Source organism: Anastrepha obliqua, chromosome 4 (genome assembly GCF_027943255.1).
Source record: "Anastrepha obliqua isolate idAnaObli1 chromosome 4, idAnaObli1_1.0, whole genome shotgun sequence".
Taxonomy (NCBI): Eukaryota; Metazoa; Arthropoda; class Insecta; order Diptera; family Tephritidae; genus Anastrepha; species Anastrepha obliqua.
The window spans coordinates 5,281,183-5,425,361 of NC_072895.1; the positions used below are offsets into that span (position 1 = coordinate 5,281,183).

Sequence of the window (144,179 nt, forward strand, 5' to 3'; positions counted from 1 at the left end):
GATCTACCAGAAAGATGGGAGAAAGTAGTAGCCAGCGATGGGCAATACTTTCAATGATTCACTTGTAACCATTGTTTCAGAATAAAGTTGTATTTTCATCAAAGAAACAGCGAGAACTTAGTTGCGCATCTAATAATAAATTTTGCTTAAGGTTTGAAAATTTGAGTCACATAGTTTTTGTTATGGTATGAAATATGTTTTTATAAAATTATTTTTAAATGGAAAAAGATTAAATAAAAATAGTAGAAACTTTGTAATTCGTTGTGCTCCTTTTATTTTGAAGCCAACTGCAAGTAAGTAATTATTTATTGCAAATTTATGCGCCTTTACAACCACCAATGCGGAAACTTTCGTTGGTTTTGTAAAATTTATTGTTTTCTTGTGGTCCACATTGCGTTTTTTATTTATTTTAATTTGCATTTCATGTTTTTAATTTTTTATTTTGTAACTTTTTATTTTTTTCTATTGATTTTAAATATCTTATAGTAAGTATTAATTTTTCATGTTCTTAAAATTATTTTTATTTTTATTTTTATTTAGGTATGTTTGTAGTATAATGCGATTGCTTGAGTGTATCTAATGTTTTCTTTGCTTCCGTCATATCATTTTGCTTTTTTTTATTTTGCTCAAGTTAAGTTTGTTCTTTGTTAAGTTTAAATGCGCTCCGGTACGAGCATATGTCCAATGCGTTGTCGATGTTATCGGATGGTGAAAACCACACTCCGCCTTGACATTTCTCTCCTTCTTTAGCCTGCGCTCTCATATTCTCATTGCTTCGAGTGGTGAACACATACGGATACTCCTGTCACACTACCGTTATAATCTGCTGTTGTAAAGTCTCCCGCGATCTCTTACCCTTCATTATACCGTTAATTGCCATTAGCCAGCCAGCCGACCCCCAAGAATCTCTCCTACTTATAGACGAAGTTTTATGGGCGATAGTTGAAGTTGATTTTCTTGATATCAGACATTGTTTTTACGGAAAACATCATTAGGATGTTGATTGCTGTAGTTCTGACGTGATGAGCATTGCTAAAAGAGAGAAAGAGAGAGAGAGAGATAGAAAAAATAGGAATAAAAAAGGGAATATGCATTCGAAACCGGTATTGTTAGTCATCGGTTAGTTGCCTGGTGTACCAACACTAAAGCGAACTATTTTTATTTTCTTTTAATTTTTTGGTAGTGCTTTTTTTACTAGTATTTAAGAAATATGATAAGAACTGATACGCATGAGTATAATATCGTATTAGGAGGGATTTTCTTCCATCGGTTAATTTTATATATGACTTGCAAAGCGCATTTCCTAGTTGAACATTGAAAACACAGATTTTTTCCTTTTGTTCTTTTCCTATTAACTCTCAATACACTAGGCAAGAAATCCGCTGTGTACTACAACAAACCATAAAAATTTTACTCTAGTCCATTTGCCACACCTGGCAACTCCAGCACACATCTATCAATATATATTTGCATAAAGGTGTTTGTAAGTGTGAAAATAGATAGACCTCGCTGAATTCCCTCACAATTCCGCTTACAAAAAAGTAATACTGAAATAATTGCATTTTAATAACAGTGGCAAAAATGGCAGCACAATTTCATTTACAAAAATAATCTCATATATCTAGAAATTAAATATTCAAGTAGATGTGACAGTTAAAATTAGTTAAAATTTCAGGCAATAAAACGATTGAACTTTGCAACCCGTAAATCTTCCTACATATCTTTACAACAGGAAGAACCACAATCCCATACAGTGGGCACACAATTTATTCGTACACTCACAGTTTATCAACAGATACACCTGATACTTAGCAGGATTTATACAAATGAACAAAATTTTGTATTTTCGTGAAGAATAACATATTTATTTAATGCTTAAGGAACAAAAACTTTCAATTTCATTTCGGGTATTAGAGAACTTAAGGCAATACTGAAATAAGGCACAATTTTATGCAAAAATATTATTCGTACATAGCCATGTAAGGAATATTTTACTAAAAAAAATAATGAAAAAACGAGTATTTAGTACTTTGTTGGGTCGGCTTTAACTTTAATAACTGCTTCCATATATCGGTGCATACTTTTTACCAATACCTTGGTTTCATTAGCTGCAATTTTCTCCCACTCAACACTTAAAGCTGTCTTCAATGACGCCCTTGATGACATTTTGTGCTTTCTGATTCTCCTTTCTAAGAGCTCCTAGACAAGCTCAATTGGGTTCAGAACCGGTGATTGAGGTGAATATTTAAGCTGCTTACAGTGGTAAATAAGCCATTCTTATACGATATAAGACGATATAAGATGAGTGTTTTGGGTCATTGTCTTGTTGGAACAAGAACCCTTAGCATTCAGTCCAAGTTTAACGGCACTATCATGCAAAGTATTCTTCAAAATGTTTCAATACAGATGTTTGCCCATTTTATCATCAATAAAAGCCATTCTTCTTACTCCAGATGCAACTATGCACCCCCAAACCATTGCATTTCCTCCTCCATGCTTAACGATAGGAATACGATTTTTTTTCCATTTTGTTTCGTATTTTCTTTCCGCTAAACTTTTGGAGGGCCATCTGCTTCGAAAATATTAAATTTCGACTCATTATTGAATATGACATATTCCCAAAAAGAATTTGGCTCATTTATATAGAAATTGGCGAACTCCAATCTCTTCTTTCTGTTAGTATCTGAAATGTAGGGATTGAGGCGTGCCACTCTGCTATTATAACCTGCGTTTTGCAGACAATTACGGACTGTTTATGGGACTACTTTTTTATGCAAAGACTCTAGAGTATTTCGGCATGGTATCGTAGAGGTTATTTTGGGATTTTGCATGGCTGATTCTACTTTGTTGTGCTCCGCACGTGAAGTCAATATCTTTCGCCTTCCGGCTTGGTAGTGATTAGCTTCCAATTTACCAGCAATAACACTTTGTACAGTATTATGCGATTTACCAATTTTCGCGCAGAGACTTGTTTCCCAAGTAAAATTTTATAACAATTTTTGCATTTCTAATGGTAAATCCGCAATTCGTCCCATTTTGCCACTTTCAATCGGAGATATTACGCGCAACTGAAACTGAATCAGGGAGTAAAACTAAAAAAAAGGATTTACACTTTTAAAAAATCGATTTTTTTTGTCTTATCTTATTGTTTAACATTTCAAGAATATATTCCCAAAATTTTAAGCCGATCTGAGCAAAACGTTTGGAATTATTGTCCAATTAGTCTCGCGTCTTAGCTCGGACAGGTGCGAGCGTTCGGGAAGGCAGCGCGGCTGACAAGTTTTTCTCAAAACTACTTTTTGAAAGCCGGTGATCACTGCCATTTAAAAACTACTTAACCGATTCATTCCAAACTTGGCACACATTTTCTTCATTAAAAATGCGTCCTCCCAACGTTTAGTTTATATTTTTTTTTGACATGAAGGGGGTTTCCCGCCCAAAAATGGCGGAAATTTTCGTTGAAAATAGAAGTTTTCACTTTAGACCGCCGAAAAAAATAAGCGGACAACGTTGGGGGGAAGATTTAATGATACTTTGACTAAATTGGAATAGGTTTTGGTTTAAGATAATTTCCGACTGAGATCACTGAGTGATCACTGCAAAATGTTTTTTTTTTTTCAAGTCATTCCCGGACATGGTCTGTCACCGGCTGATTTTTAAGCGTTTTCACATGAAAAAATTACAGAATATAGTTAAAACTATGCTTATTAATGTACAAAAGGTTTTAATAAATTTGCTTAATCCATATTTAAGAAAAAAATTCCCAAAAATAGTGTTTTTTTCCGCTGAAACCCTTACCCACCCCCTTATATTATTATATATAAACGAATTCCGAGCAAGTCAACATCGTATGACAAAAAAAATCCTCAAACATCTTAAAATTGATTATTCTAAAAAACCGCATATCCAGAAATTGTTTTAAGACTCGTATTAAAAAATAGAAAATTTTGATGACAATTTTTGAAATATGTCAAATTATTGTCGGTTTTTGGAAAAAAGAAAAACATTTAGCTTGAAAAATATTACGAAATTTGTAAAAAGTTGAAGTGACTTAATTATGAGAAGACAAGTGTGACACATGGGCTGAAAAGTCACGGGCCTAATACATAGATGGCACTAGTTTTCCTGCATTCACCTCTTTTTCAGTTAGTGCTAACCGTAAAAAGCCAAGCTGTTAAAATTTAATGATATTCTATCCATTAGTTCTAGAGTTATTGCGCTAAGAGTGACGCTACTTTTGCTATTTTCAAAATAATGGATCAAAAAGGGTTTCGTGTTTTAATTTTACACTGCTGCTTGATGGGAAAAAATATCGAAATACCGTCCAAGCGAGGCAATGGTTTTAAAAGTGTTATCGAGACTCTGCTCCATCAGAAACAACAATAAAACGATGGTTTGGAGACTTCAAACGCGGTCGGGGAGACACCGATGATGCATCGCGCAGTGGCCGTTAAATTAGGCGGAAACACCAGAAAACATCACAAAAACCCACAAAATCGTTTTGAATGATCAAAAAGTGATGTTGCGTGAGTTAACTGACATCGTAAAGTTATCAAAAGAACGAGTTGGCTTTATATTGCATGAGCGTTTGTCTATGAAAAAGTTCTGCACACTGTTTTGTTTCATCAAGACAATGCACCGTGTCAGAAGTCAAACACTTCCACCGTATACGCCCGATTTGGCTCCCAGCACCCAGGTTTGGCTGTTCGCAGATTAAAAAAAAAATGTTCGCCTGTAAGAAATTTCGCTCGAATGAAGAGGTTCTCTGAAACTGAGACTTATTTTGAGGAAAAAGCTAAATCGTTCTACAAAAGTGGTATTAAAATGTTAAAGCGACGTTGGAATGATTGCGTTGTTCTTCATGGAAATCACGTAGATGAATGAAGCTAATTTGGAACAAACAAAAACGTGTTTTCTGTGTTAGGCTCGGGACTTTTCAGGCCATGTGTTAGCTGATACGATGAGAATGATTGTCAAGTAAATGAAAACTCACCAACTAAGTAAAAGAAATAAAGCCTAGTACTCTTCAACCGCTATATATAAATATATACACATAAATGTAAATAAGTGAATAAGCACATTTGCCACAACAAATTAAACCAACACTCAAAACTCAATATAAGCCATTATGTCTACGTACATCCATCAAATATTTTACGTTTTAATACAAGTTTGATTTGACATATTGACCCACAAATTTTCCTCAATAAATAAACGCCAACAAATTAACCGTTGCACATAATGCGCCCTGTATGGTAGAACAGCTACTGAAATATTTATAAAACATTCGCGGTAAAACGGGCAAGTTTAAGTGGCAATTGTGGCCCTCACAGCCACACCTTAGCCAATTAACCAGTGTAGCCGACCGCAACAGCGGTGATTGGTGGGTGTCGTTCGCCATATGGTCAAGTGTTAGTGTTTTTCTCAGGAACACTATCACAGCTAGGGGGAGTGGTAGAAGGTGTAATTTTGAAATAATTGCATAGCTACACTCTTAAGTATTGCAAGGAGTTGTGGCAAGTAAGGACGAAATCCAAAAATAAGAGTTTCAAAAGTTTAAGAAATAAATTATGGAAAATTTTAAGTGAATAGGTCGCAGAGTGAGAATACTTTATTTGGATCTTTATACTTGATTCCTGCTTTCGCATACTGAGTATGGGTAATTTTAATGAGTATGCAAGGTGGCCGCCGTAGCCGAATAGGTTGGTGGCAATGCCAAACTTCCGAATATATTTCTGCCATGGAAAATATCTGCTGTTCGGAGTCGGCTTGAAACTGTAGGTCCCTCCATTTGTGGAACAACATCAAGACGCACGCCACAAATAGAGTGTGCCAAGGATATATTTATGTATGGTATATATAGGTATAAGAAAGGTTAATAATTATTTAGTAGGGCTGAAAGAGTTATTTAGTATCAGAGCTACAAACTTATTTGCTTCAGTTTACTCTTTTTTGTACAAAAATCTGTTTTGCTACTTGATTTTATTTTATTTCCAATTTAAATAGCTAATTTAGCTAAGCTTAATTCGCCTCCAATCGTTTATGAATAAATTTCAGTCCGATTTAAGATTTCTATCGGATCTGGCACATCAAATCGCCTGTTTGAATCGTCTTTCCCACGGGCAACTGTATGACCTGATCTTACTGAAGTAAACAAAAAACAAAAAAAAAGTGAGCATTAAACTATAGTTGTAGTAGACTTGTTAACTTGTTCTCGACAAGGATTTGGGTAAACGAGTTGAGTTTGCCCGTATATTTTCACGTGCATATGGAATTTTAGCTGGATAATAAAAAATTTTAATTTTATCGCAGGGTGTTGAATAAGAAATTCTCTGATTTCAATTTCACAGCAAAAAGTTTAAGTCCTTCTTTATGTCCCAATAACTTTTGTTAAACAAACATTTTTAGAAAAGCTATTTCGATGATGCCATTTCCTTACTAAGCTGGGATGCGTCGCTTACGTTCCCATCAAGGGAAGAGTGGTCGGTGGGGCACACTTGGGGGACAGGGCCTGGTGAACTTGTTCACGGATGGATCAAAGTTGGAAGGAAAGGTTGAATGAGGACTTTTTTGCGAGGAACTTCCCATCAGACTTAAATGCAGGTTACCGAACGACTGCAATTTGTTCCATGCAGAGGTACCCGCAATCAAGGAAGCAGGCAATTGGCTGCTCACATACGTACTAACAGTCCAAAAATAAATATTTACTCGGACAGCCAAGCGGAAATTATGGCCCTCGGGTCAGTGACGGTGCATTCGAAACTGGCCTCACTCTCGACTGCGTCCGAATTCTTTAACGTAACCTCATCTGGGTTCCTGGTCACAGCGACATTGCAGGAAATTGGGGAGAGAATTGGGATTTCCCTGACTGCTTGCGGCCTGCTCTTGGAAAGATGTGCTTCACGCCATCTCAGCTAGCGCTGGGCAAATACACTAGCGTGTAAAGTCGAAATCCTTCTGGCCACGTGTGGATCGGGGGCGCTCGGGCGAGCTTCTGAGCCTGTCAAAATCTCAGCTCTCGAACCTCGTGGGTTTTTTCACAGGACACTATTCGCGAGGAGTGCATGCTGTGAGTCTTGGAATTACCTCGAATCCTTTTAGAGTCGGATGTACGGAGGATGAGGTGGAATCATTTCAGCACCTTCTCCTTAGCTGCTCTGCTCTGGCGGGATTAGGCATCTTGGCTCTTACTTCTTTGCTACGCCTGAAAATATAGCTGGCATTGACATTAAAAATCTGATGAATTTCATCAGCAGCACAAAGCGGTTGACGTAAACGCAGCATAGTCATCGTTCATAATCCACACTCTCTAAATTCATTCTCCTAATCATCTCACCACCACCTCTCCCCGCCCTCTCCTTTCAACCCATTGGTTTTCTCATTCTCCTTACTTCCTTCACAAGGCAATACAAAGTACGAGTCCGTTTATCTTTTTCCAAGTCTGCCCACTCCTTGGGTAACCATTCCAACCTAACCTAACCTAATGATGCCATTTCCTTACTAAGCTCAGATGCGTTGCTTACTGCAGTCGAGGTATCAGACTGTTTTAATATTTTCAAACATAAAGTAAATTAATTTTGTGTAAATAATTTATCGCGAAAGCCAAAAAGTAGATATAAAATTCCATGGTATACTCAATAATTAAAGAAACTGAAGAACTCGAGGACAAATGTTTTAAAAAATTCAAAACGTCAAATTCCTCTCTCTCCTCATGGAAAAATGCCTACTTTTATTTATTTATTTATTTATTAGAAATATAATTATAAATAACTATATTACATTGCCTACTTTATTCGAGACGTTGCAAAGCGTTAAGTAAAGTTCTTAAGAGAAACTATGCTCGGAAATTTGAGTTGGATATAAAACCAAACCTCAAGGCCTTTTGGAGGTACGTCAAATCAAACTAATTGATGTCTTTATAATCAAATGCAACCTGCTAATTTATTTGCAGAGTTCTTCCGGTATAGCTTCGAAAAGAAGGGAATTTGTGGTCTCACAGTCAGAAAATATAGCTTACACAACAAAACATGCGGTAACGGATAAAAGCTGATTACCTTCACCGGCTCGAAACAAGGTAGTCTGAGGCCCGTGGCTGTCTCGAGATCGAAAAACGCAAAACCAGATCGATCATGTTGCGATAGATGGAAGATACGCTTTACCGCAGCCAAATTACGCACACGCCTCTGTGATGCAAAAAACGTACATCTAACTACAAAAAGAATGTTCGACATCGGAAAGCTGCAATCTCAACAGACAGCCAGAAGATTCCCCACTCGACTCTCACTCCTGCTCTCAGAGAGTACTGCTCAACAATCTGGCATGCACGAGGAGTGGAACAACATTTCTCGTTCTTTATGTACCGCCGCCGAAGCAGATATCGGATTTCGGCGAGTGCGGGAAAACAATGGGTACGACGAGGAGTGTCATGTTGCCGCGCTAAGGAAGGATTAGGAAGGATGATTGTCTATAGCGTCACGCTGCGATCGGGCGCAACGCGAACCATGTGGCATGTGGGTTCGCTACCGAGAGCTGAAAAAAGAGAATAGACGTATTATAAAAAGGAAGACACGTACCTAAACGTGTCATAGCGCGCCAGTAATAGTCCTTACGTTTGGTTAGGTTAGCCAAGTTGTTCGTCTAAGACAAAACACTCGATGGCCTTAAGGCCCGTTGTGATACCTGCGTTTGATTTTCATCCCCTAATTAAGTTGCTTGAACCCCTTAAATCTTTTTAAGAAGGTTACCAGTCTCTCCAATGAAACATTGTGCAAATTTTCCAGGTCTTCAAAGAAATAATCTCCCAGATATTTGGCGCAGCTTCTTTGAAATGCAGGATATTCACATAGGAGGTGTTGCATCGACTAAATTTCTTCTTCATCTCCACAACTCAATAGTGCAGTGGCCCGTTATAACATCTGTGAAGACGCTGGTAGTTGATCTGTTGAATCCACGTAGACAAAATATCCATGTAAGATTCAGTTTTCGCCAGACCACTTTGGAGACCATGCAGTTAATAATCAGAGACCACCTTCTATTGGGTTGCTCGATTACGCTCATTCCTACAGCAGTATATAGTTCGTTTAGAGGAACGCTAATGTCCTCTACGACTCGCTGAAGGTCAAGCTCAGAGCCTTACCTTGTACACTTATTCGCTCATTCATTTCCTTGCACTCCAAAGTGGTTGGCTACCCAACAAAATGTTGTGTTGTGTTGTTGGATGAGCGACCTCCTGCATTCTTTAATACATCTTAAATTAAGGTGAGCTAAGATCAGTGCCTTGATCACAGCTTGACTATTGACGAAAAATAATAGTTCTCAAAACTCCTTAAAAACTGATAGTCGTTAAATAAACAGAAGTAAAATCACTTGACTTAGAGCGTCACCTGGCGGTTTTCCGGGAACTTTTTGATCAATATGGTATACTGTTGCAAAATCTAATTCCATGCCCGCTTTGTTTCGGCTATTCAGCTCGGATTTCACTTGTGCGCTCTGGACTAGAATACGCAGTCTTTACTATATTTGGAGAACCTACATATGTAACATCAATAGACTTGAAAGAATCCGAAAAGTTTTTCCCAGGTATGCTCTACGTTCATTTGGGTTTAATGAGCTTGGTAGCTCTATGGTGCCAGATGCATTGTTCTCTAACCTGAAATCGTTACACGACAGAAGGACTTCAGTCTCGCTTAATTTTGTCTTCGACATAATACGCGGAGTTATTGTTTCTCCATTCTTACTTGAACGCATCTATTCTAATATCCCGCAGAGGAGCCTAAGGAATTGCGGCTGGAAGTGGTCAGAACTAATTGTGCTGCGTAATCTGCTCTCAAACTCGTCTACTACTGATTTCTCTTAAGGGGGGATTCTACTGTAAAAATCAAATTTTCATGGATTTTGTTTTCATACTTGTATTAATTTAATTAGTAAAAAAAAGTTTAGGGTTACATAAACACAGGTCTTGAGTGTACAAAAAAAATTTTTAAATTTATTTTCATTTCAAAATGGCAGCTGTACAGCCGCTCCCCCGAAACGCCTTTTGAAATCTGCCCACACTGTCGCGCATTTAAAAAAAATCTGAAATCAAAAAACCCAAATTTTTTTTATTATATATCATTATTTTTAGTTGTTAAGCCTATTACTTGCAAAAAAAAAAATTGTTTGTAAAATTTTTGAAGTTTTTTAAAAAATCGACATTTTTTTGTTGTCATTTTGTTATTAAAAAAGGGGTTATAAATAATAAATTTTTCCCCACCATAGCTTTAAAAACTAGTAAATATTGTTAAAAATATACTATCAAAGTTTGAGCTTGATATGTTAATTTTTCACGGAGCTGTGATGTGGGCAATTTTGAAAACGTGGTTTCGAGAAAAACACGCATATGACCGTAAACCTCTCGAGCGCTCAGTTTATACCTGCTTTGCTAAAACTTTTATAACTTGAAAACTATTCAAGATTTCTTTTTAAGATTTTCATGGAACATTCTGGAGTTGTTTCTGAGTATGTTTCAACAAAAAGTAAAAAATCGATTTTTTTTAAGTTTTACAGTAGAGTCCCCCCTTAAAGTAAATATAACTTCAATTTAGAGAAGAAAATTAATATCAAGTTTCAAAAATGTTTTTAGTCTTTAGGAACTGCAATATTTTCTAAATCATTAGTAAATAAATAAATACTCGTAAATAAATGTAGTCGCAGTTACACATTGCATCAGTGGCGCCAGAAAGAGGGACAATCGCGGTAATAACGCAGACACACCACATTTAGCGAAGTCCTCAACTATCTGTGCGATCCTTCTGAAAGAAAAATGTGAAACACAGATGGCGCTCCAAGCAGTAATGAGGCGTTGCGAACAAGGAAAAAATAAATAAATGTAGTCGGCGCAATTACGCTATTTTAACGGGGTGGGGCCGAAGGGATTAGGGTGTTGAAATTATATAGTTTGGTAATTAATTAATTTGAGTGGCCACTAAGAGTTGACGAACAGCAGCACGGACTGGTCATATGTCTGGTTTGTGAGTTTCTATTCTGAACAAGCGGAAGTCTAACCTGTTTTTTCCACGTGTACATAATTGCATAGTTCGTTTTTGTTCCGCCGTAATAATTGTTTCTTGTTAGAAATGTCTAAATATTTGTGTCGGCATATAATCAAAATGATTGCACTACACAACGTGAAAACTTACCGCCTGCTTCTTTTCCCACGATTTCATGGCAGTTTTGTATTTTTCGAATTCGTGACACCAATCAGAATAAATTTTCTGATAATCATTGCTTTTATTTGGAGGAGTGCATCTAAAAAAAAAAAGTAAGAATAATACGAAAATTATTGAAAGATAGCAAAAATAGTATATAATTTGCAGCATTTACGGATAATAAGTATTTTCGCACTCACCTGTGTGCATCGACGGTGATGTTGTAGCTGCACAGTAAGGAACCACCTAAATGGCAATCATAGCGACCACCATCAGCCTCATTCACCGATACTACAACCAAACCGCGTTCGGTGGTCTCTATGTACTTTGTGGGGCTGTATTTGATTTCGTAGCTGTGTAAAATACAAAAAACAACAAAAACAACAGGTAAGCGAGTGAAGAAAACGAAAGGTGATTTAAATCAGAAAATTGCTTTTTCAACGCAACGAAAATCAAAAAAAAAAACAAAAAAAAAAAAGAAACCAAAAACAACACAAGTATTTCAAAAAAGAATAATAAAAGTAAGGAAAATTGCTTTCATACCGTCCCTTATCCTTTGAATGATGATACCAAGTCACTTGCTCGTTCTTCAGCACCTCTGGTATTTTGACGAAGCAACCCAGATGCACGCTTTGCCCATAGGTGACGACGATTTTCTTCTTTAGCACGCTGGAATCGCAAATGTCGCTCGTTTCGTTGGCAACATCCTGCAAGAGGAAGGAAAGGGTGGTTGGTACGACAGTATATGCCGGTGTGTGTGTGAATGGGGAAATCATAAAAGGATATCGGCAAAATTTGAATGCACCGCAGGATTGCAGGTGTTGTGCTGTAAAATTGCTGTCGCACGAAATGCAGACACACACACACGCAAACAGAGAGAGACTGATTCGAAATGACGTCGCATGAAGCGTGTAACTATTGGCAGACCGACCGATTGACTGATTCTCTATCTGTTTGTCTGTCTGTCTAACTTGCTGCCCGTATAACTGCCTAGCATTCGCCATTTGTCTGTCTGCATGTCTAAATCTGCGTCTGTGCACATAGCTCAATGTCTCAATGCCTCAATATCTGTCAGTCTATTCCGGTGTTTGCTCTACAATCGACGGCATTGCATAGACATCGATGATTTACGCGTGCGCCCGGCACATTTATATTGACTTGTTGCCAGAAGCAGAAAACAAATTTACATACAAATGCACGCCCACACGCACACCTGCCACATGCAACATACCTGCAACAGATCCAATTCGTATGGGCGACATGTGTTCGCCTCCTTGTCCCAGCCGCAGTAGGGATCACGCACACAACGGAAGCAATTGTCATAACGTCGATTGCACATCGCCAAATCGATTTGTTTGATGCGATGATCTGTGGCAACATAGAGCGATTTACGTGCCTGACTGATACCCATCACTTGTATCGCTTCGTTAGCTGCAATCTCGAAGATGTCAAGCAATTTCGATAGTGATTCCCCATTACGGTAGTATTGCACGATTTTATAGATGCGCCCCAAATTTGTGCCCACATAGTAGACGGTGTACTCTTGATTGAGTATATCAATGCGGATTCTGCAATAGAAAAATAATAAATAAATATTGACTTGAGTTTATAGTAATGTGGCGCAATTGTGATGGTCGACAGTTCTTGCTTTCTTTGCTAAACATAAAAGTAAAGTTCTTAAGTTCTTTATTTTGAAAAATGTAATTAAATATATAATGGGTGCTCATAACTAGTAGAACGCACGACAAGAACATTGATATGGAGTCAGTCGCAATAATTTAAAGTAGGTATTTTTTTTTCATTCAAAGGATTCGAGGTTCAAAACTTTTTCTATAAAATGCAGAAATAAATAAAACTTCAGTACGCACAAAAAATTATTGGGTAAACTCAAAAGTGTTCTTATGGAAATCCATTTGTCCTATCTTTGCGACAGGAAGATAAATAGAAAAGCCGAAAGTTGTTTATTCTTAAGATTGTTCAGAACGAAGGTATGAACTCGACAAGGACTCAGAAGTAAAAACATAAGACGGCTCCATATTTAACATTAACGAATAACATTTTACCCAATGAGCGCTTAGACGCACAATCTTCTCAACAAGGATGCGCGGAAGCCTGTGACTTGGATATTAAACTTCCTTCCGGTAGACCTACAGGCAAGGTACATTGCGCGCAGTGCGGCAACAAGGCTGAGCACTTTAAGTAAGTGGTCAAACACAGACTATGGCCACGGTAAAATCCTGGATGACTATACAGTGCCGCCCATACTTGCTATTACAACGTTCACGACCCTCCTACCCTCGAGGGAAGAGTGGGAACGGGACGAGGTAAGACAGGGCGAGTCCATCCATGTATACGCAGATGGCTCAAAGCTCGAGGGCAGAGTGGGCGGAGGTGTATATTGGGAGCATCTGGGGATCTCCTTCAGTTTTCGATTTTCCGACTACTGTAGTGCACTTTACTGGCTGAACTGATGGTCATTATTGAAAGCCGTGACACTGGTACAATGTGATGTAATACCTGGAGATGATATTTGCATTTTCACTGATAGCCAGGCGGCGATAAAATCTCTCACAAAACAGTCGACAACCTCCAAGGAAGCCGTGAAATGCCGCGCATATCTTAACGAGATGGCTGAGTCTCATGTCATGATAACATGGGTTCCTAGCCATTGTGACATCTGCAGTTCCCAGAGCCGATTAACTAGCGAAAATCGGTACCAAATTGACTGATGAGTTCAAAGCCAATGTTATAGGTACACTCTTGCAAACATGGAAACTTCTTATCATCGAAGAAATTGTAAGAGTAGCGGATGCAAGATGGAGTAATGATTGCAAAATCGCCCGACAGTTGTGGCCGACTCTCAATGCTAAACGCACGAAACTTCTACTAAGAAGAGATAGGCACAGTCTTAACACACAGATTTCAGTTATTACAGGGCACGCCCAGAGAATGGGTGAGCAAACACATGACTTCTGCAGAAGTTGTCTAGACGCGGAAGAGGAAGAGACGAACCTGTACCTTCTGTGTCACTGTCCTGCCCTATCCAGACGTAGACTTACCCTTTTGGGTAGACAATCCTTTAATGAATTGGAAGATCTCGAAATAACGATCTTACAAAATTTTTGAAAAGTACACAAGGATAAGGGCAAGTTTCCCACACGGCATCACAATGGGCTACGAGCCTGAGTGTGTCCCACAGTGGACAACCGCTTCAACCTAACCTAGCCTAAAGTACAGATGTGCTCGGAGTATATGCAGATATGGCGCAAGCAGATCTGTTTCGATGTCAATTATATTTGGCGGCAACAAAATACATTTCTTAAAAAAGAAACGTAGAACGAGTCGTACCCATCGACGCTCCAAACTTGTGCTCCATAAAATATAATCGACTTTACGGGCATCATAAATTTTTAGCTGTGTTTTTGTTTTTGTTTGTTTTGTTTTGGCATCACCGCTTCATGTAGAACATGTCCCAGTGCTGGCTTCAATGTCGTTCTGCACTTACTTGCCATCGACTTTTTCGGTATTTGCATCGTTGCTCAAAGTGCAATCATGTCAAAGGAGGTTCTCCTCTGGAGCCAATCTCTCAAGGGACATGGTAGCATTTTTAAGCAATTAACACCGCATTTCTCTCTCTCTCTCTCTCTCTCTATACGAAAACTTGATTTGGAGGGTCGTAACAGGGTAATCTTTCCATGTAGGCAGGATTCGAATGGGCGGGAAATATGTACCGGTACAGGTACCTCTGTCTTCACTGACGGTTCCTAGATGGAAACGGGAGTCGAGCAGAATGCTTAGGTCCGTAAGTGCAGCTGCGATCAAGGCAAATCCTGTTAAGAACAGATCAAATCTCTTGCGTGTGCAGGTGGCATTTCTCTAATCTGAGTTCCAGGACATAGGAACGTAGAAGGAGATGAAATTACTGATGAGTTTGACAGGAAAGAATCGACAAAATGGGTCTTAGGTCTCCTACTCGGTCATTGGTATCCTCTAAACTGTTGTAAAAGGCGAAGTGCACAATTTATTTCTCAGAAAAACACAAAACAAGTGGAGCTCTATTTCTTCATCAGCCATTTCGAAAACCCTTTGACCCCAATACAATATACGCAGGACTTGGAAAGTCATTTGGACTCCTCGCCAAAACATATGGAGCTCTATTTCTTCGAATGTTGTTTCGAAAATTCTTCGGCCTCAGAACAATCGATGCCGGACGCAGAAAGTTCTGGAGACTCCTCGCCATTCAATTTCCAAACTTGTAGCTGTGCTTACCGGTCATTGGACGATAGCAGGGCAGAAGCTATTGAGACCTTTCAGGAAAGGAGACTGGTAATCACTTTCTTTGTAATTGTCCATGCTTGGCAGCTAGATGATAAGGTCACGGGATGCTTTTTTTTCGACAGCCTGGGAAAGTGCTCCAACCGCGCACACGTTGATCTGTTGAAATTTCAACCGATTCTTATGATTTGTTGCATTTTTATGGCTCGCATAAGAAGATAACAGAACAACAGCTGATTTGCTTTTTTTTCGTGCGGTTCGGTTGTTTGAATGTCAAAGACACACCTTTTTCATTTTTTTTTGTCAACAGACAGTAAAAAATTAAAAAAAAAAATACATGTTCTTAATTCAACGCCTCAGAAATCCAAATAAATTTAGTGTGAATCCAGTACTTCAATTCAAATGCAAATTACTTATGAATTCACAGCGTATAGGATTTTTTGAGTATCAGGCCAGAAGCTTCTAGTATAGGTATGAGTGGTGCAGATGCAGGATAATGCAAGTTGTTGTAATGAATTATGAAGCACTAATCACACATGAAGATTCCACGCTGGCTTACTAATACATAAATGACTCACTTGGAAGGTAAATGTATTAACCTTATTCGTGATAGAGCAAATATTTGGATCAATTATCGATGGTCACTGCAAGGTAATCTAACCAAAAATTAAATTGTCAAAACTGAGCCATGATCTGGGTTACGTTTACTTCGAGAGCATCAGTCAATTGTGGCTTATTGGTGTAGACGTTTGACTTCAGAAAGCCCAACAAGAAAACTGCAGTTGGGTCAAATCGCACGATCTTGCTGGCCAATTTCCGTCCTCTCCGTGAAACAAGCCACGCTATGACCAAAGGATTAACAGACGCTGCCAAAGCAACAATGGTCGCCACAGTATGTTAACATAGACCTGCCCCTATTAGAAAACCCTATATGTACGCAGGCTTAAAACAATAAATGACTATCGCAATACTACTCATATTTATGTAGGCTTACACAAGCAATCCGCATATGCATTAACCGAAAATACGAATCTCAAATAGGAATTAATTTAAATCCTTAATATGAGCACTCAGGCAATTGATAAAGAAGAGATTCCATATTTCCCACATTGTTCGTGCGGCTGCTGAAATCATTGAAATCCCTGTTATCTGATAAGGATTACTTTGATAAAGGCTTAAGTGTCTCAACAAAAAATTAAACAGTATGTTTGTGTGTATGTTAAATGTGCGTATGTGTATCTGTGTGGGTCCATGCATTTATCTGGTTGTGCATATAAATAAAGGCATTAATAAATCATTAAAAATGGATATAATATGATACTCGCAACACGTTCGCCTAGCCATTAAAATTCAACAAAAATCAGCAGCAGAAGGATTGACGGAGGAGCTGTTGAGCATTAAGACCCACCTGTGCGAGTGGCATCAACCATTGTTTCCTTTTTAAATTTCCATAATAAAATAAATAAAAAATACAATAAAAAAAGAAATTATCAGCGCATAAAATAATTAAGCCACACAACAACAATACCAACCGTCAACCAGCACTAGGGCTGCGGTTGAGAAAAACTTTACTATATGACGCAGGTGATGTCAGTTTGTATGCGATTGTACGAACCCTTTCAATACATGAAATATAAAATGTAAAATAATCAGCGACACAATAAATGAAAAGTAAAAACAAGGGCGCATAAGATAAAGCGGCGCATTTCGCTCACAATTTTATTAATACACGATTTAAGCATCACGCATGTCATCAATAATCAAGCAAGCCAACTGCAGCTCGTTGCATTTATTTCTGCTGCCTACTTACAGGCGCTCAAAGGCATAAGGCGCGCAAGGAGAGCATGGCTGACAGAAATTATTAAAACAGCAAAGGAGGAAAAGTCGGTCGGCGACGATAACAGCGAAGAAAGTATGGCCTCGAAATGAAAAATGAAAATCTTCAGCCAATGGCCGCTGGCATTGTAATATAATTGCGGCCACTGAAGCCACAATGAATTAAATATGTAGAAGAAAGAGCTGAGCGCTCAGCTGCATGCGTTGCAAGGAAGTGGCCAAATGATAGCATCAGCATCAACGATGCGACGTGTGATTGTGTAACGACTTATGGGTTGCCATTTGAGTCGGCTTTTGGCCGCTCAATGCACTTCAGCTCTTAATTATTTATTGTGAATTCAATATGGCGGCACGTTTTATTACACGTTTCACGGTTGTTATAAATGCGGCTGTGCGGTCAGATTTGCGAACGTATTGATGGGTAGCCTGCGGGTAGTAAACAGTGTTTCTGTTTCCGCGAAATTTATCGATTTACTTACGCAGAGTTCTATCTTTGAGTTTGGACCACGGTTTACTTGAAGGAAGCAAATGATGTGCAGTAATGGGAAGGCATGAACACGACTCTGCATAAGCGATAGAGCTTCGAGGCAGTCTAGGGTGGGGAAAAGGACCGATCAGTTCAAAATGCTCGTGGCCCTCATGGAATGACTTAAGCAGAATTTTCGAAAATTACTTTCAATTCTCTCTACTCGCATTAAGTTTCACTCTCCTGATATTTCCATACTATGATACTATCACAAACTATTAGCGTATTTTTTTAGTATAAATGCTCACTCAAATCTGAGATTCAGTGATATATCTGAGTGCCACAAGTCATAAGATCTGAAACAGCCTAAAAAAAGGTGTACCTTTTGTGATTATAAATTTGAAAATTTAATTTGTGTAATTTTCAATAAAAGAACAGGGTCCGGCACTCGAAGTGGAACCAATTTAAAAGGCAAAAATGACTGAAAATAATATAAAATTAAGAATCAATTTACTTCTGCTCGATATTACCACATTTTGCCTTGACGCCAACTGCCCGAATGGGGCTTGCAGGTGTTTTGGCCCACTCGCGGACAATGTCTTTTTTCAGCGTCTCTCTCCAAAATGGCCCAAAGAGAATAATCCATCGGATGCGCGTCTGGTGAGTTTGACAGCCATTGTGTGGACGTTATGAAGTTCGGAACGTTGTTTTTTAGCCATTCTAGGTTCACTCGAGCTTTGTGAGACGGTGCCGAACCCTGTTGAAACGCTCATAGTCTCACATCGAAATGTTTGTCTGCCCACGTCCTCAAAGCAACCTCTAGAGTACTTTCCCGATAATATTTCCCATTTACCTAGCCGCGCGGGGTCGATGAAAATGATTGGAGAGCCCCCTTCTGTGGATACAGGGGCCCAAATCATTACCTGTGGTGGGTGCCGCCTCCTGGTGGGCAATCGATGACTCAAATTCTCGTATGAACGATCGGTCAAATATCGTTTTGCGAGTTTACGAATTGCTCAATGTGAAAAATTTCCTTTTCAGAAATCACAATATTCGGAAATTGACCGATTTTCGCCAAGCGAAGCAACTCCTTCACTCTCTCAAGTCTGACTTGTTGCTGCTTTGGTGTGAGATCATGTGCCTTTTGGATCTTGTAAGGCTTGACTTTGAGATCACTTTTCAGTATGCGGCGAATGCTGCGATCAGATATTTTCAGTTCTTTCGCCATTTGATTGGCGTTTCGTAAGGGACTTCGCTTAAGTCGCTTGTTCACTTTTTGAACCATTTCACGTTACGTTGCAGCCGTTTGATGACGTCCTCCATGACGTTTTGTGATGCTACCAGTATCATTGTAACGAGTAATGGTGCGATAAACAAAAGCTTTATTTACTTTAAGATGCTCGAGCTCACGAACAATCGCTGGTTCTGATCCAATACTCATTTCTTGTTTTCGTGTTTACTCTTGGCAAAATGCTTCCGCGCGCTTGTAAACACTACTCTGGACTGGCATTTAGCTAACTAACAAACTAGCGGCCTGAATTTAGTTGCACCTCGAGTGCGCAGGGTTCGGTAGTTCATTCTTTAGCAAAAGTCATAGTCATCAAAGTTTCTAACTTTGTGCGAAACTCAGAAAAATTTAATAAAGTTTCATCAAATTAAATGGACTAATAGGACTGGTGAAACAAATCAGAAATGGCCTACAACCTTGTGTGTAAGTCATAACGTTATCTTAGTCTGGGTGCTAGGATATTGGAACTTTGAAGGAAACCAAAAAGCGGTGAATAATAATCTTGTAGAATCGGTATTCACAGCAATCAAGAATGCAATGTCCTCAAAATATCTACCAAACGCACAGAACGTCTTGGCCCACCAATAACTACAAACAAGCGTCAACATTGACAAATATGGAATGAAGTGATGTTTGCAGACTCACGGCAGAGATAACTGGCTTCTGGTCCATATTAGAGCAGGGAGCCAAAATGGGTATCCCTTAGAACACACATTGTCACACTTGTAAATAACCAGAGAAAAAGGAAACTATCCTCCACTTCCTCTGTGAATGCCGTGCCCTATGGAAGGCGAGGATGTAAACCCTTGGCAAACTGCTTTTTGAAAAACTCGAAGAACTGCCCAATATAGGAGTAAACAATCTTATAAGATTTCTTAATCGCACAGACTGAATAAAGTCGTGAGGGAATGATCGTATAATATCATATAAGTCTTCTTGTTAGATGTGGCAACGGATTGGTGAGGAAGCTTTAATTTGATTGCGGGCGAATACTCACTGGGCATTGAAATTTTGGTATGATCAAAAAGAAATGATAGGCGTGTTTTGTTAAACTCGTGCCAATTAAGAAGAAGAAAGAAAAGACCTGAATTACTTTAAAACCTTATTCTTGTTTTAAATAAAAATTTAGTTGAATGGAGGAAAAGTTCAACATCGTAAGCAAGCAAAAAAAAGAAAAAATACCAAAGTCTACGTAATTTTTGTGGCTCTTTAAACATTCACTTTATTATCCAAAAATATTTAGATACGAATATGTATCGTTCTGAGAATTCTTTGAAACGTTTGAAGTATTTTTGTCCCAAGAACTGTTCTTAATTTGAACAAAGCGTCTATAGGCAAAATAAGACTGAAATAAAAAAATAAGACTATTAGTCAATATAATCTACGAAAAGCTTATTTATGTATGCTTTTGTTTTTGTTGACAAACCAGCCTGCAAAAACCTCAGTAAGTGAATAGTATGCCAATATTTGGCAGGCTTTTCGCCAGCTTAATTCAAGATAGGATAACATTTCAATGATCCAAATATGTGTCTTAATAAAATACAGGAGTAGTTGAAAATGAGGCCGAGGACATAAAATGTTTACCCGACTGTTAAATCTACGGTACTGAAGGAACCCAAATTTATATCTCTCACGCATTTTACAAAAGTTTATGAAAGTTATTGCAACAAAACCGAAAGCAAAGACAGTTCAAGCATCTCATGGTTTCAGTAAATTTAGAAAGCCAAATGCCTTTATAACAACTTTAGAATCATTGTTTCTGCCTTCGGGTCAAATACATGTTTCTGAGCTTTTCAAACTGATAGAATAAAACTGTTTCTGAAGAGAATGTCTTAAAGTCTGTCATTCATACATTCTATCTGCCTGGGGATGAGCATTCACTTATAGAGGACCCTTTTAAAAGGTATTGATTTTATATATATATAAATTTAATTTGAGGTTTGCACTAAAACCTCATGGTCTTTGGTGCGCTCTACGCATCACAGTACCTCATCCAGACCCTGTGTCCTTATTAACCTTAAGATAGAGCTGGGTTGGTCTGAGCGCATGTGCCTTTCTTCTGGCTGCAATTGACCGAGATGTATCAACCTTCTCCGCGCTATAGTTTTGCACACAAGGAGAAGCTGATTTAAGTCTCAGGGCATTGGTCGCAGGCACTGGATTGGGCTACAAAAACCTCTAAACTGGTGGAACAAAGTAAGTGTAGCCTTACCATCTTGAGTGAAAGTCATAAAGCTACTTTAAACTGGGTCCCGGGACATCGCATTAAAGGTAACGAAAAAGCAGTTGAACTGGCAAGAGGGGACTCTGCCATGAACAACGACCTGGCAGAATCGGTATTCACACCACTGGCTGTAGTCAAGGATACAATTTCCCTAAAATACCGGCGAATCGCGGATTGTAGATGGAGTGACCAGATGACATGCAAAATTAGCAATTGTTAACATTGATGAACATGAAACGACGGGACGCCTGAAGACTAACGGCAGTCATAGCCGGCTTTTGGTCTGTCGCAGAACAAGCAGCCATACTCGCAACACATACTTTCACAGTTGTAAACAACCGGAGCCCTATAGAAGGACAGAATGTTAATCCTGGGCGAACAGTTGCTCGAGAGTCTCGAACAACTGTCTGGCTTAGATGTCAACAACCTCATGTTCTTAAACCTCACAGACTGAATATAGTCTTGCTGTTAATTACTGCTGAACAAGTTGGTAACGAGGATGTGGCAACAATAGGCTGCGAAAGGGGACGCTCGAGGGAACTCCTAAGGCTAACAAAGCCCCAGCTCTCGAATTTGGTGGGTATCCTTACCGGACATTGTCCGTTAGGTGTTCATGCGGTGAGACTTGGGATTGCCTTAAGTCCGTTCTGCAGAAGCTGTCTTGAGGACGAGGTGGAATGATCTCAACACCTTCTTCTCAGCTGCCTTGCTCTCGTCTGGCAAAGATTTAGACAGCTGGGCTCTCATCTACGCCTGCGGATATAGCGGGTCTAAATATCATAAATTTGGTGAAATTCATCCGTAGCTTGTTGCGGCTAACTACGAACGCAAATTAGCCACCGTCGGCGTCGTCGTAAAATGCGTGGTCATCATCGTTTCTAATCTCAAGGATCCTTCTTCCTTCCCTTCTCCTTTCTCCTCTCCCATGTATGGCAGCGGATGGATTTTCAATAATTGTCCAAGTGTGCCCTAAGCTAGGGCAGCCATTTAACCTAACCTAACCTAGGCTGCGGAAGTGCTATTTGGATTCTGGATGAATCACCGCTTTAATCAAGCAATCAATACTAGCAGCACAAAAACACTTTATTTTTAGTTCTTTTCAGAGGTCGGTTTTTCATACTCATCCGGACCCTTCTTTTTCTAAGGAACTGGTGGCTACGATAAGCATTTCAAAATGTGCTTTTTGCGTATATATTCAACCAAGATTGACTGCTGATATTCTTCACACTTAAATTTAAAAATTTGCATTTCATCGCTTACACTAATTTTTTTTTTTTTTCAAATACACCCTTAAAGTATTTAGTTGCACAGCTTAAAACCAATTTATTTATTTCGAGTCGTAAGATTTCTATTTATTACTAGAGAAAGTACCAGGTGCCAAGAAGCGGGCGCAATACCACCTATGACCACCTAGTTGCGGTTGGACTAACTGTTAACATTTGTATGTCCACCACTGTAACTGAGATTTAAGCCGCGAAGGACATAAAACTCGATATTACAGTCATAAGCCCACTGTAGCCACCGGTAAGGTATCGAAAGGTAATAAAAGTTTCAATTAAAAATCATTAATTCGTTCTTCAGGCTAACGAAAATGGCAACTTAAGAGTTTTATACAAATGTGTGAGTACATACAGACATATATACATACATAATATACTTGGATAAGCAGATATGCTAGTACACTCAAGTATGCACTGCTACCATAAATGCGAGTTTTAATGCCTCGTGTAATGGGAAATGGGCAGCGAACGCAAAGAAACAGTGAATACTCGAGTATGAATGTACGCATGTATGTGTGTGCGGCATGACGCATACTGCACAAAAACTTCTTCAACTTTTTTGAGTATTAATAAAAATGATAATACAATTTTAATTGAATTTCAGTTGATTGAGTAAATTACATGCTTTCGCTTCAGCTGTCAACTATGCGGAAAATTTAATTGTGTTTTACTTTTAGTTCTGCTTTTTCCTTTTTCAGATTTATTGATTTCGTTTGCCACAAATATTTGCATAAATTGTCAAAGTACTCGTTATGCACTCATACAAAAGTGAAATTGAGTAAAACTACAATTGCCTGGCATTGACACACAAGCACCCTCGTATGTATGTATGTATGTACATATATTGTATGTATGTGTGTGAGCACTTTCAACTACCCGCATGAACACATTCACATTCAATTATTGAAGAAGATTGGCAAGGTGCTAGGTGACCAGGCGCAAATCAAGGTCCTAACCCACGAGATGGTTGTTGAGATCCGTGACCTAGATGAAATCACAACCAAAGAGGACATAGGTGAGGCTATACGAACGCAAGTAAACGAGCTTAACCTATTTAGTGAAAACGCAATAAAAAGCGTTAGAGCAGCGTACGCAGGCACGCAAACAGCAGTGATAAGCCTACCAGCACTGGACGCAAGGCGACTGCTTGAAAAGCAAAAATTGAAAATCGGCTGGGCAGTATGCCGAATAAGAGAAAAGCCTGACTTGAGGAGATGCTACAGATGCCTGGAGTATGGACACCTAGCGAGGGCATGCAAAAACGAAGACGACAGAAGCCAGAACTGTCTCAAATGTGGAGAAAAGGGACACAAAGCGAAAGTATGCGAGAAAAAGCCCTCCTGCGGAGCTTGTAAAAGAAATGGACGAGAAGACACAAGCCATCAGATTGGAAGCAGAAAATGCCCCCTGTATCAAGCGGCGTATATTAAAACCAAAAAATGAGGATTGAGCAGATCAATCTAAACCATTGCGAGGCTGCACAAGAGCTCTTAAAACAAAGGGTATATGAAAATAAGGTGGATGTTGTGCTAGTCAGCGACCAGCATAAAAATCTAAACGCCGGAACGTGGGTCTCGGACAGGAAAAATAAAGCTGCTATTTGGGCCTGTGGAGGAAATACCCTGCAGGACAAACCGCACACCCACAGTGATTACTATACCCGAGCAAAAATACGTGGCATATATTTCTACAGTTGCTACGCGCCACCGAAACTGACGCAAGCAGAGTTCGAAAACTTACTGGATGAACTTGTGCAAAACGCTCGTGGTACCACACCAAACGTGATTGCGGGTGATTTCAATGCGTGGGCCCTGGAATGGGGTAGCAGATATACCAATAAAAGGGGAGATGCCTTGATTAAGGCATTCTCACTGCTTGATGCGGTTCTGCTAAACACTGGGGGAAAAAACACCTTCGAAGTAAATGGTCGTGCATCAATAATCGACATCACCTACGCCAGCAGGGCTCTAATACGATCAGCAAGCTGGAAAGTGAATGATTTTTACACAGGCAGTGACCACCTTGCCATTACGGTGGACTTTTCGCATGGAAAAGAAACCGTACAGAAAAAACAGAATAAGGGTTGGAGGGTGGAGACACTTGATGAAGAAATGTTCCAAATCATGCTAGAAAAGAACCCAACTAGCACCAACGATGTGGAACTACAGGCGGAACTGCTAGTAAAATATGTTAGCAGAGCTTGTGATGCCGCTATGAGCAGGAAAATACAGAGCGCTCCCAGAAAGCCTGCATACTGGTGGAACGAGGAGATCAGCACCCTAAGAAGCGAATGCAAAAAAGCAAGGCGCCTTTCCCAAAGGAGCTATGGGTTGGCAGAACACTACAGGCTCCGCGAGAACTATAAAAAGAAGCGGAAACAATTAAAGAAAGCCATTAAAAGCAGCAAGGCAGCTAGCTTTAAAGAACTGTGCCAGAATGTGGACGAAAACCCGTGGGGTGATGGCTACAAACTCGTTATGGCTAAGGTCAAAGGAGGTAGAGGACAGGCGCCAACTTGCCCCATTCTTTTGGAAAAGATTGTACAGACACTCTTTCCAAAGCAAGACATGCAACCAAGCCAGACCCAGTGCCACGCAGCAGAAAACAGTGTCACAATCAGTGAAGCAGAGGTGATTTTGGCAACGGAAAGTTTCGGCAATGCTAAGGCTCCAGGACCTGACGGAATTCCGAACAAGGCGCTGAAGATCGCTATCAGGCGCAACACAAAGCCATTTGCAGAACACTTCACCAAGTGTATAAATGAAGGCACGTTTCCGAAAGTATGGAAGAAACAACAACTGGTCCTACTTCAGAAACCAAATAAGCCACCGGGTGACCCAAGTTCTTATCGGCCACTCTGCATGATAGATACTATGGGTAAAATCTTGGAGAAATTAATCTGCACACGCCTGGAACAGCACCTGGAGAAAGCGCCGGCTGAACTATCCGAACATCAGTTTGGTTTCCGAAAACGTCGTTCAACCATCGATGCCGTCAGGAGGGTGACAAACATTGCAAGTAAGGCTATTGAGGGTGACAGGTGGATGCATGGTGATAAAGAATACTGTGCAGTTGTCACTCTGGATGTTAAGAACGCCTTCAACTCGGCATACTGGCCACATATTATAAAGGCTCTTGAAGGAAAAAAAAACCCCAGCATACTTAGTACGGGTTATAAACAGTTACCTGTCGGAAAGAGTACTTCTGTACAATACAGATGAAGGCCCGAAGAGATATGCAGTGACGGGCGGAGTACCGCAGGGATATGTACTGGGCCCGATCCTATGGAATGTACTATATGATGGGGTACTGCAACTCCCAATGCCGAGGGAAGTGCAAATAATAGGATACGCAGACGACATTGCGTTAACCATAGTTGCCAAAACAATCCCTCAGATTCAGAGTATCTGCAGCGAGGCCACAACGAAGGTCAAACAATGGCTAACGGCGGTTAAACTACAGTTAGCAGGGCAAAAAACAGAAGCAGTTCTCATTACGAGTAGAAAAAAGTTAGAAACGACCACACTAAACATTGATGGGTTTAACGTCACAACACAAGCGGCACTACGATATTTGGGTGTAATGATCGATGCTCGACTAAGCTTCAAGGAGCACATTAAAAAAGCATGCGGAAAGGCAGCCATGGTGACGGCGGCACTGTCAAGAATCATGGCCAACATCGGTGGTCCCACTCAGAGTAGAAGAGCGCTCCTGGCTAAAGTTACCCAGTCTACACTCATGTATGCAGCACCCATATGGGGTAAAGCCCTGATACAGAAAACATACGCGAAGAAGGCGGAAATAGTTTTTAGACTTATTTCCCTTAGAGTTGCCTGTGCTTTCAGGACAGTGTCGTTTGAAGCAGTATGTGTCATATCGGGTATCATGCCACCAGATATAATGGCCTCTGAACTGGGTAGAGTGTACGACAAAGCCAAAAGCCTAAAAAGGAGATTAACGGCGGAAGAGCGTAAAGAAGAAAGACTGGGGAGCATAACTGAGTGGCAAAATCGCTGGGACCTAGCGACAAAAGGAAGATGGACGCATAAGCTTATCAGAAGCGTACAGGCCTGGGTTGAGAGAGGACATGGTGACACAGATTACTACCTCACACAGTTCCTGACGGGGCATGGATGCTATAGAGAGTATCTCCAAAGACTCGGCCACGAGGACGCAGCTGACTGCTCGCTCTGCGGCAACGGTAGTGAGAACGTGGAACATGTGTTCTTCTCCTGTCCGAGATACGCATCTGAAAGAATGTGCATTGAAGAAATCATAAAAGAAAAAATAACCCCAGGCAACATTGTAGATCACATGCTGCGGTCGAAGTTGGTGTGGGCCAAGATGAGAGAATGGTCCGCAAATGCGTTACAGGAACTGCGAAAAAAGGAATGGGAACGCAGTAAAGAAAGAAGACAAAGAAATAATGAAGGGTAGACGGAGAGAGAGATATAAGTGAAGAGCCATAATGGCTAGCTTGGCCCTGCGATGCAATGCTTAAACGGCGGTACCGCAGGGCAAACTAAAGCTACAGAAGTCGGAGTTAGGGTTTAGTACGTAGGTGTACTGTTTCGCAAGTCCAGTTTAGTAGTAATACTGACTGTGCGTGGTCCCGAATGAGGTGCACCCTTAGCGATCAGTATGAATCGTGCATGCCATCTATATTGACGGTATCTATGTAAGATTCCCCCTTCGGATTAAAAAAAAAAAAAAAAAAAAAAACATTCAATTATTATTATCGCTTGAGTGTAAATCGTATTAAAAATCAATTTGTAAAAGGGCGGCGCATTGAAAATAGCAAAGCAAAGCGCCACAAGTACATACATACATACAGGCATACAGACATACATACAGGCATACATATGCACGTAATGATGGAAAACAAAAAGCATAAAATAACAAATTAAAAAGTGTCAGGGAAAAAGTGGCGCCACTTTGCTCTTTCGGCGTTCTCGCTAAAATGAGCCAAAATTTAATTAAAAAATAATTTCATGAAAATTAAAAAAAAAAAAAACCATTCGATAAAATGAGAATGTGGCTAATGTGGATGATGGAAAAATTTAAACATTGTTTGTGGTGAAAAATATGTAATTATTGCAAAGCGGAAGCAAACAGAAATTTTATAAACTCCTGCAGCTGCTGCGTATGGTGCGGTGAAATTGCGTTACAATTGGTAATATGAGACTTTGTGCTTTGTTAGCTGTATAATTAAGGTAACAACTGAACATTTTTGAATAATAATTCCGTGCGGATTATAACAATTCTTCTATGAACTACAGCAAGTGACATAAAACCTAAATTGTATAGGCATTTGCGCATGTGTTGACATTTAGCGGTCCCTCTACTATACGGCTAGCGCACTGATGCTATTTTCAAAATAGAGGACCGTCTGTGTTTCATGCAGCTGCAGGTGTGAAATGCTAAAAAACCTAAATCTATACTGATTACTTTTACGCTTCGCTACGGCTCACGTAGCGTACCTGTAATCAACGCCTTAATACCTCAGACAGATAATGCCAAATACTTAGGCATTCTGCTGGACAGGCGTTCGCCAGCGAAGCGAACAACTTGATCTGAAACTCCGTTCACTTTTTGGTTACTTGGTCATAAATCAGCATTGTCACTGAACAATGAAGTCCTCATATACATAAAAATTATTAAGCCAATAATGACGCACGGAGTCGAAATATGGCACTCGGGCTCAAAACCTACCCATGGTTTGCACGAAACGAAACATTGCACCTATATCTAAATGTTACGGCAATTTACGAAGAAATCAGCAGAATCAGTCGGCGATACAGCAGTCGGCTTCCGACTCTTTCAAATCCTCAATCATTTAACGTTTTTAATAACAATTTCACTTCACGAAGACTAAAAAAATGTATGCCTAATGAATTAATACTATAAATGTCTCGTATAATATAGTGTGCAGAATTATGTAAGGAACTCCGCTGGTTGTTCTTATGCAAAGCTAAACTTCTTTCAATTGTTACTATAAATAATACTAAATGTAATTTTTTATGACAGATTATTTGTAATAAATGGATTTAAAACAAAAAAATTGAGCGTACATCCCGCTAACTTTCCGAAGGTAATTACCGCGACCTTTGTCATGTTCTTTGAGTTCATTCCGTTGATGCTGGATCATTGTACACCCATGCTAGGTCCGAGCGGAACTTTTTCCATTCATATTCCCTCAAAGGAGGAGTGGGGGAGGTGTTTTGTAGTGTTTTCCAAGCGGAAATAGCCGCAGTTAAGGAAGCAGTGGATTGGTTGCTTAGTTCTGTAATTACTGTAAGCGATATAAATATCTACTCCGACAGCCAAGCGGCAAATAGGGCCTTGGGCTCGTTGTTTATGCGTTCGGAATTAGTCGGGGAAAGCCTCGATTGCTTCCGAATACTTCAATATTAGACTCATTTGAGTTCCCGGTTACAGCGGCTGATGAGCTGGCTAGACAGGGGACCCTGGAGAAGGTTTCATCGTAAAATGGTAGGATTGTGGCTCCCTTGAGAAACTGTGGTCTGCTCCTGGAAAGATGGGTCTCGCGTCGACTCAGCGAGCACTGATTGCTTCAAGTCCTTTCTGCAGAAGCTGTCTGAAGGAAGATGTGGAATTATCTCAACACCTCACCAGCCCAGTTCCCACTTTTTCGCTACACCTGCGGATGTTGCGGGTGTAAATATCATACACCTGGTGAAAGTCGTCAATAGTTTGAAGCGGTTAAGACGAATATAAATCGCCACCATTGGTGTCATCCTCTAATTCAAAACCCCTTCTTCATATCTGTCACGAAATGGATATCAAATCACATATCTACAGCATATTTGCTATATATTATATTAAATAAATATATAATATACCGCTTATTCTGTGTGAGAAAGAGAACACGATTTTGGAAGCACTTTAAACTTGCATTAAATTCAAATCCTGCGTACTCTACATTTTTCTAAAAATTCTGATTTAAAAGTTTGAAGCTTTGGTGAAAATTTGTGCAATTTTTAAAATAACACATAGTGTGAAATTAGGATTTAATGGTTTTTGAACATTACTCATTAATAAGAGGTTGTGTACAATTTGGCAACTGATTACTTAATCCATTGATGCAATTTGGAAGTAAGAGAAAAAGCTCGAGGCAAACAATAGACTAATTTTTATGGACTTATCTCATATACCATAGATATATGGAGAATGCATATCATGGGCATCTAAATGTGTCTATTTACGGAGTTATTTACACATTATTTGTATTTCATAATTTTTTGTTCTTAAAGACAAAAGAGATATTTTTCTTATTCTTAGAACAAATGTTAATCCATATCCGAATTTTGGTTGGGTCTTTCAACTTTTTAATCTGCTCTTCAGAAGATATTTGACTGACGTGGGATTTTACCAATTCTTTTTCTATTCTTTCTGTTTGCCTTCTGTTTCCATATCTCGCTCATTCTAGCAATGCAACATTTCAAAAGGCATCGGAAGAGCATCACCAACTACAGTAGACAACTTCGCCTTCTTCCGGTATGGCCGGATCTCGAAATCTTTTCGCCTGGTTTCAATGAAGTGCCGCACGATTTTACTCAATATTTTCTATTGATTTTGTCTTTTGGGGCGTGAACAAACTAGACGCCCTCTTTTGCCAACGTTTTATGGCACAACAAAAACAGTATTGCCTGCTAACTTTTTAGTTAGTTTAGTTTAGCATTAGTTTTAATTTCTATGCTTTCAAGTACTTTTTCTTCGGAATTTGCTCTGAAATAAAAAGTAGCTTATCCAAGAGGACGCCAAGGATTTAATGAATAGCTCAACATGACTGATACAGGGGGAAGATAAGACATCTTACACTACCTTTAGTTATTCCTTGAAAAAAAAAAATTATTATTTTTCTTTATTCCGTATTTTAATAGCAAACTATTTCTTCATTTCATAATTGCAAAATTGCAAGTTTTATGAAAATTCAGAGTTACGGCCCTCAGGGTATTAGGGTAATAAAGATTTTATTAAACCTAAGAGAATATCATTTAATTAATATTTACGAGTTCCCGAACGAATATGTAGTTTTCCAGAGCTGCGAAGCTTTTTCCAACATTTCTTATTTTATTTCGTACAAACTGAATTTGCTCTCCTCTTTTTTTGTGCTTATGCTGAGTGCATTCCTCAAACCGCTCAACTGCCAATAAAATGCAGATTAACTACATTTTTTCAAAAATTTATTGTTAATTGAAATTGTAATTAACGGCAATTGATGTGCGCAGCACGCACTTGTGGAGGCGCCGCAAATTCGCATTTACTCGTACTTTGGCCGTTTGACGAATGCCTGCTTCGTCTGCCTAAATTACACACAAACCCACAGTGCCACACATATACATACATACATACATACTTATGTGCAGTATATGCTCTCCCGCACAAATATACAGCCGTCGTCATAAAAATACGGACAAAAGAAAAAGTGCATATTTATTTATTTATTTCAATCTGAGAAACAGAATTTCTCACAGACTTTGATTAAATGTGGATTTCATTAATTAGGAGGGGGTTGAAATTAATTAGCGCAGCGTAGTTGATTCACTCTCGCTATCAGTTTTTTGTACGCGTATAGCGATGCTGTAATACGAGGTGTGTTCAAGAAGTTTCGCGAATTTTGTGTTTTTTCAGAAATGATTTCTTTATTCACTAATACAGTAGGTTCTGTTTTATGCGGCTTTTTTTATGCGGTTTTGAAATAGTGCGGTTTTTTTTTAAATTACAAAATGCATGCCGACCTATCGGGAATTGTACATATAAACAAGATTCTAAACCAGCTAAGCAAAAACTCATCACAGATTCATGCGGTCTATGGAACGTATCTATAGTTATAATATGGGACTAGTGCCCTTTTTTATGCGATTTTATTAAATTATTTCAGATTTATGCGGTTTTAGCATTTGAAACGTATCTATAGTTTTACTATAGAACTAGTAGCTTTTTTATGCTGTTTTTTTTTATGCTGTTTCTTGCGGAACGTATCTACCGCATAAAAACAGAACCTTCTGTATCTATTGTGTCCCCTTCAAAGTAATCCCCATGAGATATTATGCACTTGTGCCAACGTTTTTTCCAATCTTCGAAGCACATTGTTTTTTTATCTTGCTCAGCTCCTCTTTCGATGCCGTCTTTATCTCGTCAATGGTAGCGTAGTGTCGTCCTTTCATGGGCCTTTTCAATTTCGGGAAGAAGAAAAAGCCACAGGGGTAATACGGCGGCTGTGGTATCATTAGAGTCTTGTTTTTGGCCAAAAAGTCGGGCGCAAGCAACGATGTGTGAGCAGGGGCGTTATCGTGATGCAAGAGCCAATTTTTGTTCTTCCACAAATCCGGGCGTTTTTGGCGGATGGCGGAATGCTTCGCTCATAACTGCCAGGTAATATTCCTTATTGACCGTTTTACCCAGTGACAAGAACTCATGATGCACAATGCCCCTGCAATCGAAGAAAATGGTAAGCAAAACTTTTACTGGACCGAACTTGGCGCGCTCTGGAGCAAATTTGGGTCGTCATGGTTAGAGTCCAACATCTCATTAGCAATGCTCATGCGATGCTGCTTTTGGTTGAAATTGAGCAGTTTTGGTACGAATTGACCGAATGGCACTAGCCAATCGATATGTCTAGGTCATCAGCAACTTCTCTAACGGTGATGCGACGATTGGCCAATACCATTTTCTTCACTTCATCAATTTTTTCGTCTATCGTTGAAGTGCTCGGGCGTCCGGCACGCTTTTCGTAGTTCACATCTTCTGGGCCTTCTGAGAACATTTTGTACCACGGATAAATGTTGCTTTGGTCCAAAGTAGCTTCGCCGTATGACACAGTCAACATTCGGAATGCATCCGCGCACTTAATTTCCTTTTTTACACAAAATTTGATACAGGTTCTTTGATCCATCTTTTTGAATAGGTAAAAATCGAAGACGAGCCGGAGCACGTGCAAGCAAAGCAGCTGTCAACAATTAACTGAACATTCAAAATGGCCGAACTCGTCGGCATGAGTGAGAGACATGAGTACCAACATATTGTCACAAAAAAATCGAAATTCGAATATACGTAACCTGCGAAAATTCAAAATTTGCGATACTTTTTGAACACACCTTGTACTTATTTACATGCGAATATTTTGGTCATATAATAAGATTTTTCTTGCACTAAATATCCTGTATATTTATAGCTGGTAATAGAAATCTGTAAATTTTGTATACTTGCAATTTGTAAATTAGTTGTAACATTCGATTTTATAAAAAAAGTTTTCCATAGATTTTTCTTTAGGCTCGAGACTTGAGTTGAACAAATTTGGCTTGCTGGTCACATCGCACGAATCGAGTTCTGTTCAAGCTGGGCGCATTACAGTCTAACTGAGCGTCAAACAGATACATCTCTATAGCGTTCATCGACAGTAAGATCCAAAAATGTTAAATATCGACTCTTCTGACACTTTTTTCAACCACTTGTAGTCTTTTATTGGCTGAACGGAAATGTTTAGCAGGACGCCGTGCGCTTAAAATAACGTCAAGTAGTCTTCGAAAAACTGTTTTCGCACGAATTCCGGTTCTGTAATTTTTTATGCACTCAGTCCACCGCAAACATACGCCAGACGGCGATTCTCAGTCGAATTTGCCTTACTTAACTCTCCATAATTGGTTCTGTTTTTCACAGGCTTGGCGCTTTCCTAAGTTAAAAAAAAATATTAGACGGCGGGCTTGCTAAATCCTCTATCTGTAGTACTTCCTTTCTTTGGTACTTCTTTTCATCTTTTTCTTTTGGTACTTATTTCCATTAGTAGTACCAAAATTTCGCTTTTGTTCCCCTCTTTCATTTTCTTGAAATTTTAAAAACTTTACTTTCGCTGCAACAGCGCAATAAAATATCAAAACCAAAAATCACTTTTTGATTTGAAACGCCACCTATTGTATCCATTTCCATCAATCAGGTAAGTTGACTACTGAATTTTTTATCTGTGAGCCTTTATAGGCCTTTAAATGTAAACATACAAATGGTTCAGATATTTATGCGCGCAACTGTATTCAAATCGAAAATGTAAATTATGTGCAATCTTCTTTTCGGAATATTTAATCAATTGCAAGCACCGCTGAGTGGTAATTAGATTGAATTAATGATGGTAAACAAAAGCGGTAATTAATTTGTGAATGCATTTGAAAGAACGTAATTTTTTTTTAATATATGTCTCACACAATAAATACGTTAAATATTTTCTTCATATAAGCCCTACCGTAAAAATAAAAATATATTACAATTTTATGGGCAAAAGTAAAAAAACGCATATTTCATATTTAATTTTCAAAGTGCAGAATTTGTATTTTGCTAAAAAATCACAATGCAAATGAATAAAGACCACACTGACAAGCAATTGCACTCAAAGCCGGAAATGAAACGAAAAAGTTACACTCTGGGCGACCACATCGAGGTTTTTGGTAGCATGTCGCAATTTTAATACTCGTATGGACAAAGGTTGGTGGGGCGGGGGCTGCCTTTTTTTCAACTTTTCTCTGAGTAATGCAAACCAAAATCAATTCCTTTTACGCCATACATTCGCACATACCCTTAAATACACACACATGGAGGTGTGTGTATGTATGTGCAAGCTCCTACCAACAAACAAGTAAGTGAACAAACGAAGTAAACTTACTTGTCAACAACGAGCTTAGTGAATACCAAATCCCGTTTATAATAGACTGGATTGTTGTGTTCATGATTCACAGCTTTATCCATAAGCGGATGCGAGCGTATAAAGTTCAACACATTGTCTGGCAGATTTGAGGTATCATTGACACAAGTGCCCGGACGAGGTTCCGGCACACGAGAATTCAGTACTGGTAGCCAAGCAGAATTGGATGATGATTGTTCTTTGAATTTGCCTGAAAATAGAGATAGAATGAAAAAATAAATAAATAAAGGAAATGCTGAGGGAGAAAAAAAGGTTGTTAAAAGTTGCGCAAAAAATGTTGTAGTTCGAACGAAATATTTACAACTTCATGGTAATAATATTTTTATTTATATCTTCATGCAAGCATAGAAAAAAGAGCTGCTGTGTAGAGCTGGGGCGAAACCATGGCGAGCAGATAATCCTAAAACAATTAAATAAATTTTCCAAAACAAACTGGCGAAAAATGGAGATCTTATAAAGTAAAAAAACACCAGGCAGAAGTTGGAGTAAAAAAAAAAACAACAGTGTAAAATAGAGTGTTTACATTATTTAAAGAATAAAAGGAGAAATGGGAAGAGCAATCAAAGTGGGATTCATGCCTTGGCAACTTTTCGTGTGGCTGGCACAGTAGTTCATTTGGTATACATATACTTTTGAATTCCAAAATGAATTTGAATTAAAATAAGGATGCAGGTGACGATAAAGGCAGAGTTAAAGATAAAGATAAAGATGAAGATAAAAAATAAGATAAAGATAAAGATAAAGATAATGATAAAGATAAAGATAAAGATAAAGATAAAGATAAAGATAAAGATAAAGATAAAGATAAAGATAAAGATAAAGATAAAGATAAAGATAAAGATAAAGATAAAGATAAAGATAAAGATAAAGATAAAGATAAAGATAAAGATAAAGATAAAGATAAAGATAAAGATAAAGATAAAGATAAAGATAAAGATAAAGATAAAGATAAAGATAAAGATAAAGATAAAGATAAAGATAAAGATAAAGATAAAGATAAATTGTACTCTATTCTTGGTTTTATAGAGAGGAATAGCTCGAATTTTGCAGACCTTTATATCCTACCTTAAGTCGCTACAGAATGGACACGAAGAGAACTTGTCGACTCTGTTTACTCATCGTTTGTGTAAAACTATAAAATAATAGACGTATTCATAGGGTTTGTTGTCGTTATTAATTGGTGTATTCAACACTTCTACCTATTCTTCAAAATGTATTCGGTTAAGTTTCAGTTTGGTCATAGATCGCACAATGGAATAGCAAAAACTTCAAATAATGAGTTCGAAAAGTATGGCCGTGTGGTTATAGACGATGAAACATTCATCAAAGCCCCCTTTAAGCAGATTCAGGGCACTGAGTTTTATAATGCAACGAAGAGGAGAAGAAGAAGCAGTTAAGCTAAAAATGTTGGAGAGGTTCCCCAAAAAAAATGTTTAGTTTGGCAAGCCATCTGCCAGTGGGATATGAAAAGCAAAACGTTCATTACCATGAGAACTATACAGTCTGTGTCAGAAAGAAGGAACTGCGATTATTCATGAAGAATAAATTATATGTACAGGGTGGCTGATGAAAGCCGCTACCAAAAAAAAATTGAATAACTTTTTTTCTTTTTAAGTTATCTGTTCCATTTTTGTTTTAATTTGCAGATTGATCTTTAAAATTTATTAAAATGGATAACTTGGACACGCAAAGAAGAATTTGGATAGTCCGCCGCTATCACGCACTTGAGTCCGTAGTTTTGGTACAGAGAGAGTACAGGCGGATGTTTGGCGGCGATCCCCCGAGCAGAAGGACCATGATGAGACTGGTGAATAATTTTGCTGAGCAAGGAACAGTCGCAAGAAGGCCTTATCATCGAAACCCACCAGTTCGGACGGAGGAAACGATCGCTGCTGTAGCTGCAGCTATACAAAGCCATCCAAGGGTTTCAACAAGAAGCTTATCTGCTCAACTTGGTGTCAGCCGACAGTCTTTGCAAACAATAATGCACAAAGATTTAGACTTATTTCCCTACAAAATTCAAATGGTTGGAATTTTGCCAGAAGATCCTGCAAATGGTGGAAGAAGACCAAAACATGTTAAACTGCCTTTTCATGTCTGATGAGGCCCATTTCGATTTAAACGGCAATGTGAACAAACAAAATTGTCGAATATGGAGTACTTCTAATCCACAGATACTCCACGAGACGGAATTGCATCCTCTTCGCGTGACAGTGTGGTGTGCGGTTTCTTCACGCTGCATTGTCGGCCTTATTTTTTTGAAGAAAATGGTCACACCGTTACGGTTACTGGAGACCGTTATTTGAAAATGCTGAAAGAATTTTTCTATCCAGAACTACGCCAAAAAAGAATTCCTTTCAACTCTGTGTGGTTTCAACAAGATGGGGCAACGTCTCACATAGCCCAGACTGTTATGACAGAGTTGCGACGAAAATTTCCCAATAAACTGATTTCAAGAAACTCCGAATTTCGTTGGCCCCCCAGGTCGCCTGACCTTACTGCACCTGACTTTTTCTTGTGGGGTTTATGTAAACAAGAAGTTTATAAAACAAAGCCAACAAATTTGGATGAACTAAAACAATCCATTCGGGCAACAATTGCGGCTATTCCTGTCGCAACTCTCAAAGCAGCAATGAACAACTTTTTACTAAGATGCCGCACTTGTGTCAACGAGCATGGGGGGCATTTAAATTCAATTATTTTTAAAACTAGTTAAGCTACATTTAATAAAATTTAATGACCTTCAACTTGAAAAAAAAAAATAAATGAATTCCATACACTAAAAAAAAAGTTATTTGAGTTTCTTAATGTAGCAAAATTCATCAGCCACCCTGTATTTAATTTTTTTTTTGCATGAATCATGCTTTGAACCAGCTTTTCTGCGTAGCTCGTCGACAAACAGGACCAGATTTTGCGAACTTGACGCAAGAGTTGCTTTAAATCATGGACTGGTTTTCCGGCAAGATGCGTTTTCATAATTCCCCACACATTTTCAATGGGGTTGGCGTCTGGGGACTGGGAAGGCCAGTTCAATACTGTGACGCCGTTTTCTTGTTTTGTTGTTTCTCAATGTTGTTTTCTGAGAGCAGTGGTTTTGATGATGTTGGACGGTAGGATATGTTCGCCTCTTTCAGTCAACTTTCGATGGTGTTGATACATCTATTCCCTTTTTAGCAAGAACTGATCGTGCTTGGCGATCACTTTTTCTTGCTTTTTTGTCGTCACTCGCTTCAAGCCGCGCTCGGAAAAGTCATCAACATTTTTGTGCACTTTATACCGCTGATGTGGAATCACAACAATTTTTTTTTGAGTTTTTAACTACTTTTGCAGCCGGGGCGTAAGATAATTTCGGCCCTTTCGAATGCGTGCATAAAAATTCCGCCTCAAAACGCTTCGTGTATTTCTCACTCATTTTTGTTTGGTTGCGATTACAGGGAAAGTTTCGAACGACACTAAACTGAGTTAGCGCTGGCGTCGTAGCCCTTGACTGGACTATTATACAGCAAAAAGCAGAGCGAAACATATCTTGAAGTTACAAGAAAAAAACTGGTCCTTTTATTCTGGCACACACTGTAAATCCAGAAATGTATATGAAAGAGTGTTTGCAAAAACGTTTGCTTCCGTTCATAAAACAACAACAGGCTCAGTTCTGTTCTGTCCCGATTTACCATCGTGTCATTATAGTCGTTTTGCCAAGAACTGGTATGAAAACCTCTGGGTAAGTATTGCTTAAAAGGACCACAACTCACCAAAATATCTTCAATAGCGACACATTAAGAAATATTGGGTAATTTTTCAAAGAAAAAGGCGGAAAAAAGATATTAAAAATGGACAGCAGTTTAAAATTAATTGGCAGAGAGCAGCAGGAACCGTCACAAAAATTGATGTCCATCGCCTAATGAGAGAAGTCAAATCTAAATTGCGCCATTTTGTTCATAACAAAGAGAATTGATATGAGCTCTTTGTTTAATATAGTACCCTTAATACGGAAAAAAGATAAAAAAAAGTTTTGATAGCTTTAACAAATTTTATGTTATAATGATTTTAGCCCGACCAATATTTTTCGTGACCATTTTTTATTTTCTGCTTTTGATCCACCAACATTAGAGTAAGCCGAGTTATTTGGAAACCTTACAACTAATTCCCTATTGACAAAAATGAACGAGTTCAAAAAGTTCCTGTTTCTATCCCATCATATAAATCCCCTTACTTCTAATTAATCCTAACCAGCTAGAAACTAGAATATCGATTTTGTCGCTGTCTTTTTTGTTTGATATTATCAGGGGGGGATATTGAGTGTTCCTCTCTTCTAGAAATGATTAACTTTCTGGTCTCTACTAGGTCTTTACGTAATAAATATCCATTCCATTTGAGCAGGATCAGAACAAATTATGCCTGCAATGCTTCTATTGTGCGCTCTCCTGATGAACTCAATGAGATCTCGAATTATATTAAATTCGATTTTACTTCAAATAAACTAATATGTTTTCCTGCTCAATTTGTCTATTGTAATATAACTTTTTGATAAGAACATTTTTATGGTACGTAGTATTATTATAATTTTTGTTTTGATAAATTTTTTTTTTTTTTTGTTGGGACAACTAGCAAGTGCCGCACTCAGACATGAATTAAGTCCATTGTGCTACACTTGGATTCCCTTTTAATTTTCTTTAAATCTACCCGATCTCCGAAGAAATCTGAGTAGATCTTGTGGTGCCAAGGAGCCAAGATGGTCGCTTCTTAACATATCAGTGCCTGATTCGAACGAAGGCGGGGCAGACGCACAGGAAGTGGTCCGCCGTCTCATCCTCCTCTTCACAAGCTGCGCAGAGTACACTGTCTGAGATGCCCAACCTTTCCATGTGCTTCGGCCCGTCATCAGACCAACCAGCCGTCTGCACTCCACTCTGCTTAATGACAGAAGGGTTTGTGACAGTCGATCGGACATACTTTTGTTAAAAATACTTTTGTAGTGAGTAGTCAGTAAGAACACGTGTTTATTGATTTCGGAAATTAAATAAATAAATAAAAACTTTTTCAATGCTTTAGCTAACAGTACTCAAAATAAGTATATGCTTTCTGTAAGATTAATCAATGAACTCAAATAAATAAATAAAATAAATAAATGTGAGCTTAGAAAAATAAGGGAAGCTAAATAGGTATGATAGTATTTTAATAACTTGACTAGATAACAGTTTTCATTTTCCAGTCACATCAAAATGTATTGCAGACTTTCCTCACTTCGCCTCACTTCTTATACGCTTCGCTAGAAATCAAGCTATCGATCAAAGCAATCGAATTACTTTGCTAGCGAGCAGCCTGAACTCCAAAGCACACAGGAGTGCAGAGCGCATTAAACGACAGCCAACATTGGAAAGCACTTTTCAGTATTCACATAACCGTACATAATGCAAATCGAGCGGATGAGCAAGCAGCGCCTGGATAGAGTAGAGCGCGTGCACTCAAGCCACTGTGCTTGTTGTAGGAGTCTTAGTGCATGTTTTGCGGTATGTTGCAATGGAACTTTTTAAGTTCAGCATCAACACACACACACACACGATTACATTTGTAAAGAGTTTTGTAAAGAGTTGGGTGTATCCTACTGGAGCTTAGCTGCTCGAATGGGATATTCATAATCCATCAAAATGGATTTTCTAATAAGATTTGTTTTCCTTTCTCTCGGCACCAACTTCGGGTTTATTTATTTACATATGAATATGTGAGTATGCACATACCCGCTCACCAAATTGCGAATTCAAGTTTTATAAGTATGAAGGGGTAGGCAAAGCTGGCGAAAGGGGTATGAGGACGGCATCTATTTGGGTACTAGGATATACATTTTCATGATGCTACACTTCCACAAATCGCTACGCTACAACTACAAAACCTGCACAATCAGCCGTTTAGGTGACTGGGTAGAGGTACCAACCTACTGTTGGCTCCAAGGGATGCAAATTCATATATGTGTACACATTCATATATATGCACACATGTGTATATGTTAGTGGATGGGATGGGAGCTACAATAAAATGTAAAATTTTGAAACCAAGCGCAAATATGAATGTTAAAAATAAATAAAATCAGAACGTCTTATGCGAAAAAGTGCACACAAAAGCGTGTAACTAAAGTATTCTCTTGAATTTTTAAAAAGATAAAAATAAAAAAAAACAAACTTGGTATGAATAATTTACTAGGAAAGAAAGAGTCTAGTTTAAGCTGGGGCAAGCACATGAACATACGTACATACATACAAACACTTTCAGTTTATTTTCCCGTGTATTATTTACTTTCACATGTACATAATTCGGCTTTGAACTGAATAAAAAATAAAATATAATTAAAAGCAAATATTAATTAAATCATAAGCCACTTAAGCCCTTCACATGCTCAACAGCGATAATCCCTGCTACACTCTTTTCCTTTCTTTCCTAGCAATTACTGCTATCTCTACTAATCCACACATACATACATATCTATATTTCCACTCACCATTAAAAGCTGCCTGCGCTTCGTTGATGTGAAAACTGCACACTGCCGAACCGATTAGCCCATTTGTGCTGGTCGTGAATGTCGCATAGAAACGCGTCTTATCCGTTGGCAACTGATAGACGGATTGTATTTCATTGAAGTAGAAGGGGAACTCGCCTGATATGCTGCAGTTCAATCGCGCCTTCAGATATGTGGCCCAGTTGTGGGTGAGTAGATTTTTGCCGCCGATATCCTTTTTGCAAACGCGCGCAATACGTGAATAAACCGCTTTGCCACAGTTGATATACTCAACGGCAGTTTCGCGGAAAAAGAAGTATACGTACTCGCCAATGTCAAAGGAGCCGACGAAATTTGGTTCTGTGGGAGAGAAAAAAAAGAAAGTGGAAAAAATTATGTAACTACTACTTATAATAAAAGAGATGTAAAAATATTGTTTGGTGAAAAATAAATCCATTATTTGAGCGTAAAATTCAAAACTTTATTTAAGATGTTTCGAATTGTCTGATTTGGGTCAAATATGCACCGTTTTGTTGTATATTTTGTTTATTTCTATAGAAGACTTGGACCCTTATTGGCGAAAAACTGCAGGAATCGACTTTCACACTCTTCTCTTGATATCAATTTCTTATAACTCATTGTGGGCAAAAAGTAGGGTGAATTTATTTGTCAAACTTCGCGGGATTAAAATTTCGCTCTAGTTACTTTTTTCGTGAGTTGGCAGCACTGTTAATAACATCTGGGTCAACTTTCATGTGAATGTCATTATCAGTAATATATTTACGGTTGTGTTTACCAAACGACCAAGAGTGCATTTTTCGATTTTTACAATGTCAGATTTGATTGAGCAGAGAAGTGCCATCAAATTTTGTTTGCGGAATGAAATTTCGGCTGCGGAAACGTTTAACATGTTGCAACAGGCATTTGGTGATTCGAGCATGTCGCAGAAAAATGTTTATAAGTGGTACAAAGACTTCAAAGAGGGTCGAGAACGTGTTGATGACTTGGATCGCTCCGGACGACCATCGACGTCAACAGATGACCAACACGTCAATAAAGTGAAGGAGTTAGTGCTCAAAAATCGTCGGTTGACTGTTAAAGACCTTACTGATATGAGCGGAATATCAGAAGGATCTGTGGAAACCATTTTGAAAAACCATTTGGGCCTACGAAAAGTCAAATCTCGTATGGTACCGAAAACTCTCAATTTCTTGGAAAAAATTCGTCGCGTTGATGTGTGTGAAACAATGCTTTCAGACTATCAGGACAAGCTCAAATGTATCATTACGGGAGATGAGACTTGGATTTATGCTTACGACCCTGAAACAACCGACCAATCAAGCTAATATCGTGCTAAAGGCGAGGCCAGACCGAAAAGAGCACGTCAAAGTCGTTCAAAAATAAAGGTCATGATGACATTTTTTTTCGATTTTCGTGGTGTGGTGCACTATGAATTCCTTCCACCTGGCCAAACTGTTAATAAGGAATATTATTTGAGCGTTATGCGTCATTTACGTGAAGCAATTCGTTTAAAAAGACCAGAATTATGGGCCAACCACTCTTGGTTTTTGCATCACGATAATGCACCGTCTCACACTGCACTCGTTCTTCGTGACCATTTCGCCAAAACCTCCACGGATATCGTTCCGCAACCACTGTATTCGCCTGATTTGGCTTCGTGTGACTTCTGGCTATTCCCAAAACTCAGGAGACCACTCCGGGGAACGCGTTTCAAGTCGATTGAGGAGATAAAAGCTCGAAGAAGGTGCTGATGGCTATACCGGAAATGGACTATTTGGCATGTTTCGGGGATTGGAAAAATTGTTGGCATAAGTGTATTTCATCGAGAGGGGATTATTTTGAAGGGGATGAAATTGATTTACAAGAATAAAAAAAGAGTTTTCATTTTACAATCAAATTCACCTTACTTTCTGCCCACAGTACGGATTCATTAAAACTTCCCAACCAAGCTACCGAAGTTTTTGGCGTGCCACTACAGACGTGTGTGGCCTTGCGTTGTCTTAATGTAGTACGAGACCTCTTTTGTTGGCGAATTCTGTCAGCTTGAGGTCAATCGCAGATCTGAGTTTAGTGATTGGCTTTACTTTAGAGATCTGAATTTAGTGATTAGCTTTACGGAATCAACTCATAATAAACAATTTCTTTCAAATCCCTCTAAAAGCGCAGCAGAACCTTCATGGCCATTAGTCTCTGTTTGTCTACCGTTTGCGCTGCTTCATCATGCTTTGACCACGATCGTTTTCGCACAATAAATATTATCGTAGGTGACAGTGTTGCCAGAACCAATCGCAGCAGCGTACTAAAGCGATGATCAAAAAAGTAATAGATTGCTGTACTCCGTAATAGGAGTCTAAGCAAAATTAAAAAAAAAAAACATTTTTCTAATAGCGTTTGCCCCTCGGCGGGCAATGGCAAACCTCCGAGTGTATTTCAGCCATGAAAAAGCTCCTCATAAAAAATATCTGCCGTTCGGGGTCGGCTTGAAACTGTAGGTCCCTCCATTTGTGGAACAACATCAAGACTCACACCACAAATAGGAAAAGGAGCTCGGCCAAACACCTAACAGAAGTCTAATTTTCGTTTAATAATAAATCTGCAAGACAAAATACGGATTCCTTCTTATACATACATGTAGATATTCTTTTATATCAAATTCTTGTTCATGGTCCATTGAAAAAATAATCCGCAATTATTTCACGTGAGAAAATGTTCAGAAACACTCACCTTTCCATACTGATGTATCAACAGGATTTAATTGACTAAAACGAAAACAAAACACTCACTATCACACTGACATGCTCATCACAGTGACAATTCTCGAACTGAATAAACTTCTAACAAAGCAGTAAAGCTCATTCAGAAAGGCAGAATCAAATAAACGTCATAACACAGTCAGTAACACAGGATATCACTAATTAACATATATTCTTCCAACATTAGCGGGTTTAATATTTTAAGCCTTTATGGCCAATGCGGACGTTGCAAGTTGCAACGTGTTGTATCGTGTTGTTATACATATTCAAAATTGGCGATGTGCAGTAGCGGAGAAATTATTGTCAAAAGGGCGAATGAAACAAAAATATCTCCAGACATATGTCCTTTTAGTATATTTACATCATGTTTACTTTTATGGCTGCTGCTCGCCCTCTCTCGTTAACAATGGGACTTACATAAGCAGCGATGGATAAAGAAGGTTTCCCAATACGTCTTTTATAAAACATTTTTTTCATAATTTGGCTGAAATTGTAATTTAAAACATGAACAATTTTTTTCCTGTTTCCTCTTAGAATTGGAAATTGTAATAGATTTCATATGAAGTGTAATAGCGTAATAAACTGAGAGCAAATGTAATAGATCTATTACAATTGTAATAGACTGGCAACACTGGTAGGTGATCCATTTCTCATCCCCAGTCACCATACGTTTACGAAATGGGTATATTTCTTTCCGTTTGGCCAAGGCTTCGCAGACGGGAATTCGATCCGTCCTGTTTTTGATGTGGCACTGCAACATCGAGCTGCTTTCTGAAAATTTTCTATTTGTTGACTTCCATTGTGAACACTAGGGCGGGTCGATTTAAAAATCGCTCATTGCTCTGTGAAAATCGTATTCTAGGGATCAAAATAAGAAACTTTGCCGAAGGAACCATACCTCTAAAACGAATTCTGATGTCCCCCAATTTGGGTCGAACTTTTAGTGTCTTTTGTGGGGAGGCAAAAAAATCGCCCATTGCTCTGTGAAAATCATATTCTAGGGATCAAAATAAGAAACTTTGCCGAAGGAATCATGCCTCCAACACGAATTCTGATGTCCCCCAATTTCAAAATATCACCATTTTTGGCCTTTACATGAAAAAATCAGTTAAATGGCTATGTTTTTTCTTTATTTTTATTTATTTATAATAATATTTTTTATTTATTTATAATAATATCTATTTTTTCTCTTAAGAAATTTATTTAGTCAGAACATAGGTATGTAAATGAAAAAATTAATTTAAGTGAGTTATAGAAAAGAAACTAAAAATCCGTCAAAATTGGGGGGCATCAGAATTCGTTTTAGAGGTATGGTTCCTTCGGCAAAGTTTCTTATTTTGATCCCTAGAATATGATTTTCACAGAGCAACTGGCCCGGCCTAACTCACAATTGAATGACACAAAAAACAGCAAAAGAATTTTTTTAGTTATTTAACAGTTGACAAAGGGCGCTCGGGCGCTTCAAAAATTTCAATTTTTTTAACAATTATTTGTCAGTTTTTTTCTCAAAAATCTAAAAAACATTTCCTGAGTCCACCATATGGTTAATTTTGAAAATAAAGAGCATCGGCACAAGATTATCTATTAATAAAACTAATTGCTCTTACCCAATTGATTTTAGATGAACCTCCAAGGGCTGGTGATGATCACCGCAAGGGACTTGTGGAGAAACGGGCTCCACACAAACAACGACAACTTTTACAATTACTAATTTTTTCTTTTTTGAAATTTTGATAAAGTCGAGTCAAAATATAATGTATTAATGCTATGTTTTTATTTTTATTTTTGTTTTTGTTTTGTTTTTATTTTTGTGAAATAAAGCAAATGACTAGCTAAAAAAAATGATTGAAAATCATAATTTTTTCGAGCCTCTGACTACCCCTAACCCTAAAATCTATAACTATCAATAGCTATTGCTGCATTGCTAGAACAAAAACGCTGCCATACTGACGATCTTCAACTCGACAAGGAAAAAATCAGTAAGCGCCATCCAATGCTCCTCTCTCATCAGTATTAATAAACTATTAACCAATGATTCCAACAGCCAGAAAAGCAGTGAGTTTTTCATAACAATCTCAGTATTTTTCCTTCTACAAATTTGGCTTCTTTTCGTGACCATTCATTGAGCCAAAAATTAAATAATTTTTGTTTTGGAGATGCATAGCAAAATGTTGTGCTTGTCAACTTGTCTCTATTTTGGCCATGAAGCAGCATCTCTTGGCACCATATTTCGTTGGTTTTCTATATACAGTGCTGCGCAAATTTTAATTGAAAAAATAAATTAAAAATTAACAATTGACTAGTTGATTGAATTATACAGTGTTTAAATCCGCACTTTGTTTAAGCAAAACTCAATGAGTAAAAAACTGAATACTAGAAATGTTCTTAAAAATATTGATTAAAAAGCCTGAAACTTGATGAAAAAATGTTTAATGCGGTTTTCTTTTCTTAAACAATGTCTGGCAGAAAGTTTTAGATTTCGAACACCACGCACACAATTTCCTTCCAGTTGGATCCAAAATGACGGAAGGAGTAGGAGCGGCTGTCTTTTGCCCGTAGTTTGATCTCCAAAAGTCTTTCAGGCTGCCTAATTACTGTATCAAATTTCAAGCTGATTTCTATGCTGTAACCAAAACAGGTGAATTAGCGGTGGAATTTACTCCCCTCGACACTCGCACAGGCAACTTCATCAATAGCAAAGCTGCTATTAAAATAATAATGGCTGTAATGACTAGCTCGTAATGCATGCAACACTTTAGATCCAAAATGGACGAGCTCTGCGAGAATAAACAAGCCACAATTTACTGGGCATCAGGGCATAAGGATACCAAAAGGCACCAGAGTAGAAGGAAATTCAAGAATTGACGAGCTTGCTAAGGCTAAGGTACTCACTTGAATAGGATGAGAACGTCGAATATATACCTCATTCTCTCTCATTCTCAGCTTTGAGAACTAGACGAGGACTTAACTCTAGAAGAACAATCTGTATGGGAAGCCTCGACCTCACACATGATTGCCAACACTGAAACAACTTTGTTTTATCATTCACAAGGATACATTCCTTCCTGGATATTGGTTGGAGTACTGCCAGGACATTTCCTCACTCTATATCACGCAGCTAAAATTGGTTCAGAACTTCCGCGTGTAAGTTATGCGAAGAAGAAAGGGGTACGTTAGAACACCTCCTCCTTTGCCACTATCCTGCTCTAAGCAGAACTCGTTACAACTGCCTGGGATCGGTATACTTTTCACCTCTGAAGGATACTGCTGACAAACGTTTAAACTGTCTATTAAAACTCGCCAAGCCGTGTATGGCGAAATATGTTTAACACGACACCAACAATACTGTCTTGTGGTCTATGGTCACTACGGACCCTTGGAGTCTATGTGAGAGCTATTCAGCTCAGCCAGATATACTAAACTGAGCTTGTGCAGAATTTGAAAATTGGTTTTCGTAGGAGAATGAACATTTTCATAAAAAATATACCATACAGGGTTTGATTGAAAAGTAATGCGTCTGCCAAGCGATCAACCGAATCGGCTGGTGCGGGAAAATGATCGTTGGACCTTCCCCTTCCACTAGAAATCGGTCGCAGTTCGCTGGCAACAGTGGTGCAGTCAACATCGCTCCGCGCGCGAAACCTGTTTTAAAAGTGTGATAGGATTTTGCAGTGGCGAAAATGCAGCGATCGTTGGAGCAACGTTACTCCATCAAATTTTGCGTAAAGCTAAACAAAACGAGTACCGAAACCATTGGGCTACTCAAGGAGGCTTACGGGGACCAATCTCTGTCGAGTGGCCAGGTAAAACGGTGGCACAAGTCGTTCAAGGAAGCCGGGAGGACGTCGAAGACGAACAGCGATCTGGAAGGCCTTCGACGACCCAAACAGACAAAGATGTGAACCGGGTTCGTGAGTTTTTGAACATTGACCGTCGTGCTAGTCTACGTGAGATCAGTGAAGAGTTAAATTTAACTTATTAAAAAAGAAAGCTGAAGGGGAGGCGTTTCGACTCCATCGAGGCGATCCAAAAAACTGTGACAACCAAATTGAACGCGATTCCGGCGGATGAGTTTAAAAATTGTTTCCTGCAGTGGAAGGACCGCTACCAGCGGTGTATTGACGCTCAAGGGTCCTATTTTGAAGAATATTAGTTGTATAAACCAAAAGGTTTAATAAAACTGCTTAAAAAAATTAAGGCTCATTACTTTTCAATCAAACCCTGTATTAAATGAGAAAAAAATAAATTGTCAAAACTTGTCAATAAGTCCCGGTGCAACAATTTTTCAGCGCAGTGTAAACCAAAAAACGCTTAAAAATAGTGTATCCTCAGTTGCATTTAAACATTTCCCTATTCATGCCGCCTTTCTATTCTCCTGCATATAAATTTATCCACATAATTCCTAACTAAATTCGCCTGAACGCCATTCACCGTTAAACTAATAAGATTTTGACCGTTCACATTTCATAAATGATGCAAGGCTTCATGTTTGTAGGGAATAAGTGCTTCAGGTCTTCCCCTGCATGCCTTTCACGCCTCGCACTACAACGCGCCTTTCATTTTAATCTGCTGCAATACAAGTTTTAATTAATTTCCAAGCTGAACTGAAAAGACTTTAATTGTATTAGCAGCTTTAGAGTGCCTCCAAGTATGAGCACACAAGCGCCTACAAAATTGTTTCGGAAAAACAAGTAGAAGGAGTAATATGAAGGGAAGAAATGGGAGCGTGAGAAAGAGAACGAGCTGTGTTGGATGCGCGCTGCGGCACCTTTGCTTCAGCCGACTGCGTTTGTGGGCGAAAAGCAAAAAAAGCCGCATGAGGCGTACTGCCAGTCTCCTTAGCGTTACGAAAACTGTGATTTAATAAAATTTCTGCTTGCGTTTTTTGGCTGAGTGTACATGTTTTTCTTGTGTTCTTTGCCTTGTAATGCTTATAAATTTAATTAAGTGTTAATAATTTGGTTTTGTTTTGCGGATTGAATAGGTGAAGGTGCAAGTCAGCGCGTGGTATACCTACAACGTGAATAAAGGTGCTCCTTTCGTAAGGCAAGTGTTATTCTGTAATTACACTGCTTCAATTTTTAATTCCGTAGAATTTTTCCATTACATTTTTTAATATTTTGGAATATGCTTAAAAATTTTTAATAGTCATAGAAAATGTTGGCGAACCACTGACTTAAAAAAGCAGTAGATTTTAATTGTTTAATATTTCAGTGCATGCAGAGAGGGCACTACCACTCGCCTCCCTCCTAACATAGTATGAAGATGGTAGGTATACTCCGCTCAACCTACAAACTGCGTGGTACAAGTAGCATTTTATTTACTCTCGATACTCTGCCAAAACTGGTAACTTTCTGCACTAATTGGACTAGTATTTTTTTCTGCCTATAATGAACCAGTTAAAGAACTGTGGTCGAAAGCCTGAATAGTTCGTTATTGTTGTTTTGAAGTAGATGCGTAGATTGACAATTGCGATACAGATAAATGTAGAGGTCTAGCTACATCTGGTAAAGGGTGTTTTTTTTAGAGGTTAGGTTTTCAAGTTGGCACTACTTTTTTCGTAGATGGTCTTTTTGACAGCTGTCACTTGATTTATGCTCAGTTTGGTTTGCCATTTCATAATGAATAGACTTACACCTGAACAACGTTTGCAAATCGTGCAAATTTATTACGAAAATAATGGTTCGGTTCGACTTTTTCGTGCCTGAATTGGACGATGTTGATGTGGACGACCATTGGTTCCAACAAGACGGCGCTACATGCCATACAGCCAACGCAACAATCGATTTATTGAAGGAAACTTTTGGTGAGCGCATTATCTCGCGCCGTAGACCTGTGGCGTGGCCTCCAAGATCGTGCGATATAACACCGCTGGACTATTTCTTGTGGGGCTATGTGAAGTCGCTTGTCTACGCAGATAAGCCCGAGACGATTGACGTCTTGGAAGAGAATATTCGGCGCGTTATTGCTGACATACGGCCCCAATTGCTGCAAAAAGTGGTCGAAAATTGGGCCTCTCGGCTGGAATTTATTCGAGCCAGCCGCGGCGGCCACTTGCCCGAAATCATTTTTAAAACATAATGGCAAACCCTTATCTTTATAATAAAGCTAAATTCTTGGCCACAACATTAAATTATATACGTTTTATTTCATCTTGAAAACCTAACCTCTAAAAAAACACCCTATTTTACCTATTAATGTAAACATTTCAGAATACTACTGACCTTGATTGAGCTACTCCTGTTTACTCGAAATTAGCTTTTGCATACTCTACTTATATAACGAAAAACATTCTCATAAAATTATATCATTGCATATAACAAAAACAAACAAAAAATTAACGGGTAACAGAAAAATATTTTTCCACTTGAGTGCAGTTATCTACATCGAGTAAATTGCGGTAATACTACGTGTTTTTATTTCAGGAGGATTCCCAGGGTGCTATTGGTTGCAATAACATATATATATGGAGATCTAGTATTCTAGTCTTCAAGGAAGCCGATGTATACACTTCCATTTTAGAATTCGACGACGCCACTTTCCATATGGTGCTATCTATTTATCAGGTCAATCCATAAGTTCGTGCGTATTTTAACCATAATTTCACTTTTGTACGATTTTTGCATACAAAAAATTATTCGCGGAATATAACGGAACTAATTATATTTTCTTTGATATATTGAGCATTCAACAAGTGATTTTAATCGCGAATAGAAGCCCGTGTTGTTAAAAAATAAAATGGAATCTTCGAACGCGTATCAGAGGCATATTTTGCAAAAAAAAAGTGGTAAAAATGCAACAATTGCTGCTGCAGAAATAAACACTGTTTACGGAGAGGATACCGTGAGTGTAAGGACTGCGCAAAAGTGGTTTTCAAAATTCCTAAGTGGTAATTGCGACGTGGAGGATGCCCCGCGCGCTGGTCATTCTGAAGTCTTTAACTCCGACGCCTTGCTCGAACTCGTGGAAGCTGAGCCAAATTTGACAGTCGATATGATAGCTCAGAGGTTAAATTCATCGCATGGAACAGTTCACAGGCACCTGGTTCAGTTGGGAAAGGTTTCAAAGCTGGGAAAATTGGTTCCGCATAGACTTTCCGTCGCCAACCTTCAGCAGAGAGTGAATGTGTGTTCTCAGCTGCTGCCACGGCTTGTATATGAAAGTTTTTTGAACCGTATCTTTACTGGTGATGAAAAATGGGTCCTTTACAATAATCCTGTTCGCAAACGCCACTGGTTAAATAAAGATGAAACACCAAAACCAGAACCTGTAGATGTGGCTTTCACCCCAAGAAGATTCTCTTGTCTATTTGGTGGGATATGGCCGGTATTGAACCGGATTATAAACCTCTGGAACCAAAGTAGACGATAACTGCTGATTATTATTCCCATCAGCTATCAAACCTGAATGAGGCACTTAAAAAAAAATTGACCGTCTTTAGTGAATAGACGCAAAGTTTTGCCTCACCACGACAACGGAAGACCTCATTCCGCAAGGCAAACATTAGGCAAGCTGAACGAGCTCAGATGGGAGCTAATGGCACATCCAATACTTTCCGGATATTGCACCTTGTGATGATCACCTTTTCCGTGGACTTCAATCTCATATGAGTAAGAAGAACTACTCCTCAAAAGAAGCTATGAAAAGGGATATCGAAGCGTATTTTGGCTACAAGGACAAACAAATTTTTGAGCAGAGAATTAAAAATTTGCCTAAACGTTGGGAAGACATTGTAAATAATGAAGGAAAATATATTACTGATTAATAAATACTTTAAACATCTTTTTTATTAATTTTAAAACCACCTTTAAAAAACGCATGAACTTATGGACTGATACATAACAGGCTGTTTTTTAGCTGCATGGGAACCATGCGGTGAATGGCAAGCGTTATCGGGCCATGTTAACAGGTTTTTGCTTCCAAAAATTAACCAGTCGTTGACGACGTTAGACGACGCCACTTGCCATACAGTGCAATTTATTTATTACAACGTTCAAGCCACTATTCGCGCCAGATTTTTTAGAAAAAATAGTCTAAAATGGGACTGATCGAATGGGTCACGTAACTCCTAGCCGCGAAAGATTCAAAAAATAAATGCTACCAATGCTAATAAAAAAAATATGCATTCCAACAATATTTCTGTTGTCTATTATTATTTTAAGTTCTCAAGGTCTTAAAAAACATTCGATACAAGGCGGCTTAAAATTAATTACCTAATTATTCTTTGAATAACTTTTTTACTAAATAAAAAGAAAAGTTATATTCAGTGATGGAAATTATTATTTTGATCTTTACGGGCTCCATTGCCTTTCTGTATGCACACTGAAGCTGTTTATTCAAGTGTTAAGTGTCAAATGTCAAATACGTTTGATAGGGTGATTAATTTCGCGCCACCTTGCATCAAAACACTTTCAAATTCTGCAAAGTACATTCCTCAATACTTTCTCTAACACTTTTTTAAAGCTGACTTTCTCTTCTTTCGAAGACTCCGTTAGGGGAATTTCGCAAGATCCTCAAATATATGCACTCAAGCTTTTAGGGATAGAAGAAGTCTGCTGTGGTCAAGTCTGAACTGTAAGGAGGTTGGGGCAGCGTCGCGACACCATTTTGCGTGAGGTTACAAGTTACGAAGTTTCATGTCGAACCACTTTTCAATCGCTCACTGCATTTCGCTCTTGTACCGAGTCACCTGAAGAGGAAAGTGAACCAACCCCACAAGTACTAAAAACTCGAGTTAGTCTGCATAAATGCACGCAGGTGGCTGACGCTTGGCGCAGTTTGTTGTGCAGATTCACGCCCAAACTCACTTTATGTAAATTCAGTATTATTAGAAGAATACTTTTCTTTACTGGACAACTCCCTACATTGTGCTTATGCCACTTGCCGCTTTGTCCTCTTCGATATATTATTGCTTTCATAAGCTGGCTTTTATTTCAGTCCTTTGTGCAAAATCACTGCGCTAAACAACAAATTTAATTATCGCCGGAAAACACCAAACTTATTAGATTTTCTTTAGAAGTCCTGTCTCAGGCGCTGAAATGAAAATTCCACTAAACTAATTTTCTTAGATAAATTTCACGACACTTTTTTCGTTTGTTTCTAAATGAAAATTGAATATGAATTTTAAATTGCAAAATATTTCCCTTTTTTGTGCGCTGCTCTGTTTGCTATGGCGCTTTGTGCTTTTGTTTTTTTTTTTTGCTCGTCATATTCTTTGAAATTCGTTATGCAAATTTAATTTCTTTTGTTTTTAAGCCGATTTCACGCAAAGTGTCGAATGTTGCGATAATGTCTGCAAAGTTTTATATGATGACAAAATTGAATTTATTTTGCTGAAATTCTGAAGCATTGGTGCGAAAAATTTGTTTTGTTTTTTCCATTTTGTTTTAAGATAGTTTTGAAAGTTGAGTGTAGCCGGAATTCAAGAAACGGCGTTGGAATGTTGTGCGTAAAATTCAAGTAAGCAAAAGAAAACGAAATTATTTATTTCACAATAATTTTTAGAATCTCAAAAATTCTCAACTTCTTTCTAACGAGGGAAGCTATGTCTAGGGCTATACTTTTTTCACTTTTCAATTTCCTCTGTTTTCGTTACTAATAAAATTTAAATATTTTTTACTCACTATCCAACCACTTGGAGTCATATTTGAGTGTTCGCTTAAATTTATATTCCAACCGCTTTGCTGTGGTATTATACAAATCCGTACGGAAGATGACAGTGTCCGCTTTTGTGAATTCCGCATTAGTGCCCGAGTACTGTAATACAAAGAGAGAAGAGAAACAGAAATTTACAAAGTTTGTAAAACAAAATCATGGAAAAATAACATTATCGAAAGAGTCATAAAAATCGCCGATTGCGAAGCGACATACAGGGTGCATACGGTGGTTGAGGTCATGCATATAGAGGGTGGTTAAATTTCAAGGGCCGATGTTGAATGTGAACCACACCTAAACGTCAAGTTTTTTTTGCATTCCATTTGACATTTTTCAATTTCAGACTAACTCAATTTGAACCATGGAAAGATACACAATCGAGCAACGCGTTAAAGTTATTTAGGCTTATTATGAAAACGGGCGTTCAAATCAAAATGCGTATCGCGCACTTCGTGATTTTTTCGGTCAATTTAATCGTCCAAATGTGCATACAATCGAAAAAATTGTGCAAAAGTTTGAGCAAACCGGGTCTGTAGGAGATGTGAAAACACCAGTGCATGCTCGTACAACTCGTACTGCAGAAAATATCGCTGCTGTTCGCGATAGTGTGGTTGAAGAGCCATCAACCTCAACTCGTCGTCGTGCCCAACAATTGCACCTCTCACGCTCGTCGTTGATGAACATAATGCATAAAGACTTGCATTTACACGCTTACAAGGTGCAATTGACTAAAGAACTAAAGCCTCTTGACCATTTCAAGCGTCGTCAATGGTCAGAATGGTGGCAGGAAATGGCAACAGTGAATGACCAATTTTCGAAGAAAATCATCTTCAGTGATGAGGCACATTTTCACCTCAGTGGATTCATCAGTAAGCAGAATTGCCGCATTTGGGCGAATGATAATCCAAAAGTGATTGCCGAATAACCAATGCACCCAAAAAGAGTGACTGTTTCGTGCGGTTTATGGGCCGGCGGCATTATTGGGCCGTATTTTTTTCAAGATGGGGCCGGTCAGGCAGTAACTGTGAATAATGTTCGCTATCGTGAGATAATAATGAACTTTTTATGGCCCGAATAGGAAGATATGGATGTGGACGATATGTGGTTTCAACCGGACGGTGCCACTTTTCACACAGCTAACGAAACAATGGCTCTTTTGCGAGAAAAATTTGATGGCCGAATAATCTCACGTCGCGGCGATGTCAATTGGCCGCCAAGGTCATGTGATTTGACACCGTTGGACTTCTTTCTTTGAGGTTATTTGAAAGAAAAGGTGTACGTTGATAAGTCAGCAACAATTCAAGAGCTAAGGGATGAGATAACTCGGCACATTAACGGCATAGAACATCAATTATGCCTCAGCATCATCGAAAATTTGGACCATCGGACGGAGGTGTGCCGCCGAGACCGCGGCGGCCATTTGGCCAATATTCTGTTTCATATTTAATTGAGCTATACCAATATTATCATAATAAGGAGAAATGACAATAACTTCATAAAAAGATTGTATTTTATTGAAAATCAACATCGGCCCTTGAAACTTAACCACCTTTTATGTGGCTATTACTTCCCGAGGCCATTGCTTTTCTTTTTCTTTATCTTTCAGATAAGACGTGGAAGAATACAACTTAACTCAAGCAATGTAAAGACATGCAGTTATCTTCGCTGAATGTACAAATCACACCGATTTAGAAATCTCGTTCGCCATAAATTACCATTGACAGATCAAAAATCTGTGAAGAAGTTGAAGAGCAGTCAATGCAGAATTGTAAATCAGAAATCTAAAAAAAAAAAAAACAATTAAAGAGGAAACAGCAACTCAAGCGATTGATTATTCGAAGCAGGAAAAGATCGGATTGTTGGCTCATTTCTTAATGATTTATTCTTGTTCCTATTCGTCAAAAGTAAAATGATGAACGCTTTTAAACACCTGAAAGGGCTGTTGGTACCTTCAAAAATTAAGTTTTTTTAGATACCTAGAATGGAGTGGAACAAATATTTCGAAAGCTCCTATTTTGGTATACAAAAGTATTTAGATCTTCTAGGCGAATATTAAACAACACCAAAAAAAATAATAAAACCGGTTTTTATATAAAATATATGATTATTTATTGATGATTTTTCGGAAACTTTTGGGGTTACAAAGAGGTAAACACGTTTATTTGCTCTTATTTAGCTGTTGGCTCAATCTTAGCTAGTAAATAAAGTTTAATTTGTAAATATTTAATGTTCTAAAACAAATTGAAACTATCTTTCCAAAATGTCTTAGTACAGAATAGTAAATTTTTACAGTGAGAAATAGTTTTGAAAATTGCCAAAAGCTAACGATAATTTATGGCACTTCAAACTTTTTTTTACCCTGTTCACTCCACTCGGGAGCATAGGGCCTCGACAAGACTCAGTTTTACGTTGATTTCGTTAATCTGTGTTTTAATTTCGGATAGAGTAGGTGATTAGCCTGCCGCTACCAGTCTTAAGTAGTTGGAATGCCCACCTGTCGTTGCTTAGGAACAGCGTCTTCTTACTGCTTGGAGCGCCATCTGTGTCTCACATTTTTCTGGCGAAAGGAGCGCACAGATGGTTGAGGACTTCGCTAAATTCGTGTGTCTGCGCTATTACCGCGGTCGCCCGCTTCCTCTTGCTGGTGCCACTAATGCAATGTGTAACTGTGTGTTTTTCTTTGTTTTTTTGCTTGTTTTAGCAGGCACAATGCAAATAATGCGCAGACTATTGTGCGAGAGTAAGGATGGAAAGGATAAGTTGTTTGGGGTGAGGAATGCAATTGAAAGATTTTTTTTTGTAGAAACAGGGAAAGTAGGTAAATTAGGAAAAGTGGGACGACTGTGCTTTACGTGGGACTCGAACCCACAACCTTTGGGATGGCAGGCTAGTGCACTTACGTTAGACTAACGAGGCACTTGGAACTTGCATGAAACTAAAATTCAATGGAATATAAAACCGCATACCTACAAATTTTTATAAGATTTTCAAATATATTGCACAAGGTTTAAAACTTTAAGTTGTATGATTTTTGTCCTACTGCAGGGTTTGATTGAAAAGTAATGAACCTTCCCGCGCGGAGCGTCTGCCAAGCGAACAACCGAATCGGCTGGTGAGGGTAAATGATCGTTGGACCTTCCCCTTCCACTAGAAACCGGTCCCAGTTCGCTGGCAACAGTGGTGCAGTCAACATCGCTCCGCGCGTGAAAGCTGTTTTAAAAGTGTGTTAGGATTTTGCAGGTCAAAACCATGCTGATCATCTTTTTCGACTCTCGAGGCATCGTCCACAAGGAGTTTGTACCTCCAGGAAACACTGTAAACGCGGCGTTTTACAAAGAAGTGCTCCTTCGGCTGGAAAACCGCGTCGCCCAGGTTCGCCCGGCCTCGTCAACAATTGGACCCTCCATCACGACAACGTGCCGGGGCACACCGCCTTCCCTTGCACCTCTGCATTGGCCAAGATGGGGGTTCCGGTGCTTCCCCACCCTCCCTACAGCCCAGACCTGTCCCCTCCGGACTTCTTCTTGTTCCCGCGCCTGAAAAGAAAGCTGAAGGGGAGGCGTTTCGACTCCATCGAGGCGATCCAAAAAACTGTGACAGCCGAATTGAACGCGAATCCGGCGGATGAGTTTAAAAAATGTTTCCTGCAGTGGAAGGACCGCTACCAGCGGTGTATTGACGCTCAAGGGTCCTATTTTGAAGAATATTAGTTGTATAAGCCAAAAGGTTTAAGGGGAGAAGCTGGTCTAGAATTTTGAAAAAATCGAAAAATTTTTGTTTGTCTTAAAAGGTGCTTTAGGGTCTTAGAAATAATATACCAAATGAGGGATGCCAGCAAAAATGTCTAAATGCCCAAATTTTTCATTCGACGGCAGTGCCTCGCAGGTATGCCCCGAACGCTATTTACAACTTTAAACGCGTTTTTCTCGAAATCACTTTTTTTAAACTGGCCGAAGACATAACTCGAACAAATCTTTACCGATTCTTACGAAATTTTGACAATACATTCGAAATACCTTTCTCCGGAGACGTACGTAGGATTTTTTATTTATATTACATAGTTTTTTTTTTAATCAACAATTTTATGTCGTTCTTTATAGTGAAAATTGTAACTTTTTGTTCAAACGTGCACCATTTCGCGAAAAAACAAAATATCGAAAAAATCCTACGTACGTCTCTTTCTGTTGTTATATAGAAACTAAAAAAAATTTTATTTTTTGATCCAGGACAAAAATTAAGGAGTTTACGTCTTCGGCAATGGACAAACTAGAAAAAAAGGTGCCTTAGGAGAACTGCTGGACAGCGGCCATTTTGAAATTAATTCAGACGAAAAATTTTGTATTTGTACCATGGAAGCTATATTATTAAACCTATTTCACAGATTTTCGATTGATTCCTTTGTTGAGTCAAAATAAATTCATAAAATATGCCCATTTTTTGCGCTCTAGACCAGCTTCCCCCCTTAATAAAACTGCTTAAAAAAAATAAGGCTCATTACTTTTCAATCAAAGCCTGTTGGAACTATATTTTTATAAGAAAAAAGTCGTAGGGTTACGAATTCATAGTGCTTCGGGTAAGTAAATATTCTTCAAATAAGAAGAGAAATCTGTTTTGTAATTTCAAATAAATTCCATAAATATGTATATATAAAAGTATTACTTACCAAGCCAGGCAAACCACCAGGATTTCCTTCCTCCACATAGATAGCAGTTGAATTATCCAATGGATCGTAGGGACATTTCGCAATACCCAGACCAACGCCAATTACATATTCCGAACGAGGTAGATGAGTAAGATTGGACTGAAATGGGGGAAAATAACATTAGAATTGTAATTTTTTTCTTTGTTTGAAGAGTTTGCTATACAAAAGGAGACTACCTAATTCATATGTTTCCAGATATACCCTTAAGATCTATATTTAAATGCACTGAAAATGTGTGTCAATTTAATAAAAATGCGTTGTTATCGTTACTATTTTACGCTGATTTCTATCAGCTGGAATGAACGCATACACCCATGCACATATGTATGTAGGTATAGGTATATACTTATGTAAGTATGTACATGTGTGTGTTGCATAAGCGCATATAGTAAAATGCTTTAGATTGAGATTATGTGAAAAACATTCGCAGCAAGTGGGTCGTAGCTAAGTATTTTCTTCCATATGCCAACAATGTCTTACTAAATATCTCTTTATTGCTGCGTGTGTGTGTGTGTTTAAAAGTATAAGAACTCACTTTGCAACCACCAAGAAAACACGTCGAACCAACATAAGAAGAAAAAGTGCTTTTCACGTGAATCACTGCGGCAACTTCAAGCTGTTGCCAGCTAAACGAAGCAAGAAAGTTGAATGGCAATGAAAGAAAGTAAGCGCTGTATTGGCACATAAATGAAAGGACGAACGGACAGACGGGCGAACAACTCCATTTAGTCAATAGCTGAAGAAAGTGTCTTCACTGGGGATGTGTGATTGCATACATACATACGAGTATATGTGCGCAAGTATGTAATCCATGTCAGAATAAAACCGCCGAGCTATACAAAAACACACATGTACACACCTACCGGGAACAATGGCTCCATATGCTTCGAGTGTAACTTTTCTCTCCTCGCTTTACTCCACACCACTTCCTACTTCGCTGCGCCACTCTTGAGTGCCCGCTTTGCTTTGAAGCGCTTCACTCGCTTTTCTACTTTACTCTAAGCATTAGGCGGCGCGCTCTTTTGTATGATTATTTTCATTTGTACATACAAACATATTTAGTGTCACGCGTGTGTGGTATTGGTTTACCGTTTTGTATTTACTCCAATTGATACTTACATTGATGACATAATCCTTGGGATTGTGCGCATTTGTGCCGCAAACGTAAAGCCTCTCGCCGTTTTGCATTGATTGTATGACACGAATGTGATTCTTGCAATCGAAAATCTGAAAAGAAATAATAGAAATAAGTATTTAGTCAAATTGCAAAAACACATACATGCATGCATGCATATATTCGTATTAAGCTAAGTGTTGAGCGAGAGAAAAGGGAGAAATGCTGCAATATTTAATATTTTATTCCTTTCGTATATTTCATTCAGTTTTTTACAGATGTCATTTAGCGCCACAAGACTGTTGCACGCATCAAATAAAAAAATTTGTGTACAAAAAAAAAAAACAAAAAAAATAAAGTATTATAAAATAAAAACAAAAACAAATAATACAATGTGTGCGCTTGCAATCGAAGTCGCACAGCTGTGTCAGTTCTGTTGCTCGATTGCACATGCACAAGGAAAAAAAGTTGATTTTTTATTTCTATACCCAATGCGTAATTGCTGCGGGACATTCTAATGGAGATTATTGCCACATAAGAGAAGGAGTGGCCGCATGCGCTTATGGAAATGAAAAATTTGAAATTGAGTACCGCAACTCCGTGTATTCATTGATGCGTGAGCAGCCTATTCAGTTCAAAATTTTAAAATCTCAATTAAATTTTTATTTCTTAGGTTTTAATCAGCGTTGGCGGCCTGATTTACCTTTGTACGAAATGATTAAATGAAATAGAAAACAATAATGAAAATACTACAATTCAAGAAGGTGCTTCTAAAATAGTAGACATTTTTTTGGTACCGATTTTTGAAGCAATTTAAGAATTCTCTTTCGGCAGTTTATTTCTCAAGCGGCATTTTTCAACCACAAAAGGTATGCATTGGGTATAAGAAGTTCGGTGTTGCCGGAACTTCAACTTTCATGGCTGTTATTTTTATGTGTTTCTCCTTTCTCCTCCTCTTTTTATTGTACTTTTGTCATTTGCAAATTATGACAGGTTATGCGATTGCGTTTGTTTTCCCAAACATGTTGTGCATTGCAGCGTGAAAATTTAATTTTGATTTGTACTCCAAGTAAATTGAAATTGGAGTTCACTACAATGCAGCTGAGTCTATCTATAAAATCATTGCATGTGTGTAAAAAGAGGTTTCTGTAAGTCACTGGATTAGTGTGAAACTATGACATATTCAATGTGTTGCATGCAATGCAAAGTTGAGAAATAGAGACAGAATATTTTCATTTATAAATTGAATTTTTTGTACAGAGTACTTTTATTGCATTTTTAACTCTGAAGAAAAGTTATTTCCTTTTTATCATTTCCATTTGACTAAAAATTGTTTTGACTAAAATACAAAGTGGCGCAAAATTAATCACGCTATCTGAGGCTTTATCATTTTTGTAAGTGTTGTAGTACCTAAATCATATTTAAGAATTGTCAACTAGACAGCTGCGGTATATTTAGTAAAAAAAGTATTGAAAACTAGATTGGATGATAAATTTTGCGCCAACTTTTCAAGTAGCTAAATCAGATTTTATGTCGAAAGAACATTATGGTAACAAAAGTTAGGCGGCTGTGCTGAGTTTTATCGTTGGCTTGGGCATTTTTGCACTTCAAATGGCGGAAAAGAGCAAAACTCATACTCGCATAATTTTATAATTTTAAACACTGCAGAAAATTGAAGAGAACATTTTAGATCTGGAATCGCTTAAGCGGTTATCGTCCCATTCAAGAACAAGAATAGGAAATGTAAAGAGATGCAATAATTTTTACAGAGCCTTGGATGCATTCGAGCGCAAATAAATCTTACATTACATATCGGGTGTTCTTTTAGGTGCATCGGAACTATCAATATCGATAACTATGGTTTGACAGCTGATAATGCTAAACTGTCTTGACATTTGTGTTTAGTAAGGTTGTGTAAATGTTTTTGAAAAAGAAAAATAAATAAATCTCTTCACGCAATTCAAAGAGCAAATGAGGAAGGAGTTGCCGTTACGGTGAATGCAGAGGGCTATCGAGCCATGCTGATTGGTTTTTTTTTACCAAAAATTGATTAGCTTAACATTGACACAAGGCGGCGCAACTTGCCATACAGCGCGCTTAAGGGGTCCCGGTGGTCTAGAGCTATTTAGGGTATTTTCAGGAATTTTTTTTCTCAAAAAAAAAAAAAAAAAATTAACGAAACGAAGCTTTTTATTTAACTACTTTTACATTCAAAAACGAAAAAAAAGTTTTTTTTTTATTTTATTATAATAATTTTAAAAATGGCGCTGAGTTGACCCTCCCGAAAAATTGGACCCGGACGATGTTGCCCATTTTGGCTCTTTTATTTATCTGCAACACAAAAACCAAAACCCGCCCGTGAACAAATACAAATCACATAGTCAGTTTTGTGCTGCATTGAAAGTATTTCATATGAAAAATTTGTGTTCCAATTATTTGATAAAAAAATACTGTGTTTTAGCGAAATTAAAATATGAATACATGAGGCAGTAGCGACGTATCTTCAAATGCAGCCATTTGTTATTGATACATTGGAAGAGATTTCAGCGACTTGGAAAGACTCGGCCGCAACCGAAGCTTTTCAGCGGCTTTCAGCTATCAAAAATTCTAGCTTTCCAGGTATAATAATGCAAGTAATGTGTCGTAATCAATCTTTCTTATCACCATAATAACCACGTGATAAATTTCTAGTGCGTTCCCAATTTATGTCCACATAGTCATATTGGACACTATGAAATATAACTAGTTGTATTTTTCTTAGAAAAAGCATACATTTTGATTTTCGTACCATCAAGAATTTTCATTTTGAGCAGGTCGCTTCTCTAATACTCAATTAAAGAGGAAATCTTCATATTCTAGGTGCCTTGCCGCTTTGTGCCTAAGAATATTTTTTTGTTTTTTAGGTGACTTTGCACGTCCTTCAATCAGTACATTCAATCACACTGTCTTTGAGTAGAGTCCTACAAACTGTTAATCAGGATTTAGGCGAAGCAGTTGAATTAGCTGATGCGACACAAAGAGTTTTGATGTTGAGGCGTGAGAGCTCCGAAGAAAATTTCACGAAAATTTTTGAAGTTGTCGTTGTGATTTGTAATCAATACAAAATTCCAATTGAAAAACCAAGAATTTCTTGAAGGCAGACGCAACGCTGCAACGTCATGACCGACACCGTTGAAGATTATTATCGCATTAGCATCTACATCCCATACCTGGATCAGTTTACTACACATCTACAGGATCGATTTTCGAAGCATCAAAACATCTTGGCGAATTTCGCTTGTCTTTTCCCCAAAAGAATGTCAACTTTCGATGAAGCGTCTTGTAAATATCTGTTCCAATCGTATGCTCCAATTTTGCAAGATACGTTCCCGGAAACATGGATAAGTGAAGTTCAAATTTGGAGAGAACGAATCGCAGGTACATATGTACATCCATAATCCGCTTGAAGTCCTAGACATTTGCAAAAAAGACGGCTTTCCAAATGTCCATCAAATTCTTCGGATAATGGCGGTTTTGCCCGTCACCATGGCAGCCAACGAAAGGTCTTTTTCCACGCTGCGACGCTTGAAATCTTACTTGAGGTCTACAAGATGAGAGAAGATCGTTTGAATGGACTTGCTTCTATGAATATCCCTCGCAACGTGAATGTAGACATTGACTTGGTATTGAAAGAAAATATTTTCCTTACCTCGAAGAGTCGCAATGTTATCGACACATTGATCAGCATTGGGAAAAGTGCATGCAGTCATTAGACTTGGAATGAAACCATGTTAAAATGTTTTTAATAATAATAAGAAATTAAAATATATAATAATAACCTAAACCACTTCTTGAAGGTATGCGAGCATCAGAAAAATTTGGCGAAGTTACTTTTCATTGCAAAATATTTTCAATGTTTATTACTCTAATATAAAACAGAACAGAAAAAATATTTTATTTATCAAATTTTATTTGTGAATCAAATTTCAATCTAGAACCCCCCCCGTGGGCTGAGTCCTGCGCACGGCCCTGATGATATGTATCTCGGTTGCTAAATAAATAAATTGGACTTAATGTTAGAAAAGATCACGGATTCCCGCAGTGAGGAAGTTCAAATCCAGAAAATTTAACCAGGCAGAAATAAACTCAAAAAGAACTGTGCAGCAGGCAAATTTATACCAAGATAAGTGCCGAGATAGTGTTTCTTTAGAGGTAAGAGGAGCTAAAGATATGAAATCAAAACCCACTCATTTATTTGAAATATTCTTATAGTGAGAATCTGTGGTCATGGCGTAATTCTTTTTTTTTTTTTTAATTTTTAAAAATTTTTTCCATTGCTTTTCTTGTAAGCCATGCTGATGAAAATTAAGGAGGCAACATTTTTATGTATTCCTGAAATTAGTATAGTTGAAGATTCTCGGAAAAATGTGATATTTTTAAGTTTTGGTATCGAAAGCTTTTCTACAGTTGGAACAAAAAAAGAAAATTAAGTGGAAAACTAAAATATCTTTGATAGAAACAAATGTCTATAAAATAATAAGAATACTTTGATGCACACTAAACCGCTTAATGTTGTTTCGATGCTTTTGTTAATGGTTTTTCAGTGCATATTTTTTCAGTTTTCAGGCAAAAATATAATATATGCGGAGGCGTCCTCGCCCACAATCGACACAACATAGGACGCTACTATCTTCTAAAAAAATTATATCACCACAATGCACAAATTGAAGAAATATTCGACATCATTAATAAAAAATGAAACAATCTCCTTTCTGCATTTCAACCGTACAAAATGCCAAATCAATTTTTTACAAGCTGCTCATTACAAAAATGCAGCCGCAAATTATGTTGCAACATTGCAAAGTAGCAAATGTTGCAAGTTTTACGCTGACTACGCGATGAATGGGAAGGCATTGTGCAGGAAAATAAAAAAGAAAATAAATAAATATCATAAAAGGCGGGCAAAAAGAAAGCAGCAAATTTTCTTGCAATATTTCGCACAATAATCCCTTGCAACGTTGAGTCACAAGCAGAGGCAAGCGGCGAGGAAAAAACTATAAAGAAACAACTATGGCGAAATGCGAAGAAAATTGAAAGATGCTGCACTGTCGATTGCGGCTGTGGCAGTGGCAGCCACGCAATAGAGTGGCGCTGCCGGCAGCAGCAAGAGTTGGGGCAATGCAAGTGAGCGCACAAATTGAAAGCCACAAATAAAATGACGAGATTTCAAGAATTACAATAAGGAAAAAATGCACTGGAAAAGAGTTGCATATTCGTGTGCATGTAGTGGTAGTGGTAGTGGCAACCGCATACGCACGGCGTTAAATTTAATGCGCTGCTGTACTTTCTGAAGAGGAATAGCTCCATTATATACACATTTGCTGCATGCGGAAGATGATATAAAAATCAATCGAATAGTTGGTGGCCACCCACGACATGTTTTTTTTGTTTGAGGGGACATGGATAAATACGAAAAATCACGAGAAATCTTATAAATATATCAGTATCGGGTGGTTTTTAGGAGCTTGAAAACTTAAAATGATAATACAAAACAGAAATATTGTTGGAATGCATTTTTTTATTGAAATCTGGCATTTATTTTTTGAATATATCCTTCACATGTCCACCACGGCTATGAGTTACATGGTCCATTCGATCAGTCCCATTTTGTACTACTTTTACCAATAAATCTGGGCGTATGGCCTCAATGGTGGCTTATATATTGGCTGCCAATGCTTCAAGATTTTTTGGTTTGTTGGAACCAAATGTCGTCGATGTTTAGCTGACTATTTTTTGGAAATAAAAATTCAGTTAGCATGGCTCGACAGTGCGCGCAATTCCCCTCAACGGCAGCTCCTTCCTCATTTCGTAAGAAATAAGTACCGACCACTAAAGACATCAGTGCGCTATGAACTTCACGATCAAATTACTTTTTTTTTTTTTCAAAGTAAATTTCCACAATTTGCAAGCGTTGTTCATGGATTCATTCCGACTTGTCAAATCTTACTAAACAGAAATGTCAACTCAATTTGCTATTCTCAACAGTCTAAGCATACTTATCGATATCGATACTTCACATGCAGCTAAAAAAAACACCCGATAAATGCATACACTTTGAAGGATGTGTGCGCTAAATTGACTTGAAATGCACGCACGCAATCGCAAAACAGCTTCACTAATGTACATACATACCCACATGCATACCCATATGTGGCTTTTTTTTAAATAGTGAATGTATATTTGCTCACTTCCCGTGTGCGGAAGCTTTCGTAAAGTAGCAAAAATTGAATTTGCCGGCAATGAAGCGATATGCGTATGAGTTTATTTGACGGGCTTCTCTTTCACAGAAGGGAACACACAGTGAGATGTGAGGGTTATAGTTTTTATTAATACACGATTGCATGTGAATGGGAGAGCGTACAGGGTGATTTTCAAATGAACTGTTTTTATTCAGTTCCTAGTTTTTTGCTATTGTTTTTGCTAAGCTAACCATTGTTTCATGTTTGAAAGTACCTAAATTTGAATCGAAAATCCTTCCTTAAGTGACAAAATATCTGAAACGAAATCAAGGTGAATTCATTCAAGGTGATGATGGCACCAGAGCAGCTTCATTTTCTTATATTATAATAGCATTTTATCAAAAAGCTCATACTTTAAACTTTAAATTAGAAGTTACGGCATGAAAATGCGGCTTGAAAACTACTTAACCTCTTCGTCTTCAATTCCAATAATTTCAATTTCATTTGATTTAGAATAGTTTAGAGAAGCCATATAACGCAATTGCCCCATATTATGATTTCAGTCTAGCACGGATATAAACTGAGTGGCGTACAGGCATAACTCAAGTATTGTAGAGTAAGATAGGTTATTTTGGGCTATTCGGGTAATGTGGTCAACGTCTGCGTTTTTCATAATAACGAACATGCACTAGAATGGTTGCTTATGAACTTCAAAACTCATATATTGGATGTTTTACGCTGCTCCTGCTTTGTATTTCCCAATTATACATATTGAGACAGGCCAAAAAAGCGCAGAATAAGGAAATGGGAGCCCGATATGATGAAAAAAAGGGCATTGAAGCTGTTAGGAATGATGAGATGGGCACACTTTTTGCATCAAAGACGATGTGCCACACTCTATGTACATTGTAAAGAATGGTAAGGAGTAATGCATCTCCTAGCCTGCTTTTAAAAACCCCACTTGGGCGTAAGCCAATACTTGACGAAGCCACAGAAAAACACCTTGCATTGACCTATGCATTAGAAATGAAATCAAGACTTGGGGCTTCACAAGGCGTGCTATTCGCTCTCTGGCGTTTCAATTGGCGCAAAGAAACGAAGTGCGGTCATTATGCAATATGCAGGGAAAGATTGGCTGCATGGATTCCTACGCAAGCACAAAATTAAGCTTAGTTCTCGCTCTCCAACGGAAACCCTTTTTAATAGAGCAATGGGTTTCACAATAGAAAATGTAAAAACGTTTTTCGAATTACTTGGGCAAGCTGCTATATAATGTGTATGTAGAATCTGGATGAAGCAGGACTTTCGGTTATGCAAAATAAACTGCCGAAGGTTTTGTCATGCAAAGGAAAACGTCAGGCTGGTGCAATAACATCTGCGGAGCGGGGATTCTTGTTAACAGTTATTAGCTGCATGAGCGCAGGTGGTTGCTTTGTTTCACCATTTTTATTTTCCCGCGGAAAAATCAAAATCCACAGCTTATGAAGAATGGTCCTCCTCAAACAGATTCCGCATGTCATATTTCCGGATGGTTCAAAAATTTTGTGAAATTTACGAAGCCAAAAAAGAGGGCCGCTTCTTCTTATTTTATATGGTCACTATGGCCACACAAGGAATATTGAGCTTCTGGAGCTTGCTACACAAAAAAGTAGTGACCATAATTTCTCTTCCAGCCCACTCGACCCACAAGCTCCTGACTTTGGATAAAGCATGTATGGGGTCATTAAAAGCCCACTAAAGTGAAGATATACGCAGGTTTGTCCGAGAAAAAGAAAGAAAAGTGAATCATTTTGACATGAGTTGTTTACAAAAGCATACCTTAAGGTTCAAGTAGGGTGAATAGCTGTAAAGGGTTCTAAATGTACCGGCATATACCCTTTCAATAAAAATACATTTTCTGACTCTGATTTCATAATTGGCAAATTAGGTGAAGAACCCATACAAATGGAGAATTCTTCGGAAAAAAAGGAAAACATTTATGGTATACCTCTACTAAAGTCGTTACAGCTAATATATCTTTACCAGTTGCAAGCCCGAGCCGTGTCTCAGTTTGGCAAATATCTCCTGTACCGAAAATAAGGAAGCCTTCTACAAGCTGTGGAAGGAAAAGGGGTAAAGCCATCGTTTCAGCAAAATCACCATATAAAAATGTATTAAAACAAAGCATGAAAAAGGGCATTCTTCTTCTGATTCTGAAGAATCTCTAAAGTTTGCAGACACCGACGGGGAAGATCTCTTCCCTGATGTTCCATTAAACAGAGAGACAGAATGCTATTTCTGTGGAACTCGGGTGGAAAATGACACTGGGTCTCAACTATGGATACAATGCCTGCACTGCGTTATGGTTTGGGATCACGAGAAGTGCCTCCCTAAAAGAGACGACATCTGTATTTGTAGTTCTTGCTCCGAATTATTCATTAAATGTACACTAACTAAAGCTTAAACGTTACTATTACATCGTTAAGCCTAGAAGACATTTATATTTACCTAAGTTTAATAATTTGTTTCAAATAAAGTCAACCAAGAAGGTCATTAATTACAGTAAAAAAATATATGAACAAATTCATTGCCCATTAACTCTTACAAGTGTTTTTGGTGATTTCATACTGTGGCCAACTTTACCCGAATACCCTGGGCCACATTACCCACCAGTTTTCCTTTCATCAACTTTTAAGGTGGTTTCAGTTTTTCTATATTATCAGAAGAAAACGATTACAGTACGGTATATTTTGCAATAAAATATAAAGATAATACAATATCTGTTAGAAGGAAAAAATGTCGCTTTTTAATATCAAAGTAAAATTTTGCCCACAATACCCGACTTTACTCTACCATTGGTCCGTACCTGCGGTTCCTCTCGTACTACGCTCGAATGTTGTCACAATAACAATAGAATTAGAGTAGTTTAAGTAGAAAAAAATGGACCTGTTTACCTATACTCTAAACTAAGAATCTGCTGGAGCACAGAAAAGTTCGAGCTGCGCTGAGAATGTGGGACCTGTTTTTAAAGAAATCAGTTCATAGCGTGAAAAAGACTTGCTTGAGTAACCTGTATTTCGGCATAGTTGTCTTCCTCCTCTTAAAACGCGTGGTACATATTCGTCTGTGCACGCTTACAATTTGATAGAATTGAAATAAAGCGATAAATGGGATAAAATAAGAAGAATGACTTGGCTTTAAGTTGATTGCAAAGCAGGCCAAGGAGCATATTTTCAACCGGAATGTGTAGTTGGAAGGCACTGCGAGAATATATGCGCATATACACACACACACATGCACGACTACGCGAATAGATATCAACCAGTTGGCAGTTGGCAGCAAGCGCCCCAACAACTGCCGCCCACTGGGAAATCCCAGAAAAGTGGATTTTATTATGCGCTTTGAGAGGCTTTACAAAATTTTGAATTGAACCATGGCAGTCTTATTCAATGGCAACTAATAGAGGAAAAGAAATGAAGGGGTAAATCAGTGATAAATAATTTTTTCCGCGTGCGGATTTAGCTTACCTGGCTCTTGCCTTTGGAGACGCAGCTGACAACGTCATCGCGTGTGGGTTCCAAGTTAATAACATCGCGCTGTGGAGCAGAGAGAGAGAGAGAGAGAGAGAGATATAAAGTAAAGAATGAGATGCATGAATATGGAGCATTGGCACAAGAATAAATATTACATTACTTAGATATGTTAGTATTTAAAATTTTCAAAATACGCGTCGTGCAAATGATATGGCAGTAGAGATAGAAGCATTACCGTTATGTGGCATATGGAGATAAGAATTAGCACTCGTTTTAATAAAAAGGAATAAAATAAAAATGCAATACTACTTTTTTAGTAAAGATATGTATTGAATAGTTTCATTTCCCCCCGAAAGCTAATACCAGAGCGCCACGCATTTCATTTACACTGACAGTTCAATTTGACTGTGGCAGTTCACTTGGCAATTTCACATTGGATTTAAATGCGATTGTAGGGAATTGTGTTCTCTGCACTATTTGATGCAGGTACGACAGAGTAGAAATGCATAAGTAGCCCAGGAGCTGCTTGCAATTCGACTGGCATAGATGAATTGCTCGATACATGACGAGGACCACCGACCGCTACTACTTTGTAGGTATATATGTATGTATGTATGTGTGCCTGCAGTGATTTTATGTGAAGAGCTGAAATATCAGCGTATAAATTTAACATTTTTATTAACCTCATTTCTAAGTCGGATAGAAGATTATACTCAGACATTTGAAGCGTCTTGGGAAACAAATGCAATTCCGTTTGTGGGTTAAAGTTGAGGAAAGGAATATATAAGTTAAGCGACATTGTTTCATTGTTGGAAGGTGACAAATTTATTTATGTTTTATGTAACAAGTAAAATTCACAAAACTTCTTAGCAAAGTTGGATGGTTGCCCACAAGGATGAGATAACCCACTTCTACCCTGAATTCCTCCGCTATGATACCATTGAAGAGAAAAAGCGAGAGCAGAAAAATGCGAAAACTCTTACAGGGTTTGATTGAAAAGTAATGAGCCTTATTTTTTTAAGCAGTTTTATTAAACCTTTTGGCTTATACAACTAATATTCTTGAAAATAGGACCCTTGAGCGTCAATACACCGCTGGTAGGCTTGCCGGTTCCACTGCAGGAAACATTTTTTAAACTCATCCGCCGGAATCGCGTTCAATTCGGTCACAGTTTTTTGGATCGCCTCGATGGAGCTTTCTTTTCAGGCGCGGGAACAAGAAGAAGTCCGGAGGGGACAGATCTGGGTTGTAGGGAGGGTGGGGAAGCACCGGAACCCCCATCTTGGCCAATGCAGAGGTGCAGAGGAAGGCGGTGTGCGCCGGCGCATTGTCGTGATGGAGGGTCCAATTGTTGTTCTTTGTAAAATGCCGCGTTCACAGTGCTTCCTGGAGGTACAAACTCATTGTGGACAATGCCTCGAAAGTCGAAAAAGATGATCAGCATGGTTTGGACCTGCAAAATCCTAGCACAATTTTAAAACAGCTTTCACGCGCGGAGCGATGTTGACTGCACCGCTGTTGCCAGCGAACTGGGACCGGTTTCTAGTGGAAGGGGAAGGTCCAACGATCATTTTCCCCCAACAGCCGATTCGGTTGATCGCTTGGCAGACGCTCCGCGCGGGAAGGCTCATTACTTTTTAATCAAACCCTGTAGATTTGTTTCAAGAATTTTAAAAATATTGGTGATATTGCATAATGGTTCAAAAATTGTAAGAGACGGCCAGACGGGGTTGCCTTGAGAGCCCGTAGTCTACTCCTGGCAAGATGAGCCAAATGCGTCAACTCAGCGAGCGCAAACGTGCAAAGTCACGAGATCTTAAACGTGCGAGTCACGAGATCGGGGACGCTCGAGAGAACTTCTAAAGCCAACAAAGCCGCAACTTTTGAATTTTGTGGGTGTCCTTACCGCGCCTTATCTGTTGGGCATCCATGAGACTTGGGATTGCTGCATATATGCCATCACGCCTGCAAACATTTGCTTGAGGCTGAGCCCCCATCCAGGCACGTCAGGAGACATACCTTTAACTGCACTGACGAGATCCAGGTTAATATTTAAAATTACTGGGCCGCACAGTATACACACGGGGTAACTCTTATCACCTTCTTAAGCTCCCGACCCTTAAATGCCTGTTCCAGATGAAGAGCTGCCTCGCGAGACCCGCGTAACTTCGGCTTAATTAAGTTCACGATGTTGTTGGCAGGTTAAACTTATCCAGAATCGACCCCGACTTACTTAATATACATCCAGCATGTGAAACACAACGTAAGGCTTTAACCAACTATTCACTTGTCCTACCAAACATCCTCCCTTTTGACTCTCCAACCTGTCGAAACCGCACGTTTTCTGGGTCTACCGTTAGATGAGTTAGACGAAGGCGACGGGTGACTACATCGCACTGGCATGGTTTAATAAGCTGCTAGAACAACAAAAACAGCTTGGTGTTGTTTTTAATACTTTCTGCAAAAACTATTTGGAGAATGAGGTGACATCATCTCGGCACCTTTTCCTCAACTAAGATTCAGATATCGGGAATCTCAATTTATTGATTCATCTCTCAAATATCACAAAACTGGCGAATTTCATAAGCAGCTTGAAGCGGTTAATGCAAATGTAAATAGGCACCGTTTGGTCGTCATCCTCCAATCCAAAGCCTCTTCTTCCTTTTTCCCCTGTTTGGTTCTTCTCCCTCTGTTTTTCCTCCGTATGGCATTACAATGGACGAATTTTATTCTTTGGGCCTCTCGCGTGGGCAGCGATTTATCTTCACCGAAACTAATCTAAGATACGGCCACATAAACGTGGCGGACGGAGTCTTCAAGATATTGATTTCCTGATGTTCAGCCCAACTACACCATGCCAACTTTAAGCCTCATTTCAGGGATTACTTGCTTTCCAGAAGTCCGTATACTCATCCGATCCCTGCAAATTCCTTTCAGGCGTTGAACTTTGATTGCATTTTTATTAGGTTTGACATATTTTGTATTTAACTTCTAGATGTGGAGGCCAATTCCCCATTGCTTCTCTTACATCCTGCGACAAAAATCAACTTTTCTTGTTATCGGGGAAAAGTTTCACATGTACGTGAAACTATGGATTTTATATAAAGGGTGATCAGATTGGAAGCAGATAAAACAAAACTGCAAGCCTTCGAACGAAAAGTACTCAGAAGAATTTTCGGAGCAATCAAAGATCACGGCGAGAGGCGGATAAGATGGAACGACGAGCTAGATCAACTGATAAAGGGCGAAAATGTTATACGTTTCATCAAAGCGCAGCGGTTAAGATGGCTGGGTCACATTACAAGAATGGACGGTACGAGGGCGCAGAAGAAAATCGTAGAAGCCAGAGCGTTCAACACTAGAGCAAGAGGAAGGCCGAGAGCAAGATGGACCGACGACATCAATAAACTTAGGATAACGAACTGGAAAAAAGTCGCAAGCGTTCGAGACGCATGGAGCTGTAGAGCCAAAAGATGATGATGATCAGATTGGAATCACTTTTCCAATAGCGCTTTTTGACAGATCACGCGTGACTACTGTCAAACTAAATATAGAATTTTTTCAGTACTCATCAACATTTCATCACGGAAAGACTTACGCCTCAACATCATTTACAAATCGTCCAATTACGAAAATGAACGCTCCGTGAAAAGTGTTCTTCGCGCGCTCAGGTGCACAGCGATGGGTCCCATTTTTGGCTTAATGCCTACGTCAATAAGCAAAATTGCCATACTTGGGCTGAAGATCAATCGGAAGCCACTCAAGAACAGCCAATACATCTATTGAAAAGAAATTATGGGCTGGGGGAATCATCGGCCCATATTTCTTCAAAGACGAAGCTGGCGCCAATGTAACAGTGAATGGCGAACTCTGTCGCGCAATGATAAACGACTTTTTGATGCCGAAAATGGAAGCTCGTGATATCCACAACATTTGGTTTCAACAAGACAGCGGACGGCGTTACTTGTCATACAGCCCGTGAAACAATGGATTTACTGCGTCGTTATTTCGGTGAGCAATATATCTCTCGTCTCGGACCAGTGGATTTGCCACACAGATCGTGCGATATCACAGTTTTGGACTTTGGACTTCAATTGAGGCATAGGTAGCCGATATTACTAAAGTTATTCACGAGATACCGACCGAAATCCTCCAGCGAGTCATTCAAAATTGGTGTTTACGTGTGGCCGAATCACGGCTCAGTTACGGCGAACATTTGAAAGAGATTATCTTTAAAAAATAAATGCTAAGAGTGCTTCCTGCCCAAATATAATAAAGATTACGCAATCAATTTGAATTTTCGTTGTTTTATTTCAATTTAAAATCAGATACCTCTAAATTGATCATCCCTTATACTGCAGAAGTCATTCAACATCATTAAAAAGGAGGAACGACTGCCATTTTTTTTTAGTAAACCCTAGAAAAGTATCATTCTCCAACTATTCAGATATTTAGTCAAGTCTAAAGGTCTTATTTTAGCTTACCCGATTGTTCCAAAGATGCCCACTTGTACGTGGAATCTAAATTCCTTCATTGCGTGGGCTTCAAAACTTGAAAATTTCCCGTACAAAATGAATTTTATACAAAATATTTTAAGCATCGCAGATGAAAAATCTTTTAATTTTGCTGCAACTTTGCTCACGCCTCTCCGCAGCAGAGTTACCAGCAAGTTGCAGCAGCAAATTGTAAATTACTACTCCTCCAATTTATATCTATGAGTAGTTTATTTAATTTACTCAAAGCAAATAAAGTTAATTCATGCGCAAACGAATGCTCAACACTTCACATGACCACTACACAAACACAAATACAAATACAAATACACACATACAAACGTGGACATGTATGCGCACACACACACACACTACGTAGCAACAGGAGTGGCATGAAGGAGCCATCAGCGGACTTGAAGTGGACATGATGAGCGGACTTATGTTTGCACACAGCAGTGACAGTATCTGGCTGCTTGGCTGGCTGTCAGACATTTAGTCAGACAGCAGACAGACAGGAGCGTAAACTTTGTTAACTCAACTATTTTTTATTTTTTTATAATACTTCGTTTTTTTTTTGTTTTTGTTAATTTGTAAGGCATTCAGTGTTGCAAATGACTGACTCAGCATTCGGGTTTGCTTTGTGTGGCGGCCGCTCTGTTACTTTTTGTTCACTTTTGCAATGTGTCACTGGCTGGCTCTGGGATCTGTACTTGGTCGCCTGTGTCTATTTGTAAAAACTTTCCTGCGGTGGGTTTGTGACTTTAAAGATGAGTGCAACAGAGGATTTGCATTGCTTAAAAATTAGTTTTATTTGTGTTTGCTGCAGCATCAATTAGATTTAACGCTTGCACGCAGGGTGGTGTCTTTGATGTGGTTTGATTGATTGCGTTTTAAAATATTCTTATTCCGGTACGAAAAAAGTCTCGTTTGTACTTGTATCTTCAGTACCTGATGTGCATTTTGACGTGATAACGTCTTATAATTCGATTTAACAGGCTGCACGCACGAAAAAATGTGTCGTTACCTTGCTCATATGTCGTTACCTTGCTCATTAGTGTTACCTTGCTCATATGTCGTTACCTTGCTCATTGCCGTTACCTTGCTCATTTGTCGTTACCTTGCTCATTGCATTGAATGAACTGCAAGCGAAAGCGCGGAACGAACAACAAAGTAAACAAAGCAAACGAAAAGCAACGTGCGACATCTTGCTCTCTCCTATTTAAGTGAGCGTATATATGTATGTATATGCGCAAATGTACATATATAAATTCACGTATTTGTATTTGCATATGCCTTCTTATTGATTATTATTAATTTGATTTACTTGAAGAATTTACAATAAAACCAAGTTTGTTAATAATACCTGTTGTTTTAATGTTATTATTATTAATTTTTTTTATTATATATGAAGGAAAAAATGTATGGTAATATTTACCACATACCTTATAAGATATGTTGTATACTAATATATATATATAAACATGCATATACATATACAATTTCGCGCAATTTTCAAAAAGAACAAATCTATATGTAAAGATGCATACAAGTCATATGGACATATCAAATATATGAATTTGTTCCGTACGCAAGCAAATGTAAGCTAATGTGCTTGAACTGCAAGCGAGAGCGCGGAACGAACGACAAAGAGCACAATCGGTCCCCGCGTTCGGCAACGTTCGACATCTGGCTCTGTCCTACTTGAGTGAGCATATATCTTCATGAATTTGGTAAATTTTTCGTCACTTTTCACGTTTGTGTAAATGTAACTTGACCTATTCCATTGCAATTCCATTTACCTCCTCCTCTATATCCATACAAAATATCTATTAAACAAATAAAATTAAAATTTTGTTTTGAAAAGCGCAACTATTCCATCAATATTTTCTTATGACGTTGTCACGTTAAACTATCGTCAGTAAACCGACTTTACAGACAACCTCTTTTTATGTGGCAAATAAGTGCACGTTTCAAGTGACTCAAAAATAGTGTTGATGCTTGATAATTTGTTTCTTTAACGGTGTTGCGTAGTTTCTCAAATATAGCGAATGCATTAAATTGTTTCTTATACGGAGAAAATGCAACAGATCTTCTTGATTTGCGCATTAACCACTTAAACGATTTTGACCGAGTTTAATAAAGCACGCGAATCGCTTCTTTCTCGTGATAATTCGTGTCAGTTGAGCACACAAAGTCAAACTAAATACTCTTCATCTTTACTTTCCCAAACAAAAACGGTCTTCTTCTTTCTCTGCTACTACCAGCTGGTCGAATACTCTCAGAGCCGGATCGTTTCTCTCCATTCGGACGATATGACCCAGCCAGCGTAGCTGCTGGATCTTTAGTCGCTGTGCTATGTCTATGTCGTCGTAAAGCTCATGTAGCTCATCGTTCCATCGCCTACGATACTTGCCGTCGATAATCTGCAGAATCTTTCTCTCAAACACTCTAAAGGTCGCCTCATCGGATGTTGCTCTGCGCTTTATGATAGGATAGAATGATAGGTATGATGAGAGTCTTATAAAGTGTTAAGTTTCGCTCGTCGAGAGAGGGCTTTACTACTCAATTGCCTACTTAGTCCAAAGTAACATTTGTTGTTAAGAGAGATTCTCCGTTAGATTTCAAGGCTTTGCTTGCTTTTTGAAATTTAGAAAAGCAGAACTAACAGCGCGGTGGCTACACCCAATGACGCCAATATCATGCGAAAAATCATCAGGAGGAAAATGAAAAAAAATCAGTGAACATTTTTAGCTACTTAAAACTAGCACTTTGTTGTACTAAAATTTAATTGGCTATAAATTAGAATAAAAGTTTGAGATTTTGATGGAGATTTGTCGAATTTTCATAAATCTTGTGCAAAGCTGAGTCTTGGATTATTATGATATTTGTTAAAGAATGAACCATATTTTTCTAAAAAAAATAATTGAAATTAAAAAATAAATAAATAAAAATTCAATTTATTTTTCTTAGTAGGGGTCATTGACAACTATGGTGAGGAAATAAGAAAGTTTTGTCTGTCATAATTTTTTTGCCTTTTCTCGAGCGTTTGTCATGATGTGAAAAAAAACATCTATGACAATGTAAATTTGTGTGCAAAACATCAAAAAGTTCTCAAGTTGATAACATAAGGCTGTTATGCCTGTACGTACGTACATATGTACGCTACAGAGGATATTATTAACAGTCTGCATATGTTTCACATTTCATATGCTGTTGTTGTCATTGTTTGTGTCTGCCTTTATGTCAAACTATGTATAAAATAGAAACTTGTCTCTTGGCAGCACTCAAAAGGCTCTCAGGTGCCATAAACATGAATACACAAATACGTTTGATTACAACTACAACTACATATATACATATGGAATATAGATGGATATTCACACACATGCACAGCTGTTACAGAATTGTATAAAATTATATTATCAACTCTATTTGATGCCCAGCTTGTTCACTCGACATCCTCGGTGGCAACTCAAATTATTATGTAGTTCATTTAGTTGCCTCTAAATTTTGGGCGAAAACATGAAAAATACATTTGCAAAGCTCAAAAACTTATTTAAATTTATTAAGCAGAAACACTACTCAAGTTTCATGGGTGTGTGTTTAGTTTTATAGCTCCACAACTTCGCCTTTTATTTTTGTTGGATGAGACCATCTTTTATGTGCGTAGCCAGTTTTCATGAACCAAAAAAAAAACGAATTATTAAAATTAAGGTAGGAGAAAGTTTGGTGATTGAGTGATGTTGGTTTTTGGAATTATGTGCATAGTCGACTTAAAAATTATTTAAAATTTTTAGAAAATTATTTCTTATGTCTCCAAATGTTGGGGTATGTTTTTGTGAAAAGAAATTTGTGTAATTAGTTATACTAAATGGAACTTTCGGTGTGGCCATGCAATTTTGAGTTGCAGATTTTGCTGTTGTAATTTTGTTGTACTTCGAGTGCATTTGAAGTGCACCAAACGGTTTGACAAAATTTAATTTTTTTTTCAAGTTAATGCTATTAAACTTTTGAGTTAGAAAAAAATTTATATATTTTTAAATTTATAAAGTAAACAATTTTTGTTGGTTTTTAACTCAAAGAAATAATGAGATGTTATGTGTCAAAACATATTTTTATTATAGTTAGATGTGTCTTTAAGAAATTCTAACTTATGAAAACAAAGGGTGATCAATGTAGAGGTACCGGATTATAAATTTAAATAAAACAATGAAAACTTAAATTGATTGAGCAATCTTTATAATTTTTTGGTAGAACCATTCATGGCATTTATTTTTTAAAGCGAATGCTTTTCAAATGTTCGCCGTAACTGAGCCGTAATTCGGCCACACGTAAACACCAATTTTGAATGACTCGCTGGAGGATTTCGGTCGGTATCTCATGAACAACTTTAGTAATGTTGGCTTCCAATGCCTTCATCGAGGCTGATTTATCCGCAAAGCATTTAGACTTTACATATCCACACAAATAAAAGTTCAAAACTGTGATATCACATGTTCTTTGTGGCTAATCCACTATGTAGTCCGAGACGAGTGCTAAATCGCTCACCGAAAAGACGACGCAGTAAATCCATTATTTCATGGGCTGTATAGTAACTACCATTCGGAATTCACAGAGAGATCGTAGGTTCGAATCTCGGTGAAAATTTATAAAAAGTTTTTTTTAATAGCGGTCGCCCCTTGGCAGGCAATCGCAAACCTCGAGGGTATTTCTGCCATGAAAAAGCTCCTTATAAAAGTATCTGCCTTTCGGAGTCGGCTTGAAACTATAGATCCCTCCAATTGTAGAACAACACCAAGACGCACACCACAAATAGGTGGAAATCACAAGCTTTAATTTCTCGCATCAAAAAGTCGTTTATCGTGGCGCAGTAGCGTTCGCTATACACTGTTCAATTGGCGAAAGCCTCGTATTTAAAGAAATATGGGCCGATGATTCCTCCAGCCTTTAGGGCGCACCAAACGGTTGTTTTCAATGCACGTAATGGCTTCGGATTACTCTTCAGCCCAAGTGTGGCAATTTTGCTTATTGACGTAGCCATTAAGCAAAAAATGGGTTTCATCGCTAAAAAAAAAATTCGGTTCCCAAATGCAGATCTGCGGCGAGTTTATCAATAGCCCAAAGACTAATTATGACGCTTTGGAAAATCGCACGATTTCAAGACTTGGACTAGTTGTATTTTATACGCTTTCAAATCATAAGATAGGCCAAGCTGCTGAGATCGGAGAAGAATCGATCCGTCCGGGTCTTCAGCAAAACTCATTAACAGCCGCAATATTCTCTTCACTTCACGGCAAAACGTTTCCAAAGCTGAAAGCATTGATATCTCTGTTATACGCTGCCTCTTATAGCATAGACAGATGGTGGCGTAAGTGTGACTTAACGATTTAATTTGGAGTTGTGACACTAATTAAGTGCAACTAATTCGGATCAACTACGAGTTTTAATTCCCATAAAACTTTGTTTTTCACAAAATGTTAATATGTCAAAAAAATTTAAGAACGTAAATTTAAGTGTTTCTTATAAAGGGTGGTTAAATTTCAAGGGCCGATGTCGAATGTGAATCATACCTAAACGTCAAGCTCTTTTCTGCATTTCATTTAACATTTTTCAATCTTAGACTAACTCAATTTGAACCATTGAAAGATACACAATCGAGCAATGCGATAAAGTTATTTAGGCTTATTATGAAAACGGGCGTTCTTCGTGAAGAAAATCATCTTCAGTGTTGAGGTACATTTCCCCCTTCTAATTTCTTAGAATGAGGGCCGCTAATATCCGTATTTGTTGCCTGCGGTCCATCTTCTACTGACAAAACTATCCAATAAAAAAATTAGCTGTTCACTAAACCACGTAACAACCGTCTGTCACACAACAATTTTTATAAGATTGAGGGGGGAGCCTGGTTTATGAGGCCTGAAAATTGCATCTCTGTGCGATTTTTTTTTTTAGGAAAAAATTAATTTAGAACTGCAAAGTTTTTTCTATCTTTTAATGGACATTTAAAAAGTATAAAAAATTTTTGTACTGGTTAAAATAAGTTGAAAAAAATGTTTAACATAGAAATTAGTAGAGCGCTGCAACGCTGGAGTTTCCAAGTGGCGTACAAGATACAGCTCGTAATTATTATCTAAAGCAAAATATTCAAATGGATTTCTATTATCATGATTTTTTATTCTAGATGAACTAAGAAAACTGAGAGAAAACCCAAAATTTCAACTTTTTGGAGGTTTTAAAGAAAAAAATGCCTTTCTATAAAAGAAAAAAAATCCACTTCAACATGGTATAAAAATCTTGAAAAATTTTTTTTATCTATTTTGTTAGTTCAAATAGAAGAGAATTTAATACTGAAGGGAACAAGCTGTGATTCATTTCAAAGGTTCATTAGTTTTTTTTTCAGTCATGTACGCCAATTCAAAAAAATCATAAAAATGAAAAGTCGAGAAAAGAAGATAAAGTTTGTACTATAGCTGTCCGGTCACAGCGTAACTACCTAACGCTCGCCTACCTTTGGCTTTGTATCTACGGAAATATTGAGAATTAGGCTCTGTAACTTTGTGTGAATATTCTGAAATATATTAGGAATCGCTTAAAACGAAAAAAAAAAAAATTGATTTTTTTGACCTTATAAACTAAGCTCCCGCCTTAACTGCGCCGGTAATCCGGATTAACGCCGCCGTCTGTCAATATAATGCTTTATCGTTTCATTTCGCTGAAATTTCTCGGCTGTCAACTGCATTTAGTATTATTTTTTTTTATTTTTCTGCATGCAGATTTCACTGCAGAACAATTTTTCCACTTGGAGTTCAATTTAGTACTTAGAGATTTGTGCAACTGTTAATTATTCATACTTTTTGCCGAAGTTAAATTTGAATTTACCGTTAGAAATTATGGAACAGCGTAACCAATTGAATTTTGTAGTTACTAACTTTAGTTCAACTGCGCCAACCGCAAGCTTTCAATTAGCCTGGTTTGCATTGGCCCCCTCCTACCAGCACAAAGGCGTGCAATTCCATTTCATTTGTAGGTAACTATGTACGTATGCATGAGTGTGCGTGTGTGTGTGTGTGGCAAATCAGCGGCAATTGAATTTGAGTAAATAAACCGTAATTATACATAATTTGCATGCAAATGCTGTAAATCGTATTAGAGATGCCATGGGACAACCAACAACTACATTGCAGCCAGCCGACCAAACGGAAAGCAGTAGCAGCAGCAGCAGCAGCAGTTAACCAACTTGCCACAGTTGCAAACTTTTCAATGAAAGCAAGGCAGCATAGAGAGTAGAGCAGCAGTGTTCGAATGCGTGCCATAATAAGGAAAATTAAATCAAATATTTTCACCAACAAATCCACATAAATGGGCATACATGAGTTGAAACGTGCGTAAGTAGGAAGAGTTTGCTCCACATACGAGTATTGCCAGATATTTGTTTTTTTTCCACTCTCTCTATTCATTGGGCGGACTTTTGGTTTGGTGCTTATGCCTGGCGGAAGCGTGCGCGTGCTGCGGTCGCTGCACAACTGCATATTAATGGCACACATTTTTGTTTGCCATAGCTGACGTAATCTGTGTGTGTGAGTGTGTTTGCACTGTGTGCACACATACATGCATATATACTTAGGCATGCAAGTACACAGCTGCTTTAAGCTGCATTCTCATGTGTGTAACAACAGTTGAGTTGTTGTATTGGGCGACACATCTAAAAATTTCAATATTATTATGCGGTGCTGCTGTAACTTTCTTGCTGGAATAGAGCTTAGCACCATATATTTAGGCGTAGCACCCTACGTTCGACCTTAGCAAGCACTTAGAGTGCACGAAAGACTTTGGCAGCGGGGAGACGCGTAATGGCGCTTGCTCATCTACTACGTACATTCAGCCACGTATGATGTATGCGTGTATTAGTAGCTTTCAACAAAATTGATTTATAAATCACGTAATGCACATCGTACATAAGGCGAAGACAAAGTAAGGCGCCATAATGAGCATGGAGCTGTTCATGTTTCTCTTCGTCAACTCCATGCAGATTGTGCTGCCTTGCGTAGCGTTGGAAAGTACTTAAAATGCTCGTTACTCTCCCACACGCATTAACGGCATTGATGGCCAAGTGCTAATGTGGCGACGGTGGTGTTAGTTGGCGTTGATGGCAGGTGCGTTGCGAGATTCATAAAGTGTTCACCGCCGCTCAGGGGATGCACTTACGCATTTTTGAAACATAAGCGCACACACATATATATGTATGTATGTATTGCGTGCATGTTAGATATATTTAGTTGCGTTGTGTCACGCACGAAACCACAGCCATGTATTATTAAACACTTCACATTTACTGCCAAAGCAGAAACTCCCGCATTTGATGTGGGCTGTGAGTTGCACTGCGGATGTGTGTGAGTTACTTTCTCAAAGTCCCAATTTAAGACCTCCAAAAAAGTTCTTATGGCGCGCTGAGTAGTGGATGTCGAAGGTATAGAGTGGAACAGACTAACTCGGTATGGAAGAAAAAGTACTGGGATATAATGAATGAGAGATATTTGGAAACAATAAACTATGAAAAGATTAATCCAACACTAACCCGCATGAATGGATCAGCGATTATGTAGGTATGTATGCAATTTACATAAAGAGCGATGGTCCGTTTTAGAGCGCTGCATAACTGCAAAGTGTTTTGTGATATATTCGAACAGAAAACTGTCAAACTTTCTACTAAAACTTGGAAGAAACGACATTCGGTTCATGGTCGGTATCATTACAGGACACAACCCATGGGGTCAACATATGACCACCATTGGAATCATTGAGGACCCATTGTGCCTGCCGTGCTTGGAGGAGGCGGATAGCACTGAACACTTTCTCTGCATGGGTCCTGCCTTTGCTAGAGCAAGGCTACGAGTTTTGGATTCCGGTGTAGTGAGAATGAGTAAAATTCGTTTTCTCTAACTGGAGGATATCTGCAGATTTGCCAAAGAATCTGGAAAATTCTCACAGAACTAACTATCGCTATCTCTGTCTCTATTCTTTCCTATCTCTTTCTCTGATACTTTTCTCCTTCCCACCTTGACTATCTACCCCCTTTCCAGAGCTCTAAATACAATGGGCTTTTTAGCCTGAGTGTTTTAGGAGCCACCAAAACTCCTGGTGCTTCTTGGCTCGACCCTTTCAAATTTCAATATCAAACCTGCATTTGTCATGAACGAGCACGCGAAAATTTTCTTAGCTGCCCGAGATACTCAAGAGCTTTATTGTTTAAGTTATTTCTGATTAATTTATTACAGAATAATTTTCATATACATTCATTTTTATGTTTAAGTGTTGTGAATTAAGAAACTCTTAGTGAAAAATTGTAAACTTAAAATTTTTTGAAGCGGTCATGTGCTTGGTTCAAATGACTTTATGACTTATGACTTTTCTAAATTTTTTTAAAATACTTGAACATTAAAAAGGTTATAGGGCATTTTCCATTTTTCCCATATAAAAGGGGTTCCAACATTCTTCAGATGGAAGAAAATGTAGGAAAATATGTGAAAAAAAATGAATCAACGCAAATTTCGAGTGACATTTTTTACTATTCCATACTTCTGTAGGAGCTTAAGGATTCAGCGAAAGGATTTTCCCAACATTTCTATTTCTAGACGTAAATCTCAGTTCATTAAACGATGTTCCAGTTTCATTGCGGATAGTCATTTGCCAAGTCATTAATGGTCTGCCTCTTCTTCTTGTTCCTTGCGGGTTCCAAGTCAAGACGGCATACAATATTTCCTCATAGGGTTTTCGCAGAGTATGCCCTATTCATGCAAATTTCCTTTTCCTTACTTCACTGTTGATGCTTTTTTGGTGTGTAATTCTCCAGAGCTCTGCCGAGTGACATCAAATTTGCAAAATATTACACCGAAATTCGACGAGATAGAAATCTGCGTATTTATGATTTTTCTGAAAATTCGAAGTAAAAAGTTTTTTGATGAAAACTTGTTGAAAATTTTATAAATCTCTTTCTACAGAACTAGAAACCTAGAGTAATTTGGTTTTTGTAGCTTGAACTATATTCTTTGAAATGTTTTTTTTTTGTAAGTATTGTAAAAGAAACAATAAAATATTCCTTCATTTAAGCAAAAGTTGGTAACAAATATTTAAAAAAAAGTGCATGTACCGTAGTACACATAACAGAAGTGAAACTGGAAAGAGGGAGATATCCAAGAGAGAATGAGAGAGGGAAAGAGAGAAAGAGAGAAAGAATACATATCTAAATAAATTCACAACATTTGCAGAGAATACAATGAGACAAAATTTACAAAAAACGGAGAACGGTCGACCGGTATAGGTCAATGCCGGACACAAACCGCAGCAACAACGCGCACCACTCCGAGCGTTTATCATCCGCACAAACGCAGCGATTCCAGGGCCGCAGCAACGGTAAAAATTACCACAAGGCAATACCAATAAATCCGACGCCGGAATGGATAGCACTTTATAGTACACACAAGCACTAGCCTGGACACGGAAATATGCACAAAAAAAACATGAAAAATATTGGGACCAAAAAACGCCCCAAACAGTAGGCACCAAGGAAATATAGCGCCAAAAAGTAGGCACCAAAAATATATTTGCTACAAGTTTTCACCAACAAACAAGCGCCAAAAAGTAGACAGTACTATTTCTGACTAGAAATTAGCAACCGCAAGGAAAAACCCACGAAAAATAGCCTAAAGTGTATCCAAGATATATATAAGGTTCAGCTCTCTCTCTCATTTTCCTCTACGTTACATCTTTCTTCTCTCTCGCAGAATGAAAATGCCCAAAACGTTTCATGGCCTTGCAATTTTACTCTCCATTTTCGCTCGTCCATCGACGCCTAAGAAGTTTCACTTAAAAAATCTTATAATATATTTTATAACTTGAGCTGCAGGCCGGCATTTCAATATAACACACATGTTGAATTTTTTTTTTTGGTTGGTCGATATCCCGGTTTCAATCTGAATTCATCTGCATCGCATGTTTAATTTAAGTTTCAACTTTGAGTTTCCCCTATTGAAAATAATCACTCAAATTTAATGAACAAAAATAAAATAAGCAATAAGCTTTTTTTTAGATTTTTTATACAATTTGGACATTTTTAACTTTTTTTTTAATTTTTCTAGTGTACAAAGTTTACATTTCTAACCTTTTTGTTTTCATTCCGCTTAAATGAATGATTTTTCCCTTTAAATTGGTATCAAACTTTTTCTGGAGAAATAAATTTGCATGATAGCATTTTGATCTTGAGCTCAGTCGTCCGCCATAACGCAGTTCAAATAATCAACGTGAAGGAATGGAAAAAATTTTTATACACATCGAATTTCTTCAATCTCAAAATTATATAAAAAAATTTTCAAACATCTCGGTTTACTTCTTTCTATACTCAAACCTACAAACAAAAAATTTGAATATTCATTTGAAAAGTTGAGCCTAATTACATACTTTTTCGGAATTTGCTCCACGCATTTAGGACTTTAAATAAATTTCGTATACTCGTTTTACATTAAATCACAGCCTATTTTGACATTTAAGGCACTTCCCTTTTCTTCTACAAAGAAATTTGGTCGATATATCTAAGGCACCATGTCCGTAAGTGTTCGACTAAGCTAAAATATGATATATGTAAGTAGGTGCTCCACATATGTAGTCACCTACCTGTATAAGCAAACATTGCGTGTGTTGAAAGACAAAATTTGGTGGGTGTTGCATCTCAATCGGAGTAGTTTTAATGCTGGCGTAGAATATTCAGAGCGTAACAAAGCAGAGTGCGCCATTGCTTTCACTCTGCCTCTAATTTAGCCTCCAGCTCTGCTCTGGCACTAACTGCGTTTCTGTGAGTACGCTAAGGGACATAATAAAGTAGGTACAAACAGAGTATTACCGTTAAGCCAAAGCCTACATTACACCAGTCGCCTAATGCTGCTGCTGAGTAGTCTACCTCTACTCACCTCCCTCTACATCGCATTTTTGCTTACTCTACTTTAGTGAAGTTGCGTTTATGCTCACATTTTTAGCAATGTATTTGTGTGGTTATGGAAAATTATGAAGCTGTGGGGAGTTTAAAAACGTGTAAAACCCTATTTTGCTTTTAAATTTTTTATGTGCACTAAGGCGCATCAACTCAAGGTCTTTTCACAATCATTTTGTGTAGTTTTGGCAACATTATGGCTCTGCTTGAAATGGACGTTGTGCCAAAATGAGAATTTTTAGCAAGGAAAAATGCAATTATGTTGATATGGTACTGAAATGCTTTTTAGAATCTCAAATGGCACATATCCCTAAAGGTAGAAGGCAGATGGTAGGATAGTTGTAAATTTTGAAAAACAGTTGAAAATTTGTGTGATTACTGAATGTACGTTTCGTATCAAAAATAAAACCGAGGCAGTTTAGTTGATCCACAGTCTGCAGGACATGGCTAACTTTACTATGGAAGCTTCCAAAAATAAAATGCGATTTGGAGTAAGTGGAATGCAAACATTTTGTATTACATTTACATCGTGAAAACATTGGCATAAGAAAAGCAAGAGCTAATGTCGTTAACACACAATAGCGAGCGGACGTTGAATACTGCCCTGAGGGACGCCGAACATTGCACGGAAGGTTTCAGATGACCCGCCAGATAACACACCACCTATTGCTTAAAGACGACTTACGCTATTGCAAAAAAAAAAAAAAAAATTTGTTTAGTTAGCGTTGGATTATGAATCGGTGTCTTATGAGAAACTTTATCGAAGTGAACTGGAACAATTTTCTAAAATGTTTAATAATTTTGAAACTTAAATAAGATTAAAAATTTAGACAAAATACGTTAAGTGTACCGGCCCAGAAATTCGTCGCCTAATTTTGAGCAAATTTCGGGTGTTGCACACTCTCCTGTGTCATGTAAGTTTTTCCCTTTTTCTTTAGTTTAACAACTGTACGTTGATCATCTGTACTGCGCCGTGGGCGAAGACTGAGCTGAAGTTCAAAATTCGATCATGAAATTTTATTTCTCCAGAAAAAGTTTGGTATCAATTTAAACGAAAAAAATAATTATTAAAAATGTCGGAATTTGGAAAAAATCAGGAATGTCTATATTTAAAAAAAATAATAATAAATTATAAAAAAAAAAGACTGAGCTCAAAATTCAAATTAAAAAGTTTGGTCTAAATGTAAAACAAAATAATTCTTATTTGAGCTTCATGAAAAAAAAACAAAATCAAAAATGTCTAAATTTGAAAAAAAAAAACACAACAAATAAAAAAATTAAAAAAAAAGTATTTAGAGAAAAAAGTTTAAAAATTAAACAATCAGTTTTTTTAAATAATATTTTGTTGTTTATTTTGTTAAACTTATTTTCGATAAGTTGAGCTTAAAGCATGAATTTAAATAAAACATGTTATGAAGATGACTTCAGAAATAACCGACCGACCGAATAAATAGCACCATATAAATTTGCTTGTTTTTGTTTTTAAATGCCAGCCTTCAGCTCAAGCTTTCAAAAATAAATTATTTATAAAAAATTAGAAAAAGATTTCTAACCTAAACACTTTTAGATTTTTTGTAATTTCTCATACAACAAAAATCATATAAGAAATATGCGTTCTGTTATTTCGTAGGCAGAAAAATATTTTATTTACAACTCAAAACAAAAAAAAAAATTTAAAATATTTAAAAAAATTTCTAAGTTAAAAAAAATATTAAAAAGAAAACAAAAAATTTTAAAAATATTATAAAAAACTAGAAGTAAAAATGGTTAACATTTTATTGTTTATTCTGTTGTTGACCGCTAGACTTAATTATTGAAATTAAGTAGAGCTCAAAGCCGCAATTTGAATAAAACCAGCAATGAAGATGACTTTGGAATATCGACCGACCAAATAAATAAAACAATATAAATTTGTTAAATATAAAAAATTAAAAAAAACAATTTTTAACCTAAAAATTTTTGCGTTTCTTTTTTAATTTCTTATACAAAAAAAAATCATATAAAGAACATGTGTTCTGTGATCTCGTAGACCGAAAAAATTTTTAATTGCAGCTATAAAAAAACAAAAAAAAAAACGATTTACACAAACAAAACAAACAATTTGGAAAAAAAATAAAAAATACCTATGTTAAAAAAAAATATATATCAAAAGGAAACAAAACTTTAAAAGCCGGAATTTGAATAAAACAAGCAATGAAGATGACTTCAGATTGAAACCGGAATATCGTTGGACCAAATAAATATTGTGTATCAATAAAAATTTGTGTTTTTTATTTAAATACCAACCCTCAGCTCAAGCTATCAAAAATAGTATTAAAAAAATTTCAAAAAAAATATATATTTCTAATTAAATAATAATAAAAAATATATTAATAATTTGGAGAAGTCGAATTTTCGAATTATTAAAAAAAAAATTATACGAAAAAAAATCCTATAAAACACATTTGTTCTGTTTGCTCTAAGGCTGACAAATAATTTACTTAAAAATCAACGATTTGCACAAAAAAAACCAAACAAAATATAAACATTTTAAACAACTATGTATCTCCAGCAGGCGAAGGTCTGACCAGGGTTGTCCAGCCAACAATGATATTGATGACCGTCTCGACTGTCATAGTCGGATAGATTGGTGCGGGAGTGCGTAGGTTCGGGAGTGCGTAGGTTCGAACCTCCGTGCATGAAACAGCAAAATGATAGAAAAAGTTGTATGTAAAAGTCCTCCTCCTAAAAGAGCTCCTCATAAGAGCCATAAACAATGGATACAATTCTTTTTTCGAAGTGAAGCTCCTTAGTTGTCGATGGACGAGTGAGAATAGAGAGTCAAATTTCAAGGCCATGCAACGTTTTGGGTATTTTCGTTGCGCGAGAGAGAAAACAGATATAATAGAGGAAAAGGAGAGAGAGAGCTATACCTTATATATATCTTAGATACACTTTAAGCTATTTTTCCTGAGTTCCTTCTCGTGGTTGTAATTTCTAGTGAGAAATAACACTGCCTACTTTTTGGCGCTTGTTTGTTGGTGCAAACTTGTAGGAAATATATTTTTGGTGCCCACTTTTTTTCGTTATATTTTCTTGGTGCCTACTGTTTGGGGCGTTTTTTAGTCTAAATTTTTTTGGGGCTACTTTTTGGCGCTTATTTTCGTTTCCAGACTAGTGCTTGTGCGTACTATAAAGTGCTATCCATTCCGGCGTCGGATTTATTGGTATTGCCTTGTGGTAATTTTTGCTGTTGCTGTGGTCCTGGAATCACTACTTTTGTTTGGGTGATAAACGCTCGGAGTAGTGCGCGTTGGCGCTTTGCGTCCGGCGTTTACCTACACCGGTGGACCCTTCTCCAATTTTTGTAAATTTTATCTATTTGTATTATTTAGACATATATTCTTTTTTTCTCTCTCTCTCTCTCTCATTCTCTCTTGGCGAGGGAGAACCCTCTTTCTTTGTCTGCCTTAAAAGTTTCACTTCTGTTCACGAATTTTTTTTTTTCTTATTTATTTATATGCATCTTTCGGATTGATTCCTTATTTTTATTGATGACTTGCTTAGAAAATTATCTGTAATCCATGTAAGTTTATTAACTTATCCGGATAAGAAAGGATAAGCTCCAAATTTTTAGTTTGTTTTCTAATTTATGTTTTGACTAATTGAATTTTTGCTTTTAATCTTTATAGAGGGGAAATATGATAACATTTATTAACTGAGAGTTTTATTAGCTATGCTCCCAGAGAAACAAAGCCATTCGCATTTAAAAGCTACAAATTTAAACAAGTGCGGATGAAAAATTGTGGTTATTGTTGTTGGAACAGTGTAAAATTCTCCATAAATATTTGGGGATTGCTGCTGCAGTGGCATTCCTTGGTCGAATATAAATCCGTTACGAGAACGAAAGCTGACTGTCGTGGGCAACAAGATCGGGATAGAATGTTTTGCTTTACTGGCACTGTTCTGCAAGAGCCTGCTGTGCGTATTTAGCCTTCTATTTCTTATAGTAAATATACTATTTTTTAACTTTCAATTATTTACTTATTTAAAAAATAAAAATTTTCATAGAAAACTATGCTGAAAAAAAGTAACTGACTGTGCTAGTGCTTTGGTGTCACTAATCTTGTTAGTTAGGGTATACTATAACAATAATCACAACACACAGCGTTGCCGAAGAACACCACAACTTCAGACTGAGTAACGAAAGGACGGTGTTCACTCGACTTTACTCAGTTTGGATAGGTTCGCACATTGGCAGGCGAACAAAGCTTCGAATATTCAACTCTTGTGTAAAGTAAACATTGCTGGACGGAAGTGGAACATAGCTGGTCTCAAACAACAACAGACAGAGACTCCAGACGCTTATAAGCAAATGCTTACGCATCACTAGCAGCATATTTTGACCACTAACAATCAGTAATGCCGCACTGTGGAGTCTCACCGATGAAGAGTCCATCTCGCGGCAGATAAAATGCAGAAAAAGGCAATGGATGGCCACAACCTCAGAAGACCACCAGATCGTGTAACTCGAATGGCGCTAGACTGGAGTTCTTAAGGTAGTAGAGCGGAAAGTTGCCCCAAAACTCCCTAGAGAAGTTCGATCTCGTGTGAGCTAGCCGCATTCAACATCACGTGGCATAGCGCAGAAACCACAGCAAAAAATCGCATCAGATGGTATCAGCCCTGTTGAGGCCCTCTGCTCCTAAGGGGAGTGGTTAAGGAGGGATAAAATCATTACTAGTGATCACTATTTTAAAAGCTCGCATCTACTCTTAATCTGCATTCAAATTTCTTACTGACCTTCCAAATGCCTACGACAAAAATGCCAGTATTTTGTTTCACGTTTATTCCCTGAGTTGTGAAAAATGATGTCAAGGTGTAAGCCGACAACTTTGTGTCTCGCAGTTTAATACATTTCGTACACTTGTTGGTATTTGCTATGCTCGCCTTCCTCGCCTGCGTCTTTTCAAAGATGAGAGCGGCAACCTAAAAGCGCACTTTACGAGCATACATAACTATTGCAAATACAATGCCGACTAACAAAAAGCCAAAACAAAAATAATTCACCAACAACAGCTACATTGTGGCAGGGCATAAGCTGAAAGCCAATAAATATAAGTACATGGGAAAGTAATTCTGTGCATGTATTTGTGCATGCAATTGTTTTTTTTGTTTTCCTGTGCTCTCATAACATTTTGAATTTGTGGTCGCTTGTATCGCTTGGGACGCATTTTCATTAAAAATGTATATAATTTTGTTTCGAGTTTATTGCATACGTTTTGTTTTTTTTTTTTGTTTTATTTCTCTTTTTTATATAATTTTGGTTTTAGTTGTGTGTGTTTTTTTTATTCGTTTCCCTTTTTTGTTTGTCTACGTCGGTTTTTTGCCTGCGGAAAAATTTAGGCGGATGTTCATAAATCTCTAGCGCTTACGTCAACGGCGCGACATCAAACTTAACCTCAACCTCATTACCTCCCCATACTCCCCGTCCTCCCCACTCTACTTACTCAGAACTCAAACGTAGCCGAACTTACTTTTTTAGAATTATTCTAATAAATATACAAAAACAATTGCATATTTCCAGGCGTATTAGTAGCCACAAGTGAGTTGTATCATTTGCTGGCATATTTTTTATTTCAGCTTTGAACTTTTGCGAAATCAGCTTTGTGCTGATGCCTCTAGCCCGCTAAGCTCATGGCTCAAAGCGCCAAAGGCATTGCATACATTTAGGAATACCAGCTAAGAGCATTTATCAATTTTTAATTATGGCTTTAAGCTTCGCAAAAGGGTCGCCACGGTCATATTTTATACTTTTATAGTTTTTATGCCGCTCCTTCTGTTCTGCTCAGTCATTGGTATTACATGATTTTTTTTTTGGTTGTTTTCAAAAAATAAAATACTTTTAAATATGTTGTTAGTATGTGTAGTAATACGTTTTGTTTTTGTTTTATTTGCTTTCGTATTATATGGTACTTACATCGCATTGCGAGGACGAAATATTTTTCAGGCTCAAGCGAAATACGCGATCCCTGCGGGAGACATAAAAATCAGTTAATATCGATAAAAGCCAATAAATCGCCGCCATTGTGGTCGCTATTGGGCTTTTTGGGATTGCTGTTGCATAAGCGAGTAGCTAACTGTTGCTCTTGCATTGGCGAAATAAAAAGATTCGTTAAAAATAAAATAAATAAATCAAGATCAAGCACAGCAGCGACAATTTATATGGGCGGAACATTTTTTTGAAGTATTTGTTATTTTCATTTATTAATTTTTTTATGGTTCACTTACATAGCGCCCACGTAGAGTGAGTCTCTCTCTTCATCCATGTGGAAAGTGCGATAGTATAATTTGCCGCAGTTGAATTCGCGTACATGATCTGAAAAAAAATAATAATAAAAAAATATATTGAGAATGAAGTTGAATAGAATCAAAATATTTTTTACGCATTTTAATAAATTTTAATGAGGTATTTCAGTGCTGTTAATAATTATTTTTAAATATGTTATAATAATAAAATTTTATGCAATAATTATTTTAAACTTAACACTGGTCGTTCAAAATGCCTGCTAAAACTCAGCAGAAAGGGAGCAACAACTTTTTGGTGTATTAACCGGTCATTGTCGAATATCTAACCAACCTAGAAGGCTGGGAGTTCCTTACTTAGATTATTGTAGAAGCTGCTGCAATGCCGAAGAGGAGGAAGCTGGTAGACACCTCCTTTGTGAGTGTGAAGGATAAGCTAGAAGAAGTCTTTAAACGCCTAGTATTACATTATTAACAGATGTAGCGGATAAATACGCATCTCAAACTAACGAAGCTAAGCTCGTTTATAAAGGCCGCAGGACGGTTTAAAAGGGATCCCATAGTGTAAGAAAAAAGTTCCATTCGTATCACAACGCAACTACGATAGGTCTGAGTATTTCATATTGGCAGAAAAGTGAATTAAAATATGAAGAAGATTTCGGCACTGAAGCAAAAATTACCACAGCTTTCAAAAACTTTAGAGAGTAAAAATAAAAAAAATACACGTATGAATATTTATGTTATTATGTTATGATGTTTCATTTAAAATTTCAGAAAAATTAGTTAGCATAAATATCTTATCTCTTTAGCAGCTAGCTGCCCGGCTGTCAGGCCCAGAGGAAAGTCTAAGCCACCTTGGTGGACCAAGCAACTAATCTCGCTACAAAAATACCATAGAACGTTATTCAATCTCGCCAAGGACACGAGAAGGTCAGAGGACTGACAAGCCTATAAGGCCGAACTGAAAAAGTACAAGAAAGCAGTGACAACTGCGCAACGTGAATCCTGGCAAAAGTATTGCAAAGGAATTGAAGAAACTTCAGTAGCGGCCAGATTAAGAAAACTGTTTTCAAAGACGCCGTGTAACCTAGGCTATCTACAAGGTCAAGGGAATACATGGACTACGTCAAGTGAGGAATCATTAGGTCTTCTACTAGACACACACTTCCCAGGAAACAAGCCGGTGGAACAAAATGGTTCTGCTAATCATCAAAGGCAATCCAACTAAGGAAGTCTATTAGTGACAAACGCAAAGATTAAATGGGCTATCAACACTTTTGGTCCTTATAAATCACCTGGACTAGACGGTATCTATCATCTTGAATTGCGGAAATCACGGAACATTGCCTAACCGTTCATTAAAATCATCATTAGAAGTTTCTTAACATGGGCTACATTCCGCTAGGATGGAGAGAGACAAAAGTCTCTTTCATATCCAAGGCAGGCAGGTCCTCACACACTAACCCCAAAGACGTCAGACCAATTAGTCTTACGTCTTTCCTCCTCAAAATTTTAGAGAGGATGGTGGACGAGTACATACGGGCGCTATACCAATAAATAAGTTCTCCTCGGCGCAGCATGCCTACACTAAGGGGAAATCTACAGAAACTGCCTTACACTCGCTTGTCGGGTTCGTGGACAAATGTTTATCAGATAAAGAGTTTGCCATAGTTGCCTTCTTAGATATAGAAGGCGCCTTCAACAATATAAAGGCGAGCGCTATAGTAGATGTTTTAGAATACTTTGGAGTTGAACCACACGTTGTCGTCAGAAGGAAGGTAACGGCAAATTTAGGCAGCACTACTCTAAGTAGACAGGTCTACAGAGGTACACCTCAAGGTGGTGCCCTCTCCCCTCTCCTCTGGATTTTGGCGGTAAACTCGCTATTGCTGACCCTGGAGAGAGGGGGTTGCCACGTCACTGCATACGCAGATAATCCCGCAATTGCTGTTAAAGGCAGATATCCTAACACCCTCATGGACATTCTGCGCTCTAACATGGCCACGCTTAGGAGCTGGACTGAGAGTAGGGGAATCGCTATAAATCCCGCAAAAACTTAAATAATTCTCTTCACAAGGAAACATAGGCTTCCTATAATCTCTCTGATGGCTTTCAAGGGTCTGGAGATTCCTTTGAGAGGGAATGTTAAGTACTTAGGACTCATATTAGATAGAAAACTAACTTGGAAACCTAATATTGAGGAAAGAGTAAAAAAGGCCAACGTTGCATTATATACTTGCAAAAGAGCGGTCGGTATTAAATGGGGACTAACACCTCACGTGGCTATATACTTCGGTAGTTAGACCAATCTTAATACATATATGGAATACTTGTATGGTGGCCATCTACTCTAAAGGCGAATTACGCTAAAATCATGGCTGAGGTCCAAAGAACAGCTCTTTTATGCATCTCTAGTGCTTTAAGGACTACCCCAAACAAAGCCCTGGAAGTGCTAAGCAATTTACCCGCACTAAATTCGGTAAGGAAACACCTGACCGCCGCCTCGGCGCTTAGACTCAAAAGTATGGCGCTATGGAAAGAACGGCGGTTTGGCCACGCCTGTATTTTGCACACTCTGAACAGTCACAAACAAGAAATAGACTATTCTACTCCTAGACTTACCTTCGACAAGCTCTTCAAGACAAGTATACCGTCAAGAAGGGAGTAGCAGACACCAAGGCCATGGAGAAGGAGGGAATTAAATTTTTATACATATATGGTTCTAAGCTAGGCGATAAAGTTGGTTATGGAGTATTTTCGAAGGAATTAGGACTGGAACTATCCGTTCGACTACCAGACTACCGCAGCGTTTATCAGGCAGAGATTCTAGCCATAAAAGAAATGGCTACATACCTAAATACGCATGCTGTAACAAAACCGATTATAAATATATTCTCGGACAGCCAAGCTGATGAGCTAGCCAGAAAAGGTACTGCTCTTCAACAGAAAAGATACTGCTCTTCACTGTTCAACCTTTGGCCACGAGTAAATTAATAATAAAAATCACCAACAGAAAGAGGCCAATAGGTCATGGGAAGATGAAGAGACATGCGTAACAGCCAGGCTACTATGGCCGCAAATAAACAAGAAAAGGACAAAAGAATAGCTCAGCCTCTCAAAGAAGATATCTCGAAGGTCGTGGCTTGTGTAACCGGCCACTGGCTATTTGGCACGCATTCCTTCAGACTAGGAGTATTCTGCCATAAATATTGTAGAAGTTGTAGAGATGAGAAGTAGAGAAGTTGTTTCGCCTTAGCTAAAATCAGAGCAGGTTGTCTAGGTAAATACTTTCTCAATTCTCTCACAGAGCTGTCTGGCGTGGTGTGGGATCAATACTACGTTTCATAAGAGCCACAAAATGGTTCCACGAAGGAAGTTAAATGAGATTGCCATGTAGCACAGTGGTATCACAACGGACCTGCAAGGTCTAAGTGAATTGGTCAGTCGGACCGATTACCATCATAACCTAACCTAACCTAGCATGGAGACCAGAAAACGCAAAATAATTAATGTAATGTCAGTAGAAATTCCGCCAGCGATGCTGCAGGAAATACGTTACTCAATACTTTAGGGCTTTCGACGTCAGCAAAAGCCTGTGCAAATTTTCAATGAATTGTGAACAACATACGAAACATACTCTATATCCTACTTGCAAAAACGAGGCTTTGAGGACTGGATTTACAGGTTAAAAAATGTTTTGAAATAAGTGGTGATTATGTGGAGAAGTTAAAAAATAATGAAATTTAAAAAAAAAATGTAACGTTTTTTTAATTCAATTTCTTGAACTCTTGTTAGTCCTCCCGTATGTTGCTCTTAAAGATCGACCACTTTCATACTAAGTTTTAAAAATTTTATTTATTATACTTATGTCTGATAATAATTTTCTGTGTTTTGATAGCAGGGCATTATTTGGACTAAACAAAATTTCCCTTAATTAAACTTGTCGTTAGAATAGATTTAGATTTATTGGAGGTTTACACTTCGGCCTCATGGCCTTTTTTCCCACTACTGATCACAGCACCTCGTCCAGACCCAGTTTCCTTTGCCGTTACTTTCATTCTTTATAGCTGTGACTTATTAGCTGCGACTTATGAAATAATCACAAGCAAATAAAAAAGGGGGAAAACATATAAAATTTTTATGATTTCAGAACGGAAAACGAAACGGAAAAACGAAAGCTTCTGCGGAAGTTTAAACATATCCTTAAATAGCTAAAATAAGGGCACCAAGCGAATCACCTTCCGGCGTTAAAATAGTTTTGGTAACTCTTTACCACGCAAACATCTTTTCCAACTGCCTTTTTTCTATTTTAAATATGATAGTAATAAATACTTTTAAAAACCTAATTAAAATAAAAAGTTCCTTCGCGGTTTTTAATCTTTACACTTATGTGCACATAATTCCTGCGAGATAAGAAAGAAACATCATCAATTTTGAATTTGGTATTACTATCAGCCTGCACTTTCTACAATAAACTTCGACCTCACGTATGACAATTTCCGCTTTTACTCGAAACTGTCCCTCACAGGGAGCCATTCGACTATTTCAACCTCAATCGAACACACCTACACATGCACATACTCGTATGTGTGCCCGCTGACCCAACTATGCGACTGTCCATTCTCAATGACTTTTGTCACCAACACGCCAGCGATGCCAGTTATCTGAGTCAGAAGTCTTCAGCAAATACGAAATACGAAGTAGAGGCATTCGCATACGAGTATATGCATGTGTGTGTGTGTCACTTTGAAGAGCTGCCCGCATCAAGTGCTATTAGGACAACTCCAACAACAACTATGACAGCTCAAATTGCAAAGAGTATAAGCATTTAATTTTTTGTTTTAGTTCATCTTATGATTAAAGTTGGTGACATTTTGTTTACCTTCAACACTGGCATTCAACTGAACGACGAATTTGTGGATGTAAGAAAAGTTTAAGGTAAACAAAGCACACTCGTTGGCTTCTTAGTTGTGGTTGTTGATGCGAAAAGGTAATCACAATGGAAAACTGTCAAATTGTTTTTAGTGGAGGGCGGCGATAAAGATGTTAAATGTCCAAAGATGAGGATTGTCAGCGGTGTTCGGAAAGTGTTGTGAGAAAAGTTATACTTTGTGTGTGAGTACGCACTACATTGCAGTGGTGATTTTGACTAAATTTAAAAGAGATTTGCGAACTCTGGTGTTACCGGGTATTCTATTAAGACGAATTCTTTCAAATTAAGCGCTATTCTGCTCCGTCGCGGTATTAGAAGGTCTTTCTTTCGTGCTTACATCCTTTTTGGGTGTTTGGCTGAGCTCTTCCTCCTATTTGTGGCGTGCATTTTGATGTTGTTCCTCAAATGGAGGAACTTTCAGCTTCAAGCCGATTCCGAACGGCAGATATTTTTATGCTTTTTCATCGCAGGAACGGTTGGTTGGTTGGTTTTTGTGGTGATTCTTCCAGAATCCAACGAGCGCTTCCGCACCATTTTGTTGCCACATCTTCGTTACCAACTTGTTTACCAGTTATTTACGGCATGACTATATCCAGGAACCTTATTAGGTTGTTGACATCTAAGCCAGATATCTGTTCAAGTCTCTCGAACAGCGGCCTGCCCAGGGTTAACATTCTGTCCTTCCATAGGGAAGGGCATTCACAGAGGAAGTGGAAGATTGTTTCCTTTTTCTTCGGTTGTTTACAACTACGACAGTATGTGTTGTGAGGGATGCCCATATGCCCATTTTGGCTACTTGTTCTCCGACAGACCAAAAGCCAGTTATGACTGCCGTTGTCTGCAGGCGTCTCGTCGTCTCATGTTTATCAATGTCGACGACTGTTAGAGATTGTAGGTGGGCCATAACGTCCTGCTGATTTTACATTTCGTCTGGTCTCTCCATCTACAATCCGGATTCTGAGGTATTTTAGGGAAATTGTACTCTTGACTGCACCTAATGGCGTGAATACCGATTCTGCAAGAGCGTTATACTTGGCAGATCCCCTTCTTGCCAGTTCATCTGCTTTTTCGTTACCTTCAATATTCCGATGTCCCGGCACCCAAATTAAGGTAACTTTATGGTTTTCACTCAAGGTGGTGAGGCTAGTCCTACTTTGTTCCACCACCATAGAGTTTGTAGCAGCTGAATCCGGTACCTGCATTGCAGCTCGGCTATCCGAAAGAATAGCGATATTGTCCTTAAAAGAGAAATCTGCGATTAGTAGCCTACAAGCTTCCCTAATTGCCAGTACTTCCGCCTGGAAGACACTGCAGGCATTAGGGAGATGCACAGATTTTTCAATTTTAAGTCCATGAGAGAATATACCAGCTCCAACACCACAATCCATTTTAGAACCATCTGTATAGACTGTAGTGTCGAAGTTGTTTAGTGAGAATCCCTTATTCCATTCCTCCTTAGATGGAGAGAGAGTGACAAAATTCCTATTGAATGTTACCGTCGGGACGATGTAGTCAGTCCTCACCGAGGTTAACTGAGTTTGTCGCAATAGTAGACTGGCATGACCATACGTTTTTTCTTTCCAGCGCCCCACTTCGATTAACCTAAATGCACTCATGGTTGCCGTCTTCTTTATATGTAGGTCAATTGGAATAACGTGTGTCAGTGCATTGAGAGCCACCCTAGGACATGATCTGATTGCACCAATCGTTATTGCACAGGCCGATCTTTGTATTCTGCTGAGTAATTTGTAATCTGTCCCTAGAGCTTTCCACCAAGCCACCGAGCTAGACGTTAAAATTGGTCGTATAACCGCCTTATACGTATACGTTTACAGGCATATAAAGCAATTTCAGCTTTCCTTACCCGTTCTTTCCAGCTAAGTTTGGAGTCCAAAATTATCCCTAAGTACTTTGCACTGGTTGAAAGTGAGAGGATTTGTCCGTTAATATTTGGTAGGGTAAAGATTGGTACCTTATATCTGGTGGTAAAGAGCATGAGCTCTGTTTTATGCGGGTTTAAACTTAGGCCACAGCCTGTTTCCCAAAAATAAAGCTCGCCTGATGCCCTTTGAATGATCTCACTGATCGTCGTAGGACACAGTCCTGACGCCATTAGCACCACATCATCAGCGTACACCGCCGCTTTTACCCCACCTCTATTAAGTTTTATTAAGGTTTTCTAATCACACATAACCAAAGAAGTGGAGATAATACTCCCTCCTGTGGAGTACCCCTATGGACTCTCTTAGTTATGTTGATGTTACTCATGTTAGCTTTGATGATCCTGGTTTCTAGCATAGAGATGATCCTGATACAATTCTCCACCCCTAAGTCTATTAACGCCCTTGAGATAGCATCAGTGCTAACGTTATTAAATGCGCCTTCTATGTCTGGAAAAGCTGCCTTGGTATACTGTTTGTTTACTAGATACGCCTCTATTGTACGGATTACCTCGTGAAGCGCTGTCTCCATAGATTTGCCTTTCCGGTACGCATGTTGTGCAGTTGATGTACTAGAAAGCTCCATCGAACTTCTAATGTGCATATCTAAAAGCCGTTCACAAGTTTTTACAAGGAAGGACGACAGACTGATTGGCCTAAAGTCCTTCGCTGATTCATGTCCTCATCTACCTGCCTTTGGTATGAAGACGACTCTTACAAGTTTTCAGCTTTTGGAATATAACCTAGGTTTAGACACGCTTTGAAAATTTCCATTAGCCATGGTAGAATTCTATAAAGAGTTTCCTGTAACATCTTAGGAAAGATCACATCAGGGCTTGGAGATTTGAAAGGTGAGAATGATTTGATTGCCCATGCAACCTTCTTTTTCGTAACTATTACATCGACAAGATGCTGTGGGTCATATCGGCTCCGCCGGATCCTCCCAACATCACTGTCATGGGCGCTACATCCCGTAAAATGAGTATTTAAAAGAGGTTCTAGAGACTTTTCTGCCGTAGAAGTCCAAGTACCATCTGACCTCTTGACCCAAGAAGTCATTGAATGACCTTTGGACAAAATACGGCTAAGTCTCGCAGAATCTCTGGTAGATTCGATAGAAAAACAGAAATCTCTCTAGCTCCCTTTCTTGGCAGCCCTGATTGCTTTCTTGTATTGTCTGTTTCTCTATACAACTGCCAGGACCACACTCGAAGGTTTAATAATGGATAATTATCGCATACTCTTAAACTTAGGGAAACTTTAAGCAAATGTAAATCATTTATTTAAAAAAAAATCGAGTGTTTGCTTTATATATTTTACAAAAATATAATATTTCGAAAATACTCTGTGAAAATCTCAAGTAAATCAAAGAAATATATGACTTCAACCGAAGGCTAAACTTTAACTCAGGAAACTTTAAGCAAATGTGCTTGGTGTATTTAGGTATTTCGGCTCTACTTCATCTTCAATACAATTTTAATCCTTGAATTATTTACCCTTAATTTCGAAATATTAAAAAGAAAGCGATTCAAATTCTATTTAAGTAAATATTTTACCCATTTCTAGCATTTCATGCAGCTTAGAGTGCCATATTTGTGCAAATATGATTTGACAGTCTGATTGAATTTTTCCCCTCAAAAATACAGCAGAGTTCAACTTTCCAAAGTAACCTGATATTCCATATAGTCGCTTTGCAGCTCCACAACAAAAGTGGCAAATAAACCCGAATATATATTTGCACAGGCAAATAAACGAGTGAAATGCTTTTAACAATAAATGAGTTAAGGATGCGCCAATAGCAAACAAACGAAAAAGAAAAAAAGGAAACTAAGAAAGAAATGCGAAAAAATTGGGAAAAATTGAAACAAGCAAATAAGTATAAAAATCGTACAAAAATCACGGGAAGGGGACAACATTCACAGCTGACCATTGATTTTGCACAACAAAATATTTCATTTGTCTCAATTTTTATACACCAATATTTGTATTGTCCCACATGGTTAGTGAGGTATGAAGGGTGGCTTAGATTTATATGCAGTTTGCGGCTATTCGGTTGTATTGCATCCGACAAACTCACATACGCATATATATATTGGCAGTTTTCGAAATGAAAAATTGATATACTGAACTCTTTTATAAATGAAAATACCCGTCAACGATGTTCGAATGGTTGAAATAGTATTGTATTTCAATACAAGCTAACAAATAAAAAAAGTGGAAAAAAATGCTCTCATAAAAAGAGCAAAAACTGGAATAAGAAAGCAAAAAAGCAGAGGCCGCAGTTGCACAGCTATGTATAATAATTACATAAATACAAATAGATATATGTGTATAAAATATCTGCATTTTTATATTCCTTTCTCTTTTGTTTCTGCACAAAAAAGCGGGGACAAATGTATTCGCGCACTTCATAAAAACTAACGAACTTGCATGTGCCGCAAAATCGGGCAGAATGAAATTGAAATTCTAATCAATTGACAAATAGCCGAAGGCATTAGTGAGAAAAATTGGATATCTTTGCCAACGTATGTGGAGAAAAATAGCCGGAAAGCTGAAGGGGATATAAATATGGAGCGGTATTTGCCATCGATTCGAAAGGCGATGAGAGAGAGAGTTATTCATACGCAGTGGTGATTGCAGTGCAAGTATGCATTTTTTTGCTGAAACAATTTATTACAAATGTGAGCTAAAAAAAACGGTAATTCTTCTTTTCTTTGGAGTGTATGTTGCAATTATTTACAAGTATTCATCAACTTTCGTTCACTAAAGTGAAAAAGACAGCAAAAAGTGAGGATCATTTGTCTAGCACTTTCCTCTAGTTTCAAAATAAAGTTAAATCACGGTATATTTTCGGCCTATAACAAAGTATTTAATAATGACTTGAGTAGCTCTTGTTTTGCATTTTTAAAAAATACTGCCTTATTGGAGATAAGAGTAGAAAACATCAAAACACAGTTATGAACACTCGACAAGTGAGTGGGCACAACATAGTTTTTAAATCAGAGACACATGGAACTAGGTTGGATTGGGTTAAGTGTCTGTCTTATAACACGCCTAGGCCAAATAAAAGCCCCTTGTGATGCCATCGGAACTCCTACTAATATATTTAAACCTTTTTATGTCTTTTAAGCCTAGATAGAACTAAAAAGAATGATGGTGAAGCTCGATTTAGTGGGTGCTGCCACAAATATGTCAGCTTGCCAATAAGTTCGGTCATATATTAAATTGCTGTTTTTTTCTTCAAAACTTCTATTAACCAAACCGATGGTGTATTGACTAAATGGCAACCAATTTGACGGCCCACCATATTACCTACCGCCGATTCGAATGGAATTTCTCCTATACATTTTTATTCGATTTTGAGTAAAAAAAATGTATTCAATTTCGACTCATCATTATCCAATAAAATACAAGTCTTCAGGTTATAGAATATTACGCTTTTAAGAAACTGCCATTACGCAAGATATATCGTAAATATTGAACACATTTATGAATTCGAATCAATAAATTAAAATATTTAGAAATTTGGGAATGAAAGGTAGTTCCACTGTTTAAAAATTTGCAGTCTTTTCTGAATATTGTACTTATAAATAAAGGGTGATTTTTTAAGAGCTATTGGAAAGTTTTTCAAAAAAACACACGTAAAATTCAGAAAAATTCATGAAAGTTTTATTTAAATCGATGGTACAGTCCATATAATTTAATGTTTGAAGATTATTTCATGCAAATGTTGACCGCGACTGCGCTTCAAATGGTCCATCCGCTTAGTCCAATTTTAGCCGGTATCTCACATACAAATGCTTTAATGTTGTGGTCCAATGTTGTCCTTATCTGAATAGACATGAGCTTTAACATAGCCCCACAAAAAATAATCTAAAGGCGATATGTCGCACGATCTGGGTGGCCAATTGACAGGTTCCGAACGTGAAAAAAAATGTTCAGCGAACTCGCCTCTCAACAAGCCCATTGTTACGCGTGCTGTGTGGCATGTGGCACCGTCTTGCTGAAACCACATTTAATGCAAGTCAAGCTCTTGCATTTTGGGCAAAAAAAGTAGAATATCATTTCACGGTAGCGCTCACCATTCACAGTTACGTTACGATTCGCAGCATCTTTGAAGAAGTACGGTCCAATGATACCTCCAGCCCATAAACCGCACCAAACTGTGACCTTTTCTGGATACATTTGTAGCCCTTGCAATTCTTCTGGCTCATCTTCACTCCAAAATCGACAATTCCGCTTCCGACTCCGAATGGCAAATATTTTTTATGAGGAACTTTTTCATGGCAGAAATGCACTCGGGGGTTTCTTCATTACCTGCCGTGGGGCGACCGCTATTAGAAAAACTTTTTCTTCATTTTGGTCTTTCACCGAGATTCGAACCCACGTTCTCTCTGAATTCCGAATGATAGTGACGTTACCGCGGACGGCAGGAAATTCTCAATACAAAGTTTAAAATTTTGATGAAAATTCATACCATTTTTAAATTTTGAATTTTGAATAAAATTTCAAACTTCGTTATATATTTTTTACTAGCAGAACCTGTATTTTTATAAAAAACTAGCATTTCCCAGTGGGCTTCGCACCACCATACATAAAATGTTTTTTTATATCGCAAGAAATTTTTCATATTAAGTTTTCTTTATTGAACTCGTAAAATGTTTAAACAGTTTCTAAAGATGTCACAATAGCCTTTTCTGTACTTTTTTAAAATTTGATTGTGGTGGTCACCTATATACAGGTAAGGTGAAAGAGCCGATAAAAACTTGTAATTAAACTTTGATTCTTTAATTTCCATTTGAATTTTTTACGCTAAATAAATTATGCTAAAATAAATAAAGTTAAAAATGTTTTTCCAGTTCCTTGAATGCTCCAGTTTTTATTATATTTTCGTCCAAAATTAATATTAACATAATACACTTACAACCACAACAGTACAACAGAAACGCTCATAAGCGGCTGTGTATTTGTTGTTGTTTTTCCCATACAGGCATTTCGTATGAGAGGAAACCATTACTCACATAAAATGTCAGGAACGGCTGCACCGATTTCAATCAAACTTCACACAAACCACCTCCTCAAAGATAGAAAGGAACTCTGAAATTTTTGTGTTAATCGGTTCGGCGGTTCTTGAGTTATAAGATTACCAAGGAAATGTAACTTCTTTTTATATATATAGATAAGGAATAAAAAAATATGTTTTAAATGAAAAAAATAGCGAAAACTTTGCAATATGTCGCGCTGCTATTATTGTGAACACAGGTGCACATAGTACCTATATCCCATTTTAGGTACTTGGCTGAGCTCCTCGAATTCATTATAAATCGCTTTCGAAAGGCAGAGGAGCTTTATGAGAACTTTCGTCATGGATTTGTGCCATTGCTAAGCGAAGATCACCCATAATTAAATATTTATTTGTTTTACATTTGCAAAGTTTTATGACTTGGATGCATATCGAGCCCCGATTTCTACCGAATGTAATGCAATTATTGTAACTGCTTTGACTTTTTTACAATTTTACTGCGGCTACAATTTTACTATTCGTTTTCATTAAAAATAGCTGTCGGCTCATGGTCCAATTCCTTTTTTCGGCTTAAGTGCCGTATTACTCAATAAATTCTAATTCGTACAACAATTTTAGCCCAATCTTGAAATGAGTAATTCCTTTTTATGAGCCGTCCAACCTTTTGTACTCGTGTGTGCGTGTCACATGTATCCATATTCATTCACGTATGTATGTGTGCAAGAAAAATCGTATGAAAAACTCGCCTCCTGGCAAGCAAATATTAATTACATTAATTAAATACCTTTTCGTCAAATATTTATTTGCTAACTATGCGTGCATGTGTGTGTGTGTGTACTTTGCTTTCAGCGATTTGGCCATTCAGACAAGGTGGCGACTTATGAGACGTTGAAGATTCCATAATTAATTGTGGCGTTGCGAATTAATGTGCTCACAAATTATGGCCGCTTAAGGGGTTTTTTGCGGCCGACTACTAATTGGCAACTCCAGAAAAATGATGGATTATTATTTTTATTTACGGAGTTCCGGAGGCGGAGAAATGTGACAAATTTGCGACATGGCAAATATTTAGTGATTTCTGCCGCCCCAGTTCTGCGCTTTATGTATGCAGTCAAACGTCAATAAATAGGATTTTTGTGGCTCGAATAAACTACAGCTCGAAATATATTGAGTGGTAGTAGTGTTTAGGGAACTAATATCATTTTTTCTTAAATTTTTTCTTAAATTATTTTATTAATTCAATTTAAATTACTTAACTTAAACTCCTCTTACCCGGATGTCTCCTTATCTTCACATAATTTGGCATATGCTCCTCTAAGTCCAATTATTTAGGAGTAGTCGCAATTATAACTGGTTTTGTTGACTTTGTCTTTTACAGAAGCGCTTATTTGGGGCAGTACTAATGTTTTGGAAAGTGATTTCTTTTTTCTTTATGAAGTTTCTTCTTCGTTTAACATTTGCTAGCCGGTTAGCAGGCTTCCCCACAGACGAGGACGTTATTCAGCACTGCAGCATTGCAGATTTCGGCAGATTCGGATTTGAGTGGAATGAAAAGTGATGATGAGAATTAAATAGAAGAATTAGTCTCCCAATGATGCTGTCGGAGATTGCTTCAGAAGTTTTAATTTGTATTCGCAAACGACTAGCTTTAAATAAGTGAAAATCTCTTTTCGCTAAAATCTAAAAACGGAAAATAGGCTTTATTTATTTATTTATTCATTCATTCGTCTTGTTGAAAATAAACGGTGCCCAGATCAATACCATACAATTCCGGCCATAAAAAATCGTTAACCAACTCTCGATAGCGCAATCCATTCACCAATAACAACTATTATTGGAAAATTAACGGGTGATTTTTTAGCTATTATCTTTTTAAACACTTGGTTTAAACAGCTGACGCACGTTTCGTGTTTTGTGTCACTGTCAAACATCTTCAACAATTTTCGTTCGAGATTTTGTGAATTTTCTCTATATAAAAAAATCTCGAGCATTCATTAAATGTCTAATGCTTCTGTATGTATACCTAAGTCCTTCACCATTTATGTATTGTATATATATTAGTATATCAAAACCAAATTAAGCATTTCGATTATAGTATCCGGTGAATTGTCTAAGATTGCGGCCGAATCCAGCATTCAATACGCCATTTGACACTGGAATGAAAATCCAGACAATTTAAAATGTCTGTTAAACATTGAGTGACCTCTAAATGACAATTAGTTTTACAAGAAATTTAGCCAAAAAGGTTGAAGTCTGCACGACCCACTTGCGGCCACGTTTTTGATGCTTACATGCCAGTATTTGTACAACAAAAGCTTAATAACATGACAACGGCGCATCACTTTTATGTACATACATACATACATATGTATGTGTATGTCCACATAAACGCACAAGTATCTGCTGGCGGAAAGAAAGCAAGCAAATCGCACAATTAAACAGGCCACCACAACTTAAGCAATTAATATCCAGCCATATTTGTCCCCGATGTCCTGCTTGCTTATATGACATTTCAAGGAAGCCACTAAACACATCGACACATACATACCTACATACATAGATATGCGCAAGTATTGTTCGCTCTTTATTTGCCAGGCTACCAATGTCAATTTCTTGTTGCTGCTACTTTTCGTACTTTTCTATTCAAACACATTTATTTGCACTCGTGTATTCAGTTTTGTTTTTGCTTTTTTTTGCAATTGTGCTAGGTTTTGTTGTTGTTTATTTATATGTATTTTGCTTGTATCAACAATAACTACATAAATTGTTGAAGAGCCGATGATGCCGCTGTTGCTGATGATGGCCGAGATGGTCGCATTAATTGCAAGCCGTTTATGTAGTGTAAACATCTTTGTTCAGAAAGCAACATACACACACACACACAGAGGCAAAGAATTGAAAGGAGGGGGACATGACATGACTGCCATTAAATGTATGGACATCAGCAAATTACTGTGTTTGGCTCGATTCCATTTGAGCATAGAAACAAATAACGAAGTGATCATTCATTGTAAAATAATAATAGCCAGACAAATATGCGCAAATTAAATAAATAATAATGAAATACAAATATTACTAAGTTGTTAAACGTCAGAATAACTAGAAGTTGTGGAGATGTGGATGAGAAGCGGATCGCCTATTCATTATTTCCTGTGCGCACGTCTTAAGTTAGTACCATATTTTGGATTTGTAACACTATTTTGAGTACTGATACAATTTAGTTACCACACTGCTGATTAAAAAGGTCAATTTACTTCTGATTGGGTAGGTTTGAAGAAAGGCCGCATATGATTAAGCAACTTTCAAAATTGTAAGCTATGTCATTCGAAAAATCACAGCTTAGAGCAATGAAGTTTAAGCGGAAGCAGCTTTCCAGAACACCCATCAATAAAGGGTTTGATTGAAAAGTAATGAGCCTTCCCGCGCGGAGCGTCTGCCAAGCGATCAACCGAATCGGCTGGTGGGGCAAAATGATCGTTGCACATTCCCCTTCCACTAGAAACCGGTCCCAGTTCGCTGGAAACAGCGGTGCAGTCAACAACGCTCCGCGCGTGAAAGCTGTTTTAAAAGTGTGTTAGGATTTTGCAGTGGCGAAAATGCAGCTGATCATATTTTTCGACTCCCAAGGCATCGTCTACAAGGAGTTTGTACCTCCAGGAAGTACTGCCAACGCGGCATTTTATAAAGAAGTGCTCCTTCGGCTGAAAACCCGCGTCGCCCGGGTTCGGCCCGACCTCGTCAACAATTAGACCCTTCATCACGACAATGCGCCGGCGCACACCGCCTTCCTCTGCACCTCTGCATTGGCCAAGATGGAGGTTCCGGTGCTTCCCCACCCTCCGTACAGCCCAGACCTGTCCCCTCCGGACTTCTTCTTGTTCCCGCGCCTGAAAAGAAAGCTGAAGGGTAGGCGTTTCGACTCCATCGAGGCGATCCAAAAACCTGTGACAGCCGAATTGAACGCGATTCCGGTGGATGAGTTTAAAAAATATTTCCTGCAGTGGAAGGACCGCTACCAGCGGTGTATTGACGCTCAAGGGTCCTATTTTGAAGAATATTAGTTGTATAAGCCAAAAGGTTTAATAAAACTGCTTAAAAAAATAAGGCTCATTGCCTTTCAATCAAACTTTAAAAATTACATATAAAGCTTCTTCTACAAGCCACGTAACTTCTATCAGCTTCGTCAGACCCATCATATTCGCCGATTCCGGCCACTCCTGGTCGATCGTCTGCTTCAATCTACTAAGTTGTTGATAATAGAGCTCCGAATTGATATTTGATACGATAAAATCAGTTGTGGATGAAGGAAATTATACTTTTATGGTACATCTTAATCCATCACTTACCCAACAAAATCTTCTTGGCCTTTAATCCGTACTTGGAGAGCGGAGAGCGTTCTGGACAGCTCTCCAGTGTTGCTTTCGTAAGTGATCCATTTTTGATGCCCAGTTATCATCCACTTCGTCGACTTTCTTACGCTTCAGTAAATAATTGCGGGCTCTAATTTTATGGTTATTTTTCTTCAAATCGGGTAGCACCCATGGTTGGTTGATTGGTTAGAGTGGTGATTCATTTTGAATCCAACTAGCGCTTCCGCGCCATTTTCTTGCCACATTCTTGTTACCAACTTGTTTAACGGTTATTTACAGCATGACTATATACAGTCTGTGTGGTTTAAGAACCTTATTAGGTTGTTGACGTCGAAGCCAGACAGTTCTTAGAGACTCTCGAACAGCGGTTTGCCCAGGGTTAACATTCTGTCCTTCCATAGGACAGGACATTCACAGAGGAAGTGGAAGATTGTTTCCTTTTTCTCTGCTTGTTTACAACTATGACAGAATGTGTTGTGAGGGATGCCCATGTTGGCGGCTTGTTCACCGATAGACCAAAAGCTAGTTTTGACTACCGTTAGTCTGCAGGCGTCCCGTCGTCTCATGTTTAACAATAGTGACGTTCGTTTGAGGTTGTAGGTGGGCCATAACATCCTGTTGATTTTGCATTTCATCTGGTCTTTCCACCTACAATCCGCGATTCGAAGGTATTTTAGGAAAATTGTACTCTTGGGTGACTTGGGTACTCGGGGTGAATACCGATTCTGCAAGAGCGTTATTCATGGCAGATCCCCTTCTTACCAGTTCATCTACTTTTTCTTTACCTTCAATTTTCCGGTGTCCCGGGACCCAAATTAAGGTTACTTTGTGGTTGGCACTTAAGGTGGTGAGGCTATTCCTACTTTGTTCTACCACTTTATAGGTTGTTGTAGCCGAATTCAGTGCCTGGATTGCAGCTTGGTTATCCGAAAGAATAACGATATTGCCCTTAAAATAGAGATCTGTGGTTAGTAGTCTACAAGCTTCCCCAATTGCCAGTACTTCCGCCTGGAAGACACTGCTACTATTAGGGAGACGCACAGATTTTTCAATTTTAAAATTCAAATTCCTATTGAACTTTACCGCCGGGACGATGTAGTCAGTCCTCACCGAGATTAACTGAGCTTGTCGCAATAATAGACTAGCGTGACCAGAAGTTTTTTCTTTCCGGCGACCCGCTTCATTTAACCTAAACGCACTCATGGTTGCCGTCTTCTTTATATGTAGGTCTATTGGTCGAGTGTTTTCTTTAGGCCAATATTACGTAAATGGGTTTAAACAGTTCTGTGGCGAATTTTCAGTTTTTGGGCAAAGGAATAAAGGCTCAAAAGGCTGCTCCACAATCTCCATGATCTTGCTGTAGTTGCTTCATACAATTTTTGAATTTACGATTTTTTCAGCATTTCCAACTTCACATCATCAAAAAATTATATTTTAAAATTTGTATGGAAATCATTCTGCCAAGAATTTTAAAAGCTAGTATGTCGTTTTAGCTATAACAATGTCCTTCAGTCCTTAATAATAATGCCCTTAAAACGTTGTTCCTGCTAACCCTATAAATTGTGAGACGTGGCTCACGAAAGACACCGCCAGAAAAATGGTGAGAACTCCATTTGTATGCCTAAATTCGTACTATTCAAAAGCCTTACATCTTTTTTTTATGATTGTCGTTTCGCTTCGAGATTTTGTGTACCCTTTCAATAATTATTCTCTCATCCTCACATTAAAAAAAGAGGAAGACAAATTATTGGACATGAGAAATAAGGAAAGATTGACTGTTGTGACTAACAGAAATAAATAATTAATTTAACTGACTATTTTATATTAATAAAATACAGGGTAGTCCATATAAACCGTCCTTATTACGCGTCAGGCAGTTCACCGTTGTGCATACATCTGCTTCTGTAAATTGACGTGTGGATTTTCTGATATCCAAATGTGACAATTCTGTTTGCTATCGCAGCCATCGTTAAAAATGCTTTGGTGGCCGATAGCCTCTGCTGCCGAGTGCTTGGATTTTATAATATTAATAAAAAGTAAATAATTGGCGTGTACACTTCTGTTAGGTGTGTGGCTGAGCTCCTGTTCCTATTTGCGGCGTGCGTCTTGATGTTCTTCCATAAATGGAATGATTAGTTGTAATTATATTTCAAAAAAGGATTTAAATAAAAATGCTTTTCAAATATAGTGCGGTAAAGGATTATAGCATCGGAATTTATTGCCAGGTTTTGCACTAGTCTGCCACCCCAGAGGTTGTGGATTCAAATCCCACGTAAAGCAGAGTCCTCTACTTTCCCAAACTACCCACAAAAAAAAAACAAAAATCATTCCTCAATCCCAAAAACCTTATCCTTGCAATCCTTACTGCGCATTATTTACATTGTGGCTGCTAAAACAAGAAAAAAAAACAAAGAAAAACACACAGTTACACATTGCAATCAGTGGCGCCAGCAAGAGGAAGCGAGCAATCGCGGTAATAGCGCAGACACACCAAAATCTGACGAAGTGCTCAACCATCTGAGTGATCCTTCTGGCAGAAAAATGTGAAATACAGACGGCGCGCTACACATTTAGAAGGCAACGACAGGTGGGCATTTCCACCTTTAGCGATACGGTAGGCTAATCACCTACCCTGTCAGAAAGCAAATAGATTAACGAAACCAGCGCAAGACTAAGTCTTGTCGAGGCCCTATGCTCACGGGTGGAGTGAACAAGGAAAAAAAACTTAAATTGAGAACATTTTTTGTTATGAAAATAAAACTCATTTAGTTCCTACAAAAACCGTATTAATCCAAGTTTCAAGCCAGGTTTCAATTAAACAAAAATCCAGTAAATGTTCAGGAAAATTTCAGTGCTAGGTAGGTTAGATGGCAAGACAATCGCGGACAACGAGTTATTAGAAAATTTTCAGATGTTTAGTGTTTTGGCACATTGAATTTTGGTATAATAAAGTGAAGATTTAAATTAGCTGCACAGTTACGTTGTTTTAAAAGAATTTGTTTTTTGCGGCGGCTTTGTGCATTTTCTTCTTGTCACTCATAGCCGAAATTTGTTCATGTGAAATAAAACACCCAACAGCGTCAAGAAAAAAAATTAAATTATCACAATTTTTGAGCCAGTTAACACTTGCATTTTGTTATTGCATATAAAAATTCAATGTGCTATAACCCTGCATACTCGCAATTTTTTGGAGATTCTAAAATTTTTATAATTTTTTTTTGGGATTTTTTGAAATTTGTACTTCGTTTGCAACTTGAATTTTTATGGTTTCCTTTGGAGTGCGAGCTGCATTTTCATAAACAAATTATAAAACTAAATTAAGACAACAAAAAAAATTAAAAAGTGCGTAGTACACATAACAGAAATGAAACTTTCAAGGTAGACAAAGGAAGAGGGAGAAACCCGAGAGAGAATGAGAGAGAAAGAATATATATCTAAATAAATTCACAACATTTGCAGAGAATACAAATAGACAAAATTTACAAAAAACGTAGAAGGGTCGACTGGCGTACGTAAACGCCGGACACGAACCGTGGCAACCACGCGCTCTACTCCGAGCGTTTATCACCCGCACAAATGCAGCGATTCCAGGACCGCAGCAACGGCACAAATTACCGCAGGGCAAAACCAATAAATCCGACGCCGGAATGGATAGCAATTTATAGTACGCACAAGCACTAGCCCGGAAACGGAAATAAGCGCCAAAAAGTAGGGATCAAAAATATATTTCCTACAAGTGTACACCAACAAACAAGCGCCAAAAAATAGGCAGTGTTATTTCTTACTATAAATTAGCAACCACAAGGAAAAACTCTGGAAAAATAGCCTAAAGTGTATCTAAAATATATATATTTATATATCTGGGGACACCACAACTAGATTAAGCGTATTACATTCTTAATAATTATCCTTTAATTTGTTCATATACTTTTATTCATTTTAATACTTGTGTGACTTTTCATTTGCTTTTAACTTCTCATTCTTTTGCTTTGTACGGTTGAGCTAATAAACGAAATAATTTTCGGTCTCGTTCTTTTTTGATCGAGCCGTACAAGTGAAAACATCGTTTTCGCTATTCACTAGCTCCCCCATATATACGGTATAGCTCTCTCTCTCCTATTCCTCTACGTTATATCTTTTTTCTCTCTCGTGGAACGAAAATACCCAAAACGTTGCATTGTCTTGAAATTTTACTCTCCATTCTCGCTCGTCCATCCACGCCTTAGAGTTTTCACTTAAGAAATTATCGAAACTGCCTGCTAACCAGTTTCAGTGCATAGTTATTTCACGCGCTGCATTTTTTTTTAATATATTTCAATTTACTCCAAGCCGACTTGTAAATTTCTGACACACCACGAGAGTTTTTCTTTAATTATCTACAATAAATAGATTTATAAATGATAATATTGCATAATTAAGGCAGCAAAGGCTATCTTCACGAGAGTTATTTCAGCTGTCAAAATAAAGAAATTCGACAGTTCACATTCTGAACACCAGTTGGACCACCCTGTAGTACTACGAACAGACGCAAGAAGATTTAATTTTTCCTCAGCCAGCATTCGTTATTCATTAAGCGAGAATAAATTGGAAAACTCCGAGAAATTAAAATAGTGCAGAGAGATGTAATCGTCAAGCACGTGGACTTAATTATGCACAAATAAATACAAAAGCCTGAAATAAGAAATTAAAACAGACTACACAGACCTGCCGAGGTATAAACACGTGCTCTTAATTAAACTATTTAACTGCAAAGTTGGTTAAGCTCACGTCTGTAGCATACATGAAGGCGTATGGCAATTAGATAATTTCATGCAGGCAGGTAGCACAGATCCCAAAATATCCGTCGTACGAAATCTGCACGTGGTAGTGGAACATACATAGACATGCATATACGTACATATGTGTGCGTATGTGTTTGCGTCTTTGGATAGCTTTTTAAATTCGGCAGCATTCAAACGTGTCACTCATTTTGCGCTGTTTTCTTGTGTGTGCAGTTCTTTATTTTTTGCCATTTGCAGTTGTTGGCTTCCTTTGACGCTGTAATTGACTGTCGCATGCATTTTACTGCTTTTTGTAGATGTGTGTGTATATTATTTTTTGTGCAACTTTGTTGAATTTTCTCCTAACTGGTTCAGTAAATAACTGCACAGCCAGCACGTGAATGTCCTTGAGAGCAAACTAACAAATTAACAGCAGCAAAAGCAGAACCGCACAGAATGTGTCCAGGAAAACGAAAAAATACGGAAAAGAGTAGGTTATAGCAAAAATATAAAAACTGGCTGAAATTAACTGGACGCTTGGTAGTAGAAAATTTCGCAGTAGCCCTTCAAGGATATCAAAATGCAGGCGCTTTTAGAAAGAAACAAAAAAAATCTAATTAAACTTTATTTGTGTGGCAGTTCTTCGTGCGTAGCTTAAGCTCTAAGAGATGAATTTTTTATACGCATTTTTTAGAAATTTATTTCTATCATTTCTGTGTGAAGCGTACGGTTTGTTAGTTACGCGCTTTCAATTATTAATTTTTTTTTGCTTTTGCTTGTTTTTGTTTTGAATAACCTAGTAAATTGCAGTGGGCAACAGAAGCCGTGACGAGCAGAAACTATTTAAATGACGACCAAAAATAAGCGGAAAATACGAATGCACAGAAATCTTTTATTGACTGCCAAATCAAATGAAGTTTATGTACATTATCACGAAATCAACCGAATTTTATTGTGTACTGGCGTTTTTGGAAGGAGTTTAATACTTAAAAAAGTGCGTGTAGCGTAGTACACATAACAGAAGCGAAACTTTCAAGGCAGACACAGAAAGAGGGAGAGGGTCGAAAGAGAATGAGAGAGAGAGATAGAGAGAGAGAGAGAGAGAGAGAGAAAGAATATATATCTAAAGAAATTCACAACATTTGCAGAGAATACAAATAGACAAAATTTACAAAGAACGGAGAAGGGTCGACCGGTGTGGGTAAACGCCGAACACGAACCGGCGCAACAACACGAACCCAGGACCGCAGCAACGGCACAAATTACCGCGAGGCAATACCAATAAATACGACGCCGGAATGAATAGCACTTTATAGTACTCACAAGCACTAGCCAGGAAACGGAAATAAGCGCCAAAAAGAAGGCACAAGAAAAAAGCGCCAAAAAAATTGGGACCAGAAAACGGCACAAACAGTAGGCACCAAGAAAATATAACGCCAAAAAGTAGACACCAAATTATATTTCCTACAAGTTTGCACCAACAAATAAGCGCCAAAAAGTAGGCAGTGTCATTTCTCACTAGAAATTAGCAACCACAAGGAAAAACTCAGGAAAAGTAGCCTAAAGTGTATTTAAGATATATACAACGTATAGCTCTCTCTCTCCTTTTCCTATACGTTATATCTTTTTTCTCTCTCGCGGAACAAAAATGCCCATGGCCTTGAAATTTTACTCTCCATTCTCGCTCGTCCATCGACGCCTAAGAAGTTACACTTCAAAAAAAATCTTCATAATAACTATGTTCGCTTCGCGGAGTTCAATATTAAATCTAATCCGGTGTAAAACCAAAAACGGGTTGCTCCACTTTACCTAAATGACTTTTTCTAGATGATAATTCTGCTCAGTCACCTAGGAATGCGGCAAATTTATATGCTGATTCTTTAAGTCGAACTTCTTCTACGTTTACGACATTTCAGCAGATATTTCCACGAATTTGCATCGCCTTGTAATTTTGGCTTTTTAAGTCTCACATTAGATGAGATTGGATTGGATGAGAGTTGCATTACTCTTATCGTACGCTCCTACAGGTATTTATCGTACCATTAATGAATTTAATGCCCTAAGCAGTACTGGATGGCTGAATTTTTCTTTGCCAAAGGTAGTTTTTTCAAATCTCTTCAGTTCTTGCTTTTAGAAGTCTATTATTTTTAATACTATAAATTATTTGCAATCATATTAAGTTATTTGGTACTCTACACAGCCTGTAAACTTGTTAATTCATAAACTTTAATAAATAAATAAATAAGCAAAGTGCATGAGAATTTGGTAAAAATGTCTCACATAAATGCTCACGGAGTAGTTAGCGCCGTGAGATGCCAATAATGCTAGCAGGAATGAAGAGGCAGCAAATTCGTAAAAAATTGAAGCTCAAAAAGAAGTGATAAAAGAAAGTTTAATTCGCTTATATTCAAAGAGTTGCAAAACATTGAAACACAGACACATACACACAGACATTCATGCAATACAAGCACCAACCCACCGCCACTTATTCAAGAGCACCGTTTTTTCTTCTCTTCCGCTTTTTCATCTGCAGAATATCAACGGATAGCAACGGAAGCTGCGGCATCATTTCAAGGCGTTGAGTTGAATTAAATTATAAAATATAAATTTTATATGTAACACAGCGAGCAAAAACAAAATCAAAATGAAAAAATGAAGGAAACAATAATTTGTAAAGCACTCGCGTTGCTGTGAAAATGAGCTAAGGACAAGAAAGTAACAAGACAATCAGCCAGCAGAAAGGCCATTCAGTGAGCAAACAAGAAAAGAAAAGCAACATGAATTTTGCACTGCAATAAATGCCATCAAATGCAGCACGAAAAGAAGCATCTGTTTGGTGATGAAGTAAGCTGAGCAAAAGTTGCATGAGACAAAACAGAAATTCTACTAATCAAGTCATGCGAGTTTGTGCTTAAAAAAAAAACAAATATCAGGGGTCACTCTCCTAACTTTTGCCGCGAATGGAAGGAACGTAAATGAGTTTGGAAGCTCAGACCCGATTCATCAAGACTTTTCTCACTTTATTTAGACTTCTCCTGCGCTTTTGGAAAGATATTCTCATTTTTTCATTTTCTTGGAAAATTAACCCATTTCAGTTTCCAATAAATGTTATTTCTAAGCTGTTGAAATATTTTCAATATTTTTATGTTGACTTCTTAAGCTTTACCGCAATCATATGAGGTGATTTTTTGAAAAAAAAAAAAAAAAATATTGTAATATTTTAGGAGCAATTTTTTTTATAAAAAAAACTCGCTTCTTGAAAGTACTTCCAAATCTATCCAGTTCATGTTCACTTCCAAATCAATCCAGTTCATGTATATTAAATCTTAATATTTTTTCAAGTCCTAAATTAAATTTTTTTTCGTAATTTCGATGGAAAAACAGAGCAGATTTTTTTAATTTAAATACATTTTTTTCAAAGCAAAGTACGGGTACAATGGATAATAAAATGTATAGGGTTTTTCAGTAAGAGCGCTTCAACTTTTGAACTTTTTTGAATAAAACACAAACGGTTTGACTTTTTTAACTAATTTTTTTTTTTACTATCGAGTTTGAACATATATATTTAAGTATGAAATTCGATTTCTTTTGCATGACCACTGCGTGCACGTTTTACGAAGTCCAATCGTTGAACCCAATTTTCGACCACTCTTTTGCATAAATCGGCCGAAATTCCAGCAATTTCGCGTTCAATATTGGCTCTGAGCTCACAAATCGTCGCCGGCTTGTTACTGTAGACCAATGACTTCACATAACCCCAAAACGGGATGGCTTGTTAAATGGACCGTAAAATGGCCGTAATGCTCTTAAAGTATCAGCAACAGAACGATTATTTTCATAAAAAATTTGCACGATTTGCAATCGTTGCTCAAGTGTGTAGCGTTCCATGATGAAATGTATACTAATGAAGTTTACAAATGACAAGCGAAAAATAAAAAATACTGCGTCGTTCGCCCTCCCTATCGGAAAAAAGTTGAAGCGCACCTATTGAATAACCCTATACAACTGGCAATAAAATACGGCACAAAATTAATCATCCCTTATTATTTTTTAAGAAATAACAAAACAAAAAAAAATATCTTAAATTATTTAAATCTTTATTTCGACCTTTACGGGTTCCATTTCTTGTATGTTTGTATGCAGCAGCTGCCTAGTTCGTTAGGTAAGGTTGGTATGGTTGCCCAAGGGATGAGCACACTTGGACGAAGAAAGATGCGGCCTTTGTGAAGGAGGTGAGGTGAAAGAGAAAGACCGATGGGATGCAGGAAGAGGGTGGGGAGAGGTGGTGCTGGGATGGTTAGGAGGGTGAGTTAGAATGTGTGGATTACGAACGATGACTATGTTTGCGTCAACCGCTTTGTGCTGCTGATGAAGTTCCTCAGATGTTTAATGTCAGCGCCAGCTATATCAGCAGGCGTGGCAAAGAAGTAAGAGCCAAGATGCCTGGATCTTAGCCCCGCCAGAGTAGGGTAGCTAAGGAGAAGGTGCTGAGATGATTCATCTCATCCTCCATACCTCCAGCGCAAAAAGGACTCGAGGTGAATCCAAGTCTCGCAGCATGTATTCCTCGCGCATAGTGTCCTTTGAGAAAACCCACGAGATTCGAGTGCTTATATTTTGTCAGCCTCAGAAGCTCGCCCGAGCGCCTCCGGTCCTCACATGGCCAGAAGGATTTCGCGACCTTACAAGTTTTGTACTTGCCCAACGCTCGCTGAGTTGGCGCGATGCCCATCTTTCCAGGAGCAGACCGCAGGTAGTCAGGGGGTTCCCAATGCTCTCCCTTCGCAGAGAAATCACCTCACATGTCCCATGTCTGGCCAGCTCATCCGCCTCAGAGTTTACCGCAATGTAGCTGTGACCAGGATCCCAGATGAGGCTTATGTCAAAGAATTCGGACGCAGTCGAAAGTGAGGCCAGGCATTCCTTGACCAGTTTCGAATCCTCCGTCACTGACCCGAGGGCCTTATTGCCGCTTGGCTGTCCGAGTAAATATTTACTTTCTTGACTGTTAGTACGCATGTGAGCAGCCAATCAGCTGCCACCTTGATTGCGGCTACCTCTGCCTGAAACACACTGCAGTGGTCCGGTAACCTGCCTAGTTGACAAGTGTCAGATATTGTTGATGTACGACGATGTTTGCAAACATTTTAACACTTCCGACCCACCTTGCATCCAGTAACTCTGATTTAAAAAATAGGCTTAAGGACCCTAAAGCCTTTATAAGCTAAAAATGTTTAAATGCTTGAAAAAGTAAATAAAATAGACAAAAAACTGAATTGAATTGAATTGGAATTACGAACACTAACTCTCGCAACATCACTGCGTTGCTTCTTATATCCAAAGTATCTGTTCATTCCACAATGACTAGAACGCAATAAAAAATCCAAGAAAACACTCTGCACAATAGCCGCACTGCATGTAAATACCGTAAGGGCTTGAAATGTAAACCATTCCACCACCTCTTCCATTGCAATTCTTGTTCTACTATTCCCTTTGTTGCCTGCTGACTATTCAACAATACAAACGCACAATAAAATCACAATGACAGCATGCGAACGTACATGAATATATTTTAACCAGTATTGTATTGAAGATATGCTTGTATGTGTGCGTGTGTATGCTAATAAGCCGCATTGAAAAAACTTAAATCGGGTATACCCGTAGTTGTGCATTCAAAGTTGTTTACAGGTACCTGAACAAACAAAGCAGACAAGGAACTGGCCAACGACAACTTTCTTTGGCCAGAAAGCCTTTCAACTGGCCAGGTATTCAATGGATATAACAAACAAATTGGGAACCACGGGAGCACCTATGCGCTCCTTTTGTCTAAATTTTTTATACAAGGGTATTTATGAGGCTGCTTAGGATTCGTTATTCTTGTTATTTTGTCACTGAAATCGTTTTTTTTAAGCACCGGTAGTTGGCTTTTTCATTTGATGCGGTTCTCCTGGTTTGGTATTTCTTAAAATTAGTTTTAATACACAATTTTGTTTATGCAATCCAGTGACTACTGATAGTGAAAATGCATCTTTTTTTAATTTTCGAAATATGCAGTTTGTACGAGAAATTTAATTTTCGCAGGTTAATTCGCGTTTTAAATAATGAAAAACAGAATTCAGTTAAATTATGTTTAAAGCTTTTATTATCGATTTGCAAGCTTTTTACTTTGTTTAATGTTACTAAGTTTTTAAAGTTGTGTCTAACCTGAATTTCTGAAACAATTTACATACAACTCCTCGTGCGCCTAAAAGCTCACAATTCCCCTTGGTCATCTTAACCTCCCGGATGCATGGATGCACGGTGATAAAGAATACTGTGCAGTTGCCACTCTGGATGTCAAGAACGCCTTCAACTCGGCATACTGGCTCATTTTATAAAGGCTCTTGAAGAGAAAAAAAACGCCAGCATACTTAGTACGGGTTATAAACAGTTATCTGTCGGAAAGAGTACTTCTGTACAATACAGATGAAGGTCCTAAGAGATATGCAGTGACGGGCGGAGTACCGCAGGGTTCTGTACTGGGCCCGATGCTATGGAATGTATTATATGATGGGGTACTGCAACTCCCAATGCCGAGGGAAGTGCAAATAATAGGATACGCAGACGACATTGCGTTGACCATAGTCGCCAAAACAATCCCTCAGATACAGAGTATCTGCAGCGAGGCAGCAACAAAGGTCAAACAATGGTTAACGGCGGTTAAACTCCAGCTAGCAGGGCAAAAAACAGAAGCAGTTCTCATTACAAGTAGAACAAAGTTAGAAACGACCACACTAAACATTGATGGGTTTAACGTCACAACACAAGCGGCACTACAATATTTGGGTGTAATGATCGATGCTCGACTAAGCTTCAAGCAGCACATTAAAAAAGCATTCGGAAAGGCAGCCAATGTGACGGTGGCACTGTCAGAATTATGGCCAACATCGGTGGTCCTATTCAGAGTAGAAGATCGCTCCTGGCTAAAGTTACCTAGTCTACACTCATGTATGCAGCACCCATATGGGGGCAGAAATAGTTTTTAGACTTATTTGCCTTAGAGTTGCCTGTGCTTTCAGGACAGTGTCGTTTGAAGCAGTATGTGTCATATCGGGTATCATGCCACCAGATATAATGGCCTCTGAACTGGGTAGAATGTACGACAAAGCCAAAGGCCTAAACAGGCGATTAACGGCGGAAGAGCGTAAAGAAGAAAGACGGGGAAGCGTAATTGAATGGCAAAATCGCTGGGACCTAGCGACAAAAGGGAGATGGACGCATACACTTATCAGAAGGCTTGGGTTGAGAGAGGACATGGTGACACAGATTACTATCTCACTCAGTTCCTGACGGGGCATGTATACTATAGAGAGTATCTCCAGCCACGAGGACGCAGCTGACTCTCTCGGCCACGAGGACGCAGCTGACTGATCGTTCTGCGGCAACGGTAATGAGAACGTGGAACATGTCTTCTTCTCCTGCCCGGGGTACGCATCTGAATAATGTCCATTGAAGAAATCATAAACGAAAAAATAACCCCGGGCAATATTGTAGATCACATGCTGCAGTCGAAGTTGCGGAAAAAGGAATGGGAACGCAGTAAAGAAAGAAGACAAAGAAGTAATGAAGGGTAGACGGAGAGAGCAATATAAATGAAGAGCCATAACGGCTAGCTTGGACCTGCGATGCAATGCTTAAACGGCGGTACAGCAGGGCAAACTAAAGCTACAAAGGGCGGAGTTAGGGTTTAGTACGTAGGTGTACTGTTTCGCAAGTCCAGTTTAGTATTAATACTGACTGTGCGTGGTCCCGAATGAGGTGCACCCTTAGCGATCAGTATGAATCTTGCATGCCATCTATATTGACGGTATCTATGTAAGATTCCCCCTTCGGATAAAAAAAAAAACAAAAACCTTAACCCTCCGTTGTACACCCGGTTCTGACTAGACCTTTTTTGACTTTGTGCGGGAATTTAACAAATTTCTTTTATAGTTTACTTGTGCTTCTAGGTAACTTTCTAAAATTTAATTTTCTATTTTAACAGGCTCCTCGAACAGGACGAAAAAAAGGATGTAAAAAGTTGCACCTTTGGTTGTATACCTCGGGTCTGGCTGGACTCCTATACAAAATGTATGGAAGCATATGTGATATGATACATTTTGACTATTTCACCTGCTTTTTTTTTCTTTTTCATGATGAATTTATATCTATGGGATGTAACACACAATAAAATGCAGAAAGCAGTAGTTTTGTGGCGTTCGGATTCATTGCCGATTTTTCGTTCAGCTATGTCTTGTCATCGATTTAGAATTTTGATACGATATATTCGTTTTGATAACAGTCGAACCCGTGAATTTCGCCAAAGAACCGATAAAGCTGCGCCCATTCGTGATATATGGAATATCTTGAAATAAAACTTCAAAGATAATTATGACCGGCATGAAAATATTATGATTTGATGAGCAACTATTTCCATATCCAGGCCGAATAAAATTCACTCAATATATTCCAGCAAAACCGGCGAAATACGGCATACAAATCTGGTGGGCATGTGACTCCAAATCAAAATATCCGTTGCAAGGAAAGTTGTATTGTGGCCGAACAGAAGGAGAAGAGCGTGAAGTGGATCAATGGGAAAATGTGATGCTACAATTATCCAACCGATATGTAAACAGCGGCCGTACAATAATAGCCGATAATTTTTTCGTCATTCGCTGCTATAGGACTCGCATTAGTTGGCACCATACGATCCCACAAACGTTGCCTTCCACCAGATATGAAAAAGAACAATTCTCGATCAGTGCTTTCGTCATTATTTCGTTTTCATGAAAACCTTGTTTCAATCAGCAGCTATGTGTTTCCACTGTTCATTATACAGGGTGGACCATAGAGCGTTTGCTTTTTGAACCACCTATTTTTTTGAGAATGGTAACACAAATGACATGTCAAATGTGTTCATAATTTACTTAAAGGTTTGACATTTACGACATAGGACGCTATAAACTTGAACAAAATTGGGAAATATTGAAAACCTATTTCCAAAGTGGTGAGTCTTCTTCTTCTTTTCTGATTTTCACATCGGTGGCTACGTCAATAAGCAAAATTGTCGGTTTTGGGGCTCAGAAAATTACTGTAGAGAAGCAAATGCATCCACAACGAGTCACTGAGTGGAGCGGTTTTTGGTCTGGCGGCATCATCGGGCCATTTTTTTTCGAAAATGAGCGAGGAGCCGCGGTTGCAGTAAATGGCGAGCGTTACCGTGACATGCTTAACGAGTTTTTGTTTCCAAAAATTCAAGAAGATGACATGGACGACATTTGGTTCCAACAGTTCAACAGGACGGTACAACTTGTCACACTGCCAAAGTTACACTCGAACTTTTGGCTACCGTTTTTAAAAACCGAATAATCAGCCGAAACTCGAATATCAATTGGCCGCCTCAGAGCTGTGATTTAAGCCGGTTGGACTATTTTTTGTGGGGAGCGGTTTAGGACAAATGCTATGCGAACCATCCAGAGACGATTAATGCTTTAAAATACGAAATCGAAGTTGCCATTCATGAAATTGGAGCCCAAAAATCAAAAATGTGCTTAAAAATTGGGTTGATCGAATGGCCTACTGTAAAGCCAGTCGTGGCAGTCATTTGAACGATATTATTTTTTATTCATAAATGACAATGTTCAATCTTCAAAATAAAAAAAAAGTTTGAAAAAATAATGATTATGTTTTTTTTTAAGCTGATTCAAAAAACAAATTTTACATGGTCCACCCTATACTAAAGAGTGTGAAGGCGAGGCAAAACGGCCAACAAGTCGATGGACCTTTGCTTTCTTTTGCAACATGTTGGATGTCATGGCATTGGCAGCATTTTATATTTGCAAGGAAGCCGATGGGCTTAGAAAAAGTGATGCTAGGTGCATTTTTTTGACGACTTTATCGAATACATTGGTCGTTGCAAACATCGAAAATGGTATGAATAATCAAAGCATTATTTCTCAATTTACTACTCGTTTGGCTACGAAATTATTTTTCAACAAAAAAAAGTAAATATCCCTGTGAGTGTGGTAGTTAATCAACCAACCGGTACCGATACACTCGCAGCGAAAAGAGATTGTCGCCTTTGTTTACAAGGGGGCGATAAAGTTCGTCGAAAAACTCGTTTTTATTGTACTGCATGCATGAATCCTGTATGTCAACAGCACTCAAAAGTCGCATATACATGTTTTGCTTGCCTTCTCCCGAACCCGTAATAAAGATCATTTCATATTTCATCATAAATTTTATTGATACCGCATTTTGTTTCTTCAACCTTCTTCGAAAAGAGTGAAAATAAAAAACAAAAAAAAAAAAAAAAAACGAACAAAAAAGGTTTTTCTTTACAAACCGAAATATTTTCAGCGAATATTTTTTCTTCTTTAGGTAGCTCAATACATGCCAAAACCAGTGGGAAAGGTAAGAAATTTTAAATAACCTGCGATGCTTATTAATGATCGCGCATTTGCCATATGTTCCCATACAAATGCATGTAAATTCACAGGGCTCTAGCTAGACCCGGGGTGTACAACCGAAGGTTTAAAAAGTGGTGTACAACGGAGGGTTAAATCGATTATCATTAATGTATTGTTCGCCTCTGTGTAGACGAAACGTAGGTATTTCCTAGTTAACAATAGCTGCAATACATCATAGGTAGTAGTGATACTAGAAACAAGAACAACAACAGCTATAAAAGCTACAGTTGTTCACACTTGTGCGCACAGTAATAACAGCGCGTCATGTGGCAAATGCGATTGATTGGAATCCGCAAAGTAGCCCACGCAGAGGCAGACCATTCGTAAACTGGAGAAGAACATTAGGAACGGAAATAGCAAGGGCAATCAAAAGTTGCAACAAAGTGGCTGGCGTCCGACAGAAGCAAGTGGAGGAAGTTTTTGGTGGCCCTTTGAGCCCTCGCGGAATCATGGGAACTTATATAAAGGGTGGTTAAATTTCAAGGGCCGATGTTGAATGTAAACCACACTTCTTTCTTTGGAGTTATTTGAAAGAAAAGGTGTACGTCGATAAGCCAGCAACAATTCAAGAGCTAGATGAGATAATTCGGCACACTAACGGACCATCCGATGGAGGTACGCTCTTTAAACTTAAGCACCCTTTATATATGGCACATTTTTAACTATTTATTTATTTTTATATTTTAAAATTTAAAATTTTTTTTTTTATTTTTTATATTTAAAATTTTTTTTATTTTTAAATTTTTTTAACTTTTAATAAACAAATTTAGTTCATTCTACAACAAAAATACATAACCAAAGTTTCAAACTTTGTACAAAATTTTAAAATATTAATCATAGTTTCAAAAAAATTTCATAGTTTTTAGTCGCAATATTTCGAAGGATTCTGTTTAAGGATAAGCAGTTTGTAGCTCATTCAATTTTTATATGACACTGTGCCAGTTTAAAGTGACTCAAAATTTGCGTTGATTTTTGATCTTTTTTTTTGCGGACCGTGTTATTTATTTTCTTTTCATAACGAATTTCCTGTTATAAACCAAATCTTTCGCTAAAATATCCCGGGCAAATATTCAGATTTACTTGAGCTGGAACTATTTGAGCTGCAAACATCAAGTTTTTTACGAATAAAATTTATTGTTAGGCATATTTTCACCAAATAATAACCTCAAGCAATGAAGCTTAAAATGTTTGCTTTAAAATGTTTAAAAATTATTGAAATGGCATCAAACTAATGAGATTTTTGGTCGAATTTTTTACTGTTCTTGGAAGAAAGGTTTAATAACTCAGCCAAATCTTGCCCAATTTAGACTTCTCCGGCAATTTTGGAAATATAATATATTCTCTCTCTTTCAAATAAATATTAGTGTTAAATTGTTGAAACATTTTGAATATTTTCATATTGACCTTCTAAGCTTTACCGCAATCATATGAGGTGATTTAAAAAAAAAAAAAAATTGTTTTAGGAACTATTTATTTTTGTTTATAAAAAATTGGCCTCTTGAACGTACTTCCAAATCGATCCAGTTCATGTAAATCTTAATACTTTTATATTTTTGCAATTTTTTTGTATCGAGAAAGTGCGGAAGGCCGTCAGAATAAAAGCGATTGTGGAAAAGCAATGCCGATTTCTTACACTAATATTAGATTAGGGCACAAATGACCATGGAAAACTCCAATAAATCTACACTACAAATCTACACTAAAATTAAATTAGCTATTAGCTTGGAAGCCAGTTTCATGTTATTTTTAAATGCCGACGAAAAAATTTGAAAAGTTGATTTTTTTAATTTTATAAAAAATGTTGATGGTATGGTTTTTGTTGTAGTATGAGCTAAATATTTATAAAAAAATAAAAAAAATGTAAAATAGACAAAACTAGGCAATATGTCGCACCATACAGAAGTGTACAGCCTAATTATTCATTTTTTTCTCTCTCCCGCCGCTATTATTGTGCACACAAGTGTACATACGTACGCAACAAGTTCATCACTTTGTCTGCCATTGGGACTTGCAAGCCGCTTTGTGGCGCACAAAAAAACAAAAACAACAACTGGTTACGTTGCTCTCAGCACCTTATCAGCGAGGCGCACACATAGCAAAGTATAGAGACAAAAACAAGCAAACGACAACATCGTTAGCAACATTGTCAACATGTGCAACAACAACAACAGCAGCAAGCAACAAATGCCAACTAGCAGGAAGTGCCAAGTGCCACCACGAAACATCAACAGTTGCTGCAACAAAAGGCATCTAAAATACAAAGTACGACGTTGCCACCCCAGCTGTGTCATCAGCGCTGCCAGCGGCAATGGCAACAATAACCAGCTCTGCGTAGTGCTTTTAAAACAAGCGTTGCAAATGAAAATTCTCCAGGCGTCAAGCGTTTATTCATTTTCGTTGGTTGTCGAAACTCGTACTTAGTTGGTGAACTACGGTGAATCGTGATGAGGCAGTGCATCATTAGGAACATGTGGCTTGCATTGAAGAGCTTGCATCGCTGCTGATACGCGAATGACGCTCCCCTGCGTATACCTCAATGTAGACATTTGCATACGCGTACTTTGCATACTTTTAGGTGTTTGCCAGGTGCATAAGTATGCTCTTGCATTTTTGTTATTGGTTTTTGTTTTTTTTTTTTTTTTTGTTATTGGTTGCTCTTTGTTCCCTTTGTGCTAGCTACCACCTCCTGTGGGCAGATAATTGGTGCGTTTGGTTGTTGCGATGTTTTGAAGTAAATTTTAGAAACCATTTGCTTTTTTATTTTTAATTTATTCGGATCCAAAAATGTGTGTAACCTCTAATTGTGTCAGTGTTTCCTTTTGAGGTTTAGTAGGTCCAATCAGTACGATCGGAATTGTGTATTTGAAATGATCGAAGAAGAAAAGCCTTAAAACAAGGGCGACCTCGAAGATATTCCATACCCTAATATGGGCTGTTTTTTAGCTGCATGAGAAATTTTGTTATCGATAACTAAGGTTTGACAGTTGAGAAAGGCAAACTGTGTTGACATTTCTGTTCAGTTAGATTTGGCAGGTCATCAAGAATCGTTTAATGCCACGGCAACGTTTCCAAATTGTGGAAATTTACTTTGACAAAAAAAAAAAAAATAAATCTATTTGCGAAATTCAATCCAATTCAATTCGTCCTTGCTCTTAACTTGTTGACCTCTGCCCTTCGACTTCATGGAAAATTCTACGTAAGGCTATTGGCTAATGTGCCTATAAATTACAGCCCGCGCAAGAATTGAGGCCAAATAACCGACGTTTGGGTCGCATTTTTGCTGATTGGGCTCATTTAGATTTATTGTTCAGATTTATTAGAAAAAAGTAGTCAAAAATTGGACTGATCGAAAGGACCATGTAACTCGTAGCCACGGAGTACATATACCTTATACTTGAAATTATATATCAGTTTATATATTAGTAAAAAAAATTCTTTCCAAAAATATTTCTGATTTGCATTATAATTTTAAGTTACCAAGCCCTTAAGGGTTACATGGGTTTCGTCGGGTAAAAAAAGGCCTATTTTCAATATTTTTTTTATGTTATGCATTATTTATTTAATTCAAACTGTTTTCTGTCTTATAGAAACATATTTAAAGAATAATTTCTGAAATATTAAAAAAAAAAAATTAAAATTCCTCCATTGTGGCGTCATTTCCGGTGACCCCTCGAAAAAAAAGAGCGTCCGCGTTGTCAGCATACTCCTGACAGGATCATATAAAATGAAAAAATAAAAATAAGTGTTTTAGTTAAGACCATAAACTTGTGCTGGAACGAAGAAAGGAAAAAAAGTAAAAATTAGAATTTTGGTCAAATTTGCTTGACATTTTATTTTGGCGTGATAGTGTCTTTTAATAAATGCGTCTTTATCTTGCTTGGACTGCAAGCGAGACCGCGGAACGAACAACAAAGAGGCACAATCGGCCCCCGCGTTCGGCAACGTTCGACATCTGGCTCTCTCCTACTTCAAATTTCATCAAGATCGGTTGAGTAGTTTTCGAGAACATTTGATAACCCACTTTGAAAACACGGTTCCTAGAAAAACGCGTTTAAAGCTTTGAGTAACAATAAAAGTGGCTTGGAGCGCACACCTTCCAAAGGCTGTATCTCCGAAACTATTATTCGGATCGACTTGAAAATTTAGGATAATATTCTTGAGATGCTGGAGAAATTAATAAGCCAAAAAAATCGATTTTTTGAACACACAAAACCCATGTAACCCCTTAAAAAACCACCTAAACATAAGAAATCTTCGGTTAATGAAGGCTTAAGGGTCCTTGGTAGCCGCATTACAGCTATACATTTTTTGTAATTTCACAAAAGATCAGCTATATATGTTTTAGAAGCCCACAATGATTTGATCATTTTCGCCGTCTAACAGTAGTTTTTTTTAATTTTTTGTTGGTATACATTCAGCTTATTAAAGCATCCGATTTAGATATGGTAGGCTAGTCGTCTGTCGGAAAGCTTTCTTTCAATAAATACTAAAAATACCGCGGTAGCCGAATGGGTGCGTAGGTTTGAATCCCCGTGCATGAGACACCAAAATGATGGAAAACGTTTTTTCTCGCCCCTCGACAGGCAATGGCAAACCTCCGAGTGTATTTGTGCCATGAAAAAGCTCCTCATAAAAAATATCTGCCATTCGGAATCGGCATGCAACTGTAGGAGGAGCTCGGCCATAAACGTAACAGAAGTGTACGCGCGAATAATTTATTTAAAAAAAAATGAGTTGGAGTATTTCAATATTCTTCCTTCCTAGTCTCCAAGGTCTCCTGTATAGGTACTATAGCGCAGCGAGATATGAGCGTAATTATAGGCTGAATAAGATTAGAGTCACAAGCAAACCCATCCTCTAGGTTATCAAATTAATTCACCGTTTCAGACGGGAAAGTGATGTAATAAGCACTTGTGCTCTTTCTTTCACTTAAAATTGAATGGGACTCAGTACCCAGATTTTTTTTCAAATTGATTTTAATTAATTTTTTTATAAAAATATATTCAATTCTATAATAAAAACCACATAAATCCATAACCAATTAGAAAATGTTCTGGAAAATTTTCAAATATTTTTCGATTTCCATTAAAATTTCAAACTTTTATACTCGTTTAAAATTTCTACTATATAATTGCATACCCGAAATGGTTTTTAAAATTCTGATTAAAATTTTGAAATTCTTAAACAAATTTGTCGAGTCCTTACAAATATCGTGGAAAAGCTTGAGACTTGGATTAATGTGCTTTATTTTGATTAATTATGCCAATAAAAAAAATTAATTGAAAAATTTTAAAAAATTGTCAAAACTTCTCAATATGAGGGTTACCTTTCATAAAGTGCGCCCAATTATGAGAACACAGTAAATAATAATGAAAATGGCTTTATTGCTTTTCAAGTTATTTTCCTTGGAAGTCAATATTTTTTCCAATTCACCTGAATTAATTTTCAAAGCAGTTTTTCCACACAGAAGTGGATACCTCCAAAACGAGCTATTTAAAGGCCTCAACAGCTGCTTTAGGCGTTGAAAAACGTTTGCCTGACATTTAATTTTTGATGTGCGGGAACAAAAAGGAATCATGAGGGACCAAATCAAGGCCGATCACCCTTAATTAGATATTTTGAGTACTCAAAAACTCTTTTGTGTGAGCTGGTGCGTGAGATTTTGCATTGGCTTGGTAAAGGATGATTATTGTTTGCCATTGATTTTCCGAAAACTTCTGCAAAATAATTGGTTGTGTACGACTCAGAATTGAATGTCTTCAGTTTCTTCAGTGGTACAGTGCAGCGTGACAGATTTTCCGAAAAAGACAGGCGACTATTTGCCATATCCAACGAGAACAAATGTATTGACGACCAAATGTTCATGTAAGATTGAATGCACGCGATATGTCACATGACTAAGATCGAAGGCAACTTCAAAACATATTCATATACTTTCATATTTGGCGAACCTATTCTGTTAAAAAAGAAAAATTCTTTAAAGACAGTTTCATGGGCAGATCTTGAAAATAATTCACTCGGTAGACAGTAAGACCCATAGTGGGGTTTGGGAGGATTTTCACTGGTCTATTTTTCCCTGATGAAACCATTTCAAACCTTTAGCGAACGTACCAAGTAATTCCAAAAAGATTATGGCCAAACTTTTTCCACAGCTCCTATAGGAGTCGCCATATGGGCAATAATCTAGTACCCCCCTTGTGATCACGTAAGAAGATGCACTTTCGTCATTTTTGTGGTTTCGTCAGTGAAACTATCCCGATGTTACTAGCTGACCAGTCCGTCTCATTTCCCAAAACACCACCACCATCGAATAGACTTTAGGTCTTGAAGAAGGCGAGTTTTCAAGATGCTTACTATCCTTAATCAACTTTTGGCCATCCAAATTCAAAAAATTACAACACCACTACTCAAAATATTCATCGATTAGTGCCACTTACACCAAAATTTGCACATACACGATTTTCTAATTGCATATACCTATATATAAAAAATCTACTTATACAAATGTATGTTCAGCCAAGTGAAGCAAAATGTCTTATTTACATTAAAATGTGGCAGACCAGCGCTAATATCCACGAATTTCAAAAACAAAACAGAGCAATAAATTAAGTGACTTACGAGCGAGGCTCTGGCATATTTTGATTGCGCCTATAAACATGCGAACAAATAAAGCGAAAATAAAGAAATTAAATGCGTAACATATGTGGACTCAGGCATTTGCAGACCCAGTTGCTTGAATGGGGGTGTGCTTTTAATGTGTAATGTTGTTGGAAATAGACTACTTCATATATGTACATGCGTGCCCTGCAGGAGAAAATCTAAACTAGCGAGAGAAGTTTAACGTTTAGAACAAGACTTTAGTGGGCAGTCAGTTGAAATAAGAGCAATAGGAGCAATAGGAAAATTGTAGTTTGTTAGTTTTATTAAGTAGAAAAGCATTACATTTTAACTTTAAATATCGCATGTATTAAAGATTAATGTATTGCCAGATATGGCGCAACTAATTTTGAATCTATAAGGCAGTATTTGAATTTGCTCTGATAGAAGTTTAGTCTCTGAGTGACTATGAAGTCTTATGGAAAAATAATCATAGGGAAGCCCAGGCATCATTTTAAAAATTTTATTTTGGCATATTTGCAGTTTCTTTCGAAGGCGATTTGGCAGCGGTGCCCCATGCTGAGGAAGCGTAAAGAATTATAGATTGAAGAACTGTTTTGTAGATTAGTAATTTTTTTCTTTCTCATAGTAGCCTGCCTGTTAATCCCAGGGCACAGCATTTTTATGGGTAGGTTAATTGCCATGTTGAATGTGACCCACACCTAAACGTCAGGTTTTTTTTTGCATTCCATTTGACATTTTTCAATTTCAGACTAACTCAATTTGAACCATGGAAAGATACACAATCGAGAAACGCGTTAAAGTTATTCAGGCTTATTATGAAAACGGACGTTCAAATCAAAATGCATATCGCGCACTCCAGCTTCAGTGATGAGGCACATTTTCACCTCAGTGGATTCGTCAATAAGCAGAATTGCCGCATTTGGGCGAACGACAATCCAAGAATGATTGCCGAAAAACCAATGCACCCACAAAGAGTGACTGTTTGGTGCGGTTTATGGGTCGGCGGCATCATTGGGCAGTATTTTTTCCAAAATGAGGCTGGTCAGGCAGTTACTGTGAATAGTGTTCGCTATCGTGAGATGATAACGAACTTTTTATGGCCCGAATTGGAATAAATGGATGTGGACGATATGTGGTTTCAAAAGGACGGTGCCACTTGTCACACAGCTAACGAAACAATGGCTCTTTTGCGGGAAAAATTTGATGGCCGAATAATCTCACGTCGGGGTGATGTCAATTGGCCGCCAAGATCATGTGGTTTGACACCGTTGTACTTCTTTCTTTGACGTTATTTGACAGAAAAGTTGTACGTCGATAAGCCAGCAACAATTCAAGAGTAAAGGATGAGATATTTCGGCACATTAACGGCATAGAACCTCAATTATGCCTCAGCGTCATCGAAAATCTGGACCATCGGATGAAGGTGTGCCGCCAAGGCCGCGGCGGCTTTTTTGCCGATATTTATTCCATACGTAATTGAAACATACCAATATTATCATAATAAAGAGAAATGAGAATAATTTCCTAAAAAATTGTATTTTATTCAAAATCAACACCGGCCCTTGAAACTTAACCACCCTTTATTAGCCCAGCAGACTTTTTACTCTTAAAGCTTGATTTTACATGATTAAAGATCCGTTTAATGCTGCCTGCTGCCCAACTCCAAACTGTTCATTTGGTCTTATTCGAATAAGATATATAAATGAGATATTTTTCATTGAATCACTTTTACAAAAATTTTGTTAGCAGGCAACTACCAGGCTTGCGGAGTGGTACGATTTTTGCTGTTTCCCAGATGCTGGGAAATCATTCAAGTTTAGGGCAAGAGTTTTTTATAGAGTTAAAAAATTGGAGATATCTTAAGGAGATATCTTAACATAATATTTTTGATATCATCATGCCCTGCTCAGACTCAGGAGTATCTAACGAAAGCGAATTAAGTTGGGTTAAGGTTGCGGTAACAAGATTTTTAGGAAAATTGTGCTATTTCATACTTCCTTATGAGGGTAGGCCACTGTAGTAGGCGAAGAAATGACCACACTTTTAATTTTTTTTTCAACGCCGCAGTGAAATAAATCGAAATTCAAAAAAATATTTTACATATCATAGACTGTCGAATTTTTTTTATTATCAAAATATTATTGGACGAAATTCGACGATGGAAATCTTTATTTTGACCTTTATGCGCTAAATTGCCTGTCTGTTTGTATTCTACAGTTGCCTAGTTCAGAAGTGTCGAATAAAATCAACGAAATTATTATTTTGCTTTTAAAATTATTAATTAATAAATAATTAAATCAAATCAAAATTATAAATCTTCCAATAGGATGGCTAATATTGTGCCACGCTGTATAGGTGACCGTACTTCCATGGATAATCCAAGTTATGAGTACATACGAGTATATGCGCATTTAATAATTTCAATTTCAAGCCAGATTTGAGGCATTTAAAGTTTTCAGCTCGACTGAGAGGAGGTGCACCATAATTCAATAAGAAATATTTTGATCCTTTTACGACCTAAGCCCTCAACGTAGGTCATATTTAAGATATTAATTTTACATTCTGTCAAAAAAGTACCGGGAATTGTTCAATAAAACGCAAAATGATTGTTTATTCATCAAAATTTATGTTATCGCCTTCAAAATAGGATCCATTCGAAACGATACACATATGCCAACGATTAGTCCAGTCATCAAAACCTTTTAAAAGCGTTTGAAGAGATCTTCTTCAGCTCCTTCAGCGAATTGGTCTCGATAGAGACCAACTCAGAGCGGCGTCCGCGGAGTGACAATTTAAGTTTCGCGAAAAGGAAACAGGCACAGGGAGCTAAATCCGGTGAATACAGTGGTTGTTCGATGATATTTGTCGAGTTTTTGGTCAAAAAAGTGTTCACAATATTAGTCTTGTGAGACGGTGCGTTATCATGGTGTGAGATCCATGAGTTTTCTTTCCACAAATTGGGCGGTTTCTCACATTCTCTCTCAAACGACGGATAACTTCCACTTTTGACCGACTTTGACGAGGTTTTTTGGGTTTCGGCTCATGTGGATAACGCCATTTAGTCGCCTGTTGACTGGTTTGCATGTCAAACTCATCTACCCACGTCTCATCACCTGTTACGACACGCTGGATAAATGTTGGGTCCAAATTCACTTGCTCAAGCATGTCTTCAGCCCCCTTCTTCCGATGAATTTTTTGAAAGAAATTCAACTCTCTTCGAACGAGTCGAGCAGCCAGGCGTCTCATGCCCAATTGATGATGTAAAATGTTGCGAATTGATTCGCAAGACACGCTAAGGTCACGAGCTGCCTCTCTCAAACTTAAATAATGATTTTCCAGCACCATTTCCTTGACTTTGTCGAAGTTTTCATCCATTGAAGACGTTGATGGACGACCAGATCGGGGTAAATCTTCCACGACTTCTCGGCCTTCTGCAACAGCTTTATATTACTCGTAGACCAGTGTTTTTAGATCCGTGATAAAGCACTTTCGCCATAGGTTTTCTGCACCATTTTCAACGATTCGGCAGACGAAATCTCGTTCAGAACACAAAATTTAAGACAAATTGTCTGTTTCATATTTTTATCCATAGTGAAAATCGCAGAGCGCACCTGCGGTTGACTGATATTATTAAATGGCAAAAACAAGCTAATTGAGTGATCGCGCTCAAGCTCTGCGACACTATAGAACGGTTGTACCAACATTCCAGCAAAAAAAATGTAGACATATGTGTAACCCGCGCTTTTTAACTGAATAATTTCCGATATTTTTTTGACAGAATGTATTTTTAGCAAAAAACTAAAAACAAAAAAATTATTTTTTCAGATTTCTTTTTCCCCTTTACCGCTTAAGTTGAATTAAATTTAAAAAAATCTTATTAATCATTTTCTTTTCAGAAATTATAATTTATGTATATTTAATTGATTGCTGTAAGATTTTCAAGCACACGAATTCCCAGAGACCTAAGTAAAAATTCAAAAATGTATAAGCCAGCGACTGCAAAGTCACCAAAAGATTGGCGTTACGAGACCAAGGAATTTTTCTCTACAGGGCACTGTGGCTTTATTATCCTGCAAGCGACATTCACACTCCACCGCCTCAAGCAACCAGCAGTCATTAGCTTGCCAATTTGCGTTGACTGGTTATTATTATCCGCATGTTATTGTTAATTTAACGACTGTGCAAATTTTTTTGGACAAAAAGACAAAGTATTCCATAAAACTAAAGCTCAAATGGATGCTCGCACATTTCAACATAAAAAGAAAAAACAGTAACAACATGCCGTACACGCACACACACACATATGAATACTTACATTCAAGCATCCAGGCAGATGCAAGTACGAGTTGCTCATTTGTTTGTATTTGGTGTTTGAGCTATTGAGAGAGGGTAGTGGTCGGGTGACAACAGCTACATTCGTATGTGACAACATTGTAATGCTCTCCTCACTATCTATTTTAGTATGCGTGTGCGTATGTGTATGTGTATTCACAACGCGCATTCCCACAATGCGGCTGAGGCAATGAAAATATTATAACGCAATAAATGCGCCCAAATATTCATGAATAGGGTGAAAGAGAATTACGCATGGAATATCAAGCGAATGAACAATTCAATAATTTTATTGTGCAATATTCTTTTTTTCTGTTCATGTTCTCATGTGTAGGTATGTGTTGACACATACACTCGCTTGACGAATCTTAGGAATATTAGCGAAAAGCGTCTTGTCGCTGCTTGCGGCTGCTTGGGGAGCACCAGATATCCGGTTGAGTTGGCTTATGTTAACACAAAAATGTATTCTTGTATGCATGTGTTGGTGTGTGCAAGTGTCGCTGAAGTTTCTCCCTCCATACAGAGACAAAAACAATAAATATCAAATGAAACGGAAGCAAATCGTAGCATATTGTAAGCAACGGAAGCGGCTATGAGCCGTGAATTATATGCATAAATATTTTATTTTTTTGATTTCTTGCGCTTGCTCTGAATGCGTCGTTTTTAGCCAGCCGGAAAGTAAAATTTTTGGTGTTTTGGTGTTCAACGGCGACAAAATTGAAGACAAACGGCATTCATTTTACTATCCGATTATTTATTTGGAGAAAGTCAAACATGAAGAAAAGCGACGAAATCAACCAGCCATGACGTATATATACGAACTCGTGAAAGCTGAGCCAAATTTGATAGTCGATATGATAGCTCAGAGGCTAAATTCATCGCATGGCACAGTTCACAGTCCACAGGCACCTGGTTCAGTTGGGAAAGGTTTCAAAGCTGGGAAAATGGGCTCCGCATAGACTTTCCGTCGCCAACCTTCAGCAGAGAGTGAATCTGTGTTCTCAGCTGCTGCAACGGCTTGAAAATGAAATTTTTTTGAACCGAACCGTATCGTTACAGATGATGAAAAATGGGTCCTTTACAACAATCCTATTCGCAAACGCCAATGCTTAGATAAAGACGAAACACCAGAACCGAGCCCTCGAGATGGCCTTCACCCCAAGAAGATTCTTTTGTCTATTTGGTGGGATATGGCCGGTATTGAACCGGATTATAAACCTCTGGAACCAAACCAGACGATAACTGCTGATTATTATTCCCATCAGCTATCAAACCTGAATAAGGCACTTAAAAAAATCGACCATCTTTAATGAATAGACGCAAAGTTTTGTTTCACCAAGACAACGCAAGACCTCATACCGCAAGGCAAACACTAGGCAAGCTGAACGAGCGAAGATGGGAGCTAATGCCGCATCCACCATACTCTCCAGATATTGCACCTTGTGATTATCACCTTTTCCGTGGACTTCAATCACATATGAGTAACAAGAACTACTCCTCAAAAGAAGCTATAAAAAGGGATATAGAAGCGTATTTTGGCTCCAAGGACAAACAATTTTTTGAGCAGGGAATTATAAATTTGCCTAAACGTTGGGAAGACATTGTAAATAATGAAGAAAAATATATTATTCATTAATAATTACTTTAAACATCTGTTTTATTAATTTTAATACCACCTTTAAAAAACGCACGAACTTATGGATTGACCTGATAGTTACATAGGCTTACAAATAATTAATTATTTTTGTGCGCTAGAATCAGATCATCCAATTCCTATTTAAAGTCGGTCGTTGAGCCAGAAAATCCACACACTTTTTTTCTATCATTTGATTTTGAAATATCACCAAAAAATGGTTTTGGTTAAAAGGAAAAGAGCAGATCATAAAAATTTCTAATATTTATCTTGAGATAAAGCAAATTATATAGTAGCAAATTAAATAGTAATCTAACTTTCAGTCAGTAGCCATTTTTCAACAAAATCAAATCTTTTCAAAATGTTTACGAAGTCAATAAAATTGTGTTTTCTTGTGCAAAAATATGAAAATTCTCGACTCAAATAGGGTTTTTTGGTTGTAACCCAGTTTAATTCTGGTCAAGTTGAAGACTGACTTTTCAGTTGAAACTACGCAAATAAGTCCATTTGGAATTCAATTTTTCTTAAGGTACGGCTGATTGTACGTGAACTCACGCAATTTGTATGAAGGAAAAAATACAGACTTGATGATCTCTGAAAAAGCGGTTTCATATCACTTCGAATCCATAGAAAAAATTTTATGCACATAAATCGATTCGTGAACTGTACGCCTGTACTTTTTTGTATCAACATTTCAACTTTTTAATAAAATGCATTAGAGTTTTTGTGGATTTCGAACGGTGACTGACTTCAGGCTGTGTTAACCATTTTATGCTGCTTAAGAAGTTCGTCAGATTTTTGTTATCAAGACGTGCCACATCGGCAGGCGTAAGAAAGAAATGAGAGCCAAGCTGCACAAGTCTTAGCCCCGCAAGAGGTGATGAAATAATTCCACATTAGCCTCCATGCAGCTGGCGCAAAAAAGACTCCAAGTAATTTCGAGTATCACAGCATACACACGTCTTGGTTAGTGTTCTATGACGGCACCCACGAAATTTGAGAGCTGAGATTTTTTCATTCTCAAAAGATCCATCGAACACATCCGCTCCATACGTGGCCAGAAGGATTTTGTGACCTTACAAGTTTGTGTACTTGCGCTCGCTGAGTTGATAAGGGGATCCCAATTCTCTTCTTTCGCGGGGAAACTACCTCACAGGTCCCTTGTCCGGCCAGCTCATTGGCTTCGTAGTTTTCCGCAATGGCGCCATGCGCAGGTATCCGGATGAGCCTTATATAGAATTCGAATGCGATCGAAAGTGAAGCCAGGCATTTCCTAACCGATCTTAAGTACACCATCATTGAGCCCAGGGCCCTAACTGCCGCTTGGCTATCAGTGTAAGTATTTACTTTCTTAACTGTTATTACCCAATCAGCTGTTTCTTTGATTGCGGCTACCTCTGCCTGGAACACACTGCAGTGATGCGGAAACCTGAATTTTAGTCTGATGGGGAACTCCTCGCAGAACACTCTGCCGCCAACCTTTCCTTCCAACTTCGATCCATCTGTTCGCCAATCCCTGTTTTCAAGTGTAGTCCACCCGTCCACTCCTTCCTTGATGGAATGTGAGTGGAGAATGTTCTACTTGGACTAAGCGAGGGTATACATTGATCTGTCGACAGGGGGATGAACCCAAAGTGTTTCAGGATACTTAAGTGTCCTCAGTCTGATTGCGGTATGTGCTCATGGTACACAGGCACCACATTTAACAGCTAGAGTAGGAGTAGTTCGAAGCGCCCCACTGATTTCAATGAGTGCAGTCCTTTGAACTCTCTACACCTTCTTAACCGAGCTTTGGCCAAGCTTCTCTCCTATTTGTGGCGTGTATTTTGATGTTGTTCCACAAATGGAGGAACCTACAGTTTCAAGCTGACTCCGAACGTCTTATATTTTTATGAGGGGCTTTTTCATGGCAGAAATACACTCGGAGGTTTGCCATTGCCTGCGGAGGGGCGACCGCTATTAGAAGAAAACGTTTGGTGTTTCACCGAGATTCGAACCTACGTTCCCTCTGAACTCCAAATGGTGGTCATGCACCAACTCATTCGGCTACGGCGGGCACCTTAATGATATTATAGAGCCAAAATACAGCTCTAAGCGAAAAGAACCATCTTTTTCCAATAGCACCCTTGCATCTATACATGGCGATTGTTGCCTTCCTTATTCTCTCCTCAATGTTAGGCTTCCATGTATGCTTACTGCCAATGATAATACGTAGGTACTTCACCTTGTCAGGAAGAACCAAGGGAGTGCCTCCTATTGAGGGAAGTTGAGCTTTGGGTATTTTATATTTTCTCGTGAATAGGACGAGCTCTGTCGTAAGGAGATTCACCGATAGGTCGCAATCTGTTGACCATCTAACAACTACGTTCAAATGTCCCTGCTTTAAATCGTACAGAGTATCCACAAATTTTCCTCTAACTCTTAGTGCCACGTCATCCGAGTAGACAGTCATCATGCAGCCCCTTTTCACCAGCTCCTCCAGCCAGCCATTGACACCGACAACTCAGAGAAATGGTGAGAGAACATCGCCTTGCGCTGTGCTCCTATTCACCTGCCGGCGGAGAGAGACGCCGCCCCACTCTGCCATGACTATTCTGTCGCTAAGCATTCTTTAGAAATAACTGGAAAGGTCGGCTTCGACCCCCAGTTTATCCAGAGAGTTAGTAATTGCCACCGGAAGGACGTTATTAAAAGCCCCCAATATGTCGGGAAACGCGCGCACCGCAAGCTCTTTCTGATACAGAGATGTCTCAATATCTTTTAAAATTATATGCAGGGCAGATTCCACCAATCTACCTAAAGGATTTAGTGATTCGGCTCATTAAGTTTAAAACTCGGTTCTAAAAGTGAAATTGGTTTTTTATCATTGCCATAGCTTTATTTGATGTGGAGCTATGTGGAACTTTATCCAAACATTGAGCAATTCCTAAGCATGTAATTTTTTCGCCTCACTAAAATTCTGCATATTTCTAGGCGAAAAATTGTTCAAGAAAAGCAGCTCTTTTGCAGTAAATTCTCTACTTAGCTCATAAAAATATAAGCATTTATATTCAATAGGCTTAAAAGCAAGCTATAAACTTGCCTCACATCTCGATTTGATGTACGAAAATCTCGCGATATGATTCTCTAATCTTCATCACATTTTGCAGGGTAATAAAATTCCCTAAAACTCTTAGAAGTAAATAGCAGCAATAAAATCAAAAGTAAGCATCCTTATGAAATGCCGCCTATAAGTGGGCAGCAATAAAATTTTGCACCTTTTATGACTTAATCATAAAACCACTTTCCATGCCGAGTTGGGCGAGGGTGAACATAAACTTCATTCCAAATTGCTGCTGCTGCCGCTATTGTCCAACACTTTTGTTGCTGGCAACTCACTTCATCATACCCGTCAGTCGAGTCATTTCATTGACTTTTAAATGGACATTTCACTTTTCACTACCTTCGCTCGAGCATATTTTTGACGTTGAAGTATCAACAAATTTTGTTTTATACTCTTCAGCAGTGCAACATTTCCTGTAATTTTTGATTGCTCTCTAATGTCTCTACACTCAACAGCTGCGCTTGTAAATTTCAGCGCACACATTTTTATAGCCTTGAATTCCCCTCCCTTCGATTGACTGGTTTTTCGCTTACTTTTTTTGTGTGCGCTGCAATTTAATTTCCCAATTTTTTATGTGTTTTTAATCTATTAAACTTCAATCAACTTCAAATTGCATTTATTGCATTTATTGCCTACACTCCAACCGATTTCTGCGCTGCTCCAGAGTGGATTCTCAAATTTGCCATACTTTGACAACAGGCAACCCAAAACGCGATTGGCGATGGCGACACATAAGCCAAAGGATGTGCTTGCGTGCATACATACATACATATAGGAATATATTTACATACCTGTAATACATACATACATACGTGTAATAAATACACGCATATACATACATAAACACATACATAGTTGTAATACATATAAGCGCATAAGTACTTCAGTACCAATACTCAGCACGCAATGATGTTGGAAATGCCAATAATTTTTATGAGGTCCATAAATGTGAACGGCAATATGTTGCACAAATGTCAAATGGCGAAAGCAAGGCCGTATGTTCGCCGGTAGGGAAAACGCTGATTCAAAGGACTCATGAAACTTCATAAAAAAGTAATAAAAATCTGCACGTGAAAGCGATGGAGATTTCGCATACAAAAATAAGAGTAAAAGGCACAGCGCAAATTCTTCATATACTCATGTCTATATTATTTAAAATTTTTATATCGGCTGACTTAAAGAACATTCACCCGAAACATCACAAATTCACCCATTTTTGTTAAAAAAAACGAAAAGAAATTGCAATAAAAATGGATGTAAGAAAATAAAGATCTCGATTATGCAGAAAATGAAGTGGTTATAAAACGCGCACAAATACATGCACACAAATAAGAAAAAAGAAGTATGCATGTAAATACTACATAACCACTGCCGTATTTGAAAAGGCACTACATTCCTTGCAAGCACAACTTCATTTCGTTGCCTACCAGCAGGCGTTTTCTCATATCTGCATGCGTCTAAATGCTCGTCTGTGCTTATGCATGCGTTTGTTCATGCCACTTATATGCCAGTATGTGGTTTTTCCACTTGTCAGCTGTCACTTGCAGCCAATTTTGCACAGTTGCACAGCAGCTTCCCCAAAGAGGCGTTCAGGTGCGCGCTGCGTTGACTTTCTTCTTCTGCACTATGACTTTCTTTGTGCAAATTCTTATACTTTCTCTGCTTGTGATCTTTTGATTGCTTTGTGTATGGACGTGTGTGTGTGTATGTGGAAAATTTATTGCCTTTATAAAATGATGCCTTCTTGTAAAGGATAAAAGTCATTTTAAGATTATGCAGAAATACACACCAGCACACGCACGGTGAAATGGCAAACAATTCAATGGAAACCTTTTCGGATAAAATGCACAAAGCCACAAATATGACAATTCGGTTGACAAAAATGTGATTTTGATTTATATTTTTTATGTGTATATTCAACGCTCAAAAGTTAAGTACCCCATTGTTGGTTGACTCGTCTTTCTGTGCATGAAAAAGACATTCATATGCGCTGAAAATGATTTGAATTTGATTCTATTTTATTTTTTTTTTTCACTCCATTTGCATCGTAACTGGTTAATAATAAATAAACTAACGCATAATTTTCTTTGGTTTTTGCGGAATAAATAGAATTAATACGATGATACTTTGCACAAGACTTGCAAAGGAGTTGCCTTTCAACCTTTCAAACCATCTGTGTTGGTCGGTTAGGGCTGAGACTTCGCTGTTGACATGCTGAGAGAGCCTATTCATACAGGGTGAACGATATGAAGTGTTACCAACTTCACACTGATTTTATCTGTACAACAGCTCATGACATCAACGTCAAAATTGTTCTAATGACAGTTCAATATATTGTTTATAAGCCATCAAAAACATTTGCGTCTCAGTTTTGTTGAATTTTTTTTCTGTGATGGAATTCAAAAGTAATAGTTTGATTGCCTTAAATTTGGCTGGAAAATCACAACCAGCCATTGTTCATGAGCTCAGTCACCTCAAAGTGAATAAAATGTTTGTGCATCGCACTATAAAACGTTACAATGATACAGATATCATTGCAAAACGCTATGGAGGTGGACCAAAAATAACCGCAACAACGCCAGAAATGGTTCGGAAAGTGAAGGCTCGACTTGAACGAAATCCACGTCGAAGTGGAAGAAAAATAGTCATAGTGAACTGAAAATATCGCAAGATCAGCATTCGACGCATATTGAAAAATGAGCTCAAGGTCAAGGCTTATAAGTTCCAAAAAGCACACGATCTTTCACCCCAGCAAAAAAAAGTTCGGTGCGAAAGAGCAAAGGAGTTGTTGCGCTTGCACGAACGTAGCGAATTTCCTAACATTGTGTTTTCTGATGAAAAAAATTTCCCAATTGAGCAGTTCACAAATACTCAGAACGATCGTGTTTACTTGACCGAAAGCTCATACGAGAATTTGAGCCTACGTATGGCCACTCGAAGCAATTTCCCATCGCAAATAATGGTTTGAGCCGCAGTGACCGCTGATGGACGCTCTCCAATCGTTTTTATCGAAGAGAACTAAAAAATATGCCAGTACGGATGCGCTGAAAAAAGCGATTATACAAGAAAGGGTCGAAATACTTCAAGATCACATTCGTGCAGCATGCAACTCATTTTTTGACCGTTTGAAGGCTATAGTCAAAGCAAAAGGTGGTCATATCAAGATAAAGTGAATATATGTTAAAATTGTAATACTTTTTGAACAATTTTGTCTTTGAAATCAGATAGAGCTTTCGTTTATATCGTTTATTTCAAGTCTAAAACGTAATTATTGTTTTTACAGACCACTTAGAACTAATATGAGCTTAAATTACAAAAGATAATTATTAAATAAATTAAAGAAAAGAGTTTAGAAATTTTAAAAACTCATTATTTGAAACCGAAAAGTTAAGCGGAAGAGAACTCGAGATCTCATTGAATTCTACTAAAGCGCGGGCAATAACAGCATTACGCGCATAATTCGTGTTAAGAAATTTAACATGAAATGTGTAAGTATTGAGCAGAGATCTAGTAGGAATATAAAAGTGAATGCAATGTAATAGGGATGAACAGTCAATTTCTCCTTTAATTACACTAAAAACAAAAGACAGTAAGAGTATTGACCTTCTACTCTCTAGAGACTTTAAGTTAATTAAAATCAAACGAGAATGATAGGAAGGGATAGGATTTGAGAATTTTAACGACCTGAGAACATATTTAAGGAACACCTTCTGTACACGTTCAATTCTCTCAATAGCAAATTGATAGCAAGGCCTCCCGATAAATGTTGCATATTCTAATCTAGAGCGATTAAAGGAAGTAAAAAGTAATTTGTGAGTGCAAGGGTCCGAGATCATCGAGCTATTACGCCTTATAAAACCTAAGATTGAGAAGAAGTGGAGACAATAAAGTTAATGTGACTGTTCAATGAAAAATATGAGTCAAAGATCATCCCTAGATCTTTGAATTCGTGAACAGATTGAAGTAAAGTATTATCAATGATGTAATATGACTGGAAAACATTTTTAGTTTTGGCGAAGGTGACATGAAAATATATCTTAAGGGGGTATTCTAGTCTAGAGGCCCGAGCTTCGAGCATTTTTTGACGCTGAATAAAATAAAAGCTATTGATATTTTTACCATCCATTTTGTTATCATTTATTTATTTATATATTAAGAGCACACAAAATGAATTAAAAAAAATAAATTTTCATGGAATTATGCTTCCTCGAAGTGGAAGGGGAAAACAAAAGGCAGTGCCCTCGTCGTCACGATTTCTACCCTTATGGTCATCTGAAAAAAAAACGATGACAAATTCCTAATCAATATGAATCTCATTATCGTATGACGCAGAAAAAAAGGGAAACAATTTTTTTTCATAAAATGGCGGCTACTAAAAAATTTAGCTCGATTTTTCCCTAATTTTTAAGGTTTCTCGAATTGGTTACACATATTAAAAAATTGAAATTTCCAGTTTTTTGTGCTTCATCCGATAGAGATATATTTAAAAAATATTCATAATAAACTTCAAGCAAATCGGTGGACTAGAACTTGAGATATCGTGCCGACCGTATCGAAAAAAGTAGTTTCGAGAAAAACACGTTTAAAGTTTTATGTTACCTGCCTATTGTTACAGCCGTCCACTCAAACCAATCTAGCTGTCGCGTCACTAAAATAATTGTAACTTCGAAAATAATTCAAATTTTGAAAAATCCTTTTAGGGAGATATTTTTGAATACTTAAACTATCGAATTTTGAAATCAAATTTTTTTTCGATATTTTTAAATTTCTAGACTAGAATACCCCCTTAATATGTAGAGAGATGCCAGCGTTACTACAGCAGCGAACGAGCGCATTAATTTCCGTTTGCAACATAGTAGCATCCTCATTTTTCCTAATAGCAGAAAATATTTTCAAATCATCAGCATACAAAAGAAAGTTGGTAAATGAAAAGCAGGTACTAATATCATTAATAAATAGAACGAAGAGAAGATGCCCTAAAATACTGCCTTGTGGCACCTCAGAAGATGCAATCCACACATCGTCTATTGGATAAATAAGATGTCAACTTCATCAATATCAACTAGCCAAAGTAGAGCCGTAAGCACACCACCCTGCGGATTCCCTCTGTGAACGAATCTAGTGACGCATTAACTTCGCTGCAAGCAAGCAGGGACGAGATCCAGAGACAGATAGGTGTTTCCACCTCTAATCTATCTAACGCAGTGACAATTGACTACGCCCTGATGTTATGCCAAATACCATATCTATAGTATATCAATGAAGGCCGCCAAAGTGAATTGTTTGTCTGCCAGAGATTTTTCCACCGTCCCTACGACTTCGTGTAAGGCTGATTCCGTGGATTTCCGTTTCAGGTAAGCATCTTGCGCTGGAGATAATTTGGCTTCGATGTGCTTTTGGATATGATAATCAATCAATATTTCAAACACTTTTCGGATAAATGAGTTAAGACTTATAGGTCTAAAGTGCTTGACCGAACCTTGGGTATGA

At 37.9% G+C, this 144,179-nt stretch overlaps 1 protein-coding gene across 1 annotated transcript; it reads right to left on the minus strand.

The window, feature by feature from the left end:
• Window positions 1–526: 526 nt before the first annotated feature.
• LOC129244971 (semaphorin-2A) lies at window positions 527–91,556 on the minus strand. Its single transcript, XM_054882902.1, has 13 exons — window positions 91,473–91,556; window positions 91,162–91,213; window positions 68,724–68,792; window positions 59,005–59,112; window positions 57,847–57,984; window positions 53,153–53,285; window positions 40,759–41,115; window positions 34,230–34,458; window positions 12,418–12,754; window positions 11,730–11,893; window positions 11,387–11,539; window positions 11,178–11,286; window positions 527–1,032 (listed from the first exon to the last, which is right to left on the minus strand). Exons 1-13 carry the CDS (start codon window positions 91,508–91,510, stop codon window positions 964–966), a joined length of 1,956 nt encoding a protein of 651 aa, XP_054738877.1. The 5' UTR covers window positions 91,511–91,556; the 3' UTR covers window positions 527–963.
• Window positions 91,557–144,179: the final 52,623 nt, after the last annotated feature.

Excerpts from the sequence above, each read along its gene's own strand:
- LOC129244971 (XM_054882902.1), bottom strand. The coding sequence starts at position 91,510 with ATGGATGAAGAGAGAGACTCACTCTACGTGGGCGCTAT. Across the intron at positions 53,286-57,846 it reads CTGGTGGTTTGCCTGGCTTG|TACTCGGGCACTAATGCGGA; the intron begins GTAAGTAATACT and ends TTTGTATTACAG. Across the intron at positions 11,287-11,386 it reads ATCACCGTCGATGCACACAG|ATGCACTCCTCCAAATAAAA; the intron begins GTGAGTGCGAAA and ends TTTTTTTTTTAG.